The sequence below is a fragment of the Sabethes cyaneus genome, chromosome 1, assembly GCF_943734655.1.
Source record: "Sabethes cyaneus chromosome 1, idSabCyanKW18_F2, whole genome shotgun sequence".
NCBI lineage: Eukaryota > Metazoa > Arthropoda > Insecta > Diptera > Culicidae > Sabethes > Sabethes cyaneus.
In genome coordinates this window covers 158,584,687-158,728,865 of record NC_071353.1, presented here as the reverse complement: position 1 = coordinate 158,728,865, position 144,179 = coordinate 158,584,687, and the positions used below count along the sequence as shown (strand labels likewise).

The following is a 144,179-nucleotide window of genomic DNA, read 5'->3' as shown; positions in this document are numbered from 1 at the left end:
ATGTTTGATTCTGTTTCTGACATTTATACATAATTGTAGTATTATTTTTCTTCCGATAATTTTCAGAAAATTGGCTCGCACGTTGAAGCTGCAAAAACGTCAAAAAAGCTGAAGGTTATCGAACATGCTGAAATGCTGCAAACATTGCATGTACGAAATTTACGCTTCCATAATGCGCCAAGCAATTGCCATTTTTTCCGTTTAACTGCAGCTTCACAATCGGGGCCAGTAAGCAAGTTACGATCCCTCCTGTACCATACTACGATAATAAAGCTGCTGCTGCTGCTGCTGCTCATGATATAAATTTGATGCTGGAGTTTGGTTCACAAAAGAAGAAAAGTGGTGAAAACAACCCGAAGCGCCAGCAAAGCTGGCAAGCGTTCTTGAATTTTATTAGCTCTCGCCCGATTCTCGGACGATATTCACAGCTCATTTTCAGCTTTCTTTTCCCAGTGTCAGTCTTTCTTTCAACGCCAAGTCCACAGCAAACGGCAGACATGGCGATTAGGGCAATTTTCATCGGTGTTATCCTGCTACTGCTGCTGCTGCTGCTGCTGGTGCTATCGCGTGTCAGGACGAGTGATGCAACCGACCGACCGACCGACCGGGGTTCGGTTGGTTCTCTGGTTGGAATGCTAAGCAGCTACGACAGTGACCTTGGCCGTACACTGTGAACTGGCTGCTACAGTTGGAAGAGCAGCAAGGACGAGCGTCGTCGTAGAGCAGACTTTGATGTTGTTTGACCCAAAGCAAGATGTATGCAGTAACACTTGTACGCGTTTCAGTGAACTTCATTCGAACGACCAGGCTTGGCTTGACGTGCAGTGCTTGAAGCCACTTTCAGCAAGTTCATGAAAAATCATGATGTTAAGAGAGAGACAGACAGAGAAAGAGACCGACCGGTGTGCAATCCAGAAGTGGCGCAAAGCTTTCGTACATTCCCTAAGGCAGTGGATTCGAACCAACGGGGGATGGCTGCCAAGTACTGAGGGAGGGACAGGTACGGAAAAGGGACGAAACGTGCCGGTATTGTAATTACCTTGTAAAGCTGGGATAACTTCCAGAAGCGGTAACTAATGGAAATGCAATCAAAGCAGCAGTGGGGTGGAGGGTGGTGTCGAGTTCCGGCGACGACAGTCGGAAAGTTTTGCTAGAAAGTGGGATCAACAGCGAACGGACGGGAGCATTCTGATGGTTTGGTGCCAAGCATGTGTAGTTAAAAATGTTCGCCGGAGGCGAACACAGCATGCAACCTAAGCTTTAGTATACATGAGGAACAAACATATTTTGATATCATGTTCGAATTTCGTTAAAGTTTGCATAAAATAATGTCGTGTTTAAAAGCCAAATTGCAGTGTTTTGAATTAATTTTTTTACTGACGGGTAAAATTTATAATGCCTTCATCAACATATTTTATTAGTGCGAAACTACAGAGAAAAAAGAAACCGATTATGTATTCCCTTAATTCGGCTGACCGTCGTCAAAAGTCACTGTGTTTATGTTTACCTCATCGCTCATCTCTGTCAGTAAAGAACATATTGGGAACCAGCAGCCGTCATCTTTGAAGCCAGCCATGTTTCGCGTCGGAAATCCGACGTCAGCATTCGGATGCCGTCATGGTTAAAACGCTGACGAAGGTCAAAGGAAGTTATTTTAGCACAGACACTCTGTGATGTCTCCCATAGGACGCAAACCGGTGTGGAACGTGCGTTCTTGGAAATGAAAATTGACAGTTAAACAGAATTAGGTAGTCTAGCACCCGATCAATCGAAAGTTGATCCGACAAATTAGACAATAAAGGAGAAAATAAAGTTGAAATGGAAAATAATTTAGTTTATTCAGTTTGAAAACACTGGTTTCTAAATTGAAATACTTTACCAGAATAATGACAACTTTACTCACTATTGGTCCTAAGATAGAGCCCACCTTCTGTTTCAGGAATTAATTTCATACACAATTTTCAAATTCATTTTCCAATTTTTTCGCTTATTTCAAAATATCATAACCAATAGCACAAATATATTTTTTATGAAAGAAAATAAAAGTAAAGAAAATTTATCAGCAAATCGGGAAAAAATTTAAAATAATTTTTGAAGTTCGTTATTTTTTCGAGAATACTGAGAAAATTTGTTTACATTTTCATAAATATCTGTGCTTGTCTTGAACTTGATGGAGTAAATCAGAGATTAAATATGTACTTGTCAAAATAAACGTGTGCATTAAAAAATGGACCTTTTTCGGATGATGACAAAAAAACCAAGACAGCTAATTGAGTTTAATAAATTTCCCATGGAACGTAATTAAATTAGCTTCTATTCTAGATTGGCCTAGAAATTCTCGATGGGATGCAGCTGGGGGACGTTGGGCGGGTTCGCCTACTTCGAGAACGGGTTGCAACTAAAATTTTGTAATTTATTTCAAAAAGATAAAGATATTTGAAGATGATCTGATATACTGATATTAAAGATACATTGTCCATTATTGAAAAAAATAGTGAACATTTGGAACCGGTCCGTAATTAGCTATTCGGCGAAGCTTCCGTTTGATGTCGGAACAGGAGCGTTGTACGGTCGCCATGTCAACTTTGCGAATGCATCTCTTGATTCTACCAATCAACTGTTTGCAGTTCGTGGCTCTCTAGTTGATTTTTGAACACCAAGAAGCTCGAAATCCCGAACAAATCTTCGATTGGGCTACACTGAGGCAGATTTGTCGGGCTGTGGTTTTTGTGGTAGCCTCGAGGTATGATGCTGGCCTAATAAGGCAGTCGTCGTATGTTCGAATCTCGACTGGAAGAGGCCGTTAGACCAAACTCGTGAGTCAATAGGATCGTAGCAACTGGCCCTGCAATTGTCCTGATTCTAACAGCTGGCTGCAAAGTCTGTCGTATAAAAACAGGTAAGCAAAGCAAAGGGTACAAATGGGGTCGAATGGGTATTTATGAACGACTGAGTTTTTTCTGGCCAAAACATGTTTTGTCCATCTTTATGATGTTTTTGTAGAAACGGGATCAAAATTTTCTTCAAACATTCATTCTGGTACACATCTTGATTGATAGCCAAACCAAAAGGCTTGAACCATGGCTTAGAAATACTTCGTTCGGAAATGGCAATGTACAGCATCACTTTCTGTTCAAACTTATGTTTAAACTTGTATTCTATGTTTGGAGATGCAGTAGTATCGATCATTTCCGGGAATGTGGGTTTTCGAAAGAGGGAAGTAACTTTTTTTTTCGACCAGCGACATTGGGATTTCAGCGTCGAAATCTGTTCCTCAGTGTATTCCAGGGCTCTTGTGTTCTTTCGGAACTATATTTCTACTCTTTTCAACATTTTGCAGATGTACTGGTGGGAACAGTTGAACTTTTTTGCGGCATCCCGTTGGCTCACGGGGTCCACGTTGTGGAAGGCACGAGAAAAAGAACGAAGTTCTTCTGCGTTCATAATTTTGGCTGGTCTTCCACTATAGTACCTTGCTTGCGAGTAGTTGTTGGGTAAATAGTCGAAACCGCAACATTTTCGCTTTTGAAATGTTGTACTGTATACTTTTTGCCAAGATCTTTGTGCAATCCGTAGAAGTGTACAACGCGCTCGCGGAATGCTTCTTGTTTTGACGCCATTTTCAACAAAACTTGGCATAAACAAAACAAAAAATACTGGCAGAAAGATGAGAGAGAGATCTAACACATACATACTCTCATTTGTCCCTGAGCTCGTTTGTTGTTGTGCATAGGGGCATCGAAAAAAATCCGCAATTTTAGTTGTCACCCGTTATTCAGTCGCTCCACATCCTCCAACAATCGCTTCGAGTAGTGGGCAGACACCAGATCCGCCCAGAATACCGCGTTTTCGCCCTTATAATATTTCTTGATGAACGACGCAATTTCCGGCAGGCACTTCCTACTATAAATTTCCCCAGTAAACCATTTGGTTTGTATATCTCGATTGCAACTGAGAAATACGACATCATATCTGAACGAAAAAGCTATATTTCACGTCAGATAAGACCATATATGTACCAAAGTGGAGGCAATATACGTGCGAAAATTTTGACGATTATTTTTTTTTAATTCTATCATGCATTTTATACAACGGTTTTTATAGCACGCAACTTTATACTCCTGCATATATATGATTAAGATATAACTAAATATTGCAAACATCTATAATGGTTTATAATTCACAATTATGAGTTGTATATGAGGACATCCACGACTGAAAAACAATTTATTGTTCACTTTGTTTTGACATACTCTAATCATTATACAAGTCCAATGTAAAATTGACATGAAAACGATTTAATGTGAACTTTCTATTACGATCTTGTGGTATCTGGGTCCCCGTTCACGGCCAGTCCGGAGCGAAAGAAGAGCGGCGTTGACATCCCCTTTTCGCTGATTGTCAGCCACATCAACACCTTCTTGAAGAACTTGGTGTGTGACATGAACTTCACCTCGGAGCTCACTTCCTTCGTGGGGGAAGTAAAACATGAAGTGTCCTGGCAATCGTTACCATCCAGGATGAGACAGGTCTCGTTGTTCATCACCACCGCCACGTCGCGATTCGCCGAGAAAATCGTCTTGACCATCTTATTCAGCCACTGCCGCTGCATCATTGCCTGCAGCTCCGAGACCAGTGCACGGGACTGCCGCTTCCTGACATGTATGTCCATGTTCGCCGGCTACTTTTTCACTGTTTGGCCGGTTGTACCGACCTCCCGGCCAAGCGCACGTACTCTAACATGACGCAAACGCACGAAGATGTACGTTAACATGACTGAATGAAATAAAACCGCTTATTATCCACTCTAGATGAGGGTTTTCTACACCCTTGGCAGTTCGCTAACCAGGATCAGTTGCCCTTGTTTTATAAGTTTTAAGAACATTTACCGATTCTGGAAGATTGAATGTCGGATCAGCCAGCAAAATTTCTTCAGGGATGCTCAAATGTTCAACCGCAAGCTTTTGCAGTTTTGCACCGGAAGATCACCTGTAGTCTTCTTCATCACGAGAAACTTCTTTCAAAAATAATTCACACGACACACGAGAAGCTCGCCGCTTTCGCTTACCATCCCCTTCTTTCGAGTTTCCAATTCAAGTTTCTTTGCAAGAACATTCCAAAGGCATCATTCCCCCAGTCCGACCACTGTTAACTCAAGATTATTCAGAGCATCGACACGTATCAATCAGTTTCTGTAAGCCGATACCACTATCCTTCGTCATTACTGGTACTGGTTGAATGTGGCATCAATGTGCTTATCGATGATGGCTGTTCTATCTTTGTATCCTTCAGTTTGCCCAAACCGCATCATAACCACCGTTAGTAATGATTTCCTGGTCTATTACGTCGGCTGCTTTAATTTTTATTATAATTATTGTTTCATTTATCGATGTAGACTAGTATAATAGAGCTTCATAGCTGGAGACTCGGTTTGATATCGGGACATCACATTTTCGAACATGTTCTTGTAGCTGCCATCGAATGTTGGAAATGGGGCTTTCAGTGGAGTAACCATTGTTTGATCGCTAACGGTTCTTCGCCATTTTTGTAGAGTTCTGCCGGGAGTTGTTTCTTTCTGGCGGCTCGATTATTCTTCAGCAGACCGACTTCTAGCCGGATTTCTTCGAGATCGGGAGCCAACACGGTACTATCGTTTGTAGGCAGTTCTAGGATAACTTCCGTGGCGTCTCCTTCTGTTACTTGTGCATCGTCATTAGCCCGGAATAGTTGTTACGGCGAATAGTTGTTAGTAGTTATGGCGCTACAATGCTAGTAGCTCGTTAATGACTAAATGAACGTTCACTTAGTCACTAAAAAGATACTGCCCAAGTAGCACACTTTTGTCATTTCTGGTTGCTGCAACCTATTTATGACTGAAATTAGTCATTAATCAGTTACCACAACTAGTTTATAACAACTGTGCTAGTAGGGTGTAGCACCGTAAATACAAAAGATTCAGCAATACTTTATTCAAAAAAGTTGTAGATAACTAGTTTTTCAATCGTTCCATATATAACTTTTGCAAATTCTGCATGACTGAGACGGTACTGTCAAATGAATGTGAATTGAGTCAAAGTGATTGTGCCATCCCTGCTGGCAACTACCCAAATAATGGGTCATTAATGCACATTACACATTCCAGGCAAATCCTCTAATATGCTATAAATACTAGGATGCCTCACAACGCATCACCTTTTCATAGATTTCAAGGCCACCTATGATACTACCGACGGTGAAGAGCTATGGAAAATTATGGACGAAAACGGCTTTCCTGGGAAGCTGACAAGACGGATTTTAACATTCGGAAAAGTGTTTTTTTTTGTATGTACATCACTGCTACCATCAGCTCTATTGTGGTATTATCCAAGTGTTCCCTGTATTCCGCACTTCGTTTTTATTCTTTGCATTATGCGGTATTGAAATAATTGCCATCGCTGCACCGCTTAACAGTTACTAACTTGTAGAACTCTATTATGTAGTGAACTGTTTGCAATTTCATCCCTTTCGCTCCCCGCTTTCGACCGCGACTACTGACTCAGATGACAGCATTTTAACTTCTTCCTGAGTCTCACTTGTTACCGTCGTTGCGATATCAACGGCGAAGTGGACAATTTCAACCCCTCTAGGCAGCTGCATTGTGAGTATACTGTTGTACAATCTATTCAATAGTATTGGGCCAAGGCGTAAGCCTTGTGCAACTTTTGGTGTAACCAAAATCGACTGCTGTCCTTCCAGTTTTCCAGATGCCCCGGGGACTTTCTTGATATCGGTAGAAGTACCAGATCTAGTATTTTTCATCAGCCTAGAAAATAACCTTCTACAAAACATTTTTAAGCACGTCATCAGAAAATTCCTGCAGCAGCGTTTTCAGTGTGCGTAGAACCTCTTATCTTTATCATTGCAAATTATCATATCTGTTTCCAGTTTTCTAGGCATGGTTGTATCCTACGACCTTACCACCAAGATCCAGGGTGTCTACGCGTAAAGGTTCAACCGAACTTTGGTTTTCTACTTCCGTTCGTGTTGTTTGTTCCTAGGGCCGATGGTATTCCAAATCGCTTGATTCATCATTATAGATGCAGTCCGACGGACTTCAGGTGACACCGATAATGGATTCTCATCCATCTCTGTAGAAAGCACTAAGTTTCCGAAGTTTCCGTTCACTTTGGCAATTACGGAACCATCCCAGAAGTGCACCCAATAATTGATATTGGAATTGAGATTGGTTTGAGTTACCTTCATTATTGATGGCATATCGGCACCGTCTCATATTCTGGGTATAAGCCTCTCATCATATAGTCGTTTTTCTGTCTTAGCTCAGCTCGATTGCTTTTGCAGACCTGAGCCAAATTGCCCTGCTGGCAACATTTCCTGCACAGAACCGTCACAGCCGTTTGCCAAATCGTCACAGTCCATGCATTGAAAGCAGATCTTTCCGTTGATTTCAGTATCAGTAACGCATTCTCCTTAGCTCCGCTTCAGTTGTGATCTTATCTAGTCTAGCTTCTTGCACAAGCCCACTGACTCCGGAGAAAAGACTGACATATTCGCCTGTCCTCCAAAAGCCTTTTCAATGAGCTTTTTAGCTCTCCTGACCTGTCGATCTTTCTTTGGTTTTAATACCGTTTCGAATTTTGTTTTCATTACAATTTGTCCTGGCTCCTTCAGCTCTGGGCGGGCTCTTTCTTTCCGGAGAGTGTCAGTCAGCTTTCGAGCCTTCCCTGCAACGATTATGGCATTCCGAAAATCTCTTCTTCATCATGCGTTTCATTTCATCAAAACTATATCGTATTAGAATTATTTTCCTGCGTTTCAGGCTTTAATTGAATCAAGCAGTTATTTGTAATATATTTCGCTTTTTTTGGAGATACATAATTCAGTGTTCAAAACAGACAGTCCGGCCGCGAGCAAAATACGTAGCTGTCTGTCAAACTAATAAATAAATAATACACAGATTCACGCAAATCCTAAACATCGTTGAAAAGCTAATGTTGGCACAATTTTTACAACCTTTAAAATGAAAACGTTACAATTTTGCATAGAAAAAAATTATCTTCATCAAAAATATTCTTGGAAGTTTCTTTCAACAATCAAAACCTAATCGCTTTAAATCTCATCGTCTTCAGTATTTTACTTTCGAAATGAAAATAACACATCTTACGCAGTTACATACTGCAGCTAGCAGTATTGTTACAGAAATTGAATGATTGATAGACTTTAAAATCAAACGAACAATAGTTATACAGATAATAAGTCACACCCACCAAAGGACACAACTAGACTCGTGCATAATAAAAAAAAAATAGCACGCAATAGTACAGACTAACTACACTGCGTTGACTTACATTTTTACCGTTCTAGAACGGTGAGTTCATACCCAGCTTCGTCCCGAAGTCCAGTCTCGCTCGTCGAATGTATCGATTGTTAACTCTAAATGAACAACAAAAAATCATGTAAAATATTGAAATCGGTATTCGGAGCCAATCTACAACACTCACTTGATTTCCTCCCACTTGAAGATCTCGGTCAGCACAAAGGTCACCACGGTCGTGAGCAGCAAGAACAGCACGATCGGCCAAACCCGTTCCATCTCGGCCCAATAGTAGTCATCGGTGCAGATGTGCAGTACGATTGTCAGCGTGTGAAACAGCAGCAGCCCGGCGGCAACCGAAACCCAGCACAGGTTGCTCAGCGGATTCCGTCGGAAGCAAGTATAGTCCCGATGGACGAACGAAGCGGACAGAATGATGAAATGAAGCACCGTTCCAAGCAGGATGAAACTACGCGCGACGGCCAAATCGTACTGGAAGTTTTCCGGGACCTCATCTAAACCGACGCCGTCTTCGACGTCGTCGTCTTCGTCGGGGAAGATCTCGATCGGGTGCGACAGGAAGGAACAGTAGGAGGTCACCAGGAAGAGGACCACCAGCGAGAATTTGATCCCGTAGCACCAAAGGACGAATACAATCGTTCGGGAATCGAGGGAAGTTTGCTTTTTACCGGTCGCTCGTTTCATGATGCCCGGATCGATGTCGATCCGGAGTAGTGAAATCGATATCAGTGGTACGGCGAGGCACATCAGATATAGGGCGTGATGGGGTAGTATCATTGGCGGTAGCGAAAGGATTGCGGTAACGGTGTTCATTAATGCTAGCGAGACGCCACAACATGCCCAGAATTGAACACAGCTCCAGAGTCCTAGGATGAAGCGACGTGACAGTTCTATAACAGCTACGATGGAAATAGGATCGTCTCGGCAGGTTGCGATCGAGCATGAGATCGAGTTTAGCAGTCGGCTGAGGTAGATCGGTGAAACGGTTACGACCGGTTCCGGAATCGGGTGGAATATCTTGCTTTTGTTTGGGGGATTTAAGTTGGCTCGGTTGTTGTAAATGTTGGATTCCTTGTACGCGGGATAGTCTTGACAAACCTGAGGATAGAGGGGCTCGATGGCAATCGAGCAGTCACCCTGGAGGAAGATTTCCGAATTGGAATTGGAAGCCGATGAACCCAGACAGACAACAATCTCTCCATATTGTTGCATAATTTTAAGCATCTCTCGGGTGGCTTCGGCGGAGCAGTCGGTGAAGAGGGATACCAACAGGGGAACGTTATCGACATTTTCCAGATGTGGCCGAATGTTTTCGATTCCCCGCGGAAGTTTCGCCCGGTTGGACATGTCAAAATTGATCGGTGCACTCTGTTCGGTACTGTCGGTCAAACAGCTCAACGAACGGCAATTGTCGTCATGTGCAGCCCCGCAGTCCATGGCCGAATCCTGGGACGCTCTCGCCTGCCGCAGCGAATTTCTTAAGTCTCTCATCTCGTAGCTGTTGATGGAACGATCCAACGATGGCTCCCGGTTGTGGCCTGCTTGTGGTTCCAGCAGATTAGAGTCCGGATTGGAGATTGCTCCCGGAGCTGATGAGCTTAAAGCTTTCGATGCTTCTAGATTCGGCAGTAGTTTGTTCAGTTCATTCTGCTCATCCACCTCGGATTGTTGACCATTCGAACCGGAAGCAAAGAGTTTGAATTCGAAGTTTTTCGAAGTCGGGGAAGGCATTGCACTGTCGTCATCACTCAACAGTGAAATGTGGCAGTTCCAACCGGATTCCAAACCCATCTTCTCCGAAAACACCCTCGATCTAAGCTCGTTTTCTTTACTGAAATGGACGAACCTTATGCAGGCCCGCTCCAATCGTTCGATTAGCTGAACAATATCCGTCTGTACCTGATACTGCATCGTAATCATACCGATAAACACCTGATGACACTGCATGTCATAGCACCCGTCCACATCGGAGATGTCCTCCTCCTTATTTTCACTGAACAACAGCGAATCCGTACTGATCGAATGATGCGTCAGCGGAGCTCCGCCTCGCTCATAATCGATCGAATGTTCTCGCCCGTAAACGGGCCGATGGTTCTTACTTTCCGGTGGCAGCTCCAGATAGGCAACCTCCCCGTCTATTTCCCCGGACAGCGCACCGGTTATTCCATGCCGTAAAGGCTTATAGGCAAAGGCCGTACAGTACGCCGTAAGGGCACTTCGTTGGTAAAAATCTTGCGCTCGCTTGCGTTCCTTATCGGTCAGTGGTTTCAAATCCTGTCCGTCCCAGTAATCGTCGCAGCTGTCCAGTACGATGTCGGCCGTTCCCTGTGTGAGCAGTTGCAGCGATCCACCGGGTGACTCACGCATCACCACCGACAGCGAGTGCGGAAAGGGAACCTTCACCTTGGCGGCCAGCTGCAGCGCTCGGGCGAACTTGATGTCTCGCCGGACGACGTCCGGTTGCTGGAAGAAACGAATCAGTTACTAATAATGTTGGAAAAATTAAGGTAGAGGTTACCAGATGCCGGTAGCTGGAGATTTGCCCTTCTAGGTTGAAGATGTCTCGAGCGTGCGACGTGAAGCCGATCTGTCGGGCGAGTTCGCACAGGCAACGGCTACAACGGTGAAAGCATTGAGATTTTGGTTAAAGCGATTAATATGGTTGGTCAGTAGAAAGTCAGGGAATGATTGGAATTTGCCAAAGCGAGTCTAAAACCGTATGTTGGCGATTTTGGCGGAATATCATGACTGTGGCTTTTTATTAGCGTGGTGACTTCACAGTGAAAGTGAAGCGAAATGTAAAAAAAAAAAACTTATGACAATGTTCACTTTTAGCTATTCTGACCATTACCGAGCCTTCAAATTCACCGACTTAATCGGATGCAATGGTCATGTGAAATGAAATAATTTAAGTAGCGGTCGGAATAGGGCCATGGTCTGTTTTATTTTACTTTAGCCTAACAAAATGAGTAATAAATTGCTCCGTGATTCTAGAATGGATAACTGAAACAGAAAGAAATGAAATGATTTACACTCGGGACAAAACATTTCTAAATGTTGACCCTCTATGAGAATATGATTTTTACCGTTACCAAACCGTTATTTAAATACAAGATTTACCACCATGAACACTCAGACGAGAATGCTTATAAATTAATGATGAATTTCAAAAAAAAAGTTTTGTCACCTCAAACAGCTTTAACATAAATGCCAAATTTTATTTTCATCGGATATTATTCAGAGGGACAAAGCACTCAGTTATCAATCCTTATGAACATAGGAGGAACATTAATTCAAAGAATTGAATTGAATAACGGGACACCATACCCACCATGCAAAGCAGTTCCTATTTAACCAAATCCTTGGCATACAACTGGAAATTAAAGTCCCCTTAGGTCACCAATTTTACAAGCTGTTTGCCAAAAATTTGCTGAAGGAAGAACCATTTTACACAGTAAAAATAATTGTGTCCCGTAACGCTGGAATGTGTCAGCTGAGTTTGGAAGCTCATAATGCCTCTTTCCATTCTTCATTTCGTACAAGTTCTCTAGAATTTCTGTTGGAGCCGCGTTCAAGCTGCTGATGGTTTGAAAGATACGCCTAAAATTATCCAATCAAATGCACTTTTCACAACCAAAGACTTGTTAGTTACTTAACTACATATAATTTGATACAAATGCAGACCTCACAGTGGTTCTTATCTTACCTACCACCACGCGCTACCAGCTGGGATACGAGTAACCAGGGGAAAATCAAAAAACCAACCCCAAGCGAGAAATTGGTCGTATGCTGACAGGGAAGGGAGCTCCATCAAGCTTCCGAGCAATTGTTCTTAACAACGTTAGGAGCGGCTCAAAACGGCGTCTGATTCTCGTACCAGTGTGGGACTGTAAAAAGTGTTGTGAGAACAAGACAATTCGGACCGGGACAATCGGAAGAGATTACCGCAATGAAAACGGATTATGGATTGGATACTTGGGTTGGTGGAATTGTCAATTGTTTCCCTTCGAGTGCTCTCCGAGTGCGGGAATCGGCTAATAAACCCCGGTAGAAATTTAGGTCTTATATTCACAGGGAACGCTGAGTATAGCGACGAGAAATAACCTTGTCAACCTAGACCGTCTGTGCCCATGTCAGGGATGGATCTTGATGGCTTGACGATCCTTAACCAAGGGAGCGGTTGTATTCCAGGCTAGGAGCGGTTCGCTGAATTAAAAACGTGGTGTCTCGGTACTAAACCAAGGATGGTAGCTGGCGAGACTCGGTAGTATGGCCTACCCAAATCAAACTACCACGAAAATTCCACGGAAATTTACCAGAGCGATGCACTGCCAACGAACTGAAAACGGGATTTGTAGTGTTGGGCAAAAGTCAGGATCTCGTGATAGATTAGAAGCCAGTCAATGAGAGGATATGTCTATAGAGCAATTACAGCATCATCAACATAGACTACCCGCACCAATCTCGAAGCGTTCCACGCGCAGCTGGAGGTAACGTAGGCAGCTAATCGCTACGTGACATCAAGATTGTCACCGAAGATATAAACGCCCAGGTCGCTAGGATAGCATTGGTATAGACCAGTGACATGAACCAATAACCTGCACACCCACACGAACTACAAACGGCCAACGATGTATAAATTTCGTAACTTCCCAAGACCTGGTGATCCGACGCACCTTTTTCCCAGGCAAAGATATCCACAAAGCCGCCTGGAGGTCACCTGACTAACGTACAATGAAACAGATTGACCACATTCTCATAGTTGGCCATCATTCTTCTCTAACATCACGAACATACGTTCCCTAATAGAGTAAGGTGGGGTAACAGTGCGATTCATTGATTTATCGGTGAAGATTCCGAGTAAATTTTCTACATTGGCATGGATGGATGGCTACTTTGATAGCTGGAATCTAACGCAAACTTTGGTTGCTTACGAAACATAGTTGCTGAGTTATGTGCAAATGTTATTTTAGGCCGGTTTTGATGTGATTTTTCGTTATACGGCAAATACGATATCAACAGGAGGATATTACTTGTTGAATATTTGTAGCAGCGTTTTACATCACTCACATATCTGTTTTGAAAATACGGCGAAAATAATTTACAAAATATATTTCGCTTTTCCGTAATTTAATCTAACCCCTTCAAGCTCCTAGCGGGGTAACAGTTCGAATCACGAACGGGGCAAAAGTGCGATTCATGGACGAGGCAAAAATGTATAGCTAATTATATACAGCTTTAGGCACTATATTACAGATACTAGAAATGAAAGATCTGCAGAAAACTGTGTGCTCTACAGATGTTGGCCGAAGAAAAACAATGTGTTTCCGCTGATGAAACAAAAAACAAACGTTTAAAAAGTTTCGATCTAACGGAGGCTGCAATACACCAGCGCAAAATAGAAAAGGTGCAAATTGAGAATATTTCTTACAGAAACATAACGCAGATTGAAAATAATATGGTTTTGTTATCTACTGCTGGGCTAATTTCGTGAATTCTAGCTTCGAACTTTTGCCCCGCGGTATTCGCACTTTTGCTCCGCTAGTGGGGTAAAAGTGCGAATCTGCACTTGATCAGATGAAAGAAGAATTTATTTTACAAAACACTATCACCGCAGATGATTTATAGTTGAATGTGAAGACATTGAGTTACTGCATCACTATAAAATATATTATGTTGTTCTCCTCGTTTATATCTCACGAAAATTGATGACATCTTCAAACATCGCACTTATGCCCCGCCCTACTCTACTGGTGCGGATATTGAATCAGTCACTCCTCGGCTGAACATTAGGCATCCATCCTGCAATCTGTCGAGAACTACGCGCGAATATTGAATGAGGCACTGCCTTCTTCCGAGAAGTTAGGTGCTTCAAACCTCGAAGACAGTTACGCTCGGCCATCCGAGAGGAATAGGTGGCACTAGGTGAAGAATCCCGGAGAAAAAAAATCTTAGAAAAATTATCTGAGCATTACCACTAGGAAGAACTTGGCCGAATACCGAGAAGCAAGTAACCAGTTGACCACGATCCTGAGGAGGAAAGAGCGCCAAAAAGAGGACAGAGATCGTGAAGAATTAGAACAGCTATTCCGAGCTAATGACACGCGCGAGTTACCTGGAAGTGCCCATGCAAGATAGCAATGTCCCAGCACCTGATCTGCAAGAAGTCAAACGAGAAATCGGGCTGCTGAAGACCAGCAAAGCCGCTGTCAAGAACCGCCAGAGTTTTATGGGCATGGCCGACAAACGCTGGCAACGGCTCTACATTGGGTTATTTCTAGGATTTGAGAGAAGAAGCAACCAGAGGAATGGATAGGAGTGGTTTGTTCCATGTACAAAATGGGTGATGGTACTCGACGCTGGCGAACGTTATTGATTCCCATACACCGAGCGCTGTTAGCTTCTTGGAATGCAGACTGTGGAATATAGACGATTTGAAGCGCAAGCTGCGTTTGTGGCAAAAGTTTTGTCTGGCGAAATTGATGCTCCGAGTATTTTGCCGCAGCAGGTCATCCATGCAGTTCATAGGACCCGAACCCTTTTTTGGTCTATCATCCTGCGCCCTTAAAATAGAACTTTGGAACCTAGGAAAAACTAAAGGTACAGTCTAACTGGAATATTACCTCGAATGCCCGGCAATCATAAACGTTTTATAAAGCCAAATGTTCCTGAATCACAAAAACGATTAAACCTTTCAAAGTCCGACTTGAGCACATACACTGGCACATACCTTGCGATATTTGGAATGCTGCTCCTAATCAGGTGATAAATTTCATACGAAACAGGGATGGGAACTATCATTAAAAATCGTTACTGAACTATCAATAATTTTACCCATCATGGCATTGAAGCCAAAAAATAGGAAATTGTAATTCATCAGGCGGGCTTTATGGGGGCTTACGCAACTGCAGACCGGAGTTTTACCGTCCGACAGATCTTGCAGAAATGTCGAGAGTACAGCGTATCCACGCATCGTAACTTTATTGATTTTAAAGCAGCATACGATACAGTCGATCGAGACCAGCACAAAACCGGTTTTCGAATAAACTGATGTGACTGAGCAGAGCGAAATTGGAACGAGTGAGGTATTTCGCGCGTCTCGGGGACACGACAAAGGGACGGGTTTTCCAACATGCTGTTCAACGTCGCTTGAGGAGGTGATCGGACGAGTAGGCATCGAAGCGAGAGGCATGATTATCATCAAAGGTAGTCAACTCCTAAGCTTTGCAGATGACTTTTATCTCATAGCCAGGAACCTTGCAGACTGAAAAAAGGCTAGAATTGAGCTAAAACTAAATGCGAAACAAACGCGCGCCTCCCACAGACGGTAACCGTTGACAGCGACGAACTACAAGTGATAGATGAGTTCGTGTACTTGGGATTGTAGGTGATCGCGAACAACTAGTAAGCGGGCCAATTTTGCCATTCGCAAAATGCTACGAGCATACGCTACCGTACAAAGCTAGCAATATACAAAACCCTTATTAGACTAGTATTCTTTATGGACTTGAAACCGTGTTCGAGCGGAAGGTACTGCGGACGATTTTTGCCGGATTACAAACTGAAAGTGGAGGGTGGCGTTGACGTATAATCACGAGTTACTTGCACTGCATGGAGAGATTCCCATCGTGTATCTGGCGAAAGTCGGTAGTCTACGGTAGGCCGGGCACGTCGTGAGGATGCCTGACGACAGTACGATGAAAAAACAGTTCTTCAACAACCCCACCGGGCATGGGGTCTCAGCGTGCAAGATGGCATCAACCAAGTTGAAAGTTATTTGCGAGACGACTGGGAAATTGACGACAAGTGGCCCAAGGTTGAGTTGAATGGGGATGACTGCTTGAAACAACATGAGCCACACCGGCTCTAAGCTGCTAACGACGACATATTGTGTCATCCTCGTCTATCGAATACAGCTACTTACTTACTTACTTACTTACTTTTTCGGCGACAAACCGCTTATCGAATCAATGCCGAATTCAGGAGCCGTCTCCACATTACTCGGTTACTGGGCTGCCACTCTCCAGTCGCCCCTAACACCCGCTGTTCTAGCATCCTCGTCAACAGCGCTCATCCAACGGGTACGGGGTCTGCCTCGAAGTCGTCGGCCTCTGTCGGGTTCTCTGCTAAATATTGTTTTCGCTGGTCTCTCATCCGGCATCCTTGCTACATGGCCAGCCCATTGTAGTCTGCCGTATTTTAGTCGCTTCACAATATCGGCATCTTTGTACACTTGGTATATTTCATGATTCATGCGCCTGCGCCACACTCCTTCGTCTAATATGCCGCCAAGAATTGATCGCAGGATCTTACGCTCGAAAACTCCAAGAGCTCGTCGGTCGCTCTCTTTCAACGTCCACGCTTCGTGGCCGTAGAGTACCACCGGGAGAATTAACGTCTTATAGAGCGCGAGTTTTGTACGGAGTTGTAGGCTACGGGACCTCAGCTGGCTACGTAATCCGTAGAAGGCCCTGTTGGCAGCCGCTATCCGCCTTTTTACTTCACGGCTCACATCGTTGTCACATGTCAACCACTTCAAAAGTATCTCCATCCATCACCACCGCAGTTTCAACACCCGAAGGGCTACCACGCTCTCTACCAGCCACCATATACTTTGCTTTGGTAGAAATTATGATAAGCCCTATCCTCGCAGTTTCCTCCTTAAGATGCGAGTACGCTTCTACCACAGCTCTACGGTTAACACCGATGATATCGATGTCGTCCGCGAACCCTAGGAGCATATGAGATTTCGTGATGATGGTACCGCTTCTCTGCACGCCGGCCCTTCGAATAGCACCTTCCAATGCAATGTTGAACAGCAAGTTCGATAGTCCGTCACCTTGCCTCAAACCATCTAACGTCACAAACGAGTCCGAAGTCTCACCCGCTATCCTGACGCTTATTTTTGAACCATCAAGGGTAGCACGTATCAGCCTAATCAGTTTTGTTAGAAAACCATGTTCAAGCATAATCTGCCACAGCTCATTTCGTTTAACTGAATCGTACGCCGCCTTAAAGTCTATAAACAGATGATGAGTCTGCAAGTTGAATTCCCGGAATTTATCGAGGATCTGTCGCAAGGTGAACATTTGGTCCGTCGTGGAGCGTCCCTCTCGAAAACCGCACTGGTATTCGCCAACTAAGGTTTCCTGTAACGGCCTCAGTCTGAGAAACAGGACGCGGGAGAGAATTTTGTATGCAGAATTAAGGAGAGTAATTCCTCGATAATTGCTGCATTCGAGTCGAAGGCCCTTTTTATAAATTGGGCATATGAGACCTTCAAACCAGTCCGTAGGTAATTCCTCCTCAGTCCATACCTTTAGTATAACCTGATGGATTGCACAATACAGCCATTCGCTCCCGACTTTCAAAAGTACGGCGGGGATGCCTGCCAGCTGCTTTGCCGTTTTTCAGCTCTCTCGCTGCTTTCCTAACCTCTTCCAAAGTTGGTGGATCCACAGCTTGTCCAATCGAACACAGCTACCGACCAATAAATTTAATCTAGCTAATTTTTTTAACGGGACGACGTAACTATATCAGTAAACATCAATAACAGCGAAACCTTACTGATATTTAGTGATACTATTGCTTACCGATAACTGTCAGTAGTTAACGATAGTTTTCCCATCCCTAGGACACACCACAATAGATCAGAAAAAATGGTCGCGGCGGTAAGTTCCCAACACGGGAAAAACGGTTTTTTTTTCAGCAGCTAAATTTGTACGCACCGGAAAGACCGTAGAGGCCGGGAATCTTTTGTTTTCACCTCGTCAAAGTGTATCGTACGGTCATCACAACCCCAACCGCTACATGTCGGCAAGTTTCGATTTATTTGACTTTCAAATTACCACTTCAACGTTCAACCTACGGCTTCGTAGATAATTGTGCTCTTTGTGTTTTATTACCTGTATTTACTAGGTTTAACATTAAGACAACAAGTTTGTTAGATGACATTTTTGCAACAAATAAACAAATAAACGCCACTTATTAGGTACTCTTCTAGAGCCTGTTTGCCGGCTGTCACCGATAACACAAAGCACATTAATTTCAAAGCGGCTTACGATACAGTCGATCGAGACCAGCTTTGTCAAATAACGCCGTGACGATTTTCCGGACCAACGCTCGAGAGTGATCCGACGAACTGGTATCAAAACGAGAGGCACGATTTTCACCAAAGGTAGCCAACTCCTGGCCTTCGCAGATGACTTTGATATCATAGCTAGGAACTTTGCGACGGCGGGAACAATCTATGCCACACTGAAAGTGAAGTGTAGGAGAATTGGGCTAAAAATGAATGCGACGAAAACCAAATACGTACTCAGCGAAGACTGCGTATTCTCAGAAAGGGCGTTCTAACGCCTAGCGAGAAATGGTCTGCTGAAAGAAAAGGTACTGAAGTTCATTAAGGAAGTCATACCTTCTTGGGGGGAAATGCAAATTCATAGGGCTACCAACACTCTTACTCATAGTGATGGAACGAACTGATTATGCATAAACAGCAAATTTTATGTACTGTAATCGTGACTGTCACGTCATAAAGAACTGCAACGCTTTCAAAGCCACACACGCTAGATAGAAAGCAACAGATACGACTACCGGTGTAATATAGTTAGCGTACATTGTCAGTTGTCATCTTCAAAGCTTTTCCGCATCCTCCCGGTTATCAACGATCCGTTGCAGACTTGTAGCCTGCGGCGATGTGGGAACATTGCACCTACAATGGACCGGAGGAATCAGAAGTCGCCACAATGGCTACGCCACGATTCAAGCTTACCGAGTTGTATACACCGTCGGAAACCTTAGAGTCCCCCTAGAAACCTTGAACTTCGCAGAACTAGCAGCACAGTTCGACCATCTCAATACCATCTTCCGGTGAAGGGCTTTAATTCGGTGGTAACTGAAATTCTGAAAGTCTACCGTGCATCGAAAACTACATATGAATGCTGAATTTTTTATCGCTGCGATGCACGAATACGCCGTTAGGCACTTCTTCGACACAAAGAGTCTTGGGTTGATGGCTGCGGCAACCGTCAAAGGAGTAGAGGAGCATCATTCGTACAAGGTCCTAGTAAAAACTACCCGGCGACAGGGGAATGAGTTCGAAACAAGATTGCTGTTGAATTACGAATATATCGAGTTTCCGGACAACAGACCTATGGCGGAATGACGCTGCAAATGTCTTGAAAGACGTTTGAGATAAGTAAATAATTCGCTGGATATTCGTAAAAGCATTCATAGACCATGCTACCGAGTCAGGACATCGCATTCGAATGAGTACTGGAAATGGTTTAGCAGCAAGACGAAAACATCTTTAGTTTTCTGAGAAAGTGCATAATCTAATAAACGGTACTACGATTCCTACGAAGCGAGACTTTTCATTAGAATTTTAGACCCCTTGGGATTGGTGGGATCGTTTGTCATCCACGGTCGAATTCCCATCCAAGAGATCTGGCGCTCGGAAACGGAATGGAACCATGGAATTCCATGAGCATGGACCAACACTTCTGTCGATCGGATAACGAATAGGCCGATATCACTACTCGACAGCACACGGGATCGTCGCGTCGCTTACGTTACGGTTATGGTTACGGTTACGGTCAACTGATGTAGTAACGATTGGGTAGGGATGTTGCGATTGCTCGTCGTAACAATCCCCCACCCGTGAAGACCGTTGATGATCCGCAGCTCCTAAAGATTCCTCAATGGCTTCACCATCAGATCCAACGTCGAGCAATGCCAGTTTTACTACTGGCCTACTGGTCCATCGTTTCCCATGAAAACCTTCTCGACTCTTGCCCTTACATACTGGTTTCGCACCGCGTCATCCACCATCAGCACCAAGTCACCTTCGCGGAGCTTTCGAACTTCCTCCAACCATTTTCCTCGCCTTCCGATGACCGGCAAATATTCTTTTATCCACCTTTTCCAAATCGTGTCCGTAATGTGCTGTGCAAGATTCCAACTGTTACGGAGAACGGTTCGATGGTCTACCGGGGCCGATGGCGGCTGTTTTACACCCGAAGAATTTCAAGTGGCACGTAAGTTAGGGGTCTAGAGTTGATCATCTCCGATCCGATCCGCTAGTACTGTCGCCAATGTTTCGTCGTTGGGTTTGCGGGGTGAGTCGATTATTGTTCCAATAGCTTGCTTAACCGACCGCACCAGGTGCTCCCAGACACCCTCCATGTGGGGGGCACCCGGTGGGTTAAAATTCCAACGTGTGTTTGCATTGGTAAACGTGGCCGCCAATGCATCGCTTCTAGATTGTATCTCATTTTGCAGCTGTTTATTTGCCCTAACAAAACAAGTGCCGTTATCGCTGAAGAATTCAGCCGGAGCGCCCCAGCGAGCGATGAATCGTCTAACTGCCATCACAAAAGATTCGGTAAACAAATTGTGCACCACTTCTAGGTGTATTGCCCTCACGGTCATACACGTGAAAAGAGTAACCCAGCGTTTGACTACCACGCGGCCTACTTTCACGAACAGAGGCCAAAAATAATCGACCCCGACGTATGTAAACGGTCTGACATACGGTGTCAGCCGTTGTTTCGGCAACGAGGAGGATTTGCTTTCGCTAGTCGACAGGTTAAGCAATGCTTGGCAATGACTTTTTTGACTAGCACTCTAAGTTTTGGAATCTCAAACTGCTGCCTCATTTCGTTGACGATGGTTTCATGATGGGCATGGCGATAGCGGTGATGGAACCAGTCTGTAAGCAAGAAAAATATTAGGTGAGTATCAGGCAGTATCACTGGATACTTAGCTTCCTATGGCGCACACCACGCAGCTCCAGTCCTTCCCCGCATTCTGAGCAATCCATCTTCATCTAAGTACGGCCACAACTTATGAATTGGACTTGATTTCAGCACGAGATTATGGCGAGCATTTGGCCCTCCTTGCGTTTCTGATGATGTTCTTCTTTCCACCTCGAAAACCTCAGTTTGAGCCTGTTTCCATAAAAGTTTTTCGGCACGTTGCAGTTCTTCTTGCGAAAGTATTCTGCTGTAGACACTTTTCCCGCTTTTCAAACGTTTCCGATTTTCTATAAACCGTATCACGTAGGGTTGTGATCGTAGAAGCCTCTCCCACTTGCTAAAGCCCGCCAGTGCGAATGTTGGGCGCTGATGAGTTCAGTGGCAGTGCTGAAAGAACGATTCTCCGGCCATGTTTCTTCGGGATCGTATAAAAATTTAGGACCACAAAAACACAGTCTTCCTAGATCGAAATTCGGTCCGGTGCCCCATTTCGTAACGGGATCAGCAGGGTTCTGTCCAGAGCGAACGTTCATGCGGGTCGTTGTTAGCATTTCCCCGATTCAATCACCAACAAACTGGTGATATTTTCGATGATCCGAATTAATCCAGGCGAGTACAGTTTTTAAATCTGACCAAAAATATGTTCGATGAAATCGAAACGAATGAGATGATTCCACTGAACTCGCGAGACGAGTTCCCAGGACGGCGGCTTTAAGTTCTGATCGCGGTACGGAGAGTACTTTTATTGGCGCTACTTTACTTTTCGCGGCAACTGGCATTGCTCTGATATATGCAACGCAGGCATATGCTTCTTTGCTAGCGTCTACAAACACGTGAAGTTGTTTCGGCTCATCCACTTTGTGCGTAAAGTAACTTCGGGCTATCCGAAGGTTATTAAGAGCCGAGAAGTGACTCAGCTAGAGGGTCAATTTTCCATTTTTGCTTAGTCTGAGCTTTACAAGCAATTGTGGTCGAACAGAATAAGCCTCTGTACAAGACGCTCATTAGATCGGTTGTTTTCTCTACCGGCATGAAACGTGAACTATAATCGAGGATGGCCTGCAAATGCTCGGAGTTTTTGAAAGACGAGTGCTTAGAACCATCGGACGTGGCGCATTACATAGGAGGCCGGAGTATAAAGGCGAAGGAAAAACCATGAACTCGCGCAGCTCTATGATGAATCCAGTATTCAAAAGGTGGATAAAGCTGAACGAATATATAATACAACGGCACGAACTTTGTTGGAGCTGAGCGTCAATTAAAGCAACTGAGAAGCTTGTTTGGATAATATACCTGATTTCTTCTAGTCTCGTAGTATCACTTGAAAATTTATACCACCACGGGCTTCCCATCAAGGAGGTCTCTGGGAGGCCGGGGTTGAGTCCGTGAAGAATGACTTGGATAAGGTTTGCGATGAATCGTCTCTGCCGTACGAGGAAATATGTACCTTATTATACTAAATTGAGGCAATTCTCAATTAGCGCCCAATAGTTCAGCAGAGCGATAATCGAAAGGACTATCAAGCCTCAAGTCCAGGGCATTTTTTAGTAGGACGCGAGTTAACAGCGATTGCGGAACCGTTCTATGACGTTGTCGGAGTCCGTGTGTTTTAACAAATCAGCTTGGTAATTTATTCTCTTGACCGCGTAACTTCAGTTAAAAACTTCTTTTTGTTCGTCCACTTGAAAAAAGACAGCAAACAACAGTTTGCAGTTTATTATTTGTTTAAAACAAATATGGTATTTACAGAATGATTTTATCTTTGGTTTTTTTAACTTTTCCCGATATACATTTGCATTTAAATATTCCTTCATTGTTTTTAATAAATCACATGGTACATTCTAACTCACAGCACTACAATTTTGCAACCAAAAACTATTAAGTGAGATACGAAGCACTCTAGATAATTTGAGAATTTTTAGAAAATGCGTACAAATAAAAATGTTACACAACAGCACGACCACAGAAAAGACTCGATGCTTTAATGCTCACTACCTTGCTTGAACAAAAAAACATTTAAGATTAGGTATAATTTCACCTCCAACCATTCAAAAAGCAAACGGAATTCACAGCAGTTACGATATCAATCACAAAAACCATATTTGTTAATTAAGATTACCTGTTTGAAGGGAGAACCGAATCACCAATTCCCAAGTAGGGTTAGGGATCCCACCCAAAAAAGTGTGTATCTGCTATAGCTGACAGGGAAGTAATAGTTCTCCTAGTAGGAGAAGTCAGCACGCATGACAGCGCTCAAGTTTAAGCATAGTTCAAAAGTAAAATTTCGTTTAATTATCAAAACCGAAAAAAGCAAACCGACTCGCGGCGAAAAAAAACGGGAAATGAGAAAAGGAAATGAAAAACAAACAGCAAACACCAAATTAGAAACTTGGTATGCCTAGTACATACCCATGCATAAAGCTATTCAAACTGGACTCTACAATCGCATACCGATTGGTCACCGGGACCAAATCCTTGTCGAGCATAGCGACGGCCGTCACGTGACCGCAAAACTTGGCGTAGTGGGCCTGCGTCAGCGGGCAGCAGGTATTGACGAGGATGGCTAACCCTACAACAACAACAAAACAAAAACAATGGAATTTACAATTTTAAACAATCCAGCTCCGGAAAAAAGCGAACCTACCGAGGGGTTTCAGCGAGCTGAGGTGATTCTTGTAGGCATGATCGTCGAATTCCAGCTTAAACGGGCTGTGCTGGTCGTGCGTTAGATCCAGCACTTCGGCAATCGCTCCGGTACCCTCCTTCTGTCGGCTCTGATCGATTCGGTTCCGATGCGGAGGGGAAAAAATAGTAGATAAGGAATGTCAAATTTTTCAACACTGCTTAGTAGGGTTATAATTTAGCTAATTCGGTAAAAAACTAGATAGATAGTATACACATTGTTTTTCTCATTAAAGTGCACAGCTAGAGTTACATACGGTAAGACTACAATAGATGGAAAGGCATTAAGAAAATATAAGAGGAAGATAGTCCAATACCAGCTCTAGTATATGCGAAAGTGGGTGGTAGTGTTCCTGGCAGCACTGTAAAAGTGACAGGAAATTATGACGGGCTGTGGAAATCATAGAATTAATTAGCGACACTAAAACGAAGCTTCGAAACGATTTCCGGCAAAACTGAAATTTAGAATTTTGATCACTGATTCGTGACAGACGGATGAGTTTTTCGCCAAAGGTGTTTTGCTCCGAATTGGATTTTCGATTCGGTTAGAAACCACGTGTCTTGTTTCGTGCGGGTTTCTACCTTGCGGAAGTTAATAGCTGTTCGGGGATTTAGCCAAGACACCAACCTGCGAGTTTAGACTGCTCTGCTCGGACTGATCCGTGTTGTGGTTCTCACCGTTGGCTGCGCTTCTTAGAAAGAAAACCTTCTCCGCAGTCGGATTAGGCCACGAGAGGATTCCCTTTTTATCCACGCAGCAAAGGGCCTGCAAAAAATACAAAACTTTCACTTATAAGTTACAAATCAAACAATAAATTCACAAACCGTAATAGTTCCAAGGACCTGCACCACATTCGAACTTCGACTGAGCAGCTCGGCTCTTCCCAGAAACAGCTGCCACCAATAGTAACCGACCAGTCGGCGGGGCAGCTTCACATGATCCAAGTCTCCCGTGGGTGTATCCAAATCTTCCTGGAAAGATTTGTGCGCCTCGGCTCGCATTATAGGTTGTGGAACCGAAAGTAGCGCCTCCAGTCGGGCCGTTCCCCACAGGTTAATGGTGATCCACATCAGTGGAAAAACCAACGGTAAAATGGGAAGCAGTGCAGCGGAAGGATTTAGCAGGAAGACATTGCGCCAGTTGGTGGGAACTTTCCCGTTAAAGTAGAAACCCAAATAACGGAGCACTCCAACGATTAGGGTAAGAACCAGTACGACCAACCAACCCCACTGTTGAATGCACTTGGTGATCAGCAAATCCCGTTGTTGGTTTATAATCGTTGCAGGTCGATTCAGGAAATTATCCAACGACGTTCGAAGATTGTCAAGAAAGGGAGTAACTTCTACCACACAAATTAGATCGGGCATCGGAGCTCGAGCGACTGGTTTTTTCGGGGGATCTAACGCTTGTGACAAACCGTAAGTTTCACCACATTTAAACGATCGCTTGCCGGAGATTTCCGTGCATGTTCCGGGCGACACCTGTCCGGGTCGCATTACGATATAGTCTCCACGTACCAGAAGAGCCCACGGCAGATTAACAATCTTTCCATCCCTGTAGGTCCACTGAAGGGTTACACACGGAGACAAGGGACTGCAGATATGCGGATAATTCGATGTTGTCCAATCCTTGCATAGCTCAACCCCGCACTTTATCTCCGCCAGCACGCCTCGTACCTTCCGGTAAATTTCCGTATTTCGAAGATTGTTCTCACGCACTATCAACACTACGGTGAGCAGCAGAAGCAACAGAATAAATCCGGCGGAAAAGACATAGCCAGTCATAAAAAATGATACTACGAGGGCGACCGTAGCCAACATCGGGAACCAGTTGAGAGGACTCGACAGATTTCCCGCAAACGCTGACTTTAACTGCAGCAACCAGCTGCAAAAAAAAACAATATTAATGCAAATTAACTTTCTTGCAAGCGTTAATAATTTTACCTTCGTTTCGCAAATCTTTCCTCGTAGGCCGTCAGAACGACCTCGACATCATCGTGCAGCCGCTGCAGGGCAATCACCGTCGACAGGCCGAGATACTCCCGGTCGCCAAGTTCCCCGCTGGAAATGCGCGGGGAGCAAATCCTTTGCAGTTCACTCTCCAAACCCATAGTGCATTCCGCGATTCCGGTTACAGTTTACATCGCAAAACGTAGACTTTCACAAAAATCTGCACCCACAAGTGACTAGCGTTAATCAACCAACAACACAATGATGGCACCCAGCTAGTGTCAACAACAGAGATAAGCACTTATCTGAGCAGCTTTTATCTTCGATGCTAAAAATGGTCTGTGACTTTTTTTCACAACTAAAGAGAACTTCCAAATTATTGTTTACATATTACATCTGATTCTGCTGTACGAAAATCCTACACATCGATTGTCGACGAATTTAACAGGATACTATCACACTTTCAGCAACGCACAGGCGCACAGCACAGGCACATAATCAACTGATAACAACTGTCAGTAGCGTCAGGCGTCACGATGCGGTTTGTTTTGATTTGGTTTACTAGCGCAGCGACGCGACGGTTCATTTGGTGGATAAATTCACTCGCGTTCATCCTTTTTCCGCGTTGTTCGCGTTGGACCAATGTAAACGAAAATAGGTATAGCAATATGGGAATTTAATACACGCAGAGAAAGTGTGCATTCGTTTAAATAAATAATATTCAGGTCAATTCAACATCTAATCCAAAGTAAAGTTATTTTAACAAAAATTCTTTAACAGTAACAAATGTTCTAATAAATGTATGTTTTTATGTTTTAATGTAAGCTTTTGTTTTGAAGCTTTTGCCACCGACAAACCGACATGACATCCCACACATTTTGCTTGAAAAACTTGTGTCCGAAAATTGGAATCAAAATACGTTAAACAGTAACACCATCCGCACAACGGATCGCTGTTTATCTTGGAAAAGTAGAGAACGCAAGGGGTCGGTCACTCAGCACAGCCGTTTTTATGTTAGGCGACTTGAAACAAGCCGAACTGTGCCGATGCTGTACCGAAAGTGCCGAACTGCAAGATTGGTTAAATTCGTTAAAATCTGATATATCTGGCAACCGTGCGAGATGATTTTGACAACTGGCAGTGCTCCCATTTCATATGTAAAATTGAACCGGAGGTGTGTAAAGCCCTATAAATGTTATTTTTATAAGGCTTTAGAGGTGTGCCGTTTGATATCTCTGCAGTGCCGGGGCACTATGTGCTGAGTGTCCGACCCCTTGAGAGAACGCAGGTTTGGCAGAATGTCATTCACTAACTATGTGTGATCGACACGAAAAAAAATAAAAACCTACGGGATGACCAGTGGCTGTCAAATTCATACATTTTCGATGTCCCACGCATAGGTACCAAACTGTTAATTTTGACAGGTTCCAGAAAATTTGCTGGGAATTCCCCTTTACCGAGAACCATTTGAAAGTTGCTCTCTTCACTCCTACATGAGAAAGAGATAGCAACACAGCATGTCCTTGATAAAAACACACTAGGAGCACAAGTGAATGTATAAAGTGCTTTGTAAAAATTATTTACTTTATCCTTTTTTTGCAATATACAAAGAATTACCGGGTTATTTCTGATATTTATACAGATTTCCGGTGAAACTAACTGAACTTTGCCTTAATCTGTCTCCCGTATACCTTTGTACATCGCTCTGCTGTTTGAGATAAGCGATCACTCGCTTGTAAGCAAGTGGTCGTTTGCTTGCAAGATCTTGTGAGTCAAAAATGAAATGCCCGTGTAACGTCAGTTCGTCAGTGTTTTGCGCCGCATTCCCAAAAAAATCAATAGCTTTTGTAGAGAAGGTTTGATTGTGATACAATTTCAACTCAAATCGGTATCAAGTAAATATTTAAAATTTCAAATACTATTTTAGGCTCCGATTTTAGGTCTAATTTCAAGTAAAATTAAAAATTTTCTTTTAGGAGTTCGATTTCGTGTCTGATGTAAAGTAAATTTTAATGTCTAATTTCTTGTTCAATTCGCTATGTAAGCACAAATCGATCTCTTGTACTCTCATGGAACTGCCATATGGAAAGTTTGTGAAGATTTGGTGCAAAGTTTTGTCTATCCTTTTCACTCTTTAACAAACCTGTGCACAGACTTCACAAATAGAACAAACTTGGGAAGGTGGCAGCACCGTTTCGCGCACATAGCGAATTTCAAGTTTGGCTTCGAGTTCAATTTCAAAATCAGTTTAATTCCAATTTCCAAAATCTCCATCTTTTAACCTTTGAGCTGAGACCCTTTGAGATTTACATTTAAAATTTTTATATGATTTCTGATTTATGTTCGCTTTTAAATTTTTTTTTGACGTAGGACTACGTTTGTGATTTCTACATTCATCAGGGTGCACTTTAGAAGAACGCAAGGGGGAACATCCCAGGTAACCAAAAACCATTAGTATAAGCTGTAAATCAATTGTTTATTAGCAACCCTGGCGTTTTACACTGCAGATTGCTGTTTATCAGCCTTTTGACTGCACTGTTGTAAATTGGCATCCACAATTCTATTTAAATTCTTCTTGCCGGTAACTAGCTGCAAATAAGCATTGTCAGCACTATAAGAGAGCTAGCAGTAAAGTAGCCGCACATTTTGCTAAAATAGCATTTAAGTTGCATTTAAGGCAACGTAAATGCTTATTGGCTTGCATTTAAATTGCATTGGAAATGCTTATTGGTTACCTGGGTTAACAACACTCTTGCTACGGATCATTCAAGCGGACTCGGTTCTCTCAAGAAAGAAGACGGTTCGTTCACAAAATCACCTGCTGAAGTACTGGACTTAATGATGGGGACTCATTTTCCGGGATCTTCCGCAGTCAATGCTGTTACCAGCGCGGACTCCGATTACGATATAAGATGTTCTCAAAGAAACTCCTCAGGATGGGACGGTCTTCACTAGAGCTAGGTTGGAGAACGCAGTGAGATCCTTTCAGCCTTATAAATCGACAGGTGCAGATGGGATTTTCCCAGCTCAGATTCAAAATGAAGAATCAGCGCTAATTCCATCTCTAATCGAGATTTTTAAGGCAAGTCTGATACTAAATCATATTCCGTCCACGTGGAGATTGGTAAAAGTTGTATTCATAGCAGGAAAACGTGACAAATCACTTCCAAAAGCTTTCAGACCAATTAGTTAATCATTAGTATTGCTAAAAACTATGGAAAAAGTATTAGATATGCATTATCGAAACACCAGTTTCATACCAAGCTGGTAAATCTACAATCACAGCCAGGGATGGTTCGATCACTTTGACTCATTTTTGATTCATTTGACTGTACCGTCTCAGCAGAGCAACGTTTGACAAAGTTGGGTACGGAACATATGTAAAACTAGTTATCATCTTCAATTTTGCTGAAAAAAGTTTTACTGTATCTTTTGTATTTATGGTGTTGCAATGCTAGTACCGTGTACCCCCGCTGGAATGACCTTCCTTAATCTGAACATTTTTAATCTAAACCCCGTTGGTATGAATGCGTTCACATTAAAAACTGATCAAGCGTCATACACAATTGACGGTTAAGTTGTCCGGGCAAATTGAAAAAAAGCGAAAAAACTTAATACGTTTCCTCTTGCTCAGCAGCTTTGGCAATATAGCTCATACGCAACTTATTTCTCTCCAGCACTCAAAATAGACTATTTTAGTTGATACTGTCGAGCCAATTTCCACTTCTACAATCTGGATGTTCAGAATTCGAGCATATTCGACATGTTTTCAAAATGTTTGTTTTCGTCAAATCAAAACAACAAAGTCATAGGGTGCGCGCCTTGCGCGTATGTGAAAGTGAATAGAGTTACCAAATATTCAGATTAAAAATGAATTCGCCTGATCTGAACGAGGTGTTTTTCATATTAGCGGGGGTTGAGTGTACTTCATTAGTGACCAAATGAACGTTCATTTAGTTACTACTGACGTACTAGCATTGTAGTATCGATTTGAACGCTATCACTTTTGTTTAAAAGGTATTTATGCCTTGTAAATCACTATGGAGTTGTTTCGTGGTACGACGTTTCATTTAAAAGTTATAAGCAAAAATGTGAAAACTACGTGACACCGTTTTCTCCGGAACCACCCTACCAATTTGAACGATCTATAGTACCAAACGAAAGCTCTTACCACTGACGAACTGACAAGACACATAGAAGAAAATCCTTTAAAAACCATCGTCCTATACGCATTTTGCTTGCACACTAGCAGCCTCTGTTATGCATGTTGCGGAGTAGCTTGCATTTGCAGGGTTTTATGCAGTAGGGTTTTTACATTCGTATGGTTTTATACTAAAAACTCAATGCAACAACCGCGCGTCGCGGTGCACAGAGGGGCCGGGCCGGACAAAAATGCCAAAATCGATTTTCGATTTTTATTGTTTTCATATTTTTTCTTAAATGTACTATCATTGAATATATATATGCCAAATTTTTAAGTAAATCGAGTAAAAACTAAAGCTTGTAGAATTTTTTGAAGATACCAAAGTCAGTGAAATTTGTTGAAATTCGCAATGCGAAAACTTTACACCCTTTGATATTGAATTCGTTTTAGTTAGTTTAAAATATCGAACACCGAACATGCAAAGATGTGTTTTGATAGAAAATTTTCTTGGGAATCCAATGGAATTTTTAGATTTTACAAAACATCATTGTTATAAAAGTTACAATATAAAATACACGTTATTATTTGATTCTTAAACAGTGTTTCGGTCTGTAGGACGCCATCTACTTAGGAGTGCATACTAGTGCATCGACCGCTCATGTTTCATTTTACAGGAAATTTTGTCTAGTTTTCAAAAATCATAGTGGCATCTTGCGCCGTTCTGCGCCAAGGTCTCAAATTTGATGAATTCTGAACAGGGTTGGCACGATCACTTTGACTCAATTCATATTCATTTGACAGTACCGTCCCAATTAAGCAAAATTTAAAAAAGTTATATATGTCGCACTTGTAGAGCTAGTTATTATCTACAATTTTGCTGAATAAAGCAGGGTTGTATCTTTTGTATTCACTGTGCTACAATGCTGCTGCCCCGTGGGTAGTCAAGTGAACGTTCATTTGGTTACCAACGCACAGTGGATCCTCTCCATACAAAAGCTGGACAAAAATAATAAAGTTGTCCAAAGATGTTGAAAATGCCACCTAAGAGTAATTTTGGGTCGCTGAATCTGATTTTTGCATCTAAAATGTTCTAAAATTATCATATGAACGTCTAGGGTTGATTAAAAAAATATTAACACTGTAAATCATATACTTTATTTTTCTGCATATACATTTTACGTATTCTGAGTGTTTTACAACAAACTAAACTACTAAAATTAAAATAAATTGGGCAAGCTCATGTTTCCAATACCTAACTGTGTTTCAATTTGAAGTATTATTTCAAATTCACGTAAGTTTTGAAACATATTAAAACTGTTTTTTTGGCTATAGTGTTTCTTGCTATACTTGAAATTTTGATGCAATTTGAAAGATATTGATGGATAACAAAAGTAATGACCTAATATGGAAGCGACATATGAATTATAGAAAGATTTCATTCGATTTCAGATATTTAAGTTGATAAAGAAATATTAAAGAATCAGGCATGGCACAATCATTTTGATTCAAATCACATTCATTTGACAGTACCGTCTCAATCAAGCAGAATCTGAAAAAGTTACATATGGGGCATTTGTAGAGCTAGTTATTATCTTCAAATTTGCTGAATGAAGCTAGGCAGTATCTTTAGTATTTAAAGTACTATATGGTTACTACCCCGTTGCACAGAGGGGCCGGGCCGGACAAAAATGCCAAAATCGATTTTCGATTTTTATTGTTTTCATATTTTTTCTTAAATGTACTATCATTGAATATATATATGCCAAATTTTTAAGTAAATCGAGTAAAAACTAAAGCTTGTAGAATTTTTTGAAGATACCAAAGTCAGTGAAATTTGTTGAAATTCGCAATGCGAAAACTTTACACCCTTTGATATTGAATTCGTTTTAGTTAGTTTAAAATATCGAACACCGAACATGCAAAGATGTGTTTTGATAGAAAATTTTCTTGGGAATCCAATGGAATTTTTAGATTTTACAAAACATCATTGTTATAAAAGTTACAATATAAAATACACGTTATTATTTGATTCTTAAACAGTGTTTCGGTCTGTAGGACGCCATCTACTTAGGAGTGCATACTAGTGCATCGACCGCTCATGTTTCATTTTACAGGAAATTTTGTCTAGTTTTCAAAAATCATAGTGGCATCTTGCGCCGTTCTGCGCCAAGGTCTCAAATTGGATGAATTCTGAACAGGGTTGGCACGATCACTTTGACTCAATTCATATTCATTTGACAGTACCGTCCCAATTAAGCAAAATTTAAAAAAGTTATATATGTCGCACTTGTAGAGCTAGTTATTATCTACAATTTTGCTGAATAAAGCAGGATTGTATCTTTTGTATTCACTGTGCTACAATGCTGCTGCCCCGTGGGTAGTCAAGTGAACGTTCATTTGGTTACCAACGGGGTAGTAACCATATAGTACCTTAAATACTAAAGATACTGCCTAGCTTCATTCAGCAAATTTGAAGATAATAACTAGCTCTACAAATGCCCCATATGTAACTTTTTCAGATTCTGCTTGATTGAGACGGTACTGTCAAATGAATGTGATTTGAATCAAAATGATTGTGCCATGCCTGATTCTTTAATATTTCTTTATCAACTTAAATATCTGAAATCGAATGAAATCTTTCTATAATTCATATGTCGCTTCCATATTAGGTCATTACTTTTGTTATCCATCAATATCTTTCAAATTGCATCAAAATTTCAAGTATAGCAAGAAACACTATAGCCAAAAAAACAGTTTTAATATGTTTCAAAACTTACGTGAATTTGAAATAATACTTCAAATTGAAACACAGTTATGTATTGGAAACATGAGCTTGCCCAATTTATTTTAATTTTAGTAGTTTAGTTTGTTGTAAAACACTCAGAATACGTAAAATGTATATGCAGAAAAATAAAGTATATGATTTACAGTGTTAATATTTTTTTAATCAACCCTAGACGTTCATATGATAATTTTAGAACATTTTAGATGCAAAAATCAGATTCAGCGACCCTAAATTACTCTTAGGTGGCATTTTCAACATCTTTGGACAACTTTATTATTTTTGTCCAGCTTTTGTATGGAGAGGATCCACTGTGCGGTGTGGCCATGTTGTGAAACATGCTTTTTAAAAAAATGAGTGGTTTTTGATTGGACGATGGAATTAACTCGAGTGTCTCGTCTGTTTGCTTGTGCTCTTACTATCATAAATCTTTCTACCAAGTTTCATTAAAAACAGATAAGCAGCTTAACAGTTGGCCTTAAAAACCTGTTTTGATAAGGTTCAAATGATCGCCTGTTTATCAGAAATGCCCAAACCGATTTATGTGCTATTAATCTCAATTGAATTTGAATGGCAATATAGTCAGATAGAGCACGACTGAATTATTTTTTGATTGGACGTTTAGTTTAAAAGTTATGAGCAATCGTGTACAACATATCAAAATCAACAATAATTTATAATTTGAACCATGATAAATTATCTAGCATCAATTTAGTATCAAATGAGAGGTTTTAACACTGCGAATATATCTGACAAATTTCATAAGAATTGGTCTCACCGGTCAAAAGTAATTTACAAATAATTGATGAAATTTATTCGAGAACACTTTACTGATATGAATCAGTGAAACCAAGCCTAAAATCGCGATTTAATATAGCGTAAAAATTCATAATTTTTTAACTGGATACACCTGGATTTAAGTTTAATACAGTAAACTCTCGGAAAGTTAATCGATTGGGGAATGGGTCGATTAACTTTGCCGAACTATTAACACAGAGAACAGATTAACAGGCTCGAAGGAAGTAATCGAATTTTTGTGTGTAAAATCTGTCGGTAGCGCCCTCCAGAAATAGTTTGCCAAACGCATCAAAAAACATCCATGTACCTTTATCAATATTTCTTTGTGCTGGAGTTACATAGCAGCGATGGCAGCGACATCAAGATTTAGTTTGCCACTTACTGCTCGAAGGGTGCTCTATTGAAGGATTACTCGTAGATTACATGAAAACCTTTTACACACTTTTTGTCAATTACCTGGTAGTCTGTTCTCTGTGCTATTAACTTTTCTGAGTAGTCCTACAAGTTATTGAAAATAATAAATACAAAAGCGATAAATACATTCTGGGATATAGGAAATACATTTTTATCCATCTGGAAGTTGTAATCGAAAGAAATATGTAGCAAGATCTTTATGTAATAATACTTAGTTCGTTTCAGTAAGTTTGAAATAGTCGGTTATACTAGCTTACTTTTGACTGAAGTTTTTGGAGCGTCTTAGTAGAATACGAAACCTAAAATTAAAAAAGAAGAAAACTTATCCAATTTAATTCTACTATCTATATTTTCTTCCCGACAGATATGTATTTCGCCTACGACTTGCAGGTTTCCTTAGTGTCTGTTTTCAAACTACTTTCGAGTTCGAAAACAGACACTGAGGAAGCCTGCAAGTCGTAGACGAAATACGTATCTGTCGTGAATAAAATATACGTAGTAGAATTAAATTGGATAAGTTTTCTTCTTTTTTAATTTTAGCTTACTTTTGTTTTTTCGTAGTCTACGACTATGTTTCGATAATATTCGTGCTTATTTTTTGTTCTCTGCTGTTCCTTCTTTTGCATTTAAAAATCAATCTGAGTTTGCGCTTTTCCAGTACGTTATCAAAAATCATGAGGGAACTATGTAGAGATATTGAACTATTGTTGCAACTGTCAGATACATGAGTTTAATTTAATCCAAGTTATGATGCGACTGTGTATGAAACTATGGAAAGGCGACAATCAACCAAAAAATGAGAAATAAAGATAGAAGGTAAACACACGTGTGTTAACGAACGTTTGGAAAACTAATAAATTCAAACTCAGAAAAGTTAAGACAAAAATTAACTTTTTAGAGTGTTGCCTGAGAGCTAATATTCGCTTAACTTTTCTGAACAATTAACTTTTCAGAGGGTTAACTTTTCCGAGAGTCCACTGTATTAAACATTAAAATGTGGCGCATTTTCTTACATCATTAGGGTGCCGTAGATCTGCCTAATATTTGATTTTTTAGTGCGTCCAAAAACTATATAGTGTCTTCAGCTTCATAAAAGTTGTAGAACAGACTAAAATAAACAACTTTGTTGAGTATACTATACTGATACTGAGTATACTAACTATCTATCCTGCCCATGTTTTCATAGTTGACGTAAAGGCCAAAATGTACTTTTTCGGTCCTCTACGCGTTCTTAACTATGTAATATACACAACCAGTACGAAAACAACAATAGTTTGTTCGAAAATATTCGAGAAATTTGGGAAAATAGAGCTACTCTGCTAATGGTTTCATAGTTGACGTAACTCCCGGCATAATCAACTAGCATAGTAACTTGATTTTCACGGGCTTTTCGCCAAGCTATGAGAATAAACGTTCAACAAACAGTCTTTTTATTCGCATAAACTGGCGTATGCATTTTTAGAATACAATAAACGAAAAATGAATCACAATACCCCATCGGCCCTCTTCTGTCTAACCATTTCTTCTAAATTGACAAATTATTTGATTGAAAAAATATACAGTTTATATGGCCTCAAACATTTTTCCCGATAAAAATGCGCTTTCTCAACAATGATGGTGTTGGTCGTACGTCCGTTACTGGTCGTGAAATGTAATGATATGTTTAAAGAAATCACTTTGAAGTCATTTCTGCTTCGCACACGATATTTTTGACGTAAGACTACGCCTTTCAGGAAGGTAGCTGGTATAAGGGGTAATTCCAAAAAATCTTTCTCGAAAAGTGGTCAGGTTTAAAACGCAATAGCTAGTGGTTTCCCGATCGATTTTCAATATTCTTACACCAATCGATTGGAAAATCTTCTAAGAATTGGCCCAAATGAAGAAAAGTATGGATTCTTGATGTTGAACTATTGAAAAATTGAAAATAATGAACCCATGTTTTACCAGAATTCTCGCTTCGTGATTGGTTGTTAGAAATGACGTCTAGAGAAAACTATAGATTTTCAATGCACGCCATTGAAAAATTTAATTATTTTCATATTTTTGCCTTCCCTTGTCAGTGCTTCCCTAGCACGGATGACAGAAATATATACGATATGAGCTATGGGTTATGCTTCCTTATGATTGTATTTAATTTACGCCCTATGGAATCCGATCGAAAATTGTTGAGCTTCAGCTGTTGCTGCTTCCCCGGATAAGGCAACGAAGACTTCCAAATTCACCAAGCGAGACGCCAACAAACCGAAGAATCCATCGACTCATCCGCCAGCTAACGATATGATTTTGGCTGCTATGCCTTTTACTACGCATCAGTGGTCTACGGTCAGTGGCTTTCGTTGGCAACACATCGACAAGCAGCTATCTTGCGACACATCGGATCGGACAGGCAGTTTTCGAGTCACATCCGTGGCATAATTTTAAAGGTTTTATTTGAAACATTGTTTGCCTTGCGGTGCACATTGTCATCAGTTGGTCGTGTTCATCGGCTGCTGAGGAAAGAAAAGTATGCTGAGCGTGTTGGAGCTGGAGCACTCATCTCGCTGCCGTGACGGAATATCTGGCTGCTGAAGTTCTGGAATTGGCAGGAAATATGCTGCTCGCGACAACAAAACGACCAGAATTATGCGATGTCATTTGCAGTTGGCCACCTGGCCTGGATTGGTATTTCATCGTGACTCATGGCCATACACGAACGGTTTCGTCGATCGCATAGCTGCTGAGGCTTTCCGGCTGGTCCGTTGCAACAAGCCGTGCCTGGTTAGCGATTATCGGTACTCCAATTTACCGAAAATAGAACTACATTAGGTGCGTTAGTGCAAGTTTATTGCAAGCTAGAGTTATGATAATCAAACAATCAGTCCTTATAAGGGTCACACAACGATTGAAGAGTTTATTATTTTTTCTTGCTCAGGTAATACCATAATAACACAGGCAACGAGGGAAAAGTTGAACTTTTCGTCGTTGCGGACAACCGGGAATGACAGGAATAAGTTTACTGCCCAGGTACCCAATAAGCATTTCCAATGCAATTTAAATGCAAGCCAATAAGCATTTAAGTTGCCTTAAATGCTGTTTTGGAAAAATATGCGGCTACTTTACTGCTAAGCCTATTATAGTGCTGACAATGCTTATTTGCAGCTAGTTACCGACAAGAAGAATTTAAATAGAATTGTGGATGCCAGTTTACAACAGTTATGCAGTCAAAAGGCTGATAAGCAGCAACCGGCAGTATAAAACGCCAGGGATGCTAATAAACGATTGATTTACTGCTTATACTAATGCTTATTGGTTACCTGGGTGGTCACGGGCGACATTTTCTGCCACATCCAAAACGTTTGCAACTTGTACGTGCTTTATTAACATATTATATTATTACGTATTCTTCTTTTGTAAACTGCAGAAAAGTTTTGCGCAATTTTTTCAGCTTTTTGAAAACTCGCGCGTACCGTCTACCGATTACCAGAGGAAAAGCACTATTCAACGTAGAAACTGATCATTAAAATTTATTTACTGTTTGGTTTAGTGTGACTTCGATTCGTTTTAATAAAATAGATTCAATCAATTCATGAATATAACTCCAAAATCGGTTGAGGATTGAACGGATACAATGTTACTACTTTGATAAACGTTGCGTATGTAGGTTGTATCTTGTATGCATACATGAAGAATCATATTATTACATACATGGATAGATCCTACTGTCGCTACAAAGAGACTTTCGTAGTCCTACGTCACCTATGCGGTCGTGTCTTGTGCACAATGTGCACAACCCCTCTGATTATTATTGCTTTCAAATGTTCTACAAAGTTATTCAGAATGTTGAAACATACTTTGAAGATTGTTTATTGCTATAGGATGCATATAGATGATAACTAACACAGATAAAACTAACACAAGCAGTTGAATTAAGTTCTGATGATATTCCCATTCCACATTCCAATTCCAATCATTCCAATCAAAAATAGTCGAGTCAGAAATGGCTTTTTAGCGTTTTGAGCTGGAAATGTTCACATCAAATGAATAAAAAGATGGTATAACAAAAGTTCCTTTCACCGCTATGTTTTTTAGTAATAGTCATCCAATTTCCATAATTTTAATGCATTGATTTTTGTCGGTTTTTAAATGACGCCACATAAATAAGGGTCGTTGGCATCATAAATTATCATTTCATATCACCTACCTAGAAGTTCTAACGACTGGATTCATCAGGTTGTTTACTTTGTAATCACCATCTATTTGAAACATCCGTAACCGGTTTGAAACTGAATCAAACAATATCATCAGAACGACGAAAATGTGCGACGTGTTGAGCGTGGTCATTTTTCCGAAGAAATATCCACACTTGGCACCCCGTTGCATTAACGACGGCGGCGACGCCGACGCCGCTCACAAATACGCGCACACCGCCTCGTTATCGTTGTCGTTGTTGCCGTCTCGCGAATAAGTCTCGCGTCTCGCGTGTTAGCCAATGTTGGTGTGAGCTTAGTAATATCATCATTCCTTGGTTCTTGCGACGACGAATCAATTTCGCGTCATTATGCTGGCTCGTTTGTAGTGCGTCTTGCTTGCTTGAGTTGAGTTCAGTAGTGTTGTTCACTGGCTAGGCTACAGGCTATCACACAGCTGAGTAAGTTTAGGTAAATACCAAATACGCAAACAAAACAATAACAGCTTGGGACAGCAAAAACAGTAACAAAAAACCTGCCGGAAAAGCTTACGCTACCGTAGAAAACATAAACTTTCGATAGGTGCCGACGAAGGTGTCAGCGAAAATCGTAGGTTGGTAGGTAAGTTTTGCGAAACTTACCTACTTCTCACACTCGCGGCCATCGTCGTTGTCGTCGCCGTCGCCGTCGCTGCTGCTGTTGCTGGATTAGACGTCGTCGATGAAGTGGAAATATTGTCGCACAAAGTGGTTGCTCCGAGCACTGCACAGCAGAGGCACGACTGGACTGGATTTTATCTAGTGGCTGCTGCTATTTGGAGAGGACGTGTCGCAATTCGCTGATTTAGTGTGTTGGATGGAAAAATTTTGTCGTTTTACAAAGTGATTTAGCAGCAAAAGTGAAAATTCATTCACGAATTTCATGGACAAAGAAGTGCGAACCCGTACCTACCTATAGTAAGTAGAATAAATTGCGTGTTTTGATGCAGTTTTTTAGTGTTGATGGTTAGTTAGAAAAAGGGTCGAACCCTTTTGAAGACGAGGACAACAACAACAACGACGACACCGACGACGCAGAAAGGAAGACGAACACGCAAGGCAAGGGTATCGCCGTCGAGTGTGAAAGTTTTCGAGTGAGTCATTCCCGAGTGCCGAGAAGAAAAGTGCTAAAGTAAGAAGGCGTCGTGGAAATCGATAATTTTCACGCCGAAAGTTAGTGTTTTCCCCCCTTTCGTACCGAATTGCTGCTGGCGTTGCGGTTATGGCTGGTGAAATGAACGTCTACAATTCCGGCAGAATGTTTGCCTTCGATGTGGACCTGGATAACGATGCAGATCTGCCCAAGCTGAAGGCCGGTAAGTGCAATCCTATCTTTGTTGTTGTTGTTGTTGTTGGAGTAAAATGTTGCAAATTTCGCACCTTTCCGTGCGGCAAAAAAAAGAACGAGAAGGCAGCAGCAGTAGCAGGTCGATCGATCTGCGTCATAAATAGACTCTAAATGCGTTCGAGCGTGGTGCTGGTTGCGTGAAGGAGCGAAAGAGCAAGGCGATAAGCTATGCGGTTGATTTATTTTTAAGCTGGAATGCTGGAGAAATTTTGCTCGTTTCGCAATTTTTGTGTTCGAATTGAAAATCAAATCGAACGTTACGGCGGGGATTTTGTCGAGCAAAAGACTGTGTAAATGAATTATTATTCCGCTTCACTGTTTGCCGATAGTAAATGTACCTACTAGGAGAGATCGTGATGATTTTGCTGATGATGCTTGTTTTAGTAATTGAATGAGAAGAGGAGGTACCTATATTGAAAGGTCGCTTTGAACTAGAGAATTCCTTACTGGAGTCAACCACATTGTTAGTGTTCAATATTTATTCAACATATTTGCATGAAAATCGAATAAACGCTAGCACGTTAGATTTAGAGGAGAGCTTTTGCATAATCTGCACAGCATTTTTGTCGTAGGACTGCGTCTTTGTTTACTATACCGGGTAGCACTTTGTGAAAACGAAAATAGAAGTGCATCATTTGAATGAAAAATTTCAAATGCTAATAGCTACTATACTACTGAACGAAACATAACTTACTTCACAGGCAGGGATAACAGTTAAACACACCATGTGTTTAGTGTGATTTCCTTTTACAAAAAAAAACCCTCTCATCCCAACAAGTCGCAGATTCTTACGACTTTTAAACTTATACTAATTTGATATCTGTGCTTGGGAAGTACGCCAGAGTGCAAAACCACCCCTTTTCTTTAACCGATTTTATCGTTTGAACATTTAACCTAGTTCAATGTGATGTCCTGAACGTAAACAATTTCATTAAAGTGTGAAACCATCCTTTTTATTCACCGATTTTATTTTTAAACATTGAATCTAGTTCAATTTGATGTCTTGAAAGTGAAACGTCATAGAAAAGTGAGCGGTCATCCTTTTCTTTTGCTAGATTGCATTCGAATACGGCAAGAATTTGTTCAGAACTATTGTCTTGCACGGTTACAGAGCTGAAGGGATATTTAAGGATGCTTTACAGCTTTCCCTATACTATTCCTTCTCTTATGTGTGAACTTCAGAGATTTGTGCGATATAAATTCGAAGTCACTGAATTTTTATAGCACGGACACCCCAAGATTTTTCGCTTTTTGCTTGCACCAGAGTTGTTTGGTATGATTCTGGCCAACGCGTTAATCACCCGTTGGGCGCCACCAACATTTCCGTCTTGTGGTGGGCTATTTGCAGTTTAACCCCTTTCATTGAGCTTCCGTTTATGTCTAACGACTCGGGCACCAAAATTTCCACCTGTCCCGACGACTTTCCTGTTACTACTCCTGTTACTACTCCTGTTACAACCATCGCTACGCATCTCTAAGCAGAATTAGCTTTAGTACAACGTAGTACATCAGGTTTCAAGACGATAGACCCAGGATAAACCCTTGTGAGACTCCTATCGTAATCATGATCGACTCGCGTGCCGTGTCACTTGTTACTCTCGTAGAAAAACAAACGACTCTCGTAGCAGCTTTCTAGATATTGCACAATCAATCAGGGATCCTCGATCCTCATTGTATGGAAAACTACAGGATGGCCACAGGATGGAGGGATGGCCACATAGAATATATTACAATACTATGTGGGGGTGATCCCATATAGTAGTGGCCGCAGCTATTTATGATTTTATTTAATTCCAATATTGTGCCTTGCAGCCATTTCACAAGTCCTACGCAAATTCATGTTTAAAAAAAATTATCCTGTACTTACCAATTACATTCAAAATATGCTTGTCACGCATATTTTATTTTCGATCTGAAAACTAAATTTGTATTTTTCTCTCAATGAGTACAATTTGATCTCAAACATTTCAACACCTTCGTGTTCCTCAGACTTTTTTACATAAGAATCACTCAAAACCAGGAGGTGTTCCGTCCCGTTCTCGAGATATAGCGTTTTGAAACAAACAATACCCAATTTCCCATTAAAATGTAGAGAAGAGTTTTTTTTCTAAATTGAATATTTACGAAGATATAAGCAAAAGAAAATAAACAAATTTGACGAAAATGATGCTTTTTCTAATAAAAGGGGAGGTTCCCAAAAATCGAGGGAAAGTCCAATCGGCACCAAACTTCGGATTTTTGCTTCTTGACCCAAAACGAACAATCTGGCCGAGTTTGGTGAAAATCCGAGAAGGTCGATTACAGGTGACTTGTACACTTGACCCATATCTATCATCCACTGCTGCGAGAAGTCTAAACAGTTTTTTTGTGTCCCATGTCATAGACAGCCAAAAAGTGTATCAACATTTTGTTGCTCAGTTCATTCCTCAATGAGTAGAAGGTAGAACATCAACAGGGTGCAGGTTGCTGAGCAATCGCAGTCAGTAAAAAAGAGAAAAATTTAAACAAAACGGAGTACAATAATTCGTGACTGAGTAAAGTGTGAAATTTTCTCTTCTCTTTTTTTATTCTGAGGAGGAATTATCCCTGTGTTGAATGATTTTATTCGAGTTGGTAGATTCATATGACAGGCACGTATCGTTAGCAAAGAGGTGTGGTATTCCATGTAGCCCAATTTCGAGAAGGTCATTGTTATAGATCAAGAAAAGGAGGGGACCCAAGTTACTGCCTAGGGGTACTCCAACTCCGGTACTTATACGATTACTGCAGGAATCGTTTACGACTAGGAATTGTGTTCTTGATAAAAGATAGTTTCTTATCAAATCATTGGCTGGACCCCGAATACCATGATACTCAAGCTTATCGTAACAGAATGTTATTATCAATCGTGTCGAATGCCTTTTTTAAATCTAGGAAAAGTACGCCCAAGGCTTGTTGTGAATTCAACGCACTGTAAATATCGTCGACTAATTCACTGGCTGCAGTTAAGGTGCTAGACCCGGAGCGGAAACCATACTGATGACTACATAAAACACCATGACTCGTTCATTCTGCTCACCAAAAGTTTCTCGAGTACTTTGCTGAGCATTGGAAAATGAATATTGGTCTATAATTGCTGATTTGTGTTGCATCACCTCCCTTGTACAAGAGAATAACTTTCGCGATTTTAATAAAATCAGGAAAAATACCTGTGGGCTGTGGCTATCAAATGGTTAAAGACATCTCGCAACAATACAGAGAAGAAATTGTGATGCAGTTTGATAAAGGATGCTGGAATTTCATCCGGACCGCAGCTTTTGTTGGTGGCAAGCTGTTCGCGGTAGCGAATGGAATATTCCATGCAACGTCCAATTCATCTACGCGCAGGAAAGCATCACGCCGCCACCATAGGGACTAAGCGAACGACGCACCAACGAGGAAGCAAACACGTTCGAACACGTCCAAGTACGCGCTGTTGGACAACGAATGAAAACCTACCACGCATACGATCAGCCAATCAGCCCCCAACCAATCAGGGACCAGCAGCGTCTGCAGCGCGCAGTTTTAGGTATAAATAGTGGCGCTCTAGCGCAATTTAGTTGATAAGTTTTCTGACCATTATACGGTATACATCGAAAGGATAAAGTGTTCCCTTATTTCAAGTATCCTGAGAAAGCCGAAGAGAGCCGCATTGGACTAGTGTTTTCGTGTAATAGTGGTGAATAGCTGCTCATTGTCTGAAGAGTTTAGGCATCGTTCTTTTAAGAACGTTGCTTCCCGAGTTAGCTATCACTGCTACCCTTTCCGTGTGGCACACCGTTGCCATTATCCTTTGCGTGCTCTCTCCCTTGTGTGTACAGTACTGCGCCGAAGCAGTCTGCCGTGTCCGCTGCGCTGACCCTGTTCAGTTAGCAGCAAGCCAGTAAGCGGTTAGGAGGTACCGCGCACCCACCCACCTCTATATGTTGGCAAAGGCGTCAACACAAGCAAAGATGGCACAATCACTTTGACGCAATTCACATTCATTTGACAGTACCGTCTCAGTCATGCAGAATTTGAAAAAGTTATATATGGGACGATTGAAGAACTAATTATTATCTACAACTTCTGAATAAAGTATTGCTGTATGTTTAGTATTTACGGTGCTAAAATGCTAGCACCTCTTTAGTGACTAAGTGAACGTTCATTTAGTCATTAACGAGTTACTAGCATTGTAGCGCCGTAACTACAAAAGATACAGCAAAATTGGAGATAATATCTAATTCTACAAATGTCCCGTATAAAACTTTGTCAAATTTTGTTTGGCTGAGACGTTACTGTCAAATGAATGTGAATTCAGTCAAAGTGATCATGCCATCCCTGGTGGCAAGTTCCCTTATCAAAACGACGATTTTTTGCCTAGAAGCAAGTCGTAAAAATATCGAATTATTTAATGGAGATAGATTGCCAAATTTGTTGATATAACGGGAACTGTTTATTGTCGATGCTAACTGGGGTCCAACCGTACAGAAATGCTCAATCTGCAGTTTTATTGCCTCTTTACTTCCTTCGTGGCAACCCATGACTTTCTTTAGATTTCTCCACTTACTACCCAAGCAACAATGTGAGTTTTATTGTACTCTTATGGTGGTGTTCAAGACCAATTTTGGTATTAAATGCCATCATAAAAGTGCAATAAAACCGAAATTTTTACCTGGGTAGTTTGGTTTGGAGTGGAAAAAAGCTGGCGTAGTAGCTTTCCCTCGCGAATTTCTTAGCTTGCTGTAATTTTTTGGAAATATGCAACCAATGCTCTTGTTGATGAGCGTCTGTTGGATTTCTTCTGATAGTTCCGTGATACATTTTTCTGCAATTTAAATGCCTCCCAGTTGGCTCCGAGGTATGACGCTGGCCTAATAAGCCAGTCGTCATATGTTCGAATCTCGACTGGGAGAGGCTGTTAGAGTCAATAGGATCGTAGCAACTGGTCCTGCAATTGTCCTGCACTCTAACAGCTGGCTGCGAAGTCTGTCGTATAAAAAAAACAGAATGTCAAGTTTCGATAACGGAATGTAGCACCTAGGCTTTGCTTTAAATGTCGACAAAATCAAACAGTGAGACCATTCATTCATTATTCATTACAGCGGGTTGCAAACTTTCGGAGCACACAATATGATCCAAAATGTTCCCACTACTAGGTCTAGTCGTATACGAGTTCGTCACAGCTAAGTTATAACAACGTAATTGGTTCGTATGATTCGTAGCATTACACAATTATTGCGCATATTTGACGACCAAACTGACTTTAATGTCTCTAATAGCGAATTTGTTTATTCAATCCAGGTTGGAACTGGATGAATTTTATCTGTCAGATAGGAGCAAATGAACACAAAAAACTCATCCGGTTCCAACCCAGATTTAATAAACAAATTCGATATAAGCGAACATGAATGTGGTGTAGACCCTGCTCATTGGTATTCAATAATAATAATAATTAAAAATTCTCAATAGACTGACGAAATTCGCGGAAAGCGCTCACGGTCTATCGAAAATGCAATTCGGATTCCGGAAAGATTGACTGTGCTTGTCGCTGTTACTAGAATTATGCCAAACAGCTACGAAGCTAGCAGTAGTAAGAGTCGTCTTTTGGCTAAGGTTTTCAGCTGTGATTATAGTTTGCCGCCAAAGTGCATGCGTTGCGCTATTAACGTAGCCAACGACCAGACAGATAACGGGAGGCCTCAAATATCCGGCAACTGAGTTGCAGACCGGAGTGAAAAAGCAGCCATCTCTGGAGTATGGGCATCTACAATATACAAGAAGTGATAGTCAACTCCAAGGATGGCTGAGTAGTTGCCATAATTAACTGTCAAAGGTAGCGATTACACACCCTCAAGTTAGAGCTTGGAGCAGTTGAATTAGATGTTGCAAAAGGTAACAAATAAACTTGTCGGATGAAGACCAGTCATCGTCGCTCGGGACTTCAAAGGTTAGCCGGCCGAGTGGAATAGTAGATGTACCAAAGTAAAAGGGTGTAGCCTCTTGGAAGCCCTGGTGAAGCTAGAAATTTGTTTAACTAATGCAGTACCTTCTGCAGGAACCAACGAGAATCCATTATAAACGTGACTTTCTGTTGCCCGTCTGTTTAATCCGTTATTGGGAATCAGACAGCTGCCGAAACGCCCAGGCACCGGAGAACGCGCATGGAAAATAAAAGAGTTCGAAAAGAATCGCTGCAAATCACGCTAATCAACATCCCCAAACCCCAATAGCAAGAGAGTTGGTAGGGCAGTATCACGCCAGCTTTATGGAGGCACGTGCTGCCACGCATCCAAAATCCTCCAGAAATGTCGGGAGTACAACGTGCTCACGCAAAATATATTTTCGTGGATTTCGAGGCAGCATACGGTACAGTCGAGCGCAAACAGCTACGGCAGATAATGCACGAGAACGGTTTTCCGGACAAACTGTGGTGGCTTATCAAAGCTACCTTGCTTGTACTACATGCTTGTTTCGGTAGCACTTTTGAGTCTCTTCGAATCGCGATCGCGCAGAGGGTGAAGGTGAGATCCGGTGAGCGGGCATCGAAACAAGAGATGCGGTATTCAGCAAAAGTAGCCAACTCCTAGCCTTCGCAGAGAGCCACGGCATCATTACTAGAAATCTAACCAAGGGACGGTGAAGACAATCTATGCCAGACTAAAAACGGACGGTAGGAGGATTTGGTTACAAATCAATGCATCGAAAACCAAAAGCCAAACCGGTTACCGAACAATAATACGAACGAGTAAGGAGATTCAGTGATGCATTCAAGCTGGAAGTCGAGCCTACTTTTCCCTCCGAAAGACGCTTCGATCAAGGAGCATACGCAGCCACAGAAAGCTGACGATGTACAAGACGCTAATCAGACCGGTAGTACTCTAGGGACTTAACACGAAAGGTTGTATGGACTATTTTTGGTGGAGTACAAGTGTAAAGCGGAGAGTAGCGTAGGCGTAGGCGTAGGAGAACATGCTTGATAATTCGACCAGATTGAAGCGGACTTGCGTGTGTCGAGACGCTCAACAAATTGGCAACGAGTAGCCTACGACCGAGTACAATGGAGAGCAATTCTAGATACGGTAAGAGCCACTCTGTGTTCTATGCTGCTGGAAGTAAGATTGACGGGAGTGCTCACTACGCCTCTCCTGTAATGTATCCGAAGAGGTCACTATCAAAGGGTTGTTTCTGCAGTACTAACCCGCTTTGAAAGGTTATGTGCTAGTGCCGAACATCCAAAATAACGTTGGCGACGGCGGTTTATAGGTTGGGGAGGAAGCAACGGTTACGAACGAGGAAGTCATTGAGATCGCTAAATCCCTAAAGGTGAGCAAGACACCGGGGCCAAACGGAATCCCGAATATGGCCATTAAAGCTGCTATTCTAGAGGCTCCCGAATTATTCGGGGCAGTAATGGGTAGATGCCTGGAAGATGGCCACTCCCGGACAGATGAAAGCGACAGTACCTGGTCCTATTCCCGAAGCCAGGAAAACCTCCGGGTGTCCCCTCGTCATATAGGCCGATCTGTCTGCTCGATACTGCTGGCAAGGTGCTGGAGAGGGTAATCCTTGACAGACTCGTACAGTACACTGAGGGTTCAAACGGTCTGTCAAGGAACCAATTCGGCTTCCGAAAAGGTAAATCTACGGTGGATGCCATCTTGTCTGTCACTAAGACAGTCGAGGTGGCAATCCAGCGCAAGAGGACAGGTATCCGCTATTGCGCAATTGGCAAGCTCGACGTGAGAAATGCGTTTAATAGCGCTAGCTGGGACTCCATAGCCAACCCGCTTCGGAACGTCCAAGTGCCGGTGTCGCTGCACAGGATCCTGGAAAATTATTTCCAGAATCGTGTTCTATGCTGCAACACGGAGGAGCGTCAGAAGTGCATTCCAAACACCGCAGGGGTTCCGCAAGGTTCTGTACTGGGCACGGTGTTGTGGAACGTCATGTATGACGAGGTGTTGGAAGTCTACTTCCAACTCGAGTGGAGACTCGAGTAGAGTTTTAGCGGGTCGGGATCCTGACGCCCCATTAGGGGGGTCGGGATACCTAACCCCACACCCTGAGATATCTTCTCAAGTGTCTGATAGTACCGTATCTTCTCAGGTGCTTAACAGACCCTACTCGTAAAAAAGGCCAATCCGCATTTTTTTAGGAAGTTGTCAAAGAGAGGTCCAATATCTAGTTAAATAGAGACAACTGCTTGAAACATCACGCACGAGCCACCCCGACTCAATGATGACGACAACGATGATTATTATTTTTATACTGCGAACAGACGAAGCTGCTCAGTTACTGTCAAAATTTATCATTTGGCTTGGGCAGAAATATATCCACTCCTATTTCTGGCGGTACCGCTAAATAAACATGGAATCAATACGAACCAGTCATCTTTTTACAAATCCTTGAAAATCGCAAAAAACACCGACTCTAAAAATAATGAACTGCCTAACTGTTTGAAGCATGTACCGATAATCTCCAATTAAATTCCGGTTCGACATTTCGGCGTGACAACTACAGCTCGTCTTGGCACCCAAAATACCGCCAGCACATATTGGAGTGACAATTGCCGTCATCGTACGTAAATTTATCGCTTTGATTGCCAACATAGACAGTTGGTTTTTTTTTTCGAATTCGCCGATCAACAATCAATAGATTGATTCGAATATTCGAGCGCCGGACGTTCCCCCGCATTTGCGCTGGCTGGCCGACCGCCGGCCGGCCGGCCGGTTCGTTCGAATCAGAAATGTTCGTTAGTCGTCACGCTCTCGAAATGCAATCTTGTCCGAAGGTTAATTTGTACCGATCAACCTTGGCGCTAGCGACCAGCAGCAGCTCGACAATTTAAATTGAACGTGAATTATTTAATTACTCGTTTTACTTGATCGATTGCTCCGGGTGGTGGGTGCCAAATTTTTTAGAACCAAATTGATTACACGTGGAAAAACAAATATGTATTTTATTATACCAGTTTGGTGTTACCAAGAGGGCTGATTTTGAACGGTTCGTGTGATGTTATCTTATCACCCGCGATATCAGAGTTCCATTGCCATTTGTTGTATTACAGCAGCTCTGAACTTATCAGTGCACTTCGGAATTACAGGATTTTCCGAAACAGAGGTATGCAAACTAAAGCATACTTTAAAAGCAATTAACGTTTTCGTCTTTTCCCGAAATAGACGGTGTTTGTGAGTTTGTGTGAAATCCATCAGCGTAAATAATTAACGGTTCGAATCGTTCGTCTAGCTAAATCATCTGAATCTCGTTAAGTCAACAAAACGACGGGAGGAAAACGCCGCCATTTACGTCCTGGCGATGAAACGGAAAAAAATACCTGCAAAAGATGATGTGTGGGAAATTAAACTTCATCTGTCCTGTCTCTCATGTTATTGCTTGCTGAATGATTATTTGTTGGCAACGTCGTTTTTTTGTGAAGGGTCGTTCTTTTTGCTAAATCGAGGAAACATGACAACAGACAAACAGACACAGCACTTACTTTCTCACCCCGTAAGCAAGCTGTAGCCAGATTTAGCCATTTTCTACGGACTTACGGATCAAGTGCTCGTATCTACGTATTTCTATATTATATATTTTGACAGTTTCTAATGTGATTTCGGTAGTACGGTAGAACTTTGAAATTCTTTAGTACTGTGAAAAGAAGCAAAGCCTTCCCGCATAAATGAAAACAATTGTGAAAATGGTCATAACCACATCGCTGTTAAGATAGGTATTTATAATCACCATAAGATTAAACAGGGTGTCGATTTCCTGGAAAAACCTGGAAAATCAGGGAATATCAGGGAATTCATTTTTGGATCAGGGAAATCAGGGAATATCAGGGAATTTCGAAATTCTATCAGGGAAATTTTGTTTACCCGGCAATATTGTTGATCAACTTTGGAATCAAATCAATTTTCGTGTAAAATATACGCAGATTGATCGGTTGAATTAAAACTTGTTACATGTCTAGTGGCGATTCGATTATCTTTCAGTTTGCCGTAAATTTTTTATTTGTTTTGCGCCGTAAAATTGACAATCTAGCAGCACCGCATAGCCGAGATTCGCACATACGACGACTGGCTCGTTATGGTATCGTACCATGACTACTAAGACTACTCGTACCATCGTACCAACTAAGCGGTACTGTGAAGCAAATAACGCAGAAAACACAACATTTCGTTGAATAAAGAACTAAAATACGAACATTAGTAGATTTTTTATTTATTTATTTATTTATTTATTTATTTATTTAGACAATGAAGCGATGGCGAACCGATAGTGTAAAGGTGACGCAGATGCGAAGAAAAGATGACGAAAAAGTAATGGAAACATGGTGAAAATACGATGAAAAGTCAGGACAAAAAGACAAAAAAGCGGAGCGACAAAATACAAACAATACATGAAAACGATGGAAAGTAGTCAAAACAGCGACAAAAAAAGAAAAGTAAACAAAAAGAATGAAAAAACGTTTAAAAAGCCTTTATAAGACGAGAAAACATGCAAAAAAGACGATGAAATAGACGAAACAAAAAGATACGACAGAAACACGACGAAGGGATGGTGAAAAGATAGGAAAAAGGCAACAAAAAGGACAATGGAAAACAGCTAACAAGTGACAAAATGACAATAAGAAAACGGCAAAACGATTATAAAAGACGATGAAAATATAATGAAAAAAAAAAAAAAAAAAACGTGGAAGACAAAATGACAGAAAACAAAAGACGTTAAAACTGCAACAACAAAGGCTTAGCTCAGTAAAACTTCTGTTAAAAGGTATACCATGATTAAGGAAATGAGGTTAGCCATGGCTGAACCGAATGTTTGTTTATAGAACTGTTGAAAAACACTTAAGTCGCTATTTACGCGTTTTAGTCGACGCCGACATCCTTGATATCTTTACTAAAAACCGGAGCTAATATAAAGAGAGAGAGAGAGATAGAAAGAGAGAGAGAGAGAGAGAGAGAGAGAGAGAGTTCGGCAAAAGGCCAGAGAATGGGTCATAAGAAATGTATCAGAAACAATCAGCCAGTCAAAAAGAAGTAGATTAAGTAAACAAATTAGAAAAACCGTCAAACAGAGTCAGAAGGTAGAAAAAAGCCAGAAAAAGAATTAGAAAAAACTCAGCATAGGAATCAGGTCAGAAAAGGCATAAAGAAAAGCATGAAAACGCTAGAGTGATGAAATTTATCAGTAAAAGAGTCCGCTAGAGGCATAGAAATAACCAGAAGAAAAGTTATAAAAAGGTTTGTAAAAGATAATAAAACAGATGCATGAAAAGATTCTCGAAAAACAAGACAGTAAGAGTAGCAGAGAAATAATCAGTAAAAGCGTCAGAAAAAACAGCAAAGAAAAGAATAGGAAAAAGCCATACACAGAATCAGAAAAAAGGCAAAGATATCACAAAAAGCTCAGACTATCCTAATCAGAAAAGGGATCAGAAATACAGTGGACCCCCGTTCGTTTGAACGATTCCTCATGCAAACTAACGGGGTTACTTTTTAATTTGAACAACTGGTAACCCGAAATATGCTGAAACCTGTGTGAACTGGCCGCCCTGATCTTTGTTATTGTTTTGGTGGTTTGTTTTAGTTGGCAGTTGCAAGTGCGAATATTGCATTTTCCGATCGGATTTCTCTCTTAATCGTTAGGAAAACGAAATGTGAAACCGATTAAACACGCTAGGTCAGTACAAACGAATCGAACAAATGATGTCATGTTGAGAATGACATTTGAACCATTTTTAATTTGCACGTCGTGCAAACCAACAGGGTTCAAATTAAAAAGTGTTCAGATTAAAAATGGTCAAACGAACGGGGGTCCACGGTAGAGTCAAAGAAGTAGTTAATATAGTGTTAGAAAAAAACATCAGGAAAATACATCGGAAAAAGAATCAGAAAAGAGTCAAAAGCAGTAGTCAGTCAAAGGGCCAGAAAAAGTGACGGAAAAGAGATAGTGAAACATTCAAACAAGGATCAAGAGAAAAGCCAGAGAGAAATCAGCAAATGATAAAAAACAGGATTATGAAAGGTCAGAAAAAGTAAAAGTAAAAGAATTCAGTAAAAGAGAGAGAGAGAGTTAGAATAAAAAAGCGAAAAGAGTTGGTAAAATATCGGAATAAGAGTCAACTAAAAAGTTAAAAACCAGTTTTTAAATAAAAAGATTGAGAAAAAAATTATAAAAGAGTCAGGAAAATAACTAAAAAAAACAGTCAACAATAGAATCAGAACAAAGTCAGAAAAACAATCAGAATAAGAATCTGAAAGACTCAAAAAGAATTAGAAGAAGAGTCAGAAAAATAATTAGAAAAATAGTCGGAAAATGCATCAGACAACCAGTCAAAAAATTAGAAATAATCAGAGAAAAAAAGTCTGAACATGTGACGGAAAAGATTCAAACAAGGCTCTGCAGAAAAGTCAGGAAGAAGTCAGCAAAAGATAAAAAAGAGGATCATGAAAAGTCCGAAAAGCGTCAATAAAACAGTCCGGAAAAGAGACAAAGAGAGAGTCAGAATAAAAAAACGCAAAAGGAGTCAGAAAAATATAGGAAAAAGTTAAATATAGAGTTTAAAAAGAGTTTGAACGAATATCAGAATAAAGTCAAAAAAGAGTAGAAAAAATTGGAAAGAGAGTGAAAAGAATCAGAAAAATATTTAGAATATAAATCTGAAAGAATCAGAAGAAGAGTCAGAAAAACAGTCGGAAAATAAATCAGAAAAAGAATCAAAAAAGTTACAAATAGTTAAAATGCCGCGTAAAAAGGAAACAAAAATGCCAAAAACAGAAGTAAAAAACTGACACGAATTCTTCAAATTTGTAGGTTTCCGTGAGATTACCTATACTTTTCCTTTATACAAACGTCGAAAATACGATAAACAAATGGCCAAAACACCGGGGAATGACTACAAAAATACAATGAAAGACGACAAATACAAAGAGAAGATAAAGAGATGACGAAAGACGATGAAAAGACGTTGAACAGACAGTAATAAGAAGACGACAAACCAGACGAAACGACGACAAAAAAGACGAAAAATGATGGAAAGAGGACGAAAATGTGATGACAAGCGGATGAAAAAATGAAAGACAACAGAAATATACGATTTGCATCGCCGAAAATTCGCCGAAGAAAAAACAAAAATGTCAAGTAAAGTAATAAAACTCGACGAAGACTGTTAATAGATGCAAAAAGACGACGGCAAATGAGCAACAAGAAACGCCAAAGAAGACTACAAATATCAATAAATAGACACTATCCAAAGCAATCAAAATGACACAAAAAACGATAAAATAATAGCAAATCGCTGAAAAGATGCAAATAGAAGATATAAAGATGCCAGAAAGGCAAATGTATGGCAAGACGACTACACCAAAAAGCAACACAGTACACATAACAAAAAAGACGAGAAATTAAAAACAAAATACGAAGAAAATAAATGACGAACAATGAAAGACAGAAAAATAAACGAAGAAAGCTCAGTAACGAATGTGGAGAACTGAATAATTTAAGTCAAATCTCAAATGTATCATGAACTGATTGGATACAAAAAAGTACACTAAAGTCTCGTTTTACGTCCACTATTCCACGTAAAACGAGAGGACGTTAATTCAAATTTGTGGACGCAAAAAGAGAGAACGTTAATTCTTATTTTGGACGTAAAACGAAAGGACGTTAATTCAAATTTTTGGTGTAAAACGACAGGACGTTAATTCAAATTTTGGACGTAAAACAACAGGACGTTAATTCAAATTTTGGACGTAAAACGAGAGGATGTTAATTCAAACTTTGGACGTTAAACGAGGGGACGTTAATTCAAATTTTGGAAGTTAAACGAGGGGACGTTAATTCAAATTTTGGACGTAAAACGACAGGACGTTAATTCAAATTTTGGACATAAAAAAGAGGATGGTAATTCAAATTTTGAACGTAAAAAGAGAGGACGTTAATTCAATTTTGGAAGAAAAAATAGAAGACGTTAATTCTAGTTTGAATGTAAAGCGAGAGGACTTTGATTCAATTTTACACTTAACAAGAGTGGACGTTAATTCAAATTTTGGACGTAAAATGAGAGGACGTTCATTTAAATTTTGGACGTAATGAGTGTGGACGTAAATTCAAATTTTACTCGGAAATAGAAAGGACGTTAATACAAATTTTGGACGCAAAACGAGAGGACGTTAATTCGAAATTCGGACGGAAAAAGTACGTCCACTCCGAAATCACTCGAATTTCCTTTAAAAAAAGTTAATTGTTCGGTTAAACTTTCATTTAAACTAAAATTTGATTAAATTAGACTTCTTTTAATATTTTTAAAACGATGGTTCTACAATTCATGAAGGGACGGTAGGGGAAAGAAATGAAAATTTTTTTGGTGAAGGAGGGGAAGGGCAAAAAGGAAGGGGGGGGGGTATTGGTAGCTATGCTTGACAAGTAGTCATTTTGACTCCTACCTTTTGTCCAATGCTGGAAGGTGCATGAGTCGAACCAAGCTGTAATCTGAGATTATAACCGGATTCGAACCCACAACACCCGCCAGGGCATGTGGTTTTGGTTGAGAATATTTTCCGTTTATGTCATAGTGGCGTTTTTTAACGAACCCTGGGCTTGTCCGAAAGATGGTTACTCCTGCCGTAAATTAAATCTCGCGTCACTTTTGATTTCGTCCAATGTAACAATTCCACCATATTGAGAAAAACGAGATCGAAGTTCTTCGAATTGAATTTTAAATTGTTTCAAAATGAAATAATTTTCAGTCATTCACTCAACGTGGTTGATGCATAATAACATTCAATATTTAACGGAGATTTTAAAAATCTAATTAAAACTAAGCAGTTTTGGTTTATTATGGAAAAAGTTACATTGGACTGTTTACCATCTCATGCTGTACTTTGGACGGTTTGATTTTTCCAGGCTATTGCACATAAATTAAGCGAAATCACCGTAAAATACGTGCGTTGCCGTGCTACGCTATTTTCGAGGTTATTTTTCAATATTAGACCGCTTGTTTCACTTAAAATGCATAAATAATGCGAAAAAAAACTTTCACTTGCTAAACGTCCAATGTACAGATTGGGTTTGTTTTGATTTTTTTTGCACTTTGGACATCAGATGAGAACGACCGAAGTAACAGTCAGTCATTCGTAATTCGAATGTGCACATTGGACATTTTGATAATGCTAATTTTTTCACCTCAAAATAATTCTATTTGGGCAGGTGTTTTTGTATAACATAGAGTTTAAAAAGAGCAATAATTTGTTGTGATAAACCGGATTTGTTTACATTTGTTACATTGGACGAAATGAAAAGTGACGCGAGAAATATTTGCGAATGACATTTTTGCAGGATTTCCTTCAAAGAGCTGTGCCTGTTTGTCTGTGCCTAAAATGTCACTGTATGATCTTTTTGTCTCATTAATAGCGAAATCGCTGTCCGCTTATAATAGTTTAGTGCCAAGCTATAAAAGTTACGTGTTAAGATAAACACATGCTTTCACGGTTTGGTGACCTTTTAAATACGTTTTAGACAAGAAAAGTTATGACATTTGTTTTCTTTTTTCAAAATGTAGGTATTTATTTTTAAGTGATTTCAGCTCGTCTCATCTCACGAATCACATTCGACTCACCGAACAGCTGTTGTTGGTTATTATCGGTCATTGGTTGTGCCTGTATTGGCATCCGTTGACCCGGCTTTCCGCGGTTGCTTTGTTTTTGTTTTTTTTTCACGCGTCAGTAGACCTGCGTCAAGCAGGAAAATCGTATACAGCAATGTTTCCTGTCACCCGGGGCGGTCATGACTCGATCGGAGAGCGTGAACACTTCGGGGCAAGTGAATCAACCGCGCTCAACTGGCAAGTTGCGACGCGCGACGCCCACTATGCAACAACTGGCAAAACGTAAACAACGCAGTTGTAAACGTTCCGTTCAGTGGCGCTCCCTCTGTGATAGAGGGAAACCCTCGACCGACGACAGCAAGTACAACATTGTTTTATTATTAGCCACTAACGAGTATAAACAATGTCTCCGTCGTGCTCTCGTGACCGAGCAACCTAGATTTGGGACACCAGACAACCGTGGCGGCGGCAAGGGTTTGTGCATCGTCGAAAATTGGGTCAAAAATATTAGTCGTCCGGCGGCTGGCGCCGCGCCGGACGACTGATGGTGGTGGCGGTTCTCGATCGAAATGAAGACTAATGACGGAAGTTTAGAATTTGCATCGACCGAAGGTCGTGTATTTGCGATCCGAAAGTTGAAGTCGAACGGACGGAATGCAATAAAAAATGGTCTACCTTGTAAAGCCTTACTGTGTTGCGTGTAGGCGGTGCCCTACATTTGATTGAAAACATTTTCACAAATGGCATATGAATGGCAGACTGGCATAATCAGAAAGTAGCAAAAGCAAATAATTCACCATTGAACATGATTTCAACTGTTTGAATCATTTGACGGTTCATCCCAACTAGCAAAACTCTTTCACCTGTCGGGACATAGCTTCTGAATCTCACCCATAGATGGATTCACACATGTGATAAGTAACTCCCTTTGATTTGGAGAACACAAAAATTGATGGTTTTCGGTACTGATTGAAATTAGTATAAAAAGAAAACAAAGCCCAACTCTTCTTACCAAACTACCCGGGTCGGCCTGTAGTACACATCTCAAGTGTCATAGTTGTCGTCGTCGTCATCGTCGTTTAGACTAACTGCGATAAGTGTTCGCCGGTTCGCATCATCATCGCATCGGCCGCCTCGCAGAGCTTGGCAGAAAATTTGTTTTATCAATAACTCACCATTATCGTGCCGTGATATTGCCAGCGTGGCGAGGGGGGCCGCTCGCGGAAAATCACAAGTCATATTGTGAAATTATCTGCTGCCAACGAACCAACGAGTCACGAGTCGAGCGCCGGTATTCGACGGTAGCCCGGTGGTAGGGATGTTCAAACGTTTGCAGCTAAATTGTCGCAGTGATTTTGTGAGATGTTATGGTGTAGAATCATCTGCTAAATCTGAGTTACAGTGGTCTTTCAAAGTATCAGAAATTAGTTATGCCTTACTATAATAAATAACTAACTTTCTAGAATTAGAAGATAGAGGCATGGTTTCTTCGGTAAAGTTGTAGAGAATTCAAATTCAAGCAACTTTGATGAAGAGATGGACTTTGTGTATTCATCGGGTGCACAGTTATGGAGTACTTTCTTTGGAAGTTCGTTACAAATTAGTTGGGCACACTTAACTATTATTAGTTGCATTTTAAAAACATGCGTCGTTTTAGATAATTGTCGAAGTACTTAAGCCCGGACCTTTCCTTAGAAAGATATTGCAGATTTAAGTTTTTTTATTTCCTCACCTTTACAAATCTGTAAGCTAGAAAAGGGCAAGTGGAAATCAATGCGTTACTGTCATTTCCAAACCAGCGATCTTCAATAATATATTCTTATTTCGATACTTCCTCTGTTTGGCCTCAAAATAGGCTTCAATTGCAGCTATAATTTCGTTGAAATGTTTATTAAAAATAGATTGATTTTAGCCAATTTTCATGCGATTATTCTGCCAGCTGATAGTGAATTCACTTTTGCACCACCAGTCGTAGCGACCCGGTTCTCAGTTGGTTTGCGGCAGCCGGCAGGCGGAAACAGTCAAGCAACTACGTTCGTTGTTTTGTTCGTATTGCCAGCTCCATTCCGGAGCGAAGGTGTTGGTCCCTTATGGAGAAAGGCGAGAGCATCGAACGGAAGGCTGTTTCCAGTCGTCCGACGGTTCTGCTCAATCGTGAAGTACAGTAGAAGCTAAAAAGGAGGGCCGAGGCCAAAGTGGCTTTATCGGAGAACAGAGCAACCGACGAAACGATGCAGAAGTGCTTGGTCAAAATGGACAGCAGCCAATCCCTCAGTGGGAACAGCTGAAGGTACTGGTGAAAAACATGCTTCCAATGACGCTCGAAGTCGTGGTCATAATGGATGATGAGACCTACTTGACGCTGGACGGCAAATACTAGCAAAGGATTAAGAACTTTGCGTCCCCCGACAAGGAGGTAAACGATGACGTCAAATAAATCTTCCACCCCATGTTCCCGAAGAAGATCCTTCTGTGACTAACGATCAGCGAGAAGGGAATGTCCAAGTCGCTATTGTTACTTCGGAGCTTGCGGTGAACGGGGAGATATAGAGTATGAAGTGCCTGCCGGAAATTGCTGCCTGACGATATGGTCCTTTGGCCGATCCATTATGCCAATAAACGTTGTACCGAAGACCGCCAACCCTTCCATCGGCCGAAAATTAGAAAATTATTGGACGAACCTCAAATGGAGGATCTATTTCAACTCTTTTGTGGCCAAAACGATGAAGCAGTTGATCGCCAAGGCCACGAAAGAGTTGAAGAGTGAGAACACCGACATCTATCTTTTCATCGGTTATAGCTATGGTTCTGGCCAACTGCCGTAAGGCCACACAGCAGGGAATGGAAGCATTTTTGTAGAAGGTTTAATAAAAGTTCAGGAGAGTTTGTTTCATTGAATTATCTTGTGTAGTTTTTTGGAGTTGGAAGAAAAAAAATCGGAAAGGAAAAAAACAAAAAAAACATTCTGAGGGTTGCTTCTTTTAAAAAAGATTTTTGTAACATGTCTTGATCCAACCAAATTGAGCTTCTGGCTCTTATATTGTACGCCAATTACTAAATTCCATAACATTAACCACTGCCAATATAAATTTTATAAGTGTTATGCCTAGCACCATGATGTTTACTGAAGTAGAGCTTCTAGAGCTCAAAAAATAGTTAACCTTCTTATACATTTTAGTCTGATTTATAAGGCCGTCATATATTTTAGGCGTAATTGAAATTGAGACGCATTGGCAGTACTGTTTAGGCCCATAGTTGCGTCGTAAATCAATTCAAGAATGGCTGGCGTTGAGTTCACCGCGGTGGTGATTGTCCTGTGTTGCTTTTTTTGTTAATCATCCTATTTGCGGAATCTAATCAATGTAGTTTCTACCGGATGAGCTGTTGTGCATAGATGGCTGTTACTGACTGGTCGATCCTTCATGCTGTACGTGCTGATACTGTTGTTCTCGGCAGCCCCTGCATCCAATTAGACGTACGAGACTATCGGGGAATAAGCTAGCTTCATGTGCAATCCAAAATAATAGTGCTTCCAATTATTGCAATTTTCGTAATAATTTGTAATTTCATTGTTGGTTGAAATAAACGTTATTTTACTTTCGACCAACGAGGACTTATGCATGGTCGATCCGTAATACGCGAAATTATCCGGTCGACCAGCATTTTACACATGGAGCAAAATGCTCAAATTGATAAAATCCACACTGCACTGCTTAGCTCATACTCATGCGACAGAGTTCTATGCATGCTGTTTGATTATTGGTACACCTTGCTAGTTTACTAACCTCTTGGGAGTTCCTCAAGGTAGCAACTTGGGACCTCTCTTATTCGTGTTATTTTCATTGGCGTAGCTAGGAACTTTCCCTGGATGGGGCCTAGGGGGTGCCTCCCAAAAAAATTTCGATTATGATCTTGTTACTCTGGCTGTCACCGATAGCACAAGGTTTTGTAGGGAAATACCAGGCGGGCTTGATGAGGGTCCGCGCAATTACCAGATATATCGGGAGTACAACCTGTCCGCGCATCACATCTTTATTGATTTCAAAGCAACATACGATTCAGTCGATCGAGACCAGCTATGGCAGATAATGCACGAACACGGTTTTCCGAATAAACTGATGCAACTGAGCAGAGCTACATTGGAGAGTGTTGTGTTTCGTGTGCATCTCGGGGATACTTTCGAGTTACTTTCAGACGCGTCTAAAGTTGGAACAAGGTGACGGCTTATTTTGCATGCTATTCAACATCGCACTTGAAGGGGTGATCCGACGAAATCGGAATCTAGGACAAGTGTTCTAAACGTAAATGCGGCCCAGACCAAATACTCAAAGGAAACAAACTGTTAATGGCGACGAAGTAGAAGTGGCAGATGAGTTCGTGTATTTGGGATTGCTGGTGCACACGGACAACACCACTAGTAAGTTGCGCATTTAAGCGGGAAATTAGGCTTCCTTAGCCCTTCGCAAAACGCTAGGAATACGCTATTTTCGAGCGGAAGGTACTGCGGACGATATTTGGCGGAGTACAAACTGAAAGCAGAGAGTAACGGAGACGTATGAATCATGAGCTACAAGCACTGTTTGGAGAGATTGCCATCGTTATCTGGCGAAAGTCAGTATGCTACAGTGCGACGAAAATAGTTCTCTTGAACAACTGTACCAGCATCAGGAACAGGGAGGCTCAACGTGATGGCTCAACCAGGTCGAAAGTGATTTGCGACTTCTGTGAGTGGGAAATTTGCGACAAGTGCCCAAAATGTAGCTGAATGGAGACGAACGCTTGAAACAGCATGAGCTGGAGTGGGTACTAAGCTACTAACGACGACGAAAACTACGCTTTTACGATGTCTAGTGAAAAAGAAAATATCTACACAGCGGGAACATATACACTGAGTTTTTCCCGGTTTCCGATTCCAATGAGGATAATTTCTGGAGGGGGCCTGCAGAATTCTGGTACCCCAGGCACCCCCTCTAGCTACGCCAATGGTTATTTTTCAACGATACTGCTTTGATATGCTTGGAAATGGTTGCAAGCTTGTTGTTGATGCTGACGATCGGAATTTATATTCGCTCTACAGATAATTGTCACTGGCATAAAATATTACTGGATGTGGATGTTGGATGTTGTTTGGTGCGATCAATGATTGAATATTGTTGTTTAATTTGTGTCCTTACTAAAGTGCCAAAAGAAGGACAGAGATCGTGAAGAATTAGAGCAGCTATTCCGAGCTAATGACACGCGCAAGTTTTATGAGAAGGTGAACCAAACTCGGAAGGGCTACACCCTGAAACCTGACATGTGTAGGGACGATGGAGGGAATCAAATCACAAACGAGCGCGAGGTGGTCGACAGATGGAAGCAGTTCTTCGATGAACACCTCAATGGCGAAGTCGCAGAAGGAGGCGGAACGGAAATTAACCTAGGAGCGCCCATGGAAGATAGTAATGTCCTAGCACCTGATCTCCAAGAAGTGAAACGAGAAATCGTGCTGCTAAAGACCGGCAGAGCTTTATAAACATGTCACCGACAGCACAAGGTTTCGTAGGAAATTATCAGGTGATTTTCGTGGGGGCTCGCGCAACTACGGACCAAATTTTTACTATCCGACAGATCTTGCAGAAATGTCGGTAGTACAACGTGCCCACGCATCACATCTTTATTGATTTCAAAGCAGCATACGATACAGTCGATCGAGACAAGCTCTGGCAGATAATGCACGAACACGGTTTTCTGGACAAACTGACGCGATTGGTCAGAGCTACATTGTAATTGTATCAAGCGATGTGTTTCGTACGCATTTCTGGGACACTCTCGACGCGGCGAAGGTTGAGACAAGGTGACGGTTTATCCTGCATGCTGTTCATCATCGCTCTTGAGGGGGTGATCCGACGTGCGGGAATCGAAACGAGAGGCACAATTTTTGCCAAGCTAGGCTTTGCAGATGACTTCGATATCATAACCAGGAACATTGCGACGGCGGAGGCAATCTATGCCAGACTGAAAGCGGAGTCAAGGAGAATTGGGCTAAAAATAAATTACAATTAAATATAAATGCGTCGAAGCCCAAATACTTAAAAGGAAGAGGCTCAAAGGAAACAAATGGTGTACAAAACCTTTATTAGACCGGTAGTTTTTTATGGACTTGAAGTCGTGACGCTGCTCACGAAGGACATACGCACCCTTACCATGTTCGAGCGGAAAGCGCTGCGGACTGCTTGCGACTTCTGAGACGACCAGGAAATTGGCGACGAGTGGTCCAAGGCCGAGTTGAATGGAGACGAGTGCTTGAAACAGCATGAGCCACCCCGGCTCTATGCCGAAGAAAAAGAAGAAGACTAAAGGGTGTCCCACATAAAATTACATCACGAATAACATGCTGTAGAAAATTACCCATTCGGTATTTTCTCTTGAAAATTTGAGTAGAAAAAGCTTAGAATGTATTGTATAATATTTTTATCGCTGTCAGTTTTTCGAAAATTGGAAAAAAATGGCGTCACCCGAAAAGCAACGTCGGGTCATCGAGACAGCGGAAAACAACTCGGAAACGTGCAGTCAACAGTGAGTTGTGTGATTAAACGTCCCATGGCCGTCATGGCCAGAACAGAGTTTTCATGAACGAATACCAACGTACGTTGGTCTAATGTATTCGACAGTGTCACCGCGGTCAAGCTGTCCTGATTTTATTGTGCAACCCGCAATAACGGATGGAATAAGCTTTGCAACCACAACAAAATCATGATCCGGAAGGTTTACGCGGTATTCCACGAGCATTAAAATTGGCGCTTGCTTGTTGGCTGCTGTCAAGCCCATCACAACACGAGCTTTATCATCTTGACTCAGAAAACACACCTCATTTGGCCCCAGAATCGAAGCTAACTGTTCCAGCATATTTATGGTCGCCGTACAAAACTTACCAGCTTTCATTCCTAGCCTTCAATAATTTTATCGGTACTGTTTGGACATGGCGTTTTCGAAAAGGTATCAAGCGTAGATATTGAATCCTTAGTTCTTCATAGCTTCAGTCAGTTCTGAGAGGGTTTTAACACTGCGGTATCGCTCGTCCTGGCGCTTCTCCTCAGCTGCTATATCTACGATTGCTTTAAGCAAATCGGGCTGACGTTCTTCCAGTGGTGGTCGTCCGGCCGAACTGTGGGGTTTCAAATTATCCCTTTGGCCTTTTGGACTTTTTCTTCTCATCCCGGAATCGCTTGTGGCGCTCTTGACCCAGTACCTTGGTTCTCAGTTCAACCTCCTTTGTTTGCGTTCCCTCAAGTATCTGATTAATTTCATTTTTCCTTCATCTGTTAGTAATCCAGAGTCCTCCATTTCCCTAAACTTGACCTAACAAAATAAATAAACAGAAGACTTGTATATTGCGGGTAGTTACAGTCTCAGAATTTTAGCTTAGCTTTAGCTTTAGCTCAGAGTTTAGCTGGTGGTTCCAGTTGATCATTACAATCCACTTTTACCGTGCTCTGCGGTACTTTGACAGGTTCCTGATGTGTGAGTGTGTCAGCCACTGGAACAGCTACATCCTTCTGTGTAGAAATACTAGCCTGGCCCCTAAATTTTAGCAATGTGCTTTTTTGCATGGTTGCCTTTCTTTGCATTTCGGAGAGCTTTTCAGAAATGAACTTATCTTGCAGTTTCGGATTTTCTTTTGACTGATTCCAAATGATTCCAAATTCGTACTGCTTCATCCTGGGATTTTTCCTTGCTGCTTTGAGGATTTACCTTCACGATAGCATTGAATAGACGTTGGAAAAGATCGTTCTTATCCATTTTGCGTATTTTGCGACTGTACGATTTAAACATTGAACTGTCAATGACGTGACGATAAGTAACAGCGGGGTGCTATCCTTATCTTAACGAACGGTGTTTGACAGTCGACTTAACGAAGGGCGCTATTTGCAGGAAATGCAGGAAATAGCGCCCGTCTGACAGGTAAATTTGCTGCCAACCTTGTCGAGATGTGCTGAGGATGTTGGCAACAAAAACATGGCACCCATCGCAAGCCCCTGATAAGTAAACAAAGCGTTCACCGTTTTCATGCTCGCCTAAACGCACACAAACACATATGATTCACATCATTTTAGCAAAGTTCTTTCACATACACTAGTGCAATCATCATTGAAGTTCTTTTACAAAAGGCGCGTGGATTTGTTTAGCAAAAACTACAAAAAATAATTATTTTTTTTAATTTGATAAATTTGTTAAGTAACTATGCTCATGACTCCCCCTCCCCCCTGTGTAATAACAAGTAACGCAAGCACGACCCCCTCCCCTCATCAATGCGTTACGTAATTTGTGTACGTAGCCGGACTGAGCAGAAAAGTAGGACGTTGATGCCAAAATTATCAATTTTAAACAGATTTTCTCAAAAATATTGCAATATGAACATCCCTTCGGACGCACACACACACACACACTCTCACAGGCATTCACAAACAAAGCCACCCCTCCCGTGTCGCCACCTGCAAAACACCGACCACCATCGAACGGCGGTGCGCACCGCGCGCGCCGGCCACACCGTTTGACAATCCGATGTGTGCCAACAACACGATACCAAAACACCGCAGTCAGCTCGGTCGGTCAGTGAATATCTGTCGCCCGTGTAGTGAAAACAGACCGCCGAGATTGTGCAGCCGCCGCGTAGAAGGCGGCACTTCGGGGATAAATTTTCCACTATCCAGGAGGACAACGCGGTGGTTTTAACAGTGTCGGTTGTGAAAATTCGGAATATTATCGGCGCAGCGTTATTCAGTTCGGTACCGTGTGCATTTCCGCAATATCTAGGGAAAAATTTTCCGCCCGGTTGGGTGGTTGGGTGGTTACGTAAACAGACGGGGATAGCCAAACGAAAAGCGCGTTCTGGTCGAGTGTTCGAGTGTGCAGCCGCTGCTAGCTTCGGCGTTTCCATTTGCCTACCAGCTGCGTGGAAAATCTAGCCAAATGCGCAGCATTCCTTCTAATTAAGCTAAATCACGATCACTCCTGAAAAGATGTTTGTGTTTGTATCGGTTTCCGTGTTACTAAACCCAAGCAATTTTCCGTCAAATGAAAAACCCATGTCTGAGGGAAAACCTCGCTTCTACAAGCGGTTCGGTGACAAAACAAATGACGCAGCCGCCCACTCGGTTTCGTGTCCAAATGGGACCGCCAGGTGATCACGTTGCTGACTTGTCTTTGCAACGACGACGATGATGACAGTTGAAGAAAGCGCCACGTTGTCGCTCGTTCGGCGGTCATTGTCCCCCGTACTCCCATTATCGGGGGCGGGTGGGTACGAAAAAAACGACGGGGGCAAGTTCAATGTCAAATGGCAATAAATCAACGACCGCCGGGTTGAGCGGAAGAATGAAAACAAAAGTGACAATGCAATCGCGCTGTGACCTATCGTTGTTGCTGTGGTGACTGACTGATTGGCGCAAAGAAGTTGGGTCAATGTTAGATGATTGTTTGGGTGGGATGTTCGGCCAAAAATAACCTTATTCTAAAGCCGGGGTTTCAGCTTAATGGGAGGCTCGGATTATAAATAAATTCAAACGCCAACGCGTTTGATTCACTGCACTGACATTTTTTCTTCAAGTTTTATATGCAGAAGCGATATCAGTACACAGCAAGCAGAAGTGCCGGGGTTGATAAACAGGATAGTTTGAGGCTATAATTAGCGCATCAAGTCTCTTATCTTGTGCTTTCTACTGTCATGATTAACATGTGCCCGCTAATCTAGTTAAGTATCACATTGCTGCTTGAGTTTCTGTTTGATTCTCTTATCGTTTTGATTTCACGTAGCCATTTACGTAACAAACACAATAAACGGGAGTATAAAACGGGAGTAGTTACTTAAAACTACCAATGAAATGAAGTTAAAGGTTATGAACCTAAAAAATGCCACAAAAAAGCTAAACTACAAAAATAGGGAAGATTAGAAATTCAAAACTACAAAAATACAACTAACTATACAAAAATCCAAAAAATATTAAAATATGACAATTAAAAATAACATAATGATATAAAAAATGCAAAAAAATGGTATGGAAAAAAATATAAAAAACGAAAATATAAAAGTACAAAAGTACAAAGATATAGAAATAGAAAAATAGAATAAAAACTGAAATACATAAATATAGAATGCATAAAACAAAAATCTTAACAAACGAAAATATTAACAGGCAAAAATAGTATAAAGCAACAGTATAGTGATACGAAAGTTTGAAAAATACACAAAAAAAAAACAAATGAAAACAAAAATATTTTGGCACCCACTTTTCAAAAGGATCAACCTGCAAAATGTAAACGAACCGGGTAATGGTTTCTTTCCCTATGCCAGCCAGCAGAAAATAACCCTTACTCGGTTTGTTTACATTTTGCAGATTGGCCCTTTTGAAAAGTTGATGCCGATTGGATTTCGCTTCAATTCGGCTAAAAAATTACAATATTCTAAGTTTCGAAATTTGGCAACATGAGAAAAAATTGTGGCACAGGTGATTAAAAATCAAAAAAGTTATTTTTTCAAATTTATTAAGAAAATCAATTGTTTTATAAAATTGTAATGGATTTTGCAACCGGCACGAACATGGGCACAAAAATGACACAGCAGAAAACATAAAAAATGGCAAATCTTATACACAATTGACGTTTTTACAGCTACACGTTTTGAAATTCGAGCGTGTTAGCAATCTAATGAATGTCTCTGATTGAAAGTGGATTCCATCTGAATGGAACGAAATGCTCGAGTCGACTGTTCCTGAAGAGGAACAATACCAGATAGTATAAGGTATCCAAATTTCTCTGTCAACTTTGTGTGAAGGTTAGTCAAAGAAGAGTAGGTAAAATAGATGAGCCTACGAAAGAGTTACAGGCCAATGCCCACGTGCATGTTTATTAGGAAAATTTGACCAATGCACTATACTCGGATTGAGGATGGCCTGTACAGCAAAAAAATGAGCAACGTCGGCTACTACCATTCGTTTTACATAACTGGATACTTTTTTAGATAAGCTGTCTGTCCTGAAGTGAAATGATCTCATCTATCCAGCGAAGCTGGTTCTTCAAACAAGCCGTTGAAAGACTGAAAAATTCCTCCACGAATCGGTCATCAACAACATTCGACAAAGGTTGTGCACCAATCGATTATCAGTCAGCGTGTGTGCAAAATTAGATCCAACTTCCAGCATTGTAAACTGCGAGACGTTCACGCTGGCGCCCCATAACGGTCTAGCTACGGTTATAATAAATTTCATTGCATGCCAGATGACACTTGACAGCATCAATAGTGACAGCAACACTAACTTCTATAGCATTGTAAGCAGTTGACCAAAACCGAATGACTCCAAAGCTCATATCTGACCAGCTGCTCCCCACACGTGGGGAACTTGGGAACGACTCGTTCGATCCGTCAAGCTAACTCTACACGAACTGTCGATGCAATATCTTCAAGCAATCATCCAACTAACCAAAGGGTAGAGGGTATGCATAATGCACGACAATATTTTGAATTGCTCGTCGAAGACGAAGCAGCTTTGATGGTTTTTCAAGAAACTGCTAGATTAATGGACGTGTCATACGGACAGTGAATTGTAATGAACTAGTACAGGCAGTTGCCTTAATGCTGAAAGTGCTTTCAAACTGTCAACTGTTGTGTAGACCATCCCAGCCAATGGTCTCCAAAGGTTCTTTATAAGATTGCGATCGGATGGCGGCTTGTCAATCAAGTAGCAGAATCTTCGACTCAAAAAGCTAAGCCTTGGATTATTTGGAAACATGAATCGATGCATTATTCTGCTACAATATTTTCATTAGCGTTGCTAGTGATATGTCCAATGAAAACGTCCTCCAGCAGTTCCAGGTGCATCCCAGAGTCCATTCGGGTAGAAATATAACACACATGACTTGCTACAGTAAGCGACTGTTGCCTGAGAACGTGCCAGTAACAGTGAGTTGTAAGAGTTCGGCTTATCTAAACAGTCTGCTTCGGCTTTTCGTCAAACTTCTTTTGCGGGCGACTAGTTCGGGATGCATATGCCTGGGCGTAACCGAAAGAAAGGATTGTTAATTTATAACTGTAGTTTTTACAATTGACGGAGAGGACGTTAGAAAGTAATTAAACAAATATTTATAGTATCCAAACAAAGCGGGACAAAACGTGAAGGGGGGAAAGAGCGAAAAATTAGCGAAGGAAGGGTCATTAAGGCAACACCTAATTAAGTGTGTGTACTGTTCCTCTTTACCCAAGCTGGGGGATTCGCTGATCGAAACAATGGGAGGCAATTATAACCGGATTCGAACTCAACTTTTCGTCCCCGTTCATCCCAATTTATCTCCTTCCCATTCATGTCCTTCATCCATCAATTCATAAATTGAGGACAGATTCAACTTGGATGAAGACTGTTTGGAGTTGGTCCATATTGAATGAGCGATTGCGCGTGATATGGCGAAAGTGAAGTTTAAACCATTTAATTCCAGCATCCCAGATTCCACCAAAATGCGGATGTCGGGAGGTAATGTGACTGATATGTACTCTATTATAGCAATCGAGCAGCGCAGAATCCATCTATTCAATAGTGACACTGACAAGCAATAGTGCCAACTTATTAGCAATGTAGTTTCCGGTATAGTACCTATATAAGTCGCTGCAGTCTCATAATCGATCTCTTTTACCAACCAGCCATTGTATAGCGCTGATCTACGCGTGTCACTACGTTAATAAAAGCCGAATCGAAAGTCAGGTTGGTATTAGTCGTGTGGTCGGTTAGCAGTCAAACCTAACCTCACTCTCGAGACACCAGTCGTTCTCGAACACGTGTTCGTCGCGCGCGTCAAATTAGTCATGTCTACAAAGGAATCGGGAGGATCAGTCAAGGCGGAGAGCAACCAAGCTGGAGCTGTAACCGTCAAGATGTCAGGACCAATGCTAGGTCACATGGAGCAGTTTGTCATCGGTGACAAGTTCGAGGAATATATCAGCCGGTTGGAGCAATTCTTTCTCGTTAACGATATTCCAGATGGCAAGAAAGTGGCAATGTTAGTGACTATGGCGGGGCCAAGTCTCTTTTCCATCGCATCGAGGATCTGTTCACCTGACGACCCATGTACGAAACCGTACAACGAGCTGATACAGCTGCTAAAATCACACTTAGCACCAAAAGTCAACGTGGTTGCTGAGCGTTATAAATTTCGGAAGGTCGAGCAGTCGTCAAGTCAAACGATATCGGAGTACATCATTCAGCTCAAGGCTCAAGCGCATTCATGTGATTATAAAGCATTCCTGCTAGAAGCGTTGCGGGATCAGTCGTGGCCGGAGTTCACAGCTCGAACCTCCGGACCAAATTGCTCGCTGAAGAGGATTTGATTTTCGACAAGGCCTGTAACCTGGCACGAAGCTGGGAAGCGGCGGAGCTGGAATCAAGGGCCATGCAGGGTTCACCGAAGATCGCGGCTCTGCATCGGAAGGCACCACCAAAAGGGTTTATGCAGCACGAAAAGCAATTCATGTCATTTCCAGGAAACGGATCACGTAAGCCACCCAAGAAGGATCAGTCTAAAACGTGTTTCCGTTGTGGAAGGAATCACAGTTCGGAAACGTGCCCGGTCAAGCTACGGACTTGTTTCGCGTGTGGTAAGGCCGGCCACGTGTTTACGATGTGCCGTTCGTCGAAGGAAAAACGCAGCAATAGTCAAGGGCGACTTGCGGAGATGTCCGAATTCTTAATCCAGTCCGTTCTTCTGCATGGGCAAGTCCCATCGTAGTCACCCCAAAATATCAATACCATAACCTTTCCGGTATTCAGCATGAAACCGAAATAGATATTCCTTTCGCATGTTTTGAAGTACGCGGGCCGCCTCGATGAAATCGGTTGCTTCATCGAAGCCGACCCGTAAACGAGCGAGTGCGAGAAGCATAGCATCCAACGCTTACTCCACTAACGCAAGCGTGCGACAAACAACCGCTGTTGCCGTGTGCATACAATATGCTACCAACTCACTCGTGAGAACACTGCCTCATAGCGTTGTTCTGCGCAGCCAGCTCACGAATCAAACTGCTCGTGAGCTACCAATAGCCCTCGAGCGTGAGTATGAAATATGTTTGCAGATTTTGCTTCATTCTTCTTTTCTGGTTCATCTTATGCTCTCAGTTCACTCGCGGATAAGAATGCGGGTCCTCGTGAGCGTTCGGTATCAACTGCTCAGGTTGCAATGACGGACGAGAGCGACGACCGTGGTTGATAACTAAATACACACTCGCAAAAACTCGTTGCAGGGCATGCAAAAATAAAAAAGAGGGTCCAAAAGGGAATACGCGACTTTGGGCATACGGGCGTTAGGCGTAATGGACGTTAGACATAATGAATGATGGGCATAATGGACGTTATGTACAATTTACAAAACTTCGCTTCTCCATGAATACTCTCATGAATCTTTACAATACAATGAGAACCGGGGCCACCCATTCAACATAAATTTATTTCGTATAAGGCTGTTTAGCCTAACGTCGTTTGTCACAAAAACATTGACATGACTATAAGGGACAATTTGGAAGAAACAGTTTGGCATAGGCTTTATCTTTTAGTTGAGTCCGAACGAGCGGCAGCGAATAAAGACAGTATATATCCACCATATGAGCAGGTCGAGAATCGCAAATATTTGCTATGGCATTCGGTCATTCGAGACTCGGCCATGAGGATTTCGGCCATTTGTGATTCAGCCATTCGCGTTTCGCTCTTTGGTGATTCCATTAGATCTACCATGCCATTACTATGTCCAATTGAGTTTCGGCCATTTTTGTTTCGCCCAATCGTTGGTAATCCGATTCACCCTATATGCAATCCTTTTGGACGTAGGACGTAGGACGTAGGACAAAAAATCGAAAAATGCGAGCGTCACGAAAAATGATAGGTTTTGAGCACTAATAGCTCAGCAGTTTTCCGATCGATTTTCAATATTCTTACACCAATCGATTGGAAAATCTTCTAAGAATTGACCCAAATGAAGAAAAGTATGGATTCTTGATGTTGAACTATTGAAAAATTGAAAATAATAAATCTATGTTTTACCAGAATTCTCGCTTCGTGATTGGTTGGAAGATTCTTTACGATGATCTAAACCTATACCAATTTGATATCTGTGCTTGGGAAGTAAGCCAAAACAAGTGACAAAGTTTCCTCTTTTTAACAAGATTTTTTAACACTGCGGTTAAACCTAGACCATTTTGATGTCCTTGCTTGGGAAGTACGCCAGAAAGAGTGACAAACACAAAACCCTCTCTTGCCAACAGATTTCTTACGAACGCGATTAAACCTAGTCCAATTTGATGTCTGTGTTAGGGAAGTGTGCCAGAAAAAATGACTAAAGTCCATTGCCCCAACAGATTGCAAATTCTTTACGGCGGGAATCTGTCACAGCTGCTCTCGATCGACTGTATCGTATGCTGCTTTGAAGTCAATAGAGATATGATGCGTGGGCACGTTGTATTCCCAACACATTTCTGCAAGATCTATCGGATGGTAAAAGTTTAGTCCGTATTAGCGCGTGCTCTCATGAAACCCGCCTAATAGTTCGCCACGAAACCTTGGGATTGTGGTGATAGCCGGTGTAACGGGATCTGGAAGAATTACATTTTACTTAACCTAACCTAACCAGTCGCTTGTCTAATTTTGTTCTCACATACTGAGCGTTGTTTTATATGGCGATTTAGCATCGTTTGCCTTTGTGCTTCGCAAGTTGCAAAAAAAAACTTTTTTCGATGGTGGTGGTTTGAATTTTTTTAGGACTTACTTCTGAATGGCAATGCGTTTAAAATATTGGAGTTACATTGAAGCGTTATAAACGTGGGACACTCGGTGATATTTGTTAATACATTTGACATAGTTTTGGAATTTTATTGTAGGTACCTATTTAAATTGTTGAATTTCATTTGCTTTATTTTAGGATAATACATAGGATAAGGGAGAATTACTGAAGCAAAACATAGGTGCCACATTCCATTTTCGAAACTTGACCATCTGTTCTCTATATGACAGACTTCGTAGCCAGCTGCTAGAGTACAGCACAATAGCGGGGCTAGTGTTACGATCCTATTGACGTGAACAGCCTCTCCCCAGCCGAGCATCTAACATACGACGAGTGGCTTGTTACTGGAATATAACTGGAGTCAAAAAATCCTATTATGACACAAACCATAACATTAAATAATCGAAAGATTGATCAATATCCAGTTCAACCTGCACAGAACTGTTACGGTCTCAACTAGACCATCCACCATGACAGAGCTGTTGATATTTTCGTCTAGTTTATCAAAGAATGTATTCTTAATAATTTTGCAATCATAAAAAATTTACCTTCCATTTTCCACCAAAATTATTAGGATCGGTTCGGAGATTCAAAGGTTATGAATTAAAATAAAGTCTGAATACTAAAATGGGCAAAAGTTGACGAGTTCTGTGACCACTCATATTCAGAAGGGAGCATCCTACGACATCGTTAATGTTCTGAAGAACCATTTGCTTCGCATCGTCAAAAAACACTACAAGAATGCGCTATACTACTTCCAACTAGATTCTGCATCGTCTCATCAGGCGAAAGCTTGGTGTGAGTACAACTTTCCGGATTTTATATTTTCGAAAGAGTGGTCTGCCTCTTCGCTTGATTTGAATCCTCTCGACTTCTATGCATGGGGACGCTAGGCAAACTAGGAAGCAGCAAAAAATTGACTGTGGATCCTTTTAAATAACGTTTGGAGGGTCTAAGAAATTTTGAAAGAAATAAGTGAACAAATTTTAAGTAGAATCGGAGCACTTTTTAACACCTAAAATTTATTTCCTTCATAAATCATTTGTGTAAAAAAAAGTGTGAAAGTTACCATAAACAAACACAAGAAAATTTATTGTCAAAAATGTGCTTTGCTAAAAATAAGAACTAAACTAATTCGACATTCAGGAAATTGCGTGAGCCGCAAGATTACCGAGTCTGCTTCGAAGAGCAAGTGGTCTTGGGTTTGAATCTTATTAAAACCAGTTCATTCGAAGTCAAGCATGGGTTTATTCCCAAGCCCATCCACGTCCTTCTGTCGTAATAGGGTAACAATACCAGAAATTGCCACTTTTTCAGACTACTTTTTCAAAAAACCGTGATTCATTGCCATATAGCTCCATATTGATGAGCAGTGTTTAGCCTATCCTAAACTGAAACACTGCCGTTATTCGCATAACAGTCCCATTTACATTGGAAACTCCATAGAAAATGGGACTGTTATGCGAATAGCGGCAGAACATTTTTGCATAAAAATTAAGACCAAACATTTGAAAAAGTCATTGTAAATGTAAAATTTGTGATGCATGTTGAGTAGGGATGGGAAAACTATCATTAATTACTGATAGTTATCAGTAAGCAATAATATCACTAAGTATCAGTAAGGTTTCGCAGTTATTGATGCTTACTGATACAGTTATGTCGTCCCGTTAGAAAAATCAGTTGGATTAAAGTTAATGGTCGGTAGTTGCATGCGATAGACGAGAGTGACACAATATGTCGTCGTTGTCGTCAGCAGCCTAGAGCCGGGGTGGCTCGTGCTGTTTCAAGCAGTCGTCTCTATTCAATTCGATCTTGGGCCTTTCGTCGCAAATTTCCCAGTCGTCTCAAGTCATAAATCACTTTCGACTTGTTGAGCCTTCGTGTTTCCAGTGCCAGTGGGGTTGTTGAAAAGAACTGTTGTCGTTGCTCTGTCGTCCGACATCCTTACGACGTGCCCGGCCCTCCGCAGCCTACCGACTTTCGTCAGATGTATATGGAAGTCTCTAGGATTCTCAAGATGTGGAACTATGTCGTGATTCATATACTTCTTCCCTTGATGAAAATCATGCCTCTCCTTTCGATACCCGCTGATCGGAACACCGCCTCAAGAGTGATGTTGAACAGCATGGAAGATAAACTGTCACCTAGTCTCAACCCTCGCCGCGTCTCGAAGGGACTCGAGAGTGTCCCAGAGATGCGTACGAAACACATCACTCGATCCAATGTAGCTCTGATTAGTCGCGTCAGTTTGTCCGGAAAACCGTGCTCGTGCATTACCTGCCATAGCTTGTCTCGATCGACTGTATCGTATGCTGCTTTGTAATCAATAAAGATGTGATGCGTGGGCACGTTGTACTCCCGACATTTCTGCAAAATCTGTCGGATAGTAAAAATTTGGTCCGTAGTTGCGCGAGCCCCCATGAAACCCGTCTGATAGTTCCCTACGAAACCTTGTGCTATCGGTGACAACCGGCGTTACAGGATCTGGGAGTGTACCTTGTAGTCTGCGTTCACCAGCGTAATACCGCGATAGTTGCAGCGGTCTAGCCGATCACCCTTTTTGTAGATGGGACAAACCACTCCTTCCATCCATTCCTCTGGTAGCTTTTCCTCCTCTCAAATCCTCAAACCCAGTGTAGAGCCTTTGCTAGCGTTTATCCGCCATGTTCATAAAGCTCTGCCGGTAGGCGGTCCTTCCCAGCGGCTTTATTGGTCTTCAGCAGCCCGATTTCTCGTTTGACTTCTTGGAGATCAGATGCAAGGACATTACTATCTTCCATGGATGGTCCTAGGTTAATTTCCGTTCCGCCTCCTTCTGCGACTTCGCCTTTGACAAACCCCTGCAAATCAATTTTATCAGTATAAAATAAAAACTATACAATTTAGACAACAATAACGTTTTACAGATATGTGAATATCATAAAAATACACAATTTTGCAAAAGACCGCGAGTCTGTATCTTCTAGTCTGACTAAGTTATTGAAAAATTTCTTTTACCAACCGCAAAGGAGATTGAGGAGATTGCCATAAAAAGCTCGTTATTTATATTTCATTCTTCGATCCAAAGAGTTTGTATCTTCTTTTTGAACACCACCTTATCACTTATGAATAGAAAAATCTTTCTAGGTGTACCGACCAGACTAGGCATGCTCTTTTCACTTCAATTTTGCTTTTTTTGACGTAGAACTACGTTTTTCAGGAAGGTAGCTGTATACCAGCCGTTTTTATCGAATTTCTCCTGAAAATGTGTGATAAAACTGATTGCTGTTATTCACCAATTTAAAGTTCTGGTACCGTTCTCCAATTCGTTCTTTGACGTAAAACGCCTATCTCTTTTAGTTTCGTTGCAATTTCATTTTAAACTTATCATATTAGGTGTGGAATTAGTATCTGAAAACTGCAACTGCATTTTAATTCTGCAATCGCTTTCAGAAACGTCCCAGAGAGACCCGAAAAGTCAGTTTCGAAACTATTTTCCATGTGCGTCTAACCATGTCCGTCGCACGCGTTGATCTAGTGTGCTATGCGTGCTGTATGAGTTCGAGCAGTTTTCAGATACCAATTTAACACCTAATACGATACGTTTAAAATGAAATTTCAACGAAACTAAAAGAGATAGGCGTTTTACGTCAAAGAACGAATTTGAGAACGGTACCAAAGCTTTAAATTAGTGAATAACAGCAATTAGTTTTATCGCACATTTTCAGGAGAAATTCGATAAAAACGGCTTAAGAAACACTTATTTCATAGCTTTTTGCTTCTAAGAAGTTACTAAATCTCATGAAGTAGAAGGCTTAAGACCAATTTTCAGTACAAAATTTTCTCAGCTTACGAATGAAATTAACCATATGCGTAGAAGGATTTTTTTCATCAAATATGGTCCTCTATCACCCCCTGAAATATTTGCACTAAGCTACCTAAAAACCTGTATATGTGGCATATAGCATGTATACATCTTCGAATGATTACAAGCATGGGTACATGCTACTATCACTACAAAAAAAACTTACGTAGTCCTGCGTCACCTATATATGCGGTCGTATCTTGTACACAACCCCTCTGATTTTTATTACTGCACCTCAGTTAAGCAGTATTTGAAAAAAAAACATTGTGTGTGTGGTATTTATAGAGCTAGTCATTATTTACAGTATTGCCGAAGAAGTAGTATTTAGTATTTACGCCGCTGTATGGCTGCAATGGCGTTGACAGCAAAAAGATCGCATAGCGGCCTTATAACGCCATAAGTACATATAGTAATACTTACATTAGTAATATTGTAGATAATAACTAAATCTGCAAATGCTCCATACATAACTTTTTCAAATTCTGCTTGGCTGAGGTGCAGTAATCAAAAGAGTAAAATCGAAGCGAAAAGAGGGTACCAAGCCTGTGCCGACTGTATCACAATAATTGAAGAAATAAACACACAAAACGGAGCGCTCACAGTGTAACATTTCGAAAAGGAACAATTAATTTATTTTTCGAAATTATCCAAAATAATATTTGGCTTGTCTGGATGGGGTGATCGTGAATGGAAATGTTTTACTCTGTATGCAGTTAGATATCAAACGCGTTTGAGAACAAATGCTATAACCGGCCAGTACAGTAGATGACTAACACTAATGTCATCAGATCAGATCAGATGCGAATACCGACATCTAATGACGGAGTATCTTTGTTGTCATTTAATTCACTATTGAGATCTAAAGATTTAAGTATTCTAGTCGGTGGCCTAAAATTGCCATTTAATGGTATTTTAATCAAGTAAATTTGATGATTGAATAAAATTCATGTTTGATGTGAAACCAGACTGACATTTAATTTATAATTTCCCCCGTTTAGTGTGTACTAAAATAGTGTTCTAAATCATATTCTACTTCTTATTTTGACTACGTTAGCAAAAAATGAACAAAACACAGTTCTAATCTTGTTTGGGAAAAAAACCTTGTTATTACTTGTGAACAGCATTTCTGTTTAGTGTAAACTCGGTAAATTACTACTGCTGTACAGTAGAAGTGATTTAAAGTGAAAAAGAACCAAAAAACACAAGAAAAAAGAAACAATGAGTGCCCGTGGAATGCTACTGAAAGTGGACGCCCGGCGGGACTCGTCGCTCGATCTGCCAACGATGGCACACTCGCCACGGACGCCGCAGATTTTGATTCATGACTACTTTTCACCGGCAGGTAATTAGTGCTAGCGGAATTGCGTAATTAATGTCAAACTCTTTCGTTTTATTTTCTGTTTTTTTTTGGCATTTAATTAGCTTGGTTAATTATTTTGAGGCGATGAATGTGTGTCTTCTCAGTTTGATAGACAAGTTGGGCTAGACTTGTGGCCAAGCGATTGAACCACGTTCTGAGGTTTTGTACGAAATTAACCGCATCAGAATGTTAATGTGTGCTTGGCTTAACCCGGAAAAATCTTAATTTAGTTGAAAATAATTGTCGGCATTGATACTAAATCATAGCCTCTGTTCGGTCCTTTCTCATTCTGTTAAACTTTTTTTTAAAGCTAAAAATAAAACGGAATGATTCATAGTAAAACTATCATTTTTAGGTTATCCATCCCTAAAGATTGATGGATTGATGAACATCCATTTTTGCGAGCATTTTCGTACATTTCATGAACGTATAATTTTTAAGTTTGTTGCAATCTTTAATGCCTGTCGGTATTTTTCCACTGCATATTGTTCCTGAAATAGCTCAACGCAAGCTCAACGATTATTATCAGTAAGTAAGCAGTAAACAAACGGACTAGGTATGTAGGAAACCGACCAAACGGACATTATTCTAGCTAGCTATTACCACGCGATGACGACGACTATATTGTTACTCTACTATACATTGGTGGCCATAAACAAAAATAAAATATGTGTGCAATGCACATACACTTCACACCCCGCCGGGCACATCACAATCGGAAACTTGTTTCCTATCGCAAACGGTGCGACCTTCTTTGCTTTGTTGTTCTTGAATTTTGTTTGATTCCAATCCTTCTATCGATTCGTTTACGAGGAGGATCGATTCCGTCCGGTCCGGCTGGGCACACAGTCACAGACAACCGAAGAGAAAGCAGTCCACTGAAATGAAATGTTTTTAGACAAACAGCTGATTATACCTGACACGGTGTGTTCATTTAAAAATCATTTTAAAAATTTGATTCTCACCGAAAAAATTCTGCCATCATTTCACAAGTCTCAAATGCCTAAAAAAATAAATCGCTAAATTATTTATGAAATTTAGGAAAACATCCTACAACTCGAACACCGCGTCGTAACGCGCGATTATCATCGTTAGTTTATAATTGCAAAGGTCGAGTCTGGTCTAGTCCCAGCGGCTCAGCCAGGGCCCAGTGGCCGGCAATATTCGATGAATTTGATAGAGAAGAATAGTTCTCATTATTATCGCCACCATCATCACCGTCGTCGTCGTCGTCATCGTCGGATGAGAAATAGGGAAACGAAGAAACGCCGCCGGACTTGTCGTCCGCTCATCTGCATCATCGCCATCCTCCAGTTGTTTGGGCCAGTATCAAACTAGCGTCCGGTGGGTGTAGTAGATTCATAGCTTCGTGAGAGCACTGCGGAATATTGCGGGGCGTGACAGGATGAACTTCAACAAGCAAGACTCGCGAACCGTTCTAGAGATTCTAAAGGATCAGAAATTGGTGGAGGCACTAAAACACATAACTGACAGTGGTCCTTCAAGCTCATCCGTGACGAACGACGGTGATGACGTGTCACTGCTCTGTTAGATCTCCTAACGTTTACGTTCTATCTCTCTGTCTCTGTCTGTGATTTCAGTGCAAGGCAACGAATCGCCCGGAATCCATAATGCCACCGGAGGTGGCGGAGGAGGAGGAGGAGTTGGCGTTATTGGTGCAGCCGCACTTAGCCTTTCGCAGGAGAATCTGGCCGGAGGGCTTCCGAACGAAATCTCCGCTCCGTACGAGGTTCCCCAGTTTCCAATCGAACAGATCGAGAACAAGCTGCAACTGCAGCGCCAGTTGAATGCCAAGTAAGTACCGAACTAAATGGCACATTTAGATTTAAATCATTAATTGAATGTTAAGTCTAAAAATTTGTTCAGGAGGACGACGCTTGGATCGTTCCATTATTTGTGAATAATTTTCGAAAAATTCTGTAGTAGAAAGCATAATATTTCCGCGAATATTTCCCAATTTCAACTTTTTAATTTTTGCGGTCATTGTCACTTCCAGAATCTACTGGTAGACCGACAGTAGTTTATTGAAAATTTAATCATCAATGATAACTTTGCAACACTACAACTGTTTGGAATTGCTTTCGCAGTCGAAACTGTTTGATAGTATTTTTAAAATTTATTGTAAAAAAATCGTACAGGAAGTACAGAGGTTTTAATTCAATAACCCGATATTTTTACGATAAACTAACTGCGTAAAAGTTTCAAACCGAAGTTTAAGTCCAATTTCAAGCTTATTTTCAATTCCAATTTCAAGTTCTATTCATAATTCAATTTCAAGTAGAATTTCACCAATCTAATTCCATGTCTCATTTACCAGGGCTCTCACGCCGAAGACCCAGGTTCAAATCCCAACCTCTCAGAAGTCACGAATGATCAAAGCAAAAGTTAAAGTTAAAGTGATTATAATCTAATAAAAAAAATTCCACTTCAAGTCCTATTGCTTACAGAATTTCAAGTATATAAAATTTTTGAGTACAAGTCCAACTTACAGATTGCAATCTTTAATGGTCCAAACTTTAAACTTTAGAAGTTCAATTTCAAATTAAATTTTAATGCAATTTTAGTCCTATTTCAAGTCCAATTTTATGCCCGATTTCAAGTCCTATTGTACCGCTTAGTTGGTTTCGAGGTATGATGCTTTGGTCTAACAAGCCAGTCGTCGTATGTTCGAATCTCGATTAGAAGGGTGCTACTAGATAGAGTCAGTAGGATTGTTGCACTAGCCCCGTAACTGTCCTGTACTCTAATAGCCGGCTGTGAAGTCTGTCGATAAAGAAGGGTCAAGTCTTAGAAAAAGACGTTCAAGTCCTATTTCATGACTAATTTAAAGTCCAATTTCAAGTCTCAAGTCGACTTCAATGTGAAATAAAGTTTCAAATGTGAATGAGTCCTAAATTCTAAGCAGTGCTTAGAAATCTCATATTTAATTTATGGTGGGTTTATTTCTAATTCCCGTCGTAGTAAGTAAAGCCATTCTAATTTTCATCATTTGTTGGATGGATTTAATGAATACTCCAAAAGTTTTTGTGCTGATTTGACTAAAACACACCTACCTTCCGTGAATCCGTGAACTTTGAAATCACTGAAAAGCGATTATTAAAGCATATTATTGAAATTACGCAACTGACTTTATATCTTAAATTCGTCGTACCGTTTTAAAATCCGTCCATCAAAATTTTTCATCGTCCGAACTAAAAATCACAACAATTTTTACGAAGCTAACGCGCATGCTTTTGTGTAGGACGGCATGACAAATGTTATTCTGGAAAATTTCTGCGGGTCAGACAAGTTTTTTTTGTTGGCTGTAGAATAACGACAATGCCTTACGTGAGTTATTTTCATTTATGAATGACGGAAATTGAAACGATTAGTCGACATTTTCTTCTTCGTCGCATGAAAAAACGTAGGAAATTTGGCTGGTAGGACTTCTTTAATGACAAAAAGCATTTAAATTGATCTCAGCTCACTTTGATTGATCGCGTATGATAGTCAACAAACTAAAATATCAGGAAATAACTTTTCCATTGTGTGTCATAAAAATGTTGATATTTTCAATAATTTGTGTTGGATAGGCAATTACAACGAAGCAGCAACATACCCTAGTATGCCTGAATTGATGCAATGTACTGCTCCTGCTTTGCTGTTTCCAGTAAAGATGAAATGTGCTCAGCATTGCCAACCTGAAACCATCGATACGAGCGAATCACTTGTGTTCATGTTCGTGTTGTTCTCTACATTCATTTTTTCTCAACAATAGGGAATTAACTCGAATGTGAATCATTAATTTATTATGAACTGACGACAACGGCAACCGAAATTACATAAATTACAAATTACAAAATACATAAATGTAAACTGAAGTTGTGATTAATTTCCTTCAGCCTAGGTTTTGGTTAAGTTTAAAAAGCAATCAGTTTAAAAAACATATATTTGAAATCTAAAATATCTGTCAAGAGCAAGAAAATTGACGGACAGGTTAGTCGAGCAATCATTCAGCACTGCAATTCACGAACGAATTGTTTTGAAGGGTAGAAAACTGAGAAAGACAAACACTGTCAGCAGTTCAGTAGGCATATCCATGGACTGACAGATAAAAGAATACTACCAGGGGATAAAACTGATGCGCTGAATGCGTTTTATGTTCGCCTTTATGCAGGGCTGTCAATTCTTTCAATCATTGATTGCTCGTAAAATTTTGAGCTCAATTTCGAAGCACAGTTTCAAATAAATTTTTAGTCCGATATTATGTTTAATTTCGAGTGAAATTTTGTGTCTTATTTCAAGTCAAAATTGTCAAAATTGTCCAAAAGAACCCTCCCAGCTAGCACCAACTCGTATATAAATGTACGAAAACTATCGTAAATATCTCCTAACAAACTCGAAATCGTTACTAAAGCTGGATAAAGTGGGATCAAGTTGATTTTCTGTCGTATATAATGATAATGACTGACATACATACGATTTTCAGCACAAAATCGTAGAGTAGTACGGAGCGACTCGCGCTTAATCGGATATTATCGTATATAAATACTTATATAGACGTAACGCTCAAAATTATTCGTAATCACGTATATCGCCTCCAAAATAGTACGGATATGCCAGTTTTGCGCATGAAATACGATTTATTTAGCATGTATATCTGAACGTAATGCTGATTTTTACCTTTTTTATACATATGAAAATGCTAGCTGGGCTACCAGCGCACAGTGGTCCAAAAGGGCGAAAAGTGGAACTTTTTTCCTAGCATCTTTTATTTGCATTTTATCATTTATGGTCTTTACTTTTGTTCGTATGAATATCCCCCTTAATCTAAAACTGTCAAAAGTTAATCATCGCTTACTATAATGAAAATAAAAAAATAACTTTTTTGTGTTAGGAAATATAGACACAGTTTCTTCGGCAAAGTTGTAAATATTGTAAAAACAAGCAACTTTGCTACAGAAATAAAATTTCTATCACTATCGAGTGCTGAACTATAAGGTATATTCTTTGAAACTTCTTTAAAAATTGGTTTTTCATACTTAGCTTTTCTCAGTTGCATTTTACAAGAATACAATGTTCTAGGCAATCATCGAAGCTCCCAAAATACACGTTTTTGTAGGAGACCGCAAACTTCTTGGACCTTTACTTGCTGAGTTATCGCGTATTCAAGTTTTAAATTTCCATGGCTTCACGAGCTTATGGGGTAAAATGGGGCAAGTGGATTTATGAAATCAGCACTTTATCTTAAAACTTAAGTCGAGTACAATAAACTTGTACGGGTTCCGCTTGTCCCTAACCACCCAAATGAGATTACGGCAAGCGTACGTTTTATGTGTTTCGCGTTCGCTAAAGGCTCGATACACATCCATTTTTTTGTGTTCGAAGATAGACACTTAGTTTCTTCGGCAAAGTTATAGAAAATATAAAAGTAAACAATTGTGCTAAAGAAATGACATTTCTATCTTTATCGAGCGCAAAGCTATAGAGCATTTTCTTTGGAAATTCTTAAAAAATAAGTTTTTCATATTTAGCGTATGTTGGTTACATTTTACAAGAGTATATGGTTCTAGGCGATTATTGAAAGACTCAAAACGCATGTTTTTGCAGAAGGTTGCAAATCTCTAGGACCTTTCTTTACGAAGTTGTTGCTCATTTAAGCTTTATTTGTCCTTAACATCACGAGCCAAAAGCGATAACTTTGTAAGGAAAGGTCCTAGAGATTCTGCAAAAACATGTATTTTGGGTCCTTCAATAATCGCTTGGAACCATATATTCCTGTAAAATGCTATCAGTTAAATCAGTTTAGTTTTCAGTTTAATTTCTCTCACGTAGCAGTCAACCTGATATTTTCATACTTGAATAATCGATACCAAGCTGTAGAAGTTGAGGATCAACTTTCCTGTGAAATACGTCCATTATTTCTGATGTCCCCGCAAGGGTCAGTTCTAGGACCACTGTTTTTTTCTCTTTTCATCAACGGTTTGCCTACTGTCCTGTGAGCCGTAGCGTGATATTGTTGCACCCTTGGCGAAGACCCGATTTAGCACGCCTTCGTTTCTTAAATCCGTGTTCCTTCCAAGTTTATTATTTTTGATAGGATTTTAAACCACCCTCCCGATTCTGAACCTGCACTAAATTCCTAGTACCACATATTTTATCAGACTTTGGTACAAATTTTAGGACACATTTGGACTACATTCTGGACCAGATTTTGGACCACATTTTTGATCATATTTTGGGCTAGATTTTGGATCAGGAGCAGATTTTCGGCAACAGTTTTTAAACCACCAACCAGATATTGAATCAGGTTTTGAACCGGATTCCGGACCTGGACCGTATATTGGATCTGGACTAGATTGTAATCGCATTTTTTATAAACTTTCATTTCAGATTTTGGGACAGGTTTGAACTAGACCAAATTTCGAACCACATTTTTGATTAGATCTTTGACTAGGTTATGAATCAGACTTTGGTTTTGATTTCGGACATAGATTCTAGACCTGATCTATTCCAAAAACTCAAGTACTTTTAACCATGGTTTGTTTTTTCGATTATTAGGAACGGGACAACTTAGGAACCATTCATTTATTTCTCAATACATTTGGGAGATGCCCGACATTCGTCACTTAGTTCGTAAATGGTCCGTCAGTTGCATCGTTTTTGAGTAATCGAAGAAAACAACCCATGAAAAAAAAAGATTTGAGTGTATTCTAGATCAAACTCTGGACAAGTTTTTATCTGATTTGGACCAGATTTTGAATCACATTTCTGATCACATTTTGGGCCTCATTTTTGATCAAATTTTAGATCAGATTCTGGACCTGAACAAGATTTTGGACCACATTCTTATCAGATTCCGACCGGTTTTTGGATAATATTTTGGATCACATCTTTTATTACATTTTGAACCAGATTATGGACCTTGTCCCGTTACTGGGCAACATTTTTTATCAGGTTTTGGACTAAATTTTGCATCAATTTGGGTCCAGTTTCTAAAACTGAACCTGAATATAAACCAGATTTAAGGCCACATTTTTGATCAGATTTTAGATCAGATTCTGGACCTGAACAAGATCCTGGAGCTGCACCAGATTCTAGAGCAGATTTTGGACCACATTTTTAACAAATGCGGGCCAGTTTTTGGATAATATTTTGGATCACATTTTTTACTAAATATTGAACTAGATTATGGCCCTTGTCCCGATACTGGACATTTTTATCAGGTTTTGAACCAAATTTTGCATCAAATTTGGGTCTAGGTTCTAGTCTTGGACCAGATTAAATATAAACCAGATTTTGGGCCACTATTTTGATCAGATTTTAAACCACCAACAGGATTTTGGGTCAGGTTTTGAGCCAGATTCTGGACCTTGACCGTTTTTTGGACCTAGACCAAATGGTGGACCACACTTTTTAGTCAAATTTTGTCCAGATTTTGTAACAAATTTGGAAAAGATTTGAACTAGATTCTAGACTACATATCTGATTAGACTTTGGCCATATTTTGGATCAGACGAGAGACCAGATTTTGACCCACATACTGGACCAAGATCAGATTTTGAGGCTGGACCTGGGCTGGATTCTGGATGTGGACTTACGGTGGACCACATTTTTTATCAAATTTTGTTTCAGATTTTGGAACAGATTTGGACTATATTCTGGACTACATTTTTCATCAGATTTTGGATCTGAACCAGATTTTCGACCACAATTTTCAATCGGATTTTAAACCACCAACCAGATATTGGACTAGGTTTTAAACCTGATTTCAAACCTGCAGCATATTTTGGACCTGGACTAGATTACGAACCACATTTTTTTTATCAACTTTTATTTCAAATTTTGGGACAGGTTTGGACTAGGTCAAATTTTGAATTACATTTTTGATCAGATCTCTGACTAGGTTTTGAATCAGGCTTTGGTTTAGATTTTTGACACGGATTCTAGGCCTGGTCTGTGCCACATTCCATAGATCTGCATCAGATTCTGGACTACGTTTTTATCTGATTTGGACCAGATTTTAAATAAGATTTTGAGTCACATTTCTCATCGCATTTTGGGCTTCATTTTTTATCAGATTTTGGACCTGAACAAGATCTTGGAGCTGCATCAGCTTCTAGCTCAGATTTTGGGCAAAATTCTAGACCTGGACCTAATCGTGGACCTTCTCCCGATAGTGGGCAACATTTTTTATCAGGTTTTGGACCAAATTTTGCATCAAATTTGGGTCCAGATTTTGGGACTGGACCGGAATATAAACCAGATTTTAGGGCACATTTTTGATCAGATTTTAAACCAACAACTATATTTTGGGTCAGGTTTTGGATCAGATTCTGGACTTGAACCGTTTTTTTGGATCTGGACCAAATTGCTGACCACATTTTTTATTAAATTTTAAACCAGACTATGGCCCTTGTCCCGATACTGGACAACATTTTCTATCAGGTTTTGGACCAAATTTCGCATCAAATTTGGGTCTAGATTCTAGACATGAACCAGATTAAATATAAACCAGATTTTAGGCCACTGTTTTGATCAGATTTTAAACCACCAGCAAGATTTTGGGTCAGGTTTTGAGCCAGATTCTGGACCTTAACCGTTTTTTGGACCTGGACCAAATTGCGGACCACATTTTTTAGTCAAATTTTGTCCAGATTTTGTAACAAATTTGGAAAAGATTTGAACTAGATTCTGGACTACATATCTAGTTAGATGTTGGCCATATTTTGGATCAGATGAGAGATCAGATTTTGACCCACATACTGGACCAAGACCAAATTTTGAGGCTGGACCTGGGCTGGATTCTGGATGTGGACTTATTGTGGACCACATGTTTTATCAAATTTGGTTTCAGATTTTGGAACAGATTTGTACTATATTCTGGACCACATTTTTTATCAGATTTTGGATCTGGACCAGATTTTGGACCACATTTTTAATCGGATTTTAAACCACCGACCAGATATTGGATTAGGTTTTAAACCTGATTTCAGACCTGCGGTATATTTTGGACCTGGACTAGATTGCGAACCGCAATTTTTATCAACTTTTGTTTCAGATTATGGGATAGATTTGGACTAGATCAGATTTTGAGCCACATTTTTGATCAGATCTTTGACTAGGTTTTGAATCAGCCTTTGGTTTAGATTTTGGACACAGATTCTAGCCCTGGTCTGTGCCACATTCCATAGATCTGTGTCAGATTCTGGACTACGTTTTTATCTGATTTGGACCAGATTTTTAATAAGAGAAAATTGGCTTTCTCTTCGCATTTTAGGCCTTATTTTTCATCAGATTCTAGACCTGAACAAGATCTTGGAGCAGCACCAGATCCTAGCTCAGATGTTAGACCACATTTTTATCAGATTCGGACCAGTTTTTGGATAATATTTTGGACCATATTTTTATTTTATCTAATTTTGGACAAAATTCTAGACCGGGACCAAATTGTGGACCTTGTCCCGATACTGGGCAACATTTTTTTATCGGGTTTTGGACCAAACTTTGCAGCAAATTTGGGTCGAGTTTCTGAAACTGAACCGGAGTATAAATCAGATTTTAGGCCACATTTTTGGTCAGATTTTAAACCATCAACTATATTTTGGGTCAGGTTTTGGAAAAGATTCTGAACTTGGACCGTTTTTTTTTATCTGGACCAAACTGCGGACCACATTTTTTATTAAATTTTGAACCAGATTATGGCCCTTGTCCCGATACTGGACAACATTTTTATCAGGTTTTGGACCAAATTTTGCATCAAATTTGGGTCGAGATTCTAGACCTGGACCAGATTAAAAATAAAAAATCAGATTTTAGGCAACTGTTTAAATTAGATTTTAAACCACCAACTAGATTTTGGGTCAGGTTTTGTGCTAGATTCTGGACCTTGACCGTTTTTTGAACCTGGACCAAATTGCGGATCACATTTTTGAGTCAAATTTTGTCCAGATTTTGTAACAAATTTGGAAAAGATTTGAAATAAATTCTAGACTACATATTTGATTAGACTTTAGCCATATTTCGGATCAGATGAGAGACCAAATTTTGACCCACATACTGGACCAAGACCAGATTTTGAGGCTGGAGCTGGGCTGGATTCTGGATGTGGACTTATTGTGGACCACATTTTTTATCAAATTTGGTTTCAGAACAGACTTGTACTATATTCTGGACCACATTTTTGATCAGATATTGGACCACATTTTTAATTGGATTTTAAGCCACCAACCAGATATTGGATTAGGTTTTAAACCTGATTTCAGACCTGTAGCATATTTTGGACCTGGACTAGATTGCGAACCACATTTTTTTTATCCGCTCTTGTTTCAGGTTTTGGGACAGATTAGGACTAGATCAAATTTTGAACCACATTTTTGATCAGATCTTTGACTAGGTTTTGATTTTGGACACAGATTCTAGGCCTGGTCTGTGCCACATTCCATAGATCTGCGTCAGATTCTGGACTACGTTTTTATCTGATTTGGACCAGATTTTGAATAAAATTTGGAGCCACATTTCTCATCGCATTTTGGGTCTCATTCTTTATCAGGTTTTGGACCTGAACAAGATCTTGGAGCTGCATGGCTGCATCAGATTCTAGCTCAGATTTTGGACAAAGATTTTTAGCAAACTTGGACCAGTTATTGGATAATATTTTGGACCATATTTTTTTTACTGGGCAACATTTTTTATCAGGTTTTGGACCAAATTTTGCATCAAATTTGGGTCCAGATTCGGGAACTGCGCTGGAATATAAACCAGATTTTAGGCCACATTTTTGATCAGATTTTAAACCATCAACTATATTTTGGGTCAGGTTTTGGACCAGATTCTGGACCTGGACCGTTTTTTTTTGGATCTGGACCAAATTGCGGACCACATTTTTTCAACCAAATTTTGTTCCAGATTTTGATCCATTTACTGCACCAAGCAAGACCATATTTTGAGGCTGGGCCAGATTCTGGAGCACAGATTTTGGATCAGATTCTCAAACTGGACCTGGGCTGGATTCTGGACCAGAAGTATATTTTAGACCTGAACCCAATTGTGGATTTTATCAAATTTTATCAAATTTGAAACAAAATATCGTTTCAATGACACTCCTAACACTTGGAAAAAACACTAGCATCACCTGGTGTAGTCTTCGCGCTACGCAGAGCGGGTCGCTATAACTTTAGCAATGCTATAAATTTACCTGTATATCATCTGATAACCAGCGCCGTAGCGTGCGGTTGGCCAGACTGGCCCTCGCCAAGGGCGCTAGCTTTTCAGTAAAGCATTAGCAATAACATATGCGTTAAAAAGCTGGACTGAGCAATTTTTCATGCCACGTTCCAGTTGATTTGCATGCAGCAACCATGGCGAAAACAGTCAAACAATTACGTTCGATGCTGTGTTCGTACTGCCAGCTCTATCCCGTAGCAAAGAAGTTGGACATGGTGTACCGCTTCGTACCAGCTGAATAGAGCCAATCTGGCAATTACAACATCATTCCCCGCGAGAAAAGCGAAAGCGTTGAACGGAAACCTGGCTTCGACCACCCGACTGTGAAAGCCGAGAGCAAGGTGGTTTCATTGTTCCGCCGCGTCTTGGGTCGGGATCGGGAGGTCGGAGCAACTAGGTAGCTGGACGGTGAAGAAGTACTGGGTCAAAATGAACATTTTTAGCGACGCGACGAATACTATTTGACGCTGGGCGGCAACGATTGGTAGAGGACCGCGTACTTTACGTCCCCCACCAAGAAGATAAATGAGGACGTCAAATAGATTTTCCCGAAGAACGTCCCTCCGTAGCTGACGATCAGCGTGAAGAGAATGCTCAAGCCGCTGTTGTTTCGTTCGGGGCTTACGGTGACCGACGAGATACGTAGATATGATACAAAGTACCTACCGGAAGTATCGCGCAAATCTTTGGCCGGCTCTGGCCCATTATGCCAAGAGTTCACTAGAGGAGATGACCATTCTGAAGATAAACGTTGTACTGACGATCACCAACTCTCCACACATTCTCCAACTACTACAAATATAAAAAAAATGTTGGCGAAGCTCAAACGGAGCATTTAAGCCAATAATTTTGTGGTCAAAGTATTGAGGGGCGCCAAATTGGGTTTCCGCCAAGGGTACGAGGTGTATAAATATGATGACATTGTGCAGCTGATCAGGTGCCGGCGGTTACAGTAGACTGAACATGTAGCCCGAATGCCAGAAGAAAGGTCAGCGAAAATAGTGTTCAGCAGAGAACCTGGGCGAGGTCGTCGGCTTCGAGGTGAACCACGCACTCGTTGGGTGTGTGCGATCGAGGAAGATGCACGCGCAGCAGGAGTACAGGGGGTGACCGAAGATTGGCAGATCAAAACCGAGAGCCCTGGATATTGCTAATACATTCAGCTAAGATCCGCTAATATGGATTGTCGGCCATTAAAGTAAAGTAAGTAATGATCTCTAAAGGGCATACAAAACTCAAGCAGTAGCCGAAGAGCTTAATAAAGTTGCCACCAGAAATAGTGTAATCTAAAAAAAACAATTTTGTGCGTGTGGGATGACAAAACAAACATCGTTAAAATAATACGGAGAATTGCAGTGGTTCGAGATTGCTTCTTTGAGGTACACAGTCAGTGGCAGAACGGTTAACCGGGTACGATTTTAACAGCCACTGAACGAAGCTAAACGATACACCCAGTCGTTCAATTGTTGCCACCAAAATGGAATGATCGACTCGATCAAATGCAGCCTTAATGAGAGCACTATAGATGGTAGCTACTTGAGCGCCGTCTTTCATATGTTTAGTGCAGTATGACGTAAACTGAGCCCAATCAGTAGTTTTCTATCTATGATAGTTTTCCAGAAAGCAGTTTTTGACCATTTTAAAAATTAATTTGGAAAATTGTTTTCTATTTTGGACAAAGTCTGGGACAATTTTAACGTAGTACTGCGTTTTACTAGAAAGTCTATGTTATCTTGAAAAGTGGACTGGTTAATCGATTCGCAATACTTTTGCACCAACCGATCGGAAAATCTTCTACACGTGGACCCAAAATATATTGATTCTTGAGGTTGTACTATTGACAATTTGAAAATAATGAAGCATTTTCTAACTAGAATTCTCGCCTCCAGATTGGTTGGAAAAGATGTCATCAATGTGATAATGATTCTATTCAGTTAATTCTCAATATATTTCAAAGATATTTGCACTAATCGATCGAAAAATCTTCGATATCGGGCAAACCGTTTATCAAACGTTTCGCCCAACGGATAGTCATATACAAAGCATTATATTTAAATAAAAAGAATTATCTTTCGAATCAAGCTATTTTTATTTATGTGGAGCTATCACTTCACTTCTCTTCACACCACTCATTCTCCTTGCGAATCTGCTCCTCCTGGTCCGGCGTAAAATCATTTTTAATGTTGAACGTTTGACGAATCTCCTCCGGTGTTTTACCCTTAATCATATTCGCCACCGTTTTACAGCCAGTATCCAAAAGAGCCTTGATATCCAGATAGTTGGCGGCCAAAATCAGATCGAACAGCGTATCCTGGTCGACGCGGAAGAAATCCTGATCCCACTGGCAGATATCGTCCGACCGTTTCGGTTTCTCCTCGGTTTCTTCAATCGGTGCCGGATCGTCCTTATGGTAGGTGGCCCACTGCAGTATCTTCTCAAGTGCGGCAGCGGCCACGTTCGGCAGCGGAACGATATCCTCCTTCGTACAGTCCATACCTAGACCGATCATGTTTTTCAACGTTCCGGAACATAAGACGATGTCGACGGTTGTATCGAAAATCTTTCCGTCCGAGGATTGCAGTTTGATGGAGTTGCTGGCCATTGCTGGTTATTTGTTTAGTCTGTCTTGTCAAACTTTTACTAGCAAATAACGAAATTGTTGTTGTTTTCCACGAAACTAATGTTGAAGAGCAGTGGTATCCGCTTTTATGCAGCAAAAAGTGTAGTTTACCGAGAGGCCTTTCCTTTACCTATCAAATGAGACATCAATTGAAATTGCCTACTCAAGCCTTTAGGTAGACAGAGTTCAGGTAATACAGTAGGTAGAATAAATATTACCTACATGTTGGAAATATTTGCGAATTATTTTTTTTGTGCAGGAACTTTAACTTTTCTGAATTTTTGATTTTTTATGTAAAAAACCCGAATTAATCCACCTAGCGGCGTGACCTAGCCTTTCTACTGCCACAATAATCATTATTTAATTTCTCAAGAACTTAATTGTAGATGTATAGATGTTATCTTAGACTATATTTTTAAATATCCGTTCCGTATTCCTCAAAATCCTTATTTGCCAGTAAAATTCACAACGTATTGTGTAGAATAATTATATTTTCTTTCCTTGGGTGCGTAAATACATGTAAGCGTCATTTATGTTACTTGATGAACACCTTATTTAGTTTTATAATATTTATAGAAAAATAATGTGAACACAAAAGATAATTTTTACAGACTTGAATGAATATGTATAGAAAATTAGAAACTAACCCTCTAACGGGTCTACAGACTGCCTTAACTTTCGGGCTTCAGAGCCACATACGAAACTTGTTTTGAATTGACAATATGAAATATTTGTTCATAGCAGATTTTTTGATATTTTGATATTAATACCATGCATTCAAAAGTTAGCATCTTTGAAAAACAAGAGTTCAGAAAAATTATTATTATATTTCGCTTTTGAAGAAAAAGGATATCTACAACAAAATGATTGATCTCAAAATTTTACTATTGGTCTGCTTGGCTTCAATTTTGCAATATATCTGAATTAGAAAAAAATTACTGAATAGAGCATTAGATATGAAAACGAGAAATGGAACTATTTCTTAGCTAGCACTCCTTCAGATAATTATTTTTGCATGAAAATCAAAACTTAAGCTTCTTTTGAATGTACTTTCATGAAAAGATAGTCATTAGCTTGATCGCATCGTTTTTACAATGTTAGAGGGTTAGGAAAACAAGATGAGGTCGAAAAATAGTGCCAAAGCTGCGCCATAAACATGCTTGAGAATGGGAAATACGATCGATATGATTCCCAGTGCTTGTCTTTTTTGATTTATTTATTAAAACATCTGTCCTTTAAAATATCACTAATATCACCGTGCAACGTTTACTTCCTATTTTTCATATAACATTTCTCTAGTATCTATTGATTGAAAAGAGCATCTATTGATGCGCAGAATTTGTTTGGAATTTGTACAAATTTATTTGGAAAAATCAACTCACTAGTATTTTTGATTCTATACACCACTATACCTACATGCTTAAATAAACTGCTTTTCTTTACTTTTTGCTTTTCTTGTACAATTGTGAGTAACAGCAAGTGAAGAAAATGACAATTGAAATCTGAAATCAAAGAAAAGAAAAAACTTTTCGATTGAATCCCACTATTTAATATTTATTTGCAACAGATACGTAGTTCGCCTACGACGCGCAGGCTTCATCACTGTCTTATTTCAAAGCGTATACGTATCTGTCGCGAATAAATATTAAATAGTGCAATTTAGTCGGTAAAAGTTTTTTCTTTTCTTTAATTTCAGAGTTCGTATTCCACTAAGAGGCTTCAAAAACTTCAGACAATTGACATGTTTCTCACTTTTCTTGAATTTCATTGCAAATTTTAAAATTGCAAATTGTCATCACATACATACATACATACATACATACATACATCCATACATACATACATACATACATACATACATACATACATACATACATACATACATACATACATACATACATACATACATACATACATACATACATACATACACACATACATCACACACATCTTATACATTGAATACAATCAACATTTAATTGATATGTTTTGATTTCACACGTTTTAACGGTTTAATATACGGTGCTTAAGTGTTAAAGTTTGAATAACTTTTGAATGAACCGTCCGATTTTAAATAACTCGGTTTCGTTTGATAGATCTCAGCAGTAATTTTCAAATAATCATGAAATGTGTGATGTTTTTCATTAAATAAATGCTTATATGTTACATAAATATGTTTTAAATACTATTTTTTCACATTTCTTTATGTAACTTTCAAACTACAAGTCCAATCGTCATGAAATTTGGAAGTTAAGGGTTTGCAAGGCTCCTCTTTCATATGCAATCAATTTTGTTCAAATCGGTTAAGAGACCTATGAGATAATGAAGTCCCATATTTTTCGGTTTTTTTATACATAACTTTTGAACTAAAAGTCCGATCAGTATGAAATTCAATAGCGACCAATGGGACACCTAGACCTTTCATTTGACACTAAGAACATTAAAATCGGCCCAGCCATCTCCGAGAAAAGTGAGTGAGATTAAAAGCGTCACATACACACACACACACACACACATACACACACACACACACATACATACACACACACAGAAAATGCTCAGTTTTCGAAACTGAGTCGAATGGTATATAACATTCGGCCCGCAGGACATTCTTTCCATTTCCGGTTTTCCAAGTGATTTCTATACCTTTATACTATATATTTATATAGTAGAAAGGCAAAAAGTCAATTTGAACTTCATTGAAACACTTTCCTTTTTCTTTGGCCTTTCTGCGTCCTTGTTCGGGTCCAGCCCCGTACCGTTTTAAAATCCGCCCATCAAAATTTTTCATCGTCCGAACTAAAAATCAAATAATGTTTATGAAACTAGCGCGCATGTATTTGTGTAGGATGGCCTGACAAATGTTATTCTGCAAAATTTCTGCAGGTCATGCAAGTTTTGCCGGACGGCAGAATAACGACTATGCGTAGCGTGAGTTATTTTCATTTTATGAATGACGGAAATTGAAACGATTAGTCGAAATTTTTTTCTTCGTCGCACGAAAAACCGAAGGAAATTTGGTTGCTAGGAATTCTTTAAAGAAAAATGGCATTTAAATAGGTAAATCTCAGCTCACTTTGATTGATCACGTATGATAGTCAACAAACTAAAATATTAGGAAATAACTAATTTTGCATTGTGTGTCATAAAAATCGCTGATATTTTAAATAATTTGTGTTGGATAGGACGGGAATAGGCAATTACGACGAAGCAGTAACATACCCTACTTTGCCATTTTACCATTTTGAGCAGAGTTTGAGGCGATTTTTTTCAATTCTCCTGCCTTTGAAGGGCTTTAAAATTTTAGCCTAATCGTCATTTTATGCTTTTTATAAACTTTCTGAAGCGTGTTCTGGCAATTTTGAACATAATTTATGATCATATTTCGTCATAGATCTGTCATTTGGATGAAGATAAACAACTCTGTTGTACGTTGTTGCAGTCTTCGACCGAAGGAAAAGGAAAAGGCAACATCAACAGGATCTAAGAAATCTCGTGATAATCTGGACCAAACAGAGGAACGAAAGCAAACCTTCGCCGACTTACTGGCTCAAATGAAAGAAATGATCGCTGACGGTAATGCTAGAATCGAAAGCAAAATCGAAACTGCTAATCGTGAACTGGTGGATGAGATTAACACTCTCCGGAGCGATGTGCAACAGCTGCGGAATGATAGCGATCGTGATATCAGCCGGCTATCGGAGTGCGTTGCAAAGACCGAAGAAGAGGTGAAAACCAACAAGGATGCTATTGCTCGACTGGAGAAATCGAATGATCTGTTGCTTAGTGGTGTTCCGTACAAGCAGTCTGAGAAAACGGGTGTCTATTTGCTAAGTATTGCCACAACTCTAGGGTATAGCGATTCGGATGTTCCCGTCGTTTTTACAAAGCGATTGGCCCGGATCCCGATTGCTGTGGGTTCCTCACCTCCGATTTTAGTTCAGTTCGCCTTCAAAGCAGCGAGGGATGACTTTTTCCACCGATATTTATCAACAAAAAATATTTGCTTAAGACAGCTAGGATTCAACGTTGACAAGCGAATATACATAAATGAAAATCTTACCGTGGCTACTCGTCAACTGAAAGGGAGCGCTTTGAAACTTCGAAAGGATGGACGAATCAAAACAGTGTTTACTAAAAACGGAATCATATATGTGAAGCCCAATGTCCATTCTGCTGCTACACCAATCTACAACCAGGATCAGTTGGATGTTTTTGGAGTACCACTATAAAAACCTATCCTTGAAAAATCAAATTCTTACGTTGAGCCTCCGTGAATCCCATGAATTCTGAATAAAAAATCCGTGCTTCCTCATCATCTTTTTCCGTGTATTCTTCCATCCTGAAAGTCTGAAACTGATTAAATTGTATTGGCTAAATACTACGCTCGCGTGATTATCGGCAAAGGTTGTAGTAAGTAGTTTAGTAGTAGGTAAGTAGTTTTTTAGCTACTGCAGGGCCTGGGTGGACAAACTGTTTAGTTTGTCTACAGCTCTGCGCTTGACACCAACTGGATGCTATTTCTAGCTTTTCCCATGTCAGTAATTCGCTTTTCACAGAGGCTATGCAAGTGCCCTGAAACTTACTAGGGGTGATAGTTTGAACTGCCAGGTCCTGATTCCCCGTAGTTGTTGGCTCTTCCAATTTGAAAGCGACGATATCACTTTGAATGAATTCCGTAATGGGAGAAAATTGTATTTCTTTCGTTAACAGAATTGCAGTCCACGCTTTAGACTGCGTGTTACAGTAGATTAACTTACCGTAATTTCCCAGGCCGAAAATTCTCGTGCCGTGAACCCATGGTTCTTGAATGAAGGCAGCTGTTAGCTGTTGGTTCACGAACCTCCGACTAAGGACACTGGAAGCGCATGATGAAGGTTCGCCTGCATGCAGCGAAGGTTGCCCGCTATGTTACTGGTTTGCCGTCCTTGGCAGAGTCGTTAGACTCGGAACCTGATGGACGGCTACCAGTGGCGTGACCGCCTGCTTGATTTGCCTGCTTCCCTACATCAGAGAGTTTCGATGGAGGCAGTCGACTGGAGACCGAATAACGACCGGCGCTTTTCGGTTGATTCTGAGTTGTGCGAGCGGTTGGCTGTTGATGCACAGCTCCCTTTCGGGAAACCTTGCGAACCTGCGTAATCGTTGCCGACGTGCCTGGAACAAGTGGTTGCGAAACTTTCTCGGGGGGTTGTCTCTCACATACTTTCGCTGCTTCTGGCGCAGAATCCCCCAGGCCCCGTCACATGCGAGCCTTGCCGAACATATAGTTCAGCATGAAGCCCTTCTTGACAATCAGGTTAGCATACAAAGGGTCTATCTCCAACGGCGGCTACAAGGTGCTCTCCAAGATTTTGTTGCGTCGTCTATCCCCAAAAGCAAGAGATTTCGTAGGGCAGTATCAGGCAGGCTTAATGAGGGTCCGTGCTACTACGGATAAAATTTTCGCTCTCCGACAATTCCTCCTGAAATGAGAGTACACCGTGCCCACGCATCATATTTTCGTGGATTTCAGAGCAGCATACGATACAGTTGAACGAGAACAGTTATGGCAGATAATGCACGAGTACGGTTTTTCCGGACAAACTGACGCGGCTGATCAAAGATACTCTGGAGCGAGTGATGTGCTACGTGCGCGTTTCGGGGACACTCTCGAATCGCGCAGAGCTTGGCGGCGAGGGGATAGACTGTCCTGTATGTTATTCAATATCGCTATTCCAAGCAGCACGTATTTGGCACTTTTAGTTGCAGCAACTCATTTATGACTAAAATTAATCACAAATCGGTTGCTACAACCGGTTTGTAACAACTGTGCTACTAGGGATTGAAGGAGTGATCCGGCGAGCGGGCGTCGAAACGAGAGGAACGATCTTCAGCAAGGGCCCTCTCAGCCTACGCCGACGACCTCGACTAGAACTAGTCATTACTACATATGGTAGGAAGAGGCTCCAGAGAAAGCCTCCCACGGACGGTGACTATTGATGTCGATGAACTGGAAGGGGTTGATGAGTTCGTATATTTGGGATCTCTGGTCACCGCCGACAATAATACAAGGAGATCCAACGACGCATTCAAGCTGGAAATCGAGCCTACTTTTCCCTCCGCAAGACGCTCCGATCTAGGAGCATACACCGCCGCACAAAGCTGATTGTGTACAAAACGTTAAACAGACCGGTAGTCCTCTACGGACTTGAGACAGTAACGTTGCTTACGGAAGACATACGTGCACTAGCGGTATGTATTTTATCGAAAGGTGTTGCAGACTATTTTTGGCAGAGCACAAACGGAAAGCGGAGAGTGGCGGAGGCGTATGAATCACGAACTACAGGCACTGCTTGGATAGATTCCCATCGTACACCTGGCGAAAGTTGGTGGACAACGGTGGACCGGCCACGTCGCCAGAATGCCGGACGACTGTGAACTGCAGTGAAATCCGTTCTCTTCAAAAACCCCACCGGCACCAGGAGTAGAGGGGCCCAATGTGCTAGTTGGCTCGACGACCCAAGTAGCACACCTTAGATCCATTTAGTTGAAGCAACTGAATTACAACTAAAATCAGTCATATTTCGGTTACCACAACTAATTTATAACAACCGTGCTAGTAGGGGAGATTGAAGCCGACTTGCGAGTGTCGAGACGCGCAACGAATTGGCGACGAATAGCCCAGGACTAAGTACAATAGAGAGGATTTCTTGATACGGCAATAGCCACCCCAACTCTCGGCTGCAAAAATGCAAAATAATTTCTAACTAACCAAATTTGCTCACATTTTAATAGGAAACTGTTTGCTCGTATAGCGTACTGTTTGGTTCATAAGATACGAATTTTTAAATTTGAATATTATTCAGGAAGCCCGAGTGTGTTTCGGCCATGACTCTGGAACAACACAGTAGACGCCAACTCGTCTATGGGGTTGGCAGCACCCTCTCAGATTTCAATGAAACTTTTTGTGTCCCTCTGTTTGGTGGAGCTACAAAAAATTATCTCTGGATGACTTTTAGAAAATGTTCTGAATTTAATAAAAATAAAAATTAATTTCTCCACTGAGAAAAAAGCATTTTAAAAATATTTTTGTTAGAAAAACTTTTTTCCCTTAAATATGCCCATTTTGCAATATATGAAAGACTTGTAGGCCATATAATTATCTATCTTAAAAAAAATTTCATCAATTTCCGAGAAGGCCTTTTTTGGAAAATCGGTTTTATGTTTTTAAAATGCTTTTTGCTCAGTGTAGAAATTGATTTTTATTTTTTTCAGTATTTTTTTATGAAAATTCAGAATATTTCCTAAAAGTCATCCATAGATTATTTTTTCATCGGTCCTATAATTTTCGAGTTTTATATTTTTTATATAATAAAGAGAAAACAAAATAAAGCCCTTTCCAAATGTTAGACTAGACACATTTTCGAAAAACTAAGTATGCAAATTTGTTTATTTACATGAACTCTTTACACACACACAAAGTTTCATAAAATTCTGAGAGGGTCATGCCAACCTCTGGTCGGGTTGGCGTGAAATCCGTCAATATGCTATTATGAAAATTTTATCATTAAGAGATTAGAAATTGACAAACAGGATAAAAATATTTCATGAAATTTCCCTGAACTTAATTTTCGAACTTTTCTCTGGAGTTTTCTAGCACCACTTCATCGTCACGTCACATCATTTGTGTGTGTGTGTGTGTGTGTGTGTGTGTGTGTGTGTGTGTGTGTGTGTGTGTGTGTGTGTGTGTGTGTTCTTTTTGTCTGCGGGGTCGGGATTTGAACCCGGATCCTCGGTTTGAGAAGCGTGAATGCTAACCACTACACCGGAACTGGCCCTTGGTCTGGTCATTTGTGTTGGATTTGGACTGAATTGGATCGGAATTGCACTGACCTGAAGTAGTTTTGCACTAATTTTGATTTGATTTGGATGATTTTGGTCGGAATTGGATTACTTTCGATTTGGATGATAGATTACTTTCAGATGGATTACTGATTTGGATTACATTCGACATTCGATTGAATTTGAATGATTTTTACCGGATTTCAATTAATTTGGTCGGATTCGAATTCATTTGAACGGATTAGATTGGTCTTTGGGCAAATTTGGATTGGAATGCACAAACTTGGACTCGATTTGGCCCGACTTGGATTGGATTCGGACTAATTTGGTCGCATTTAGACTAATGTGATCATGATTCGGACTGATTTGGTTTGGATTTGGACAATTTTCCCTTAGAATCAGACTAATTTGAATGGGATTTGAACAAATTAGGTTGGACATGGACTAATTTGGCTTGAGTTTTGTTTGATTTCGATTGAATTTGGATGGTTTTGGACAATTTGGATTGAATTTAGACAATTTTTAATTGGATTCGGACTAATTTGGACGGATTTGGACTAATTTGGATTGGAATTACACTAATTTCAAGTAGCTTTGAACTAATTTCGATGATATTGGTCGGATTTGAACTAATTATAATGGGGTTTGGACTAAATTACATAGGATTTAGACCAGATTTGGACAATTTTCGATTGGAATCGAACTAATTTTGTCGGATTTGCACTCATTTGAAGTAGTTTTGGAGCTATGTCAATTCGATTTGGATGATTTGGATTTGGTTGGATTTGGACTAATTTGGTCACATTAGACACATTCCAGCGTGTCCCGTTACGACGAGGACCCGACTTTCATTGACATTTTGCTCCCGCTAGCAAAAAATACGTTTGCGACTAAGTTTTAAACAAGTTTTAAATTATGTCTGTTAAATGTACTTTTTAACGTAGTATTTACTTTTTGATTTAGATTGTTATTTAGGTAGGTATAACAAGTTACATTTCGTAACGGGACACCATCGCAGAAATACCGATTTTCCACCATGTTTTAATATGTGTACACTTCAATATGCTAATTATTAAACGTTAGGTATGTTGATTGTGATGAGAACTACGTTTTCTTTGTAGTTCAATAGTCACTGGTTCATATCTAGTATAATATAAGTTGAAATATGCAGTTTTAAATACCAATTTCTTGGTGTACAAGTGCGTGGAATGTGTCATTAGATTGGTTTTATATTAATTAGATTAGATTAGAATAAATTACGATTGGATTTGGACGAATTTGGCTTAGTTTCGATAGGATCTGGATGATTTTGGTCGGATTTGAATTAATTTGGTTGAGACCAATTTTTAAAGATTTTTTGACGTAGGACCACGTCTTTGTTTACTATAGTGGGACTGGGTAGCACTTTGTGAAAACTAAAATAGAAGTGTAACGTTTGCATGAAAGATTTTAAATGGTAATAATTACCAAACTACCCATAAATGGAAGACAGTCACATCTGTAAAATCATGCAACTTCGAAACGCTGTTGAAACCGCGATAATTTTTCTTTAATATTGAATCGATTTTGGAAACAAAACATCCAAATCGTCATAATATCACTTAAATGTACATAACAGAATACTTTTACAAGCAATTTCACAAGTGACTTAAAATTTGTTACAAAACTTAGAAAAACTGCCGAAGTTACTGTTATGCGTTTACCTATTTGTGCTTGAATAAGCAAGAATAAACGCATAACAGTCACAGCATGCCTTGATCCTTGCGTTGTCGGTGACTCGGCAGTATTTTCAAGACCACGTGTCGTTGTTGTTTTGATAATTCACGTGCTCGTTCAATTCAATTGTTCAAAATGTCCGTTTTGATTCAAATCTCTTGCTGGCCTTTTCTCCTTTTATTTGTAATTTGTTATCTTGAGTTTATAGTGGGAAGCTCAGAAGCTGGTCGCTTTCCTGTATGTCCGGAACACTCCCAGAACGTATCCGAGTATGACCAATGTGATCCTGGACACTATATATGATAACAAATGAACTAAGTCGAACTAGTTTTGCAATTTCGAGTACCAACTTAGAGATGTCACATGTTGTATTTTAGTTAAATTCAGAAACTGATCTCCGTATAGGTATCCGGAACATTCACGGACATGTTTAGATGTGGTCAATGACGTCTTGAACACTTTATACGACTACCAATAGTCTAGATTTGCAAATCCGTGTATTTATAGGTGCTTCTATGTTCAAGTTCCACATATTCCGGAACTTGTTCCCACTATGACTTCGGAACCGTACATCCGATCCAAATTCTCTACAATAGTGTTCTTCCAAACCATGAAATCTTCCGTTTGGCAATTGTTGCAGTCGAATCGGTCCAGGCATTTCCGAAAAATAGATGCTTATTGATATATTTCAGGGTGGCAACTCAACCAGGAAAACCGGGAAAACCAGGAAAAGACCAGGAATTTTATTTCACCAGGAAAAACCGGGAAAAACCAGGAATTTTTATCCAAAACCAGGAAAAACTTCTGATGCTTGCTGACGACTTAATTACTTATGCGTCCATGTCCGCTAGTTCGACAGAACAAAATGTTTCATTTCCCAAATAATAACAGTAATCCGCCATGGCTTTGATCTGTCGCCAGTCTGAATACAGTCGACTAGGCTACACAGCCAACTGCCTCTAGATCTGCCTTTTCTGTGTTGCCCCTATGGGCTCCAGTTGACTGTCTTTCTGTAGATTTCGTTCTCTACTCTACTCAAAACATGTCAGATCCAGGCAACGATTGACGAAGACCTGCGGATGTGTCCGCTGAAATACATCACATCTCGCAGGCAATAGAACGGATTTCACGTTCAAATTGAAAATTCGTGTTAGGGTCGGTAAAATGATCTGATTTGAGCGCCAAACATTCCCAAGATCCAAAAATTACTGCTGACTATCCTGATTCATGTTTCTATATCAGTCTTGGTACCACCGCCTATCTGCTACCAGGATATAAAAAAATCTGCCACCTCCTCAACCTCTACTGTAAAATTGGAGGGATTGTTGATGTTTGCGACATTGACTATGAGACCTGCTGCCTTAGAGTTATCGCAGAAACCATTAAGCTTTCCCTGCACATCATATTGCATTTGGGAGAGCAAGATAATGTCGTTGGCCAGGTCGAGGTCTATTAATTGCTCATTTGTCAAAGGGTTCCAGGGCAATCTTCGGTTAAGTTTACTATCAATGGCTCCAATTATAATTTCGTCAATAATGACGAGGATCAGTTGCGGTGAAAGTATGTAACCCTGTTTCACTCCTGCAGCAACCCGACAGGAAGCCTCATAATGAGCGTCGACAAGATAGACTAGCTTAGCAAGAACTCTTCTACACTTTAGTGCGCCCCAGATATGTTCGTGATTTAGTTGGTCGAATAAAATCAACAAGCACTAGAAGAAGACAGACTTGGATTTCGATGATTTACTTGAATATCATATTGAGCGTTGTGATCCGATCCATACATGATTGGCCGGCACAGAATCCAGCTTGCATAGATGAGCTTACACGGAAATTAGTTGGTAGCTAAAACTTGGTTAAAACTAGTCAAAATGTACTTAAAGTGTATAAACTCAGATTTTGAGTAGTTCTTCAACCACAAAGTTGGTAGTAGGAACTTAGAAGTGCGTTATTTGTCACAGAGAATTATCGGTAGCAAGTAGTCAAAATTGGTTAAATTTTTCCCAAAACTTGAGTTTGCACTTTAAGGACATTTTGAGTAGTTTCAACTAAGTTTTAGCTAAATCCGACCTATTTTCAGGTAGACTCATTTAAGAGTGCACTGTCGAAAAGTAGCATCGGGTTTTTTTTCTGGATTCGATTGCGGGTCACCTTTCAGAGTACTTTATGAGTGATACAGAGCACCATAATACCGCCCTACTTCCCACATTCAGATAAATTCCCTCAGAGCCGGCGTTTAGACCGGCAAACCCGTGCGGTCGCACAGTGTCTCGCGCTTCGGAGGGGCCTCGCGCTTGGTGATGACTTGAGAAAAATGTTAAAAAAAATCTCAATCCCTGGCTGTATACAACACAATTGGCTATTCAGAATATATTTGCATGATTTCCATTGTTTCCTTTTCTCTTCTATTTAACTGCAGAAAAAATCGATGAAAGTGCCAAACGACCCGGCTCAGCTTGTACGCCGATTGTTTACGAAGGCTTCGATCAAATGGGCACTTAGATCTTTTGAACCAATGATATCTCTAGGTTCGGATGGCATTTTTTTTACAGAAAATCACTAAAATATCAGGAGACGACATTTTGTGCTTTCCCTGATATTGAAGGAGCTTTCGATTACACGTCGTTCATTTCAACGGCTCTTTTTCAAAACGCGATTCACCACACTCAATGAGTTAGATTTAAGCAATGCTTTCGAGCAGAGAAATCGCAACATCATTGAAAGATGCTTCGGTCACGATTTCGGTGATCAAAGGATGTCCATAAGGAGTTCTTTCCTTGATAAGCAAGCTGATGTGAGAGTATTGCTTAAGCCATCAACGTAGAACTTTTCGTCAGAGAAAAGTTTAACGCAGTACAAAGTCACATGGGACTGTTATGCGTTTATGGGCAGTAAACTACTGAACGAAACTGTACAATTTATATGTCGTTGGATAGATAAAATAATCAGCAATTTTATGGGAGTAAGAAAGCAATTTTATGGAGGGCGTAAGAGGGGGGGGGGCTCCTATACAAATGAAACACAAATTTCCTCAAAACTCGAGAACTAATCAAGCAAATGGAACCAAATTTATCATGTGTGGGTTTTTGGAGGCATGCATTTATTTTTTGATGGTTTGAGACCCCTCAGCCTCACCCCTGTGGAAGGAGGATAAGGGCTCGCATACAAATAAAACAGAATTTTTGCGTATGTGCCATATTTTCTGGTCAAAAGAGAAGGGCATTCGAATGGCACGTCATATTTGCGATGAACGTCCTTTGGCTTTAATGTTATTTGTAACCAATGGCCCTTTTAAAGGCCACAAGCGAGTTAATGTAAGATTATTGAAACATATCAAGCTACGCATAATCATATTTAATACAATAATCGGTGGGCTGGTCCTTCATTACTATTTCAACCTTTATGATGCACACAAATTAATTTTTAAAGAAATCTATGTCTCAATGGTATTTTCAAAGCCACCATTGCATTCAATGAAGAATTGATTCTGAATATTTCACTCTTCTGTTTTAAAAATTAACTTAAGCAATGGCACTCACAGATTCTTATAAACATACATATGCCAGAATGATCTGATATAGTCCTACGTCACCCTTTCGTACGACCCTTGGGACTGTATACCTTGTAGTTTTTTTGAATTTGAACAAATTTGGATTGAATTTGTACTCACTTTTCGATAGGGTTTAGGCTTATTTAGTCGGATTTGGATTAATTTGAATGGTATTTGGACCGATTTATTTTGGATTTGGTCTAATTTCTATTGGATTTGGATGATTTTAGTCGGACATGAACTAATTTGTATTTGGATTCAGACTAAATTGGAACGAATTTGGACTGATCCGGAGGGAGAAGCTTTGAACCAATTTTCGTGTTAGATAATTTTGGTTGGATTTGGACCAATTTGATCGGATTAGATTAGTTTGGATTAATTGATGCTGGATATAAATTCGATTTAAATTACACTTGAAATTGTACTTGCATTGGAATTGTATGGAATTGAACTTAAAACTACACTAGAAATTGGATATGAAATAAGTGTTAAAATTGAGCATGAAATTAGAATAGACTTCCTGTTTATACTACTCGTAACCGAAGTCATAAACCTTTGCTTTATTTTCTTTATCCTATTTTATCCAATTTAAAAAGTTTTTGTGCTACTCTTTCTCATAACAAGAAACTTCATACGTTCAATGCTTAGAACTTAGATTATAATTCCCTACGAAAATTTTCAAGCTCGTTAGTGTAATAATAGTTAGTTCGGCTAACCGCGATACGATTTCGGATCTGTTCTGAGTTTCACTTATTTATTGGCATTATTTTAAGCAATTTATTTCTGTTAATTAGATAAAGTATTTTATGCTAATTACTGCGATCTTCCCGCGCGCTGGTAGAAATAACTCAAAGGCTTCTCCCATTTCAGCAACCTGTCCACACGCTCCACACATGCGATATTAATCATATTAATAGGGGTATTTTAGGAATTTTCTTGACAATATACTGGCGAAGTATGCTCAAGTGAGTTCTGATAGTTTCGCAGTCTCGATTGTCCTAAAGGGGAGACGTTTTCAACACGAAGAAAAAAGATATTGTAAAGTTTACTTGGAAGCACCAGAAACACTAAATTAGTGTTCACAGATCTGTCTCGTCGTTGAGTTGTGCTGTTACCACGGAAAACGAGAGCAAATTTTTAAGACTGATTTGTTTTGGGAAGAAAATTATCGTGAAAAAGTGCGTGCGTGTAATGGAGGATTCATTTTACCAATCCATGAGAGTCAGAGTTTTGAGAAGGTTTTCAACTGAAGAACATTTGCTTTGGTAAACTCATCTATCAGCATGTTATCAGGAAGAAATATTCGACAAAATAACGAAGTCAATTAGTCATTCGGCTCATTTTACTGACTAAAATCGTGTATCAAATTATAATTTCTATTTTAAATCAAACACAAAGCTGGGCTATAAACGAATGTAAACACAAAGTAAACAGCAACATAGCAAGTATGTAACTTTTACTGAAAATTACACTTCCTAAGCTCCATGCCAAGGGCACCGCGCACCACCATCCTACTGCGTGGGTGTCGTTTTCCCTTGGGGCGAGCCTTTCCATGCGTTCGTGTTTTTTTTCTGCATTATTTTTCCCATTCGCGAATTTGTGTGAATCCTCCACCTTCACAATAATAATGTGTGTGCGCTCAGGTTTCCAGAAGTTATTTTTATTCCCAACCTGCCCACATAACTTCTATTTTACCCTGTGCCGGCCGGGGAGTGCGGTGAAGCATCATGTGGGTCGCTTGCTCCGGATAGTAGTCATGCTGTAAATCCGATGTACCTGCCGATGCGATGTCACCGCTGCTTGTGCGCTGGTTGACTGACTGCCGTGGGAACGATTCATCGAAACTCGCATGTTGGTTGCTGTTAGCTGTTACGTTTCGTGACACGTGACCCGGTCGGGGCGGGGCGGGCCGGGCCGGAGGGTTGGTTGCGTGCGCGACCGCGACCCATTAGGATATTGGGACTGTTGTCTCTCCACCACCCGTCCGAGCGCGGCGGCCGCACTCCCGGCGGCGCAAAAGGGCGGTAATTTAATTTGACACCATTCGCGCGCTCGAAGGGCGCTTGCCGCAGATGCCAACCAACGTCGTCAACCAGGCGCGAGGTGCTGCGGTGGCAGAATGTTCGATTTGGGAGCTTCCAGTCGTTGACTGATAGTGAACCGAAGCACCGGAGCGCGCGCTGATCAGCTGACCAGGTTCGTTGGTTGGTTGAAGAAATGACTTAATTAGTCTGCTTTGGATAAGCGGTGCCGACGAAAGAGTTCAGTGCATTCTTGGTGTTATCCACAACTAACGGGACTAACCTAATATATAGTATGTTGGGAAGTGCTCTTGATACGACAAGGTGGCTCTCCGAGCGGTTGATGATAAGGTTAGTGATGATGACCCCTCTCATTCCGTGACTTCGGTTGAGATTTTTGCCTGATATGAGATTGTTACTCAAACAAGTCTGGTTAATTAGTGTCAACTGCTATCAACAATCGCAGGACTGCTAGTGGAGCTGCAAAGGAAACAGAAACATTGTACAGTTAATGCAGTGACTTGGAAAGTGTGCATTGCACCAGTTGTGGCATCCATCTTTAGTGATGAATTTTCAAGCAAAGTTAAAGTCTTCCGGTTGGTTTAAAGTTTAAACACGCGTCATTGATTATTTGGAGTTGAAAAGCAGCTCAAGATAAAAATTATAAGCACAACAATATATTCATTTAAGTGAGAACAGCTTTACCAACATAATTTAACTGTTTTTGAGATCCAAAAAATGAATGACGCGTATTTGCCTTCCAAAGGAAGAGCAAGAGGAATCGTTGCTCGGAACTCGCAGTTGTCCTTAACCTGGTAAGCAGGACCACCAGTACGTAAGAATACTATTCATTTCAATCCAATTAAGATCAATTTGATTATGATTGACTGAACCCACTATTAACCCTCATTATAACGAGTTGGAATTAAAACTCATCAATCAGCAGCCCTAATTGGACTAGATAACCTGAGACGGAGATGACCTCCAGGAGTCCTTTCGTGTTAAATTCCTTTCGCTTTTTAAGGAACACTATCAGGAAATCGGTTTTCCTTGGGATCATTTGACGTCGTCCCGGTCACGATAAGCAAACAGAAAGGCAGACGGCCAAGTCGGACACGAACGGACGACACAAAAGTGTTTGCCTGATTCTTGGTTCTCGATTCGATGCTTAATTGTCCTCCCACCACCATCGTACGAATCGCCATCCAGTTTGGATTGCAACAATGAAAATAGTGACTGCGGAATCCACCTTGCAGGGTTAGACTGTTGTCTCGTAAAATTATAGATAGATTTTTTCAAAGGGGACATTCCACGTTAAGGGACGAATAATATTAATTTTTTGATTCAAATTTCCCCGTTTTTGCTTTGTGGGAAAAAAGTACGTAAGATTTCCAGACACGGGGTTTCGTAGGTATCCGAAGTTATCAGATTCGCTTCTTCCTAAGGAGTAAGTCTGCATTCTTCAATTGAATTTTGGTTTGACCAGCTCGTTTCACTGCTGGTCTGTGGCAGTCAGAAGGGTGTCTTGGACGACATCTAGTTAACCCGTAGTCAGTTCAGTATTGAGATAATTGGTATTGATAGAGGATCCTTATCTTGATTTGCCCTGCGACTTCTCAGCGAGATATGCTAGGAGTAAAAGTCCCGCTTTTAGGATTCTCTAAAGTTTGCCACTCCTGGCACGTTTTTCGCTAACAGAACTGACAGAATGGGTACATTGACTTGCTTTCTCTCCCGTAGATGCCGTGTTGACTTCTTAGGAACCGGCTTGTCTACGCTACTGAGAAGCTCCGATCTCCAAAAGCGTATGACAAAGCTCGGGAATGAAGAATGTAGTGGCTGCCGGGCCTCTACATGCTGAGAGCCCTGATTTAAGCAGAGTCTTTATTTTTCTCTTCCCGGACCATGTCAGGTTCCTCTTCCATTTTTCCAGGCCTTCCATTTCAAGCCAAGGTTTAATTGTTTCAGCCGACTGACATAGAGATAATCCCTGTCCAGCTAATGCTCCACTTCTATGCTCACGGGGGGTCATGTTGTGGCTCGCATTCTTTCGACAAAACGAAGCTGCCGGAACCCATAATCATATTTTGGTGCTACGAGTCGCTCCCCCCAACCATTCGTCTCTTAGCACGGGTCACCCAACAATTCAGCTTAGGGGAATTGCCGTTCGAGTCTCAAAACAAAGTTTTGCAGTGATGCCCTTCCGGTCGCTTACGAATGCAGGTCAATCGGTTCGCAGCATTCCTCGTAAGCTGGTACATTTGTTGCATCGTTCCAGGGCAGAAAACGAAGAGTATATCAAGAATTTTTTTTGGAACGGTTCGTATCCTATTGGTATCCTGGAATGCGTTAATGTTTCTTCTCACGAGCCTTAGTTGTTCCCGTCCAAATCCTTATTAACCTGTACTTGGCGACGTAGATGGCTCTGCCCGACAGTATAATAGTTTCGCTGAGGCTCACGTAGAAGGCTAAAGGATATAGCGAAACATTTCGTAACGTGAACTTGCATGCCATTTATGAGACGCCTTCGCCAAGTCTGGTCTTAATTTTTCGAAATATGTCGTCGGCAAAAATGAACCTAGAGGAGCACGGCTCGTGAACGAAAAGCATAAATATCAAGAGCCCTAGATGACTACTTCGTGGCACGCCAGATGGCATCTGGCGAAGCAAGGGGAATCAATATCGTTGATGCTGTTAAAAACGGAGTGTTCGGTAAGGTATGATTGGGTCCACTGTGTTGCCCAGTTTGGTAAGCCTACCCGATCAGGAGGCCATAACAAGATTATATCAGTTTTATAACACATTTTGATATTTTTAACATATTATGTTACAAATCGAAAATAAACTAATTAGGAAGCAAATTCAGTTTGTAACAGATTCATATACAAGTAGCACATGAGCCATATAGATTCCACCACTAACAATGACACATTTCGCTTTAATAACAAAATATGTTACTTGCAAAACTTATTTTATTTACCATCATCATTTTTAAAGTATATTAAATACGTCACTTCACAGTTACTAATACTTGCTAATATATCTTTATTAGCTGTGTTATTTTTGGAATATCTTGAAATGTTGACAATTAACCTTTAACACAATGTGTTACAATTAAGATAAAATCATTACATGGTTTGTTATGAATCAGGTATTAGAGGCAGTTTAGTTTTAATTTTTGAAATTTTAACCACTTACGGAGGCTAATTTATATCAACGGTTGTTATAATATGATCGAATATACCAAATTAATAACAATTTGATAGCGAAATAACAAGATCTGTTATAATTTTGTTAGGTCCTCCTGATCGGGTATGCACCTCATTTTTTCTGCTAAAAGTGTGAGCGACGAACTTTATTAAACGCTTTGTTGAAGTCAATGTATATTGCATCAACCTGTCTTCCCATTTCTATCCAGCTTTCCACGAGCGATAATGGCAGATATTGAGCACAAGTGGGCACAATCTTTTGACATTCATTGGAGGAACGTCGAGTTCGCCCTGACGGAGTTACTATGGATACATCATGATTGTTTGTTATTTGAATGTAAAAATGTAAACATTGTTAAATTTTGCAGATCAGCTAAAGAGGAACATAATTGAACGGACAAGAAGTTCTATGGTTTGTGGCTTGGAAGTTTTCGCAAATTTCAGGGAGAATGTCCAAATACGCAACGGAAAGTTTCTTATCAAGTCGAGACGCTGTTCGAGAGCAAACTTAACAACGGCTCGACCAACATGAAGTTAATGTTTGCGTTAATGTGTAATGTTTCTAATGTTTAATTTGCACGATTGTGAAAAAGTATTCTAAGCCAGTGCCTTCAGCAAATTATGGCCGCAAACCACTATAAAAGTTTGAATCCGTTTAGTTATGTTCCACTTCAGCTGATCTGCAAAATTAAACAATGTTTACATTCACTTTTTCTTGCTTTCGTGCCACCGTAAGAGCACCACAATAATAAAATTGGTGGACAAGACACAAACACGTATCACTCTTCCTCCAGGTAAGAGTGATGCGTGTTTGTGTCTTGTCTACCAATTTTATTAATGTTTACATTGTTTTGTTACACTCGAACAACAAACAATCATGGATGTTTCCATAGTAACTCCGCCAGGGCGAACTCGACGGTCCTCCAATGAATGTCAAAAGATTGTGCTCAATATCCGCCATTATCGCTCGTGGAAAGCTAGATACTCTTGATCAGCGAGTTTACACATACCGTGGTTGGGGACAATTTTTTTAAACCTTATTGGTCTTGATGTTCGAAAATTGTAATATTTCCAATGTTGTGTATATTTCCAACCGTATGTATTGGAGTAATACATGCGACTTTCCACAACGTTACCGACACGTTTCGGCTCACGGCACAAAGCCTTTGCGGGATCCGTTTAGTTTCTGGTGGAACTACAAATAACACATTACATTTCACATATCAAATAAATATTTTCATGGTCAAATAATAATAATAATACATACAATACATAATACGGATACAGGCAGCGATAGTTTCGTTGAATCCAAATACAGTACGGTGCGCCTGAGGTTGCAGTAATCCCGTGGGACGGAGAGAACGTTGAGGAGCACGAAAGCCAAGCATCGAAAGAATGTTCGGAGAATCGATTTTTCCGTTGAGCACTTTACAAATACAGCCTGCTGGACTTTCCTGCGTCGGTCTAAGGTATCAAGACCGATGAGGCGACACCGATCAGGATATGACGGAAGGTTCACAGGATCACGCCAAGGAAGATCACGTAGTGCTAAGCGAATGAATCTCTTCTGCACTCGTTCAACTCTCAGGGTCCAGGCGAGTTGATAAGGAGACCAAACCAGGCATGCATTTTCCAGTTGCGGTCTCACCAGAGAGCAATGCAGGGCTTTCAAACAGTATGGATCCTTAAAATCCCGTCCGATCTTGGATATAAAACCGAGCTGCCGGGTTGCTTTGGAAATGACAGTCGAGCGATTAACGTTAAAACTGAGTTTAGGGTCAAGAATAACGCCCAGGTCGTTGACCTTATCAGCTCTCTTGAGTACATAACCATCAATGTTGTACTCGAACAATATTGGGCTGACAGTTCGGTGGAATGTCATGACCTGACACTTTACCGTGCTTACGATGAGCCGGTTCTTACGACACCAGTTAACGAAAATATCCAGCAGTCTTCGATGGACCAAATGGCGAAATATAATTTTAAATTGTCCTCGTACATTAATTTACATCCATCTCCCAAAAGTAAGTATAACGAGAAGAGCAAAGGGCCCATGTTACTGCCCTGAGGTACACCCGATTTGTTGACGAATGCGGAGGAAAAACATGAGTTAAGCTGTACACGTAGCGTTCGATCGCTCAAGTAGGAACTTAACCACTCGACGAAATGTTCCGATGCACCGGAAGAGTTTCCGTAATAGTATTCGATGATCTATGCGGTCATACGCAGCCCTCAGATCCGTGTAAACTGCGTCGATTTGAGATTTCTGCTCCATATGTGAGATGCACGTCGACGTAAAATGCAAAAGATTAGTGCAAACGGATCGTCCTGGCATAAATCCATGCTGATCGAAGGAAATGTAGCTTTTCGTATGAGCGAGAACAACAGCGCTTACAATTATTTCAAAAACCTTACACGGTGCGGAGAGGCTAGTTATGCCACGATAATTTCTTATATTTTGCCGGTCCAAATCGCCGGAAATTTTCTTTGTTCGAAAGATTTGTTAAATATACGACATAACGGTTCTGCCAAAACATCTGCGCAGCGGCGGTAAACAATTGCTGGGATCCCATCTGGACCAGCAGATAGTTTTTTTGCGGCGAGTACAATCATATCCGTTGTGATTTCAAATGTGCTCAGAACAACCAAATTAAGCGGTACAGATTCTGAGGCAATCTCAGCTTCTAACTCAGAGGCGGCACTTTCAGCAAAAGCTGAAGCGAAAAAATAATGTTGTTGGTTGGGAAAAGCCGCCTTGAAATGCACACATGGCAGTTTTCAAGCCGGCACAATAATCCAACATCTTTTCATAACAAGAAAAGATACTATAATTAACAAAATCAAACACTAAACACATAGTTAGATTAAAAACGTTAACAAAAGTCTGCAGAAAATCAAACACTAAAAGTTTAAGGCATGTTCAGTCCGATTGTATGCTATAGCCAGTCGACGAATAGGTTCATGCAGACCGTAGTTTGTGCGATGCGAGTTTAACTGGAACAGACGTTTATGGCGTTGTGGCCGAAGAGGGCAATGTAGTTGAAGCATTGGAAGAATGGTTGGGCAGTCTTAGCTACCATTGAGAATCTTATGAGTCGTTTGAGTCATGATGTCTTTACGTCGTTGTTCCAGAGATTTAATTCCTGTCAGAAGGCAAAGGTCAGCATAAGAAGGTAAGCTGTCATGATTTCTCCATGGTAGAGTAAGGCAGACTCTTAGAATAAAGTGATTATGTACGCATTCAATCTGTTTTATCCAGTTGTCGTAGAACGGATTCCTTGCAGCACAGGCAGTCTCTAAGACCGAGCGCACCAGCGAGCAATAAACGGCTCGCAGGGTACCAGGACCATTGAACTCCTTGCCAATTCTCATGATCAGTCCGAGTTGTCGATTAGCCTTGCTGATAATCATGGAATAGTGCTGTCTAAACGTCAGTTGACTATCCAACACTACATCGTGATCAGTGACTACTTCGCTGCGTTGCAGAGGTATCCCACCAATGCGATAATCGTGAAGCAAAGGCTATTTTTTGCGATGAAAGCTGATTGCGGTGCATTTTGATATACTAAGCGTCACATAATTGCTGAAGCACCAATCTGCGAATAAGTCAATCAACGCTTGAAGTCTATAGCAATCATTGTTAGTTTCGATAAGCTGAAAAATCTTAGTGTCATCTGCGTACAATAATCGTGTGCCAGGTGGTAGTAGCTTGGTTACATCGTTAATGAACAACGAAAAATAAGGGTCCCAGTATACTGCCTTGAGGGACTCCAGAATTGTTACTGAACCAGCCAGATTGTCACGCACCCAACTTTACAGCAATTTTCCGATTTCGTAGATAAGATTCCAGCCACGATACAATCGCAACAGAAGCTCCAAGTTTATCACAGATGGTGTGCCGACAATATCCATCTATGTTAATACTCCTTTTTATGTTGAACATCAAATGATTATACATAATAGCTTCAAAAACTTTCGAGCAGGGAGACAAACATGAAATACCGCGGTACTGTTCCACATTACGTCTATCACCCTTTTTGAACACCGGAAACATAAACGACTCTTTCCAGCTGCTAGAAAACTGTTGGCATCGTGAAAAAAGGTTGAAAATACAGGCAAGCGGTGACTTTAATGTTTCAAAACATTTCTTCAGCAGAACAGCAGGAATGCCCTTAGGTCCGGGGCGATAGGACTCTAGTAGATGCTTTAACAATATGTGCGCTCTATATGACCCTAACCTGGCAAAAACAAATTTTAAGTCGTTAATTCGTAGAGTTTAACTCAACTCATTGGTAGTCTGTGCAGTTCTTCACTGAAGGTTGATTAAAATGAGCAATATTTATGCCCTAGGAGGGCTATCTGCTATTTAGCTACTGTACTGTGTCTCGTTTCTTAATTCAGTTCCACCTTCCTGGTCAGACACTTTCGTGAGCCGCTCCTGAGGTACTCAAAATTACCTGTTTCAGTGTCTTTTCAAGAAAGTAAACGATTTTTATGGCAACCATTTACGACTCTAAGCTCTAAGTTTTCAATAAAAGTCCAGACGTTCAGTAATTTTTAACCAACATGTTCCTGTTAAAGAGAACAAATAGAGTTGATTGTAATCAAAATTGTTGTTTAATTATACCTGATTAATACAAACCACACATTGCTATCTGAGAGCTGCTTCAATAGAACTCGTCGTGCGATGAATTACATATAAACTTTAGCAGCTTTTTCGAAGTATCTTATGTTTCCTTTCTCGAACTGCAAGTTTTTGTATCTTCTGTTTGACTTTTCATAGGCTGTTAGTAATTTTTCCATCATGATTACGTTCACCTCTTTAGATGGAGTTGTATTCCTGTAAAAGCAAAAAAAAGATCATTTTGCTCTGTACAGATTTAGTGAAGAACTTTGTGAAGGTAGACAATAATTTTAGTCAACTTTTCTGTCTCCTCGAGCCTTATTATTGCCGGTGGATCGCCATACTGTTCCATCAGAAAGGTAACAATACTAACTAGAGCACAACCGGCCAACTCCGGCGATAGAACAAACAGATAAACGCAACAAAGATACTGCAATTAATAATCGATTACCGATTCGTACCGCCACCGATTGGGAAGGGGTGTAAATTATGGCACAATTGACTGCAGGTTGACACCGGGCTTGCCGCTAGAGAAAGGTCACCCGAACGATGACCGCGTTCCTGCGCGTCCATCGGACAGTATAATTCCAGCTGGCTAGCATTTCAGTCGAAACAACATTACACAATTCTAACCGTGAGTTTCGTGTTTCGTGTTTTTCAGGGTCATGGAACAGGACCGCCACTCGATTGCGGCCGAAATTCACCCGGACGAGATGATCCCCTTCGACGAGCACGATTTCGTGGCGCACTTCCAGCGGGTTTCCATCTCCGGCGAGGATACGAGCGGCGTGCCGCTCGACGATCTAGAACGTGCTTCGACGCTGCTGGTTAAGGCGCTGGAACTGCGCGTCAAGTACATGTGCAACTCGCATCAGGCCTTCCCGCAGACAACCGCTCGCTTCCTGAAGTCATCACATCCGGAAAAGTATGCCCACCAGGCCAAGAAATCCATTGCCGGTGAGTTGGTTGTTCCGTACAAACACACATACAAAAAAAAACGGACAGTCGGTATGCTTTTTCGGTTCTGCCATTTTTTTCTTTACTTCACCGTTGAAATCGGGAAAGGGAAACATCCTGTTTCCTGTTGACTTTTGGTTTTTTTTCTCTCTAACTTATTTTATTTTACTTTTTTTCTGTATGAACATAAAAATCGTCCGTCGAACCGCGTGCCTTTGTTTTCTTTGGTTTTTGTCGTCGATTCGACGGTGGCTTTCGTGTTCTCTCTCTCTATTGCTTATCGATGGGATTTTTGTGAATTGCTTTTACGGTTAGTCGACGGTTTGTTCAATGTGTGAGAGTGTTTTGTGTGTTTTAACTTTTTTTTTGGTAATTTTCGGAGTGACAATGTTTCTAATTAGTAAGTTGTGCTACACCAGCAGGCTAACAAGACGGCCTTATTTCGGAATCATTGAATTCTAACACTCGTCTTCCAATCAGCGGCAAGCATTTTTCAATGTTGAACACTTTTTCTCGTCAGAAAAGTGGCCGTCTAGCAGATTGTTTAACCTTTTACTGTTTGCCTCCGAACCACCCGATCGTTCCAGATCATCCAGTGAATCCTCCGCAGAGCACCCAGTCGCCGTGGTTGATCGAATTTCCGGAGGACTGCCACTACACGATCCGCGCGAACAATGGCGTTTTTGAGGTGTTTCGGGACGGTGAGGAGAGCACGGAACCGTTCCCGTTCGAGTACACCAAGCTGCCGGAGTTCGTGCAGGACATGCAGATGATGTGCTCGATGATTGCCGACGGGCCGTTGAAGTCGTTCTGCTACCGGCGGCTCAGCTACCTCTACTCCAAGTTTCAGCTGCACGTGCTGTTGAACGAACTGCGTGAACTGGCCTCGCAGAAGGCGGTTCCGCACCGAGATTTCTACAACATCCGCAAGGTGGACACGCACATTCACGCTGCCAGCTGCATGAACCAGAAGCACCTGCTGCGGTTCATCAAGAAAACGCTGAAGAACAGCGCCGATGAGGTTGTGACCGTGACCAAGGGCGAGCAAATGACGCTGGCGCAGGTTTTCCAATCGATGAATCTGACCACGTACGACCTGACGGTCGACATGCTGGACGTCCACGCCGACCGCAACACGTTCCATCGGTTCGATAAGTTCAACGCAAAGTACAATCCCATCGGAGAGTCCCGCCTGCGGGAGGTGTTCCTGAAGACGGACAATTACTTGAATGGAAAGTATTTCGCCAACATAATCAAGGAGGTCGCCAGCGACTTTGAGGAGAGCAAATATCAGAATGCAGAGCTAAGGTTGTCCATTTACGGCAAATCACCGGACGAATGGTACAAGCTGGCCAAGTGGGCCATCCAGGGGGATGTCTACTCCGACAACATTCGCTGGTTGATTCAGATTCCTAGGCTATAGTGAGTCTCTTTTTGTTCTTTTCTCTTAGAAAAAAGTTAAAATTAATGTGTGCTCTAAATTTTAGTGATATTTTCAAGACCAATAAGCTGATGACGTCGTTCCAGCAAATCCTGGACAACGTCTTCAAGCCCCTGTTCGATGCGACCAACAATCCTAGCGAGCATCCGGAGCTGCACAAGTTCCTGCAGTACGTGATCGGGTTCGACTCCGTCGACGACGAATCCAAGCCGGAAAATCCACTGTTCGACAACGACGTCACCACACCGGACCAATGGACGGACGACGAGAATCCGCCCTATGCGTACTACATCTACTACATGTACGCCAACATGACCGTACTGAATCACTTCCGAACGGAGCGTGGAATGAACACGTTCGTTTTGAGACCGCATTGCGGCGAAGCCGGCCCGGTACAGCATTTAGTTTGCGGCTACCTGATGGCGGAGAACATTTCCCATGGTCTGTTGCTCCGCAAAGTTCCCGTTCTTCAGTATCTTTACTATCTTGCACAAATCGGTGAGTTATTCTACCCTTAGAGTGATCCCAATAACTACAATTCAATCAATTCAACAGGTATTGCCATGTCGCCGCTGTCCAACAACTCCCTGTTCTTAAACTACGACCGGAACCCATTCCCGGAGTACCTCGCCCGAGGTCTAGTAGTATCCTTGTCAACGGACGACCCCCTTCAGTTCCACTACACCAAAGTAAGTCAACCTAACCTCAACACCACAAATCCTAACCTCACTCGTTTATTTTTAGGAACCCCTAATGGAAGAGTACAGCATCGCGGCGCAGGTGTGGAAGCTGAGCTCGTGCGACATGTGCGAGCTGGCCCGTAACAGCGTGCTGATGAGTGGCTTTCCGCACAAGATGAAACAGCACTGGCTGGGGCCGAACTACACCCGTGAGGGTGTCGCCGGGAACGACATTACCCGCACGAACGTACCGGACATTCGGGTTGCCTTCCGGCACGAGTCGCTGCTCGACGAGCTGGCGAACATTTTCAAGGTGCACAGCGAGCGGGCGCTCGGGCTGCTGGAATGAGTCGGACTCCTGTGGTGACGACCGTGGCTAGGGGTTGTGGTAGATGACGAAGAACCAAGGGAACAACAACACGAACCAAGGGAGAAATTGAGAATCTTTTGAGCACTCTTTGTTAGAAGAAGAAGAAAAAAATGTTTCGATGCGTGGCAGTAAGTAGAGCAGACAACCGGAGGAGAGTGTTTTGCACTGATTTTTCCACTGATTTCACGGATTATTTATAACCTTGAGATGAATTTATCGTTTGTTAAGCAATTAAGTGTACGTACCATGTATCCGTATAATGTATTGTACTTGGAATGAAGAATATTTCGATTGAAATTGTGAACAAGAAAAAAATCGTTACAATTCTTTGCGGGTGCGAGCTCGCAAAACCAAATTATACCAGTTTCATGTTGTAATCTGTTTTAGTAGCGGATCATACTGTGTTACATCATTGGAATCAATATATCTCGATTTGATGTGTTACTTGCTGAAGTGACTTGCAAGTCTATCAGTAATCCGAAGCAGTCCGGAAATAATTGAAGTCAGGGAAAGCAACAGAAGCTAAATCACTGCTATGTTCTCATATTTCAAATTATTCACCAAGAAAATCACACAAATGTTCGTTGGTTGGTAAAACTATCTGAAACATAAAGAATCCCGAAGCTCAATAACTAATTCTGAAGATGAATAACTTAATCACGGCGATTAATATCTTTGGCTAAGCTCCGACGCTAGGCTAAGCTGAACCACTTCGGACCATCCAATCAACCGCTGATGACTGCAATTTGCAGCCAGGTAACAGGCTTGACTAGCTCGGCACAGATTTCTCCTGGTTGCAGAGGCCTCTCCAGGACAATTTACTTCGGGCGCGCTTCAGCTGTGCCGGATGTGTTGTTTTTTGTCTAACGAAAGCGTCCAAACTTCCAAACTGCCGAACAATATTCGAACAAACAAACAAACATCTTGAAAAGTTCTCCACCAGGTTTATTGTTGCAGGAACATGGCGTCTTCTACTTTTTTTAAGCTTGGAGTTTCTGGTGCCCAGAAATAAACAAAAGGTGAGGCACCCGATGCTTCAGAAGAACGTTTTGGACGCGGAAAAAGAGAGGAATCATATGAAGGCGAATCTGTATTAATACTTAAAACAAAAATATCGGCCGATTAGTTTGAAAATTTCGTGCAACTGGATTTAAAATCAAAGTTGAAATAGGACTAGAAATTAGACTTCGAACTGGCCTAGAAATTAATGTTGAAATTGGACATAAGTTTTAGAGTAATGCGAATTTGGAATTAGACAAGAAATTGGACCTAAACCAGAAATTGAAGTTCTTATTTGAAATAGGAATTAAATTAGACTTCGAATTACATTTGAAAATTAAAGAAATTTGACCTAAAACTGAAATGCAATTAGATTCGAAATTGGGCTTTAAATCGGACAAGCAATTGAACGGGCGATTGAGCTCGGCATTGGACTTTAAATTAAACTTAAATTTAGACTAATTGAAATGAAACTTGAAGCTTTACTTCAAACCGGATATGGTCACGAACAGGCATGTCTAAAAACTGAACCAAACTGCGTGCCGCATTTGAAAACTACCACGAAGTTTATTTGAGACGGTACGCTGTTGCCGTGCCTGATAAAACAACCCGTACGCTGTGAAAAAGCAACCGCGAGCCTTTTCAGTGTTGTTTTTTGCACACCGGGTATTAACACTTCGGAAACACTCGGGAACACTCGGGATGGCGTGTATTTCTACTTCGTAAAAGTTTCTCGGATATATGCTGGACGACCAGCGTGAACTCGTGTCTTTTTGCTTTTCTATTTCTTTCACTCACACGGCCAATTAGAATAAGTATGAAGCGCCTCCATGCGTGTTTTTGCAAGCTTGAAAGTACTCGCCTACGGTGGATTCCGATATCGATAACACTCGGAAATGTGCAAAACCGAGGCCATTGAAAACTTAGACTGAAATTTTTTTAAACCTAACGCCACCGGTGTAATGCTTCTTACGCTTCGTGTTTGTTTGCATGTACGGGAACGGCGTGCAAAACGAAATTAAGTTTGTTGAGTGGTTTTGAGCAATGGTGCCCACGTGTAAGCTCGGTTCGGTGTTTTACCCATGCCTGGTCACGAAATTACCAACGACAGTGTTACTTGAAATTAGGATTGACATTTCTCGTCTTATTCTGTGCTTTCCTGTTTTCTGTTCTGCTTTTTCCTTTTTCCAGTCCTGTTTTTCCACTTTTTGTTCCGTTTTCTGAATCTTTTTGTTTTGGTTTTCGCCTTTCTTCCGTTTCTTTTTCTCTCGCTTTCCTTTTTTTCTGTCCCGTCTTCCCTATTTTATTTTTCCGTTGTTGTTGTTGTTATTTATTTACGATATTTTACACTTTAATAGTGCATTCGTGTCAATTTTTCCGTTGATTTTCAGTCTTTTTCTAAATATTTTTTCACCTTTCCTGTCTTTTCTCATCTCTTTTTCCCTTGTTTACGTTTAAAGTCTTTGTCACATTTCCTTCTCGTTTTTCGTCTCGGTCTGTACTGTCTTAATCTTTTTACTGCCGTTTTCCCATATTTTCTGTCTGACGTTTATTCTGTTTTGGGCTCACTTATTGTCTTTCGCCTCCAGTTTACCTTTTTCATCTCCCGTTTTACGTCTTTTTCTCTCTCGCTTTACCGATTTCTTCAGCCTTATTTCTGTTCCTGTTTTTCTGTCCCATTTTCCAATTTTGTGTCTGATCTTTTATTTTTGTCCGGTATTTCCTCTTCCTCTGTAACTTTTCTCTTCTTTTTCTGTCGCGTTTTTCACCCTTTTTCTGTGTCCTGATTATTCTTTTCCGTTTTTTGCCTTTTTTCTTCCAGTTTTTCTCGTTTCCAGGTGCATTTTTTCTCTTCCCTTGTCTCAGTTTTTGTCCCATTTCAACTTTTTTTCTTTTCAGTCTCGATTTTCGCTTGTCTATTTTTCGTTTTCGTCGTTTCCGTCCTTCCTCATATTAGGTCCTGCGTTTCCTCCTTTTCTGTTTTTCTATCTCGATCGCTTTTTGTCATCCGTTTCCTTTTTTTATTTTTCGATCCCGATTTTGCTCTTTTTCTGTTCTCGTTTCTCAGTTTTCCTTCAGCCGTATTTTCTCCTTATTTCCGTTTTCCCCCTTTTCCGTCCAGCTTTTCATCGTTTTCTTTATGGTTCTTACTTTTCTCTCATTTTTCTTCTTTTCTCTTCTGTTCTCCATCTTTTTCTGTCCATCTCCTCCCGTTTTCCCTCCCATTCTGTCACGGTTTTTCTTTCCTTTTTTCATGCCAGTTTTTGTTCTTTCTGTCTCTTTCGTGTTTATCTAATTTTTGTCATGTTTTCCCCCGGTACTCTTCCATTTTTTCTCCTCGTCTTATTTTTTTTCTTTTTCTAGAGAGCATTAAGAGACGGTACCTCCTCTAAATCCTAAAATTTGCACCTTTTCCTAACTCTATCTGCTTTCCTTCTCGTTTTTCGTTTTTTTCTGTTCCGGTTTTCCTCTTTCAGATGCCCCGTTTTTTCTTCTTTTCTGTCACGTTTATGCTATTTTGGTTCCCTCTTTTCGCTTTGCTCTCAAGGTTTTTCCTTTTCCCTTTCGGTTTTTGTTTTTTTCCTTTTTACTTTTTTTGTTTCGTTTTCCTTGTTTCACTTTTTATGTGCCGTTTTCTTATCCCATTCCCACTTTGTACCATCTTAACCTTTTTATCCGGTATTACATTTTTCCTCTTATTCGTTTCCTCTATCGGCTTTTTTCTCTCTCGTTTGTCTCCTTTTCCCTTTTGGTTTCTCTTGTTTTCTGTTCCGTTTTCTTTTTCTTGGCTTGTTTTCTATATATTTCTTTTCTATTTTATCACCCGTTCTGTCACAATTTTTTCTTGTTCTGTCACGCCTTCACTGTGTTATTATTTCTCCTGATCTCTTTTGTTTTTTCTTCTGTCAGCTATTTCCTTCATCGCTAATTTTCCTGTTTCGTTTTTCGTCCTTTTCTTTCGTTTTTTTCTCATTTTCAGGCCCGTTTTTCCTCTTTTCTGGTCTCGTTCTTTGTTTTCAGCCCCGTCAGCATTTTTGCTTTCATTTGTTCCTTTATTCTTCTTATCATATCCTGCTTTTCTGTGACGTTTCTGTTTTCTATTTTATCCCATTTCTTTTCCGTTTTCTGTTTTTCGTTTACTGTTCTTGTATCTCATTTTTCTTTTTCATGAATTTTCTGCATTTCTGTTGCTTTTTTCTATCCCGTTTTTCTGGTTTTTTCCACGATTTCCTCGTATTCTTTTCTGTGCAGAACTATTTTTAAATATTTTATCTAAACAGAAGATGGGGCACGTGTCCCAGTGTGCCCCAGGCTGGGCACGCCAGTGTCAATAAAGGTCCTCGCAGCGATAAGCTTTCATCGTAGTAATATAGCATGAAAATGAGCGGCCCAAGATAGCTGCCTTGTGGAATACCGGACGTAGAGGTCAGGAAATCAGAAGTAACGTCGAACGATTCGTCTGCACAGGCAGGAAAGTACTCGGCAATGGACGTATTCATGCGGTCAACATTCTGATAGCACAGTTGGAGGTTGGTTGCGTCCCTACTTTCTGCACTGCCCATGGATGCAAAGTTGACGTAAAACCCAAAATGACCAAAATGTACTTTTTCGGTCCTACGCACTCTTAACTATGTTGTTCACATGCCCAATACTCAAACAACATATGTTTGTTCAAAAATATTCGAGAAATTTAGGAAAACTGAGTTACTCTGCTATTGGTTTCACGTAATGCTAATGGTTGACGTAATTCCCCGCATAATCAATCAGCATAGTAACCTATTTGTGTTTGTAGCTTTACGCCAAGTTATGGGAATAATCGTTCAAAAAAACAGTCTGTTTATTCACAGAAACTGGCGTTCGTATTTTTTAAACACAATAAATGAGGAATGAATCATAAAACCCCATCAGTCCTGTTTTGATTAATAAACTCTACTAAATTGACCGATTATTAGATTGAAAAAGTTTATAACAAAGATTCTATGGCTTTAAACGTTTTTCATGATAAAAATGCGTTTTCTCACCAATCATGGTGCTGGTCGTTACGTCGACTATGCATCCATGGGCAGTGCAATACTTTGATTATTGTTTTTACACCCAGTAACACTTCCCGCTAATTTCCTTTTTCATAACTTACTGTATTCTTGACGAATAAACACGTTGTTAAATATATTGTTCCGTATTCTCGTACTCTTATTCTCGCAATCGTTTATCGACACCTTAGGTTATAGGCCCAATCAACGCGTCGTGTTTTTGAAGTGTCGTGAATGTGGATAATGAATGGAGGATGCAGGTGATACAGCGGAGGTCATCAGACACAAAGAGTCCAACCGTGAAAAGCGTGTAATGACGCACGATAGAATGTGCAAATGCTTGTTGGCATCACGGATCCACTCGAACAGCGATTTTGGATTCCGTAATAGTCTGTGTTTTCGAGCGTAAAAGTATTGTCAGCCGGATGTGCATAAAGCGGCAAATTGCGTCGTTTCTCGTCGAGCCCGGAAATTTTCAACATAAATTCCTCAAATTTGATCGTTTGCGGTACGGGGATATCGTAGAACGGGAGCAGTCATGGATGATTTAAATGTGATTTGTCATCTTATTCTAACTCTGGGGTCAGCTTTTGCGACGGTTGTGACACTCCAATGTTGTAGCCGAAGATACCCGAAGGAAATTCAAATATGGACTACGTCAAATCACAGAGAACAGACATTTATGCTCATATAAAATAATATGCAAATGGTGTGTAAACTTTTTAATAAGACACTAGCGACATCTCACTTCAGGTGCACCAGTTGTCCAATATCCTCGTTGCCAAATTAAATATATTATCTTGTTATATTCTGCATATTCGTAATACTGGCTACTCTGATATAAGTTACTGTAGCAACGGCTGTAACTTTGTTTATGTTATTTATTGAACCTGGCTGAAAATCGCGAATAGAAACCAAACGACATCTCAAGATTTTATTTTATCAGATAATTACCAGAAATAGCTGTCGTGTTTAGAGTTTTTCAATATTAATTGAACGCACCATTCGTACCGCCTGACACCATCGCGGTGGCACCTGCAGCAGCCTTGTCAACTTTGACCACTTTCTAGAAAACCTTACCGCTATGAAGACTTTCGTATAAACGAAAGGGTGCGGGAAGCCGCACAGAAGCACTTTGAACCAAAATGCAACAAAGTTGGTTTATTTACGCAAAGATAGTTTCACGGATGAGTTAAAAAGGAATAACTATAACACAAGCACTGCTATTTTTGATACCTAAATGTTGTTTACTTTTATTGTTGGTTCGATAGATTATATAAACAACACGCTAGTGCTATAGCGACGCCTTGGTGAAAACATGAATACTTTGATATGCATTGACAGGCATTGAAAATCAAAATCAATCCTCTTAGTGATGTGAGCGCCACGTTACGGAAGCATTACCACTTACTTTCAAAATGGCGGCTGAGCTTTTACACACGTTGCGAGATTAAGATGAATGTCTGTTCTCTGTGGTCAAATGTCGATTACTGGACGAGACGCGCTCAGTTTGCTACGAGGTACGATGCTGGTCTGACCAGTCAGTCTCGGTATGTTTGAATCTCGGTTGGGCGGTGCTGCTAGAGTCAGTAGGTTCGTTGCACTTGCCTCGTAATTATCCTGTACTGTAATAACCGGCTGCCCAGTGGGTCAAGTCTTAAAGACGGTATAAGGAAGAGGTATCGAATTGGTTCCCCCCTGATGCCAAAATGTATCAGCTTTCGTCGGATCAAAGAAGCCTCTAAAGAAAAAGAAAGTGCCAAGAAGCATAAGCCGCCGTACGAAGTTGACGATGCACAAAACCCTTATTAGAAAGTAGTTCTTTATGGGCTTGAAGTCGTGACACCGCTCACAGTAGACATAGGCGCCCTGACCATGTACCAGCGGAAGGTACTGCGGACGTTTTTTGAGGGAATACAAACTGAAAACGGAGTTTGACGGAGGCGTATGAATTACGAGTTAGTGGCACTCCTTGGACAGATTCCCATCGTACATCTGGCGACAGTCAGTAGACTGCGGTGTGCCAGACACGTCGTAAAGATGCCGGACGACAGTGCAACGAAAACAGTTCTTTTGACGTAGAACTACGGCTTACGGCAAGTTTTGAGATAGGGTGTCATTCCAAAAAATCGAAAAATGCGAGCGTCACGAAAAATGAATGGTTTTGAGCGCCAATAGCTCAGCGGTTTTCCGATCGATTTTCAATATTCTTACACCAATCGATTGGAAAATCTTCTACGAATTGGCCCAAATGAAGAAAAGTATGGACTCTTGATGTTGAACTATTGAAAAATTGAAAATGATGAACCTATGTTTTACCGGAATTCTCACTTCGTGATTGGTTGGAAGATTCTTTAGGATGATCTAAACCTATACCAATTTGATATCTGTGCTTGGGAAGTAAGCCAAAACAAGTGACAAAGTTTCCTCATTTCAACAAAAATTCATAACACCGCGGTTCAACCTAGACCGTTTTGATGTCCTTGCTTGGGAAGTACGCCAGAGAGAGTAACAAAGCCCCCTCGTGCCAACAGATTTCTTACGAACGCGATTAAACCTAGTCTAATTTGATGTCTGTGTTAGGGAAGTGTGCCAGAAAAAACAACACAAGCTCGTTATCACAACAGATCGCAAATTCTTTACTGCGAGCCGATTAAACCTAGGCGAATTTGATATCTGTGTTGGAAAAACGTGCTACAGCTGTAGTGTTCGGTTATAATATGACTCTGTATGAATACGCATGCTTGCCGTTTCATTAGAAGTGTAGTGAAAAGATGTGCTGTTGATAAAATATGATTGAATTGGTAAAATCCCTTCAACGTGGGGAACCATGGGTAATAAAAACAATCTTTAATTTCAGTAAGGTAGCAGGAAAGCATTAGTTTGTGTTCTTGATTTTGTTAAATTGTTTTCAAATGCACAATATTTTGAGAATTGAACAATTGATATGCAATGTTACTACTTTGATAAATGTTACATACAACGCATGTAGCATGTATATATGTTGCATATAGCAAGTTTACATGAAGAATCGAATGATTATAAGCATGAATACATGCTACTATCACTACAAAGAGACTTACGTAGTCCTGCGTCACCTATATATGCGGTCGTGTCTTGTACACAACCCCTCTAATTTTTTTCTCTTTTTTTGTCTTTTTCGCCTTTCCGCCGCCTGTTTTCGGTTTTCGTTCGTTCTTGTTCTTATTTGGTCCGACATTTTCTACTTTTCTGTCACGTTTTTCTTTTCCGATCGCTTTTTGTCCTGATTTTGCTCTTTTCTATTCTTATTTCTTATTTTTCTATTTTCGTTTCTCCTTTTTCTGTCCAGTTTATCCTGTTTTTCTTCGTTTTCTTTATGGTTTTTCGTACTTTTCTCTCGAAGAAAAGCTTTTCTCTTCCGTTATCCATTCCATTTGTCTGTCCGTCTCGTCGTTTTCTACCTTTCTCCTTTTTTATGTCCCGTTTTCCCTTCTATCACGGTTTTCTTTCGTTCTTTTCATGTCAGTATGTGTTCTCTCTCTCATATTTTCTCCTGTTTATCCAATTTTTGTCACGTTTTCCCCCGTGAACTTTTCCGGTTTTTCTCCTTTTGACTTATTTTTCTCTCCGTCTGTTCCGTTTTTCCTGTTCCAAATGCCCCGGTTTTTCTGCTTTTCTGTTACGTTTATGGCATTTTGGTTCCTTCTTTTCGCTTTGCTCTCTACCTTTTTTCCTCCTGTTATTTTGTCCTTTTCTAATATACGTTTTTTGGCCCTTTTTCCTTGTTTTTCTTTCTATGAGCCATTTTCCTATCCCATTCCCATGTCTTATTTTCTGTTCCATTTCTTTTTCTTGCCTTCTTTTCTATATATTTCTTTCCCATTTTTCAACCCTTTCTGTCACGATTCTTTCTTTTTTTGTCACACCTTCCCTGTGTTATTTTCTCTCCTGTTCTCTTTCGTTTTTCTTTTTTCCTGTCAGTTATTTACTCTTTCGCTTTTCCTGTTCCATTTTTCGTCTTCTAATTTCGTTTTTTTGCTTTCTGCTCCGTTAACATTTTAGTTTTCATCTGTTCCTTTCTTCTTCTTATCCTATCCTCCTGCTCTGTCACGTCTATTTTTTGTTTTATCCTATTTGTCTTCCGTTTTTCTTTTTTCCCCATTTTTCTCGTTAACTGTGCTTGTTTCTCAATTTTCTAGAGTCCATATTTTTCTCTTTTCTGTTCTTTTTTTTTGTCATGCCTTTTTCTTTCTATTTGCTTCGTTTTTTCTCCTCTTTTGCCCAGTCTGTTCTTATTTTCTTTTCTTCTTCGTTTTCTCTATTGTTCTCCCGTGCTCTTTTCTGTTTTTCTTTACTGGTTCTAACTTAGATTCAAATTACACTTGAAATTTTCCTTGGAATTGAACTTGAAATTAGTGTTAAAATTCCTGTTAAAAAGAGAATGAGTGAGTGCCATTGAGCACCTTGTGCATGAGCGCCGGTCTAAAATTTGAGTTACGCGCCCACTGGAACTCGGTGACGGGTTGAAAGCTTGAAATGGGAGCAGATGAGTTAACCCTTGTTCGGCACTGGCGCAGGAAAAGGGGAAAAGCATGAGGAAGAATTTTTGTTTCGGGATTTCAAACTAGAAACGGTTCGGTCAAATCTGAACTTCGGATGTAGGAAATCAATGCTTTGGGGATACTTTAAGGGGACGGCTCCTTCAACCAACGAATTCGGTAGAACATTCGTAGGTCATTTCGTAAATGATTACGTCGTTCCGGAACCGAAGATTCTATGATTATCATATATCTGAGGGATACTAAGCATGACTAGATCACTTTGTCTTGGATCGTGGAAAAGATAGGATCGGTTACAATTTTCGTTTAGCGCCGCGGTGTATTTGTTGAGGTAGATTTTGAGTCGTGAAATTATTTAACACAGTGTACCTTAAAGTAGCTTTCTTTCCCAGATTAGATTCGCTAGATAGGCTCGCAGCGCGTGAAAAGTTTTGGGAAGATATCGTGCTTAATCGAATTAGAACAAGGGGTAAAAATTTAATGCAGACCACGTGCACTGCTTATTTTAATTCCGACCCTTCGGATACGTGCGATACTGGATTTAGATTCTATCCGCTGCAGTTTCCCGATACTCCGCACTCAACGGACCAACCGCATTCCCCTCCACTTTCTACTGGCAAATTTCCCGGCACAACCTCACGTGGCCGGTAGAGGGACGTTCGTCAACTCGTCGCTAGGCAGGGAGCAGCATACGAAGCAGCATCGCCAAATCTCCGTTGGGAGTTACATCACAGCATCGCATCGCAATTCCGCTTCACGTAAATCCATTTTGTGAGTACGTTCCAACTTCTTTACTCCCGACATGCGCATGATCGATTAGTGGTACCGAACTGTACCGCTCCCACTGAGTGCCGAGCTGGACCAGTGGGCAAAACCACCCAGCGTGAAAATCAATCTCAGTTAACATCGCCTGAGTTCGAACCGCATTCGTCAACGGTTCTCTTTTTGCTCACCGTTTGAGACATCGCCCAAGTTACCTACTTTTATGTACGGCCTAGAAAGATGGATATCAAGTGCACAGAATCTTTGCCGTTACCGATCGAATTACCTTTTTTGAAACCGTAAATGAACAATCAAATCCTAGGTCAGCGAAATGATCGCTGCAATTCGTATGAAGCACGTTAAATAGCACTCAGCACGCACGTTCGAAGATAGTATGTCGACAGTATAGATTTATGATAGCCTCTGGGAAGTGACATGATTATGTAACAGCCGCAGCCTTTGTGATAGTGATGATAATAAGAGTTAGATGATATTTTTTTAGAGGGTCTGGGTTCGAGCCCCGTATGAAACCAAGCAAATGTATTTTTTTTCTCGCTGCGAATGAAATTCTGTAGAATATAAAAATTGTTGGCCTCAATCTTTCAGCCCCTTTTCCTACTTTTGAGACTTTCTAGATGATATGCATGCGAGACTTGTCCCTGTGATGAGAAATTATATATATTTTGTGTAGAATCGAAGGAACCAAACCGATATATTTTGTGTTGCGGTTTGTCATCCCTGGCAGTTTTTCCTTAAGGTTTTTGGTCTACTGTTGATGTTGTCCCGGTACGGTGGAATCGTTTCAGAGCCGGAACCTTGAAACAAATAATACTCGCCCGTAAGGAGAGGGTCTCATAGCTGGGCAAAGCGAACAAGGTGGGTGGTCTCTCATTGAGAGTGGCGCTTAAGCCACCCGCTGATTGCAGAATCAAGCTCTGGTCCCAACCGTCCCGTGTTACAATCTGGACTTGGAACTATTTCTACGCCTGATCGGATGCTCTGGTAGAGAGTATGTCCATCTCTGAACGTCCTCCCAACACACGTCCTGCAGCGCAATCAGCAGAGAAAGGTCGCCTCAATTTACATGCAGCTTTTTTTTAACGAGTGGGGAAATCTGCTCAGCAACCTAGAAGATACGGTACTATCAGACACCTGAGAAGACAACTCAGGGAGTGGGGTTTGGTATCCCGACCTCCCTAATGGGGCGTGAGGATCTAGACCCACTAAAACCATACTAGAGTCCCCAGCCTCAATCCCCCCTGGCACCACCTTATCGGTATTACTTCAGGGAGGGGCTTTTGTGCTTAACGCACCCTCTTAGATAACTACTGGACTATGGTATTTACGTTATTTACTCGCCGTTGATCGGCTCTCCAGAGGTTTTGTAGCTCATGTACAATCTGGGTAGCAGCCGCATTGACCGCTTCCCAGACGTCCGAGCTAGAACACATCCTTTGGACTAAGTTGTCCGGAGTAGTGTCCTGTCCGCTCACTGCCTGCATGTTGCTTCTCGTGCCCACAAAACGAGGGCATATAAAGAAACCATGTTCTGCGATTTCTTCTACATCCATGCATTCGGGACACACGGGGGACTCCGCATGCCCGACTAGTGCAGATGTCTAAAACAACCATGCCCTGACAGAATCTGTGTCAGGTGGAAGTTGACTTCGCCGTGGCGCCTGTCGACCCACCCGGATAGTTCCGGAATAAGTCGGTGTGTCCACCGGCCCTTTGTGGAATCAGACCATTCCCGCTGATCTTGTGGCACTCTGCATGCCTCTAGTTCCACGTTGGTTGAAGCACTCAACGTCCTCACTGATGATGATGCCAATAGGCATCATACCCGCTAAGACGCAGATTGCGTCATATGAAACTGTGCGATACGCACTCGCCACTCTCAAGCACATAAGATGATAGGTACTTTCCAGCTTGCCTAGGTAGCTTTTGGTTCCTAACGCCGATGACCACACCGGTTCGCCCTACCTAAGTATGGATTGGACCACGTTGGATAATAACCTTCCCTGGCTGCCATATACCGAAGAGATATTAGACATCATAAGAGACAATGCCGAAATAGGTGTGGAAGCCTTCTTGCAGGCATAGTCGACGTGACTCCCAGGTGTTTTAAGGGCCTTACTTACTTACTTATGTGTCCATGTCCGCCGGTCCGGCAGAACAAAGGGATGAAATTAGAGATCTCCACTGCTGACGGTTACCCGCCATGGCTTTTACCTGTCGCCAGGACAGGTTCTCGTCTACAGCCCGGATGTCGTTGGCTAAGCTCGGTCGCCATGAGCCTCTGGGTCTGCCCCTTCTACTCTGTCCTTGTGGATTCCAGTCGAGTGCTTCTCTGCAAACCTCGTTCGCTCCTTTCCTCAAGGTGTGTCCGATCCACTTCCACCTACGTTCACGAATTTCTGTGGCTATCGGCCGTTGATGACACCGACGATGGAGTTCCTCATTGGATATCCTGTTATCAGGCCACCAGGCACGAATGATGTATCGCAGGCACCGGTTAATGAATACCTGCAGTTTTTGCGTTGTCTCTGCTGAGACGCACCACGTTTCGTAGGCATACAGCAGTACGGATTTAACGTTTGATTTAAAGATTCGGACTTTCGAACGTAGAATGACCTGGTTTGAGCACCAAATGTTTTGCAGACCTGCAAAGGCACCCCTGGCCTTCCTGATCCGTGTGGCTATATCAGTCTTGGTACCACCATCGGGCGTTGTTTGGCTACCAAGATATTGAAAGACGGCTACCTGCTCAACTTGTTGTCCCGCTACTGTAAAGTTGGTGGAATTGTCAGTGTTCACTACCATAGACTTAGTTTTCGCTACATTGACTGTGAGACCTGCTGCCTGGGAGCTCTCGGAGAGGTCGTCTAACTTGCTCTGCATATCGTTTCGGCGTTGTGCGAGCAAGACAATGTCGTCGGCTAGGTCGAGGTCATTTAGCTGCTCCATCGTTAGAGGATTCCAAGGCAATCCTCGATTTGGTCTACTGTCAATTGCTCCAACTAATATCTCATCCATAACGATGAGAAACAGAAGCGGTGATAAAATGCAGCCCTGTCTCACGCCAGCAGTAACCCTTATGGGGTCGGACAAGACGCCGTCGTGCAAAACCTTGCACGAGAACGCCTCGTACTGAGCCTCGATGAGATGGACTAGCTTATCTGGAACTCCTCTACGCCTAAGTGCGCCCCAGATGTTTTCGTGGTTGAGTCGGCCGAACGTTCGAAGTCAACGAACACCAGCAGAAGAGTCCTGGAATTCGTTGATCTTCTCCAATATAATGTGGAGCGTTGTGATATGGTCTACACATGATCGGCCAGCACGGAATCCTGCTTGCTGCCGCCGGAGAGTAGCGTCAATCTTCTCCTGGATCCGGTTGAGGATTACCTTACAGAGTACTTTGAGAGTAATACAGAGCAACGTGATGCCACGCCAGTTACCGCATTCCGTTAGGTCTCCTTTCTTAGGGGCTTTGACCAATATGCCCTGCATCCAGTCCACCGGAAAAGTTGCGGTTTCCCAAATATTGCTGAAAAGCTGATGCATCATCTGGGCTGACAAAGATGGGTCAGCTTTGAGCATTTCGGCTGAAATACGATCTATCCCTGGCGCTCTATTGGATTTCATACTCTTGATGGCTGCTACAATTTCATCCAGCGATGGCACCTCCGAGTTCACGCGATTGATTCGACGAACTGTAGGCGTCACACGCTGCTGGTTTTGTTGGTCTCTGACATTTGAAACTCGGAAGAGTTGTTCAAAATGTTCAGTCCATCGCTTAAGCTGTTCTGTACGGTCAGTCAATAGCTGACCAGCTCTGTCCTTTAGCGGCATCTTTGTATTCATCCTGGCACCATCAAGGCGGCGAGAAATATCGTACAACAAACGGATATCACCATTGGCGGCGGCGGTTTCTCCTTGTTCGGCTAGGGAGTTAGTCAAGGCTTTCCTGTCCCACCTACAAACACGTTTAACAGCCTTCTCCAGTTCAGCGTATCGTTGACGGGCAGCCTGTCTTAGCCGATCTGGTCCGCGCTCGTTCAATACCGGCTTTCGCCTCTCTCCGCTCGTCGATCTTCCTCCAAGTTTCATCCGAAATCTACTCCCTCCGCCAGCTGCCCGCTTTGCCGAGGATTTCATCACTGGTCGTGATGAAGGCGTTCTTGATGCCGGTCCATTGCTCTTCGACGGTTCCACCGGGTGGCAGTTCGGAGGCTCGAGATTCAAATTGTTCGACAAAGGCCCTTTTCACCTCAGGGTTCTCCAATCGTCGAACGTCATAGCGGCACCCAACTTTCTCCTCCCGTTGTTGGCCACGTGCGACGCGCAGACGTATCTCAGCGACAACAAGATGATGGTCGGATGCAATGTCAGCGCTGCGTTTGTTGCGTACATCAAGGCTTCTTCTCCATTTCCGGCTAATGCAGATGTGGTCGATTTGGTTTTCTGTTCGGCCGTCGCAGGAAACCCACGTGACTTTATGTACTGGTCTATGGGGGAAGAGCGATCCACCAATGACCATGTCGTTATTACCACAGAATTCTGTAAACAGCTCTCCGTTTTCGCTCATCTCTCCTAGGCCATGGCGTTAAATGCCCACGTTGTTTGAGCCAATCTTCGCGTTGAAGTCGCCCATCTGAACCACGCTGTTCAGCTGGCTGTAAAAACTCTCTTTCTCCTGCAGGTCGGCAGCATCTGTTGGCGCATAGCACTGGATTGCCGTAAGGTCCTAACCCGTGTTCTGAATCTGGCAACAATTGCCCAGCTCATTTACCGGTTCCCACTTCATCAGGGCCGCATGTGCCCCTGGACTCAGAAGGAATCCAACTCCTCTTTCTCGAGTAGCATTTTCACCTCGTATGCCAGAGTAGAGCAAGACTTGCCCGGATGATGTCCTGTGTTGGCCAGTACCTGGCCAGCGGACCTCGCTCAGCCACAGGATTTCAAGCTTCAGGCGGCTAGGTTCCCTTGCAAGTTGAGCCAGCTTGCCCTGCTGGGCAAGGGTCAGTATATTCCATGTTCTGATTCGTGTCCGTGTTTTGATGCTAAAGGTCGTTGCCAATAATCCAGGGAGATTTCTTCTTTCATTTTCATTAACTTTTTGTGTTCCGGTACAGTAGGCTGTTAACCTCAGGTCCTTATCCCGCTGATGGGGCTGCCATCTTAATGTGGGCGGGAGCCACTGTGCCTCCTTTCCTGTCAGCATACGACAACCGAGGTTGCGTACCCCAGCCGGCACCTCGTGGATGTAGGAATAGGAGTTAATGAACAAAGCTTATGGAATGCACATGTTCACCCTTTGCCAGCGTCCCCAGTTCATTGGTAGGGACCAATGGAGGTAAGGACCGACCAATGGAGCAGTATTTCCGTAAAGTTTGAAGCCGGAACAAAATCGTCAAACTGGAAACCTAAGCTTATAAAGCTCTTTTAAATCTAAAACGCGTTTTGATCAAAAACATTTATTAAAGAATATAATAAATAAATATATCACACTAAGTTCCACTTAGTGACTTTGTGTAAACATTTAAATCACTGTATATAATCATATTTTAAAACCGTCTCATTCGAACTCGCTCCTCGCCCAACTCGTCAATACCTGAAAAATTAAACGCTTAAAGTTCCCTCATCAAGCAACCCTTTTTCCACCCTGTCTACTCACGTTGATATCCGGAAATACCATTCGGACTTTGTCCGTTATCGTTGTCCTCTCCAACAATGGAATTTCCACTAATCTTACGGGGACTCTCGGCGTACCGCCACGTCCCGCTGGGATCACTGTAGTACTTATCGGCTCCATTCTGCCGACCAGCGAGCAAATCCCTATCGAAATCCCACTCCTTACCACGCGTAATCTTACTGATGTTTGCCAGCAGAAACTCCTTATCTTTGGCCTCCATGCAGAGCATCTCCTTCAGCAGCCGTACCTTGGCAATCTGAGCCTTCGATTTCGCACGCAGATAGTAGGCAACGACGGCCATCGCCAACAGCAGTCCGCCAATCATGGCCGGTTTGGTGATGTACATGAATATCTTCCAGAAGATGTGCTCTTCGCGCAGTTTGAGGATTCCCTGCATGAACAGCTGGTACATGTAGGTGTTACCGCGGAAAGGGCCACATTCGCTGCTCACGGGGACTTGGGTCATGATGTACCCGTGGGTGACGATCACGCCGAACAGGGACACGAAAACTAGCACCAGGAAAAGGGTGTGCGTTTGGCTGGAACGCCACAGTTTGTCCGGGATTTTGCAGAAGTAGATTAGACTGAGTTTTTTGACGTAGAAAATGAATAGGAGTTTGCCTACGACGATCAGGCACAGTAGTGGGGAGAATAGGAGTCCAAACCAGAGTAGGGTTTGGTTGTACACAAGGCCTAGACTGTTGTTGGTTAGGCAGAATTCCGGTAGGGAAATGGTTCGGCAGTAGAAGCGATTCAGAGCGTAGCGGGAAGCTTGTAGGGAGGCTAGAAACAGGACGGAGATTATGAAGTCAACAACCACTAGGCGGTAGATCTCCTGGCCAATGCGCGTTTCCCAGCAGGTGTCGTACGAGCGGGTTAACCAGTAGCACATTAAAACGCCGACGATGCACAGCTGGAGCAGGAAGTTGCGCAGTAGATTGATGTTCAGGGCGATGGAGGCTCGGCGGTAGTCCTCTTTTCTACGGGAGGAAATTAATTATTTGAATTTTGTTGGTTTCTTTTGAGAAGAATTACTTACTCGGCGATGAATCGAAAAATGTATTGAAAGGCAAGCATCGTGACGTTGGTGGCGATCGAAACGTACAGCGCCGACCAGGTGCTGAAGTGTTCCGTTTCGCCAAACTGCTGCAGCAGCATCCAGGTTCCGTAGCCGATGGAAGTGATCATCAACAGCACCGTTAGGTGCGCCGTCAGATGAAAGGCCGTGCTTCGTAGTCGGTACCACTTGCCGGACGGTACCGCGGGACGGTTCAATACGGTCAGATGTTCGCGCAGCTCCTGATAGATGCTGGCATGCTTCAGCTGAGCGGCTTTCTCATTCGCTATTCCGAAATCCCACGAGCAGAAGATCTTGTGCGTGAGTACGTTGTGAACGGCTCCGCTGGACTCGATGAAGCTCACCCGGTACGAGCGGGCCATGCTGAGTGAGACGAAGGCAAATGTTGCTAGGTACATTATCATTACGGTCAGAAAGTACGCGTGGGGAAGACTGTATTCAGAGGTGCCCGGCAGCAGCGTGAAGGAGGAATTGGTGTAGAAACCGTAGAACATAATCGATTCCGTTAGATAACCCTGAAATGAGGGAAGGTAGAAGGATGAGTTGGAAAGGTTTAACCCACGGGAGGAGAATCTATACAAACCGGAACTTTAAAGCCGTGTTAGCTTGTAATTAATGAAGTTAACGTAAGTTATAAGTTGACAAACAAAAATCGAATCTTTGATTCTTAGACTTACCTCTCCGGTGAACACATCCGTAAACCGAAAATCCCCGCGAACATTCTGCAGCATCTTAGCGGTAGACTCAACAACATCCTGTGACACATTGAGGGGCTTTCCCTCCGAATCGCGCGATGCTTCCTGCAATCCAGCGTACAAAATCTGCGGAAAAGTAACGAACCAAAACACGAACACCACAACAAGCAGATTCAGCACTAGCAGCCAGCGTAGAAACTTAAAATAGGCACTGATCCGACTACCAAAGTGTCCCTCGATTTCCTTCATACTGCCATAGAACAGTTCGAAGTTCGTAATCGCGTGCTTGACGAACTTCATCGAACGACTGAGGTACATTTTCCCGCCGTATTTGCATTTCCTCAGCAGGCCAAACGACTTGGAACGACTGACCGACCGGCGGTTTACCGTGCGGGTCAGATTAGCCCTGATCTGCCGCTTAATCGACAGCGTCTGAGCCATCGATTTGATCGCTTCGATGCGCAGCTGTTCCGACAGTGGATTGTCCTCCATCAGCTGTTCCTTCTGCTCCAGCTCCATCGTGATGTGCTCCACATCGGAAGCGGTGGACGTAATCAGATCGCCATCGATGGAAAGAGCTGAAAATTAAAACAGAAACTCATTTGCATTTGATCAATTCACACTTCTTCGCATCACTGCTAAACCTAATTCCCAGTCTATATAAATCTAACCCTACTTAGAAGAATAACTCACTTTTCTGCAACCGTGACGGCATGAAACGGATCGTTTTATTATACATGTTGCGTTTATTGTTCTTGATACTTTTGCCGAAATTCGCCGACCATCTTCGAAAGCTCTGCGAAAACAAACAGAAAGGCCAGTTAAGTCACAATCCACTTCAGGCAGGCCTATATAAGGAAGTAAATACTTACATCGACAGCCACTCGACTTGCTCTGCCGCAGTCGGCGGCAACGGCACTAGACTCAAACTGACTACCTTGTCGGCTGCGGCTTGCGTACTCCCGTATTCCATCTTCATCGTCGTCATCATTATCATCATCAACATCATCATGCTCTAATACCCCGTCCTCCCGTTGGTGATGCTGTTGCACCTGTTGCAGTACATCATCATCCAGTTCGGCCCCGCCGTTCGCTATCATCGCCGTCGCCTGCTTGTTGTTGTTGTCAACACTACCGTAACAATACTGATGCTGCTGTCGTCGGTGGGCGCCATCGGCCCGCAGCAGAAAGTTGCTGTCGCTGGTGCTCTGAAAATCACTGGACGACGACGATGGCGAACATTTGGTGATATCGGAAAAGGCCAGATTCTGCTGCTGCTGATGCTGCTGTTGCAGCTGCAGTTGGTGCAGTTGCTGGTCGACCACCAGTCGGTTCGATTCAGCTTCCGCTGATGCCACTTCGATGTTGAATACGTCGCTCACCGTTCGACGGTGGTTCCGGGCCATCCTGCGATGGCGATTATCTGTTGGTTTGTTCGAATTGACACTTGGTTTTTAAACTTTCACTTTTTCCGATCGTAACATTTCAGAATTCTTGATAATTAAAACAATTATTGAAAAACTAGTTTGTAATGAATTCACTTCCTTATCGAAGGATGACAAATTTGTTTTGACGTTTATCTATCAGCATAAATTGCTGCATGGCAGCGCTGCCAGGTTTCAATTTTCATGCTCCCAGTTCGCATATTTTCCAAGTCTTTTTCTGATACGTTAACGATTGCTTTCCATTCGTGAACCTATAGTTGAACCCCGTATGTAATTTTCCCACTGTGTAGTAAATATGTTTCATTTTCTAAAAAATCTACAAAATCTGCTAACTTTTAAAATATCCTGGAGAATTTTCATTTCCATTTGCTTGAAATGCAAACAAGCAGCACTGGCAAAACCAACCACAACATTATTTAGTTCCCATTTAACCCTTTAACAGGCTTTAGCTTTTAATAATTGTGAAAAATGTAAACGATGCAATCAAGTTTATATGACGATTTTTCTATGCAAGTTCACTCAAAAGAAGCTCAAGTTTGGATTATCATTCAAACATAATTACCTACAAGAGCGCTATGTAGGTAAGAAACGGTCTTCAGCTGTTTTTTTCGCTTTTCATGTTCAACGTTCAATTCGTGTTCAATGGTCAATTCAAATAAGACGTGTGAATTACTCACAGAATATTTCTGATGCTAAAATGTCTGGAAATCCGTTCTGCTGAACAGATTTTTTATTTTGTACCTATATTCAAATCAAATTTCATAAATGTGGCTCTGCTGAGGCTCTAAAAACGCCTGTCGATGCAGACGATGCCAAATCTGATCATGCTTCATCTGAGAACTTGTATCACGACATCATTTGTGCACGCGTAAATTTGGCCTCCTGTTCTGAATAAATTTTTTAGCCAAGAACCAAGGTTTGTCTGCAGAAAAAAATTCCGTTCCCAACTAGCGGTTTGTGTCTGTACTAAACAGTGGGCCGATAAAGATTATTTACGCCATAATCAGGAAACAAACGGGTATATCTTTACGCCTGCAGCTAGATCGAGCAAAAATACCTGTAACACATATTTTCAAAACAAATTACCGAAATAATCCATCGTAAATCACTATTCGCTACACAACGCAGAACAACACTTCCAGAACGATTCACTGTCGATTATATTCTGATGCATACGGTAAAATAGCTTTCACTTAGCTCCAATATAAATAACATATGCAGGTACAAACAATATAAACCGTACAGCGCGCGTACAACAGCTATATCTCCGAGATAAGATTAGATACGACGGTGGGATTGTTGAGGGCTGCTTAATTTGTCATTTGTCGCGTCTTCACTCTTTGTCCTGAGCTTGCAAAATTCCATTCGAACGAAATCTTCCTTGTCTGTCATTGTGATAAGCTAATATAGGTTTTCAAATTTCGCAAATGACTAGTATAGGTTTTTATTTATAACACGTGCCTGGTCCAATATGTTCACCACATTCAATACAAACTTAATCCGATCTCCTGTCTCGATCTCGAATGTCTAAAAAATCAAACAATAAACAATAAAAAATCAAACAATAAAACAATTATTTATTTATTCATAAAAGAAATCATTGAACTCTTAGTGGTCTTCATGATATTTATTTAAAAAAAAACAATACACCTACGACAAAAAATACATACAAAATACAATTACAAATGTATCGTCGAGAGAGTCGTTGTTGAAAGTTATTAGCCATCTAGTTCAAGTCGAACCAATCATAAACTTCTTTCAATAAAAAACAGCAGATTACATACATACATTGTTTAGAAAATAATTATTACATATTGAGGTTTCATATCGACAAACATTCATTTAGCGAAAGAAAAAAAGAAAAATTGGCTGAACTTAGAAGTATGTATATGGAAAATATTTTTCTGTACGCTTCTAAGAAGCAATTTTTGCTTAATAGACCTTTAAAACCAGGAGTTTTTATTCAGCATGTGCTGCATTATTTATTTATTTATTTTATTTATTTCGTTTTAAAATGTTAAATGCTTGTTCAGTTGTTTTTGGAGAACTTACTTACTTACTTACTTAATTGGCCTAACGTCTTACGACAAGGCCCGCGCAGTATAATTTCTCCATCTGTTTCGGTCCAAGGCAACTGATCTCCAGTTCCGCGGGCACCCAGTGCCCGTCAGATCTCGCTCCACCTGGTCTTGCCACCTCGCTCGCTGTGCCCCTCTTCGTCTTGTTCCTACCGGATTTGATGCGAAAACCATTTTTGCAGGATAGTTGTCCGGCATTCTAGCAACATGTCCTGCCCAGCGTATCCGTCCAGCTTTAACCACTTTCTGAATACTTGGTTCGCCGTAGAGACGCGCGAGCTCGTGGTTCATTCTTCGCCTCCATACACCGTTCTCTTGCACTCCGCCAAAGATGGTTCTTAGCACCCGCCGTTCGAAAACTCCGAGTGCTCGTAGGTCCTCTTCTAGCAATGTCCACGTTTCGTGCCCGTAGAGGACAACCGGTCTGATTAGCGTTTTGTACAGTGTGCACTTTGTACGGCTCAAATTGTTCGACCGCAAGTGTTTGTGGAGTCCGTAGTGGCCCGACTTCCGCTGATAATACGTCTTTTAATCTCACGGCTGGTATTGTTGTCCTCTGTTGCCAGTGAGCCAAGGTATACGAACTCGTCGACTACCTCGAACTCATCCCCGTCGATTACAATGGTACTGCCCAAGCGGGCCCTGTCGCGCTCGGTCCCGCCCGTCAGCATATACTTCGTTTTAGACGCATTTATCTTCAACCCAATCTTCTCTGCTTCGCGTTTTAGTCTGGTATACTGCTCTTCTACCGCCTCAAACGTTCTGCCAAAAGCATCCACGTCGTCAGCAAAGCAGATAAATTGACTGGATTTATTGAAAATCGTGTCCCGCATTTCAATCGCCGCTCGTCTTATAACACCTTCAAGCGCAATGTTGAATAGCAAACAGGCAAGGTCATCTCCTTGTCGAAGTCCCCTGCGAGATTCGAATGGGTCCGACAATCCACCCGAGATTCTCACACAGCACTGGATCCCATCCATCGTAGCCATGATAAGTCTAGTAAGCTTACCCGGAAAGCCGTTTTCGTCCAAAATTTTCCATAGCTCTTGTCGGTTTACGCTATCATATGCGGCTTTGAAATCGATGAACAGGTGGTGCGTGGGGACTCGGAATTCGCGGCACTTCTGGAGGATCTGCTGCAGGGTGAAGATTTGGTCTGTTGTAGACCGACCCTCCATGAAGCCGGCCTGGTAACTTCCCACAAATCTATTGGCTATTGGCGATAGTCGATGAAAGAGGACTTGGGACAGCACTTTGTAGGCGGCATTCAGGATAGTGATGGCTCGGTAGTTCTCACAATCCAGCTTATCACCTTTCTTGTAGATAGGGCAGATAACCCCGTCTTTCCACTCCTCCGGTAGTCGTTCCGTATCCCAAATCTTGACAATCAGTTGATGCAGACAACCGGCCAATTTGTCCGGGCCCATTTTAATAAGTTCCGCTCCAATGCCATCCTCTCCCGCTGCTTTGTTGTTCTTCAGCCGCTGAATGGCTTCTTTAACTTCCCTTATCGATGGGGGTGGCACATCTTCGTTGCTTGCTACACCAATGTGGTCACTTCCTCCGCTATCATGATCTTCCGCCTGCACGCCATTCATCGTAGTGCTTCCACCTTTCGATCACCGCACGGTCGTCAGTCAAGATACCTCCATCTTTATCTCTGCACATTTCGGCCCGCGGCACAAAGCCTTTGCGAGATCCGTTGAGTTTCTGATAGAACTTCCGTGTGTCGTGAAAGCGGTACAGCTGTTCGAGTTCTTTGCACTCCTTCTCCTCTTGGTGGCGCTTCTTCTCCTTGAAGAGTCGGGTTTGCTGCCTCCGCTTCTGTTTTGTTTGTAGATGCGTGCGTAGTGCGATAACATTCTGACGGGTGCCTCTTCGCAGCATTTGTACCCGCGCTGCGTTCTTCTCAGCTGTAGTGAATAGCATTAGTAAGGTAGAATCTAAGTAAATCAATAACACTCATTTAATATATGAATTATGAAACTTGCTTTGTTACAAAATTGAACGTAAGATAAAAATGACACTTGAATGGTAGCACTGCTCAGACATTAATGAAGTCCGACATATTGTCTGGCAACCAAGCATAGAATTCTTTGACGTGTGTACAACATATCCCGTAAGGTCCTGTATCGTTAGAAAGATCGGTAATCGGATAGAACATTCTGTGTGCTACTTTCGCGAATGACAGACGTGTGGTTCGTCTTCTAGATTCGGATACGACATCAGCCAATATCTGCTAGCATTCCTCGTCAAACCATTCGTTACGTCGATTCGGTGCCACACGGCCTAGGACGTTTTGCGCTACGCTGTTAATGGTTGTTTTCACGGCATTCCAACAATCCTCAACAGATTATCTGTCAGATTAACGCAAACGCTACCATCACGTACCAATTCAGCGCAAGCCTTAAGAATTTTCCGGAAGCGAACGAAGTGATCCTGAACGATAACCAAATAGCGTTGGCTTGGATGAAAAAATCCTTGGAATTTCGGAATTTTGGAGATATTGAGGTACGAAAAAGTACTCTTTTTCGTTAACAAAGTGTAACTAACGTAACCGTACTACTGATCGAACTGTTGGTTACAGGGTCGGCTACCCACCAATATACTGGAGAAGACTCACTTCCCAGAACCTCAGACTATCAAGCAGACAAAATACCAAATACACATGCACGACAAACATAGGGCTCAGTTGAGGAAAAAGTTATATTTATATGCAATCGTGCATTAATTAAACGGTGCGGCCGACTGGAACTGTTGGGGCCCTGTAGACAGGAACATGTAGACGTAGAGAGGGAAAGAGTGTGACGTGACGTACCTTTGAGAACTCGATGATGTGGATCGAGCTTTTAGAGTCCTGACGGTCGCTCTATCGATGGCGCTCGTGAACGAAGTAGGCACTTATCGGTTCTGGCGTCGAAGAGCGGGAGCCAGGCTCAACCAGACCTCCTCGGACCTTCCGCTCCGAAACGTTCGTCTTTTCCGACGAACAAGTGTGACTCGACGCTGGCTTAACTCGTCGACCACCAGCACCTTTGCTGTCACCGGTGATTCGTGGTTGACCACGTATTTGTACCACACTGCTGTAACGCTATGAAGTACTCCTCTGTAGCACGTAACGGGGTTGTGGCCTTCTAGCCGGTGGTTTTTCTCTCCGAAGGGCCTTCGCGTACGAACAGGACTCTAGCTTAACCAGCGGTCAAACACCGATTCCAATCAGGTTACAAGATGGCGAAGGTTTTCTACAATTCCATCGTAGTGGAATATCAGAGGGAAGCGCTGGACGGCCAGAGGACTTCGTCGTTTCACGATGCGTTACGATCCTCTGCAGAGCAGCGAAATCTATTAAATTCGTCGACAGGCAGACTGACTTTTACACGTAGTCTTGTACCACCGAGGATCTTTTTTGATACCGTTTGGAGAACAGCCAACAACGATCCTGTCTCTTGATCGTTCTAACCTAGGACAGGACATGACACGTTGTATCGCAAAGGAGCCAATTTGCTGTCAAAAAAGAGCCAGCTTCCTGATTGGCTGATTTCATGCGTGCAACTGTAGAAACAAAAATTCACAAGGGAAGCGCAAAAGTGTTGCTGGAAACCACAGCAAACCCTGCAACAATCAAGCTTTTCACGTTACTATGGTTTTAAAGAGTTTGTTTATCGTGGCGTGTTAACATAAAACAAACTAAATCAAAATGTAAGTATTATTCGATCAGATTGGATCTATTTTTGTGTAATTAGTGATCAACTAGGACAAGTAGCTTCTATCATAAACTGCAGCTGCATTCTTGAAAACACTTCGCTTGCCGTAGTAAATTTTGAAAGGGAATCGCCAAACAAAAACAAGAAGAAGAAGAAGTCACATGTCATGTGCTGTCCTAGATAAAAACGTTAAAAACTACGGGTATTTCACACCCGGGACCGTATCACAACAGGAACAATCCCCTACATTCCGCTTAAGCTTTTTCGCGAAATGGTATTGTACAAATGTTGTACAACATTCACGGCGAATATTTCTATCCGATTTCTGGTCAAGCAATGAGGGAAGTTGTTTTCTACTTTACTATGAGGAAAAATTGCAAGTTTGTATATTAAACTACTCATCCCAGGTAACCAATAAGCATTAACATAAGCAGCAAATCAGCATATATGCCCAGGTAACCAATAACCATTTCCAATGGAATTTAAATGCAAGCCAATAAGCATTTAAGTTGCCTTAAATGCTACTTAAATGCTATTTTGGCAAAATATGCGGCTACTTTACTGCTGGCCCTCTTAAGGCCCTGACACAATGCATACGGATTTTACTACGTTGTGGATATTTGACAGAAAACCCATGGAAAAACTGTCAAATTGCCGCCACGTAGCCAAGTCGACTGTGCCTGTGATGAGGCTGCCAATAACAAATAAATGACGAATACCGCACTGTCCAAAGTTATGCCGAATAGTTAAGGGACCTTGCAGTTAGAGACGTCCAGATGGCCAGCGTAGCCTTTTGCTTTTTTATACAGGAGTAGACGTGTAAGGATAATCCTTCTGCCGCGTATGTAAAGTAGCCAGTTATAACAGAGTTACAATGGCCTGAACGTGCAATAGTAGAGTTAGGCATAGCTTAAGCTAGGGGCAGATTCCGGCCAGTCCGAGTATAGGCAGCTTAGGGGGGCTCCGTAGTCGCATGGTCATTGATAAGCGAGTGGTAGTGAGTTCGAATCTTAGTAGAATCAGGCCATTCGATATCAAATTACTTTACCATGGTTTTATCCTCAGGCCCCTTCTTTCATCTGAAATTTATATTACCCTGATGAAGCCCCTTGATAGTGCAAAAGTCACTCCTACAGTCTAAGAGTACCGCCAGAGTTAACGCGACTGCGACGCGACGCGACTGCGACGCGACGCGACAAGCAGCCGTTTTTCGCCAAAAGCAGGGCTGCGTATTTAAACTAGTGTGGGAGAAGTCGCGTCGCGTCGCAGTCACTTTTACTCTGTACGGGGCCAAAGCGTACTGGTCAGAGGAACGCAAATGAGTTCTCGCCAGGGACGATTCGAACATGAGATAGTACTGGCAGTGAGAAAGTAAAAGCAAACCTGAAGGAAGGCCAAAATCCAATATACGCAAGTGCGCATACAATTAGTTAAGCATACCACTCACTCAACAGCGATTATAGCAGGTTATTCAACCTGTCCCGTGAGATATCATAATAGATCAACGGTGCTGGTCGCAGTGATGAGTCCACACATGGAAAAAATACCCAAGCAACCAAAAGTTCGAATTTCATTTAAGGGACGAACTTGGAAGTTTATATTTGGTTCAAATTTAGTTTCGCCTAAAGTACTTGCTGAACAACTAGACACTACGTTTGCAAACCGAACTTTATTCTCAATAAAGTATCGTTAATATCTGTAGCAGCTTGAAAGATTAACATGCAGCTTGAAAGTTCAACATACGACTTGAAAGTAACAAAGAGTTTGGATAATGGTGTCTAAGGAAGGTTAATAAGCTTTATGTCTATGGATCTATAGCTTGCTAAGCAGCTTTACCTGTAATTGACCGAACTTCAAAGGTGCCTTGAGTTTGCTGCATAAAGCGCTAAGCAGCTTCTAAAGAAACTTTGTCACAAATTTATAAAATATCACTAAGTTTTATTTTTATACTTTTCTTTTTTCTACTTCCGCCTCCTCCTAACATGTGTAAAGCCGGTCCTTGCGATTAAGATAGACCATTTAAAAAAAACTTTAACTAACACCTACCACCGCTGGATTTGAACCCGAGCGTTCCGCGTTGCAAGCCTATCCTGATGCATTGCGCCATCTCTGACGCCGCTAGTGACATGAATTTTGCCGATGAGTTGTTTTTGAGTGTAAGTTCGTTTCGGGGCTGTGGTAAATGAGAAACTATAGCGCATCGAGTAAAATCGATGCAAATGGCATATTCCAGCAACAGAGCAGTGGTATGCATCTAAGTCATCGAAAGTGGTGGTGTATGGTAAGTTACAATAAATCAATATTTATAAAAAAAACAGTCGATGATTCTTCTGATGATCTTTTATTAAATGAAATAATCGATATTGTTAACCGAAATTAAATGCCTTAGTTTAAATGGAAAATGGCAAGAAGTGGAAAAATTCCCCCAAATCTTTTTTTATTTTTAAAATATTTGGAGTTTCTTTTTGAGTTGAACAGTGTTCTATATAGCGACTTAAGTGAACTTTTTGCGAACTTTGAAGTTTAATCATCAAATACGTACTTGAAAGTACGGTTAATTACTTAAAAATTCAACTGATTAAAGTTCTATTCATGATCAAGCTAAAAATCCCCATTTATCAGAACTTTTGGTTCCTTGGGTAGGTAGCTTAAGCAGCGCCGTAGCATCCAGTTGTTCAGACTGGCGCCCGCCAAGGGCGCTAGCTCTATAGGGGCACCAAAAACGCTTTGAATATAGGAAGTTGTACAAAACATGTTTGGCAGTCTAATTCTAAAAAGTGATAAACTTGAAAGGAACACTGATTTAACAAACGAGGGTGCGCCGCAATGTCACGCAACGGTTCTGAAACCAGGTCTAGAATCTGGTTCTAAAATCTGATAAAAAATATGATCTAAAGCA

The 144,179-nt window shown here is 41.3% G+C and overlaps 3 protein-coding genes across 7 annotated transcripts; 1 reads left to right on the top strand and 2 right to left on the bottom strand.

The window, feature by feature from the left end:
* Positions 1–8,118: 8,118 nt before the first annotated feature.
* Positions 8,119–26,178, bottom strand: LOC128733070 (transmembrane protein 94). 3 transcript variants are annotated; one of them, XM_053826660.1, is made up of 9 exons: positions 25,717–26,178; positions 24,598–25,657; positions 24,401–24,538; positions 24,090–24,134; positions 23,735–23,864; positions 23,500–23,659; positions 10,851–10,947; positions 8,499–10,795; positions 8,119–8,430 (listed from the first exon to the last, which is right to left on the bottom strand). In XM_053826660.1, the coding sequence occupies exons 1-9, from the start codon at positions 25,881–25,883 to the stop codon at positions 8,358–8,360; spliced, it is 4,167 nt and encodes a 1,388-aa protein (XP_053682635.1). In that variant the 5' UTR covers positions 25,884–26,178; the 3' UTR covers positions 8,119–8,357. The 3 variants fall into 3 exon arrangements, with proteins under 3 accessions (XP_053682635.1, XP_053682636.1, XP_053682637.1); XM_053826661.1 differs by having other exon boundaries at positions 23,542–23,659; XM_053826662.1 differs by lacking the exon at positions 24,090–24,134.
* A 12,290-nt stretch (positions 26,179–38,468) lies between these two features.
* On the top strand, positions 38,469–116,724 carry LOC128738384 (AMP deaminase 2). 3 transcript variants are annotated; one of them, XM_053833478.1, is made up of 8 exons: positions 38,469–38,487; positions 38,909–39,380; positions 77,617–77,830; positions 113,466–113,761; positions 114,349–115,183; positions 115,249–115,700; positions 115,758–115,891; positions 115,947–116,723. In XM_053833478.1, exons 2-8 carry the CDS (start codon positions 39,287–39,289, stop codon positions 116,229–116,231), a joined length of 2,310 nt encoding a protein of 769 aa, XP_053689453.1. In that variant the 5' UTR covers positions 38,469–38,487; positions 38,909–39,286; the 3' UTR covers positions 116,232–116,723. The 3 variants fall into 3 exon arrangements, with proteins under 3 accessions (XP_053689453.1, XP_053689462.1, XP_053689446.1); XM_053833487.1 differs by having other exon boundaries at positions 38,475–38,497; positions 39,015–39,380; XM_053833471.1 differs by lacking the exons at positions 38,469–38,487; positions 38,909–39,380 and adding an exon at positions 77,203–77,541 and having other exon boundaries at positions 115,947–116,724.
* Positions 116,725–132,095: 15,371 nt separating this feature from the next.
* Positions 132,096–135,566, bottom strand: LOC128738898 (transmembrane channel-like protein 5). Its single transcript, XM_053834365.1, has 6 exons — positions 134,926–135,566; positions 134,747–134,849; positions 134,036–134,631; positions 133,320–133,873; positions 132,263–133,260; positions 132,096–132,199 (listed from the first exon to the last, which is right to left on the bottom strand). Exons 1-6 carry the CDS (start codon positions 135,457–135,459, stop codon positions 132,153–132,155), a joined length of 2,832 nt encoding a protein of 943 aa, XP_053690340.1. The 5' UTR covers positions 135,460–135,566; the 3' UTR covers positions 132,096–132,152.
* Between the last annotated feature and the right edge of the window lie 8,613 nt (positions 135,567–144,179).

Coding starts and splice junctions, on each gene's coding strand:
- LOC128738384 (XM_053833471.1), top strand. CDS start 77,421: ATGAACTTCAACAAGCAAGACTCGCGAACCGTTCTAGAGATTCTAAAG. Junction 115,184..115,248: donor ATTCAGATTCCTAGGCTATA/GTGAGTCTCTTT, acceptor TCTAAATTTTAG/TGATATTTTCAAGACCAATA. Junction 115,892..115,946: donor TTCAGTTCCACTACACCAAA/GTAAGTCAACCT, acceptor GTTTATTTTTAG/GAACCCCTAATGGAAGAGTA.
- LOC128733070 (XM_053826660.1), bottom strand. CDS start 25,883: ATGGGTTTGGAGAGTGAACTGCAAAGGATTTGCTCCCCGCGCATTTCC. Junction 25,658..25,716: donor GAAAGATTTGCGAAACGAAG/GTAAAATTATTA, acceptor TTTTTTTTGCAG/CTGGTTGCTGCAGTTAAAGT. Junction 24,135..24,400: donor AGAGCAGTCTAAACTCGCAG/GTTGGTGTCTTG, acceptor TCACTTTTACAG/TGCTGCCAGGAACACTACCA.
- LOC128738898 (XM_053834365.1), bottom strand. CDS start 135,459: ATGGCCCGGAACCACCGTCGAACGGTGAGCGACGTATTCAACATCGAA. Junction 133,874..134,035: donor CGGATGTGTTCACCGGAGAG/GTAAGTCTAAGA, acceptor CCCTCATTTCAG/GGTTATCTAACGGAATCGAT. Junction 132,200..132,262: donor TGGTATTTCCGGATATCAAC/GTGAGTAGACAG, acceptor TTAATTTTTCAG/GTATTGACGAGTTGGGCGAG.